Below are 142934 nucleotides of genomic sequence, written 5' to 3'. Positions count from 1 at the left end.
AAGATCTTATGCATCCGTCGGGACTTAGACTCCCAGTTTATAGCAGTTGATCCTAATGAGGTGTCCGGAGCACAGTCTTGTCATGTTTTATTGGATGAGTTTCAGTTCGTTCAGCTTGAGGACGTGGACAAGGTGCTTGGACAGGTACGTGCAACCACTTTGATACTGGATCCTTGCCCCTCTTGGCTAATAAAAACTAGCAGGGATGGAACAGCTAGTTGGGCCAGGGAGGTGATAAACGCCTCTTTACAAGAGGGAGTGGTCCCTGGCCGTCTGAAAGAGGCGGCAGTGAGACCACTTCTGAAAAAACCTTCCTTGGACCCAGATAATTTCAACAGCTACAGGCCAGTAGCGCATGTTCCATTCCTGGGCAAGATCTTGGAGCGAGTGGTTGCCGGCCAGCTCCAGGCACTGTTTGATGAAACCAATTATCTAGACCCATTTCAATCGGGTTTCAGGCCTGGTTTCGGCACCGAGACAGCCTTGGTCGCCCTGTATGATGACCTATGTCGGGAGAGGGACAGAGGGAGTGTAACTCTGTTGATTCTCCTTGATCTCTCAGCGGCTTTTGATACCATCGACCATGGTATCCTTCTGGAGAGGCTCGCGGAGTTGGGAGTTGGTGGTACTGCTTGGCAGTGGTTCCGCTCCTACTTGGCGGTTCGTCTCCAGAAGGTAGTGCTTGGGGAACATTGCTCGACACCGTGGGCTCTCCAATGTGGAGTCCCGCAGGGGTCAGTTCTGTCTCCCATGCTTTTCAACATCTACATGAAGTCGTTGGGTGCGGTCATCAGGAGTTTTGGAGTGCGTTGTCATCAGTATGCTGATGACACGCAACTCTACTTCTCCTTTTCATCCTGTTCAGGTGAGGCTGTCAATGTGCTGAACCGTTGCCTGGCCTCGATAATGGACTGGATGAGAGCTAACAAACTGAGGCTCAATCCAGACAAGACTGAAATGCTGTTGGTACGCAGTTTCTCTGATCAGACGGTGGATATATACCCTGTCCTGGATGGGGTTACACTACCCCTAAAGGAGCGAGTTTGTAGTCTGGGAGTTCTTTTAGATCCTTCCCTGTCACTGGAGGCTCAAGTAGCCTCGGTGGCACAGAATGCGTTCTACCATCTTCGGTTGGTAGCCCAGCTACGTCCCTATCTGAGCAGGGAGGACCTCACATCAGTGGTACATGCTCTGGTAACCTCGCGTTTGGATTACTGCAATGCGCTCTACATAGGGCTGCCTCTGAAGACAGTTCGGAAGCTACAGCTTGTGCAAAACGCGGCTGCCAGATTGATAACGAGGACCAAGCGATCCGAACACATAACACCTCTTCTGGCCCACTTGCACTGGCTTCCAATTTGCTTCCAAGCCAGATTCAAAGTGCTGGTTTTGACCTATAAAGCCTTATACGGCACGGGACCACAATACTTGTTGGAACGCCTCTCCCAATATGAACATGCCTGTACACTGCGCTCTACATTGAAGGCCCTCCTCCGAGCTCCGACCCACAGAGAAGCTCGGAGGGTGGTAACAAGAACTAGGGCCTTCTCAGTGGTGGCCCCCGAACTGTGGAACAGTCTCCCCGATGAGGTGCGCTTGGCGCCGACGCTGCTGTCTTTTCGGCGCCAGGTTAAAACCTTCCTCTTTTCCAGAGCTTTTAATCTAACTTAATTCAGTTCTAAAGTGTATTGTAATTGTTTTTAGATCTTTTATTCTCTGTACTTTTGCTGTATGGTATTATTGGATTTTATTGTATATATTTGTATTGCTTGTTGTTCACCGCCCAGAGAGCTATGCTAGTGGGGCGGTATAAAAATTTAATAAATAAATAAATAAACTCCCCCAGGGCATTCAGGTATCCAGTGGATTCCATTAGTCTCAGGGGCAGACCATCTTAATCTGTCCACCACCCCTGCAGGGGAGGATCGGAGCCATAAGTCTAAATTTGTTGTTAGCAGAGGAGTCCATGACAGTTTTTGAAGGAGGTCTGCAGAACTGCACCCGCTTCATCTAGTCTATCAAAGGCTGCCTCAGCTTCTTGCTGCTGCTCCTCCAGCTCCCTGCTTCTCTGACTCCTTCCAGGTCTTGCCCTTTCAACCCTTGCCCTCCTCCCTCCTTGCATCTCTTCTCTGGATACATTCCAGGGTTTCACATGGAATTCCAGTGCAGGAGCTGTGTAAAGTGCCCCTGCTGTCCTGTGTGACATGATGCCCAGCAAGACTGAGCCACGAACCCTAAAAGAAGCTTCGGGTCATCCAGAATGAGCCTTAATGGCACCTGTGGCAGCAGAGGCCGTGGAATGTGTGCATCTCTTTCCCTCCCACCCTGATGTGACTGAAAGCATCCAGCTGTGGTCCAAGGCTTAGGGCAGAGACATGCTTACTGTTGTGCCGGTTCCAGTGCGTTTCCACCTCTTCTTTCTGAAAATGGGGGCACACAATGCTAGTCAAACTCCATCCCTTTTTACTCTAAAACCTGGTCAGATCAGCTTGAGTGCAGTTTATTTTTTAATTCAGCTTCAGGCAGATTTCGCAACTGATTGGGATCAACCCATTGCCCCTCCAAGTGTGGCCAATGAAACACTTTGCTGTAGGCTAGGCAGAGACAGTGATTGGCCCAGTATGTTGCTGTGGGTGGTCCTGAAAGGTCTGAAGTCAGCAGTGGAGAAGGGAGGTGTGTCCATCAGAGGGCAGACTCACTTCCAAACACCACCAGAAAAACCATTCTGTCTGCTTTTGACATGCTTGTGTGCCCACAGCCCCAGTCTGGGCTCAGAATCTCCTCTGGCACTTCCTTGGCTTGCATCAGTGAAAAGGGGACCAAATAAAAAAAAATTACTCACCCCAATATGAGCCACACATCCACTTTCCATGCTCCTGGTAGTATGACTTCCAGCATCTTCCCTAAGGAGGACATGAGTAACCATGGGGGGGGGGTCCATTCCTCTATACTCCTAGGGGGAGTATCAAGCCAGCCCCACAGTTCTGGCAGGAAGATTGTTGTGGTTTTTTTCCAGATTTAACAGCTTGGCACCCCCCCACACACACACAGTCCATCCCAGTTTCCCAACATCCTGTCACACGCTGCTGTGATCAAGAAACTTTCTACAGTCGAGAGGAGAGGAGGCGCAGCTGGGGTCACTGAAAGGAGGGTCCAGACAGGCTGCTGTTCACTTTCTCCCACAGAGAAGGGGATGGCTGTCTCATCTTAAAGCTGAAGCAGTCTTGCTTTTTATAATAATTTTATTATTATTTATTATTGCCATTATTACTGACTTGCAAATGTTTGATTCAGGGCATTTCCCCCATGGGCACCCTCAACAGCACAAGCGCAGGATCAGTGGACGGTAATGGGAATTCACTTCAGGTAAGCAGCATGGATCCCTGCGGCTGCCTTTTGGAGACTGAGTGAATGTTGCAGCAGGATCAGTGTCTCAGAGGCAGGGATCCAGCAGGGCTAACTCTGAGGCAGGAGATCTTGAACCAAAAGTCACATGGAACAGATGCTTGACCAGCTTTGTGAAATGCTCTTTCTTTCCTGTAGAGGGCACCAGCAGAATACCCAAGACTGTAAGTTTGTTGTTATGTGCCTTCAAGTTGTTTACGACTTATGGCGACCCTATGAATCAGTGACTCCAATAGCATCTGTCATGAACCACCCTGTTCAGATCTTGTAGCTTCCTTTATGGAATCAATCCATCTCTTCTTTGGCCTTCCTCTTTTTCTACTCCCTTCTGTTTTTCCCAGCATTGTTGTCTTTAGTGAATCATGTCTAATGTTGATACGTTCCATTTCTTGCTTGACAAGTTCTAAATTTCCCAGTTCATGCTTCTCACATTCCACATTCCTATTGTGTGCATTGTACAACTCCGGACTCTCCTTTCGCATCTGTGCGCATCAGCCTCTGGGCTTCCTTTCGGCTTTGACCCAGCTGCATCATTAGTCACAGCGCTACTCGTGCTTGTCCTTTGTTCTTCCCCAGTAGCTCGGTGAGTGCCTTCTGACCTGGGGGTCTCATCTTCCAGCACTATCTCGTGTTGCATTTTGGATACTCTGTTCATAGGGTTTTCATGGTAAGAGGTATTCAGAGGTGGTTTACCATTGCCTTCCTCTCAGTTTGGATGCCTCTTAGTCTGGTGTCTCAGCTTTGACCATTCCGCCTTGGGTGCCCCTGCTAGGAGTCTGGCCTACTGATGACATTGCTCTCTGCTTCTTCAACACTCTCAACCCCACTCACCACGTTAAGGTGTGCATCCTAGAGGGGGCCAGACCATAAGACAAGCCTAAAAAGTCTGCCCCTGACCCCAAGGTCTCCTTTCTTCTGGTTCCCTCCACAGTCCCTCTGCTGCCCCTGCCACAAGGGGGCAGAAGTGGGTGCCTTCCTGATGGTGCTCCCTCCAATTTTGGCATGCCCTCCTCAGGGAGGCTCACCTGCCACCTTCTCAGGCGTCAAAGGTTTTTTAAATGTCCCTAACCCTTTTCATCTTATATTTTATTTATGCTGCTTTTAACCACATTATTTGGATCTCATTGTTTAGTATGAATGTTACCTTGTATTTTTTGTGTGTTTTTTTTTATTGAAAAGCAGCATATACATTATAATACTAATAGGATTCATGCTGATAGCTGCCCATCATTTGATTGCTCGGTGCTGGAAAAACCTAGATGGACTATCACTGGACCGATGGTATAGAAAATTATGGGAATTTGCTTTGCTGGAGAAACTGATGTAAAACTTGAAACTAGCAGCAGGCACTAAGAAGAAAGACACTTTCATGGACCAATGGATGCCCTTTGTTGAATTTACATCTCAGGAGGAAACTCGTTGCCAAATACCCAAACCCTTTAGAGCTTGGAAAAGTTACTTTTTTGAACTGCGACTCCCATCAGCCCAATCCAGGGGCCATGCTGGCTGGGGCTGATGGGAGATGTAGTTTAAAAAAGTACCAGACTGTGGTTGGCTCGATGAACTCTTATATTTGACTTAAACACTGTAATAGCTCTCTTATAGAACGAAACGGGGTCGCCAGGTAAGGGGGAGGGTAAATATGTTATAGTTCCTTTTTCTGTACTATTTATTTATTTATTTATTTATTGTATTTGTATACCGCCCCATAGCCGAAGCTCTCTGGGCGGTTTACAGCAACTAAAAACATCAAAAACAAACATACAAATGTAAAACACATCTTTTAAAATCAATTTAAAACACAATTTAAAAAATTTAAAACAATTTGAAAATGAATTAAAAAAAATAATAATAACCAAGCATCATCCTCAGCCAAGAATCCCAAGTGCCCCCTCCCTCCCCCTCGGCCCTGTCAGAGCCAGCAACAGCAGCCCCCCCCCAAAGGGAAGGAACAGGAAGAACATCTCCAGGATCTGTCCACGATCATTTACTGCAGGCTAACACCACCCCTCCCCACCATAATTCCCTTGAAGCAGAGGTCAAGCTCCCACACAAGCAGAGGCCCTGAGGGTGAGCTCACGTGTGATATAAATACATTTATGGAAGGATGATCCTGATTCAAGTTAGTTATTGTGAGTAGAGAGCCAGTGGCTTGCAATTAGGCTAATTAGCCAGCATAAAACTGTGTGGCTTGTGTAATGCGCAACACACATGGGTGATACACCAACAGCAGTCATAAATTGTGCCGCCCTACAAGATCTGCCACTCAGGGCCTCCTCTCAGTCCCGTCAACTAAAGTGATTGGGTTGGTGAGGACTCGGGAGAGGGCCTTCTCTGTGGCGGCCCCCACGATTTGGAACTCCCTCCCAATAGATCTTCGACATGCCCCTTCCTTATATATATTTCGCCGAGGCCTGAAGACTTGGCTTTTCCATCAGGCCTTTATGAACTTGAGACTTCTAAGGTGAACTAGCTTCAGAATTGTATTACTGACAACTCTACTAAATATTGTAATTTTGCATTGTGCTGTACTGGTTATATTGTTTTTATTGTATCATATTTTACCATGTATTTTATCGTGCTTTATTGTACGCCGCCTAGAGTGGCCATTGGCCAGATAGGCGGCCTATAAATTAAAGTTTATTATTATTATTATTATTATAACACTGATGGGACGTTACCAGTTTCCAGTGTTGTCAGGCGGAAGCATTTTCCTAGGGAGGCTCCAGGCAGTGAGCGCACAAGGCCGGATGAGCTGGAGGCTGCAGCCAGAGGCAGATGGCTTGAGGATGAGCCCTCACATAATTCAGGGCACAACCCTGCACTTGCGTTCTGGCTGCCAAGGGGGAACTGAGCTGCTGGAAGACCAGATCTTCAGGGCTCAGGGATGCAGTGGCACATTCTGAGGACCAAGGGCTCATCGTGACAGTCCCCATACTAGCCAAACACCCCAAAGGAGAGTCCAAAACTGCAGGCAGTTGAACCAATCATCCACACACCCCGCAAGGAACAGCAGGACGTCATATCATTAGGGAGCAGTCACTGGGGCAGTGTCATCCGCACACTAATGACATGCAGCTCTGTTTCTCCACAACATCTGAGTCAGGAGAGGCTGAGCATGATCTGGACAGCTGTCTGGGTGCAGTGGTGGACTGGAAGAGGGCCAATAAACTGAGCCTGAGCCCTGGGAAGATCAAGGCACTGTTGCTAGGTGTTCCCATATCACAGAATCATAGTACAGTTGGAAGGGGCCTATAAGGCCATCAAGTCCAACCCCCTGGAGTTGGCCCCTTGTTTATTCTGGATGGATTGAACTCCCTCTGAAGGAACAGACTCAGAATTTTGGGAGGCTCCGGAATCCATCTCTGTCACTTGAGACTCGGGTAGCCTCAGTGGCTAGACATGCCTTTTACCAGCTATGGCTGTGACACCAGCTATGTCCATCCTATGGCAGGGATGTCCTGCTCACAATGATTCATGCATTGGCAATCTCAAGACTTGATTACTGCAATGTCCTCTATGTGGGGCTCCTCTTGGGTCTGGTCTGGAAGCTTCAGATGGTGCATTGCTGGTGTTGGTGGGGACAAACTACCGCCAGCATGCCACACTGGTACATAATGTTTGCCCTGGCTGCCCAGATGTTATTGGGCTAATCTCATGGTACTTTTATTTACAAGCCCTGAACAACTGGGGCCCAGGATACCTTAAGGACTGCCTGACCCCTTATATCTCAGCCATTCACTGATATTTGGGGGATTCTCTGTTAGTGGTACATATGCATGGCTGTGGCCCTGATTCTGTGGAAATCCCCCCTGGCTGAGATTAGACAGGCCCCCCTCCCTGTTGAATTTCAGGTTCCTGACAAAGACTTTTCTATTTCAGCAGGCATTTTAAGGAAGTTTTTTGTTTTTATGATTAATTTTCATTGATCTAATCCATTGTATGCTTTTTAAATTTTATGTACACTGCTTAGAAATTTTGGTAATTAAGTAGTATAGATGTAGTCTAAATAAATTAATAACACCCAATTAATTAAGATCAGCTGACAGTCATAGAATAGTAAGCTGGCAAACAGTGGTGTAATGGGGTTTGTTGTTATGTGCCTTCAAGTCGATTACGACTTATGGTGACCCTGTGAATCAGTGACCTCCAAGAGCATTTGTTGTAAACCACCCTGTTCAGATCTTGTAAGTTCAGGTCTGTGGCTTCCTTTATGGAATCAATCCATCTCTTGTTTGGCCTTCCTCTTTTTCTGCTCCCTTCTGTTTTCCCCAGCATTATTGCCTTTTCTAGTGAATCATGTCTTCTGATTCACTAGAAGCTGATTTTAATAAACTCAGAACAATTGTATTGGAGATACCATTCTCCTACAGAAAGTGGAGGAAGCAACCAGAGGATCAGCTATCCTGGACTTGATTCTAACCAACAGAGATGATTTGGTGGATGACGTGGCAGTTGCGGGAACTCTGGGGGAAAGTGACCACACCATACTTGAATTCTTGATTTTAACAGAAGCAAAAGCTGAGAGTAGCTATACGCGCACCCTGGACTTCAGGAAAGCTGATTTCAATAAACTCAGAACAATTTTAAGTATGGTTCCATGGCAAGCAACCCTAATGAGAAAAGGAGTCCAAGATGGGTGGGAGTTTCTAAAAAAGGAAATTCTAAAAGCACAATGGCAAGCAATTCCAACAAGGAAAAAAGGGAGGAAACAGCAGAAGAAGTCAATGTGGCTTCACAAAAAGCTTAGAGATGACCTGAAAACAAAAAAGGATACATACAGGAAGTGGAAAGAAGGCCAGGCCACAGAGGAAGAGTACAGGCAGGTATCACGGAATTGCAGGGATGGTGTCAGGAAGGCTGAAGCTGAGAATGAGCTGAGGTTAGCGAGAGATGCTAAAAGCAACAAAAAACCTTTCTTCAGGTATGTCCATAGTAAGAGACAGAGAAAAGAAATGGTGGCACAGCTACTCAATGAAGATGGCAAAGAAAAGGTAGAAGTGCTCAATTCCTACTTTAGCTCAGTCATCTCCCAAAAAAGGGTCTGTGACCCTCCTGGGAAACATGAAGTAGAAGGGGCAGGATTGGAGCTTGAGATTGATAGAAAAATGGTCAAGGAATACCTAAGCACTTTGAACGTTCAAATCGGCAGGGCCCAATAAACTGCATCCTACAGTATTAAAGGAACTGGCTGAAGAACTCTCAGAACTGCTGTCTATTATCTTTGCAAAATCATGGAAGATAGGTGAAGTGCCAGATGACTGGAGGAGAGCTAATGTTGTCCCTATCTTCAAAAAGGGCAAACCGGGGAACTACAGACCACTTAGCCTAACATCAGTCCCTGGAAAAACTCTGGAGCAGATTATAAAGCAGTCAATCTATAAGCACCTTGAAAACAATGCAGTGACTACTAGGAGCCAACATGGATTTATGAAGAACAAATCCTGCCAAACTAATCTTATCTCATTTTTTGACCGGGTAACCTCCCTTGTAGACATATCTCAACTTCAACAAAGCTTTGACAAAGTGCCCCATGATATTCTGATTAGCAAGCTAGCTAAATGTGGGCTGAATGGAACAACTATCAGGTGGATCCACAGCTGGCTCCAGAATCGTACTCAAAGAGTGCTTATTAATGGTTCCTTCTCAAACTGAGCGGACGTAACAAGTGGGGTACCACAGGGCTTGGTCCTGAGCCCAGTGCTCTTCAACATTTTTTATTAACAACTTGGATGAGAAGGTACAGAGCATGCTTATCAGATTTGCAGATGATACAAAATTAGGGGGCACAGCGAATACCGTGGAAGACAGAAACAAAATTCAAAAGGACCTTGATAGGCTGGAGCATTGGGCTGAAAACAACAGAATGAAATTCAAGAGGGATAAATGCAAAGTTCTACACTTAGGAAAAAGAAACTAAATGCACAGTTATAAGATGGGAGATACTTGGCTCAGCAATATGACATGTGAGAAGGATCTTGGAATTGACGTTGATCACAAGCTGAATATGACCCAATATGTGGCTGCAAAAAAAGGCAAATGCTTTATTAGGCTGCATTAGCAGAAGTACAGTTTCTAAATCGCGTGAAGTATTAGTTCCCCTCTATTCAGCACTGGTTAGGCCTCATCTTGAATACAGGCAGGCCCCGCTTATACGGCAGGTTCTGTTCCGGACCCCCGCCATAAAGCGGAAATCGCCATAAAGCAGAACCCCATTGAATATAATGGGGCACGTCACGCAAAAATGACATGAAAATGCAGCAAAAGGGCAAAATCGGCTTTAAAAACGGGGAATCAAAGCCGCCGCATTAGCGGAACACCGGGAAGCGAAGCACCAGTAAGTGGGGCCCTACTGTACTGCGTCCAGTTCTGATCTCCGCATTTCAAGAAGCATGCAGACAAACTGGAATGGGTTCAGAGGAGGGCAACAAGGATGATCAGGGGACTGGAAACAAAGCCCTATGAGGAGAGACTGAAAGAACTGGGCATGTTTAGCCTGGAGAAGACTGAGGGGAGATATGATAGCACTCTTCAAGTACATGAAAGGTTGTCACATAGAGGAGGGCTGGGATCTCTTCTTGATCGTCCTTGAGTGCATGACACGGAATAATGAGCTCAAGTTGCAGGAAGCCAGACTTTGACTGGACATCAGGAAAAAACTTCCTGTTAGAGCCATACGACAATGGAATCAATTACCTAGAGAGGTAGTGGGCTCTCCTATCGGAGTGTGGCGAAATTTATGTGTGTTTGAATCTTTGCTAAAGATTACACCTTCCCTGCAAATTAGTCAGAGATTTTAAGCTTTAAAATAAGAAATAACTACTTTATTTTGGAAATACATACTTGATAGGAAAGAGTTCTACATCTAGCTAACTACCTAAGTTGGAGATGCCCTCCCTCCCCAAGAGAAGGAGGAAGAAGATGTGGTCAACATCCTATGCATATCAGTCTAGCAGGAAGGGAGAGTCAGCAGGAGATCAAAGGATAGGTATAGCCTAGCAATCAGGAGGTCTCCTCTCTAGCTACCCTTTTAACCCCATGCAGCATCAACCCACAAGTTGGAGTTGAACTACGTATTCCAACATCTCCGACACTGGAAGCATTCAAGAGGCAGCTGGACAGCCATCTTGTCGGGAATGCTTTGATTTGGATTCCTGCATTGAGCAGGGGGTTGGACCTGATGGCCTTAGACTACAGCTTCCATCAGGCATGGCCTGGGCTATGGTTGTGTGGATGGCTGTGCTGGCTGGGCTGATGGGAGTTGTGAACCCAAAGCACCTTGAGGGTGCCAGACTGGGAAAGGTTGTGCTAGGTGGTGGTGGTTGTTATGTGCCTTCAAGTCGATGACGACTTATGGCGACCCTATGAATCAGCGACTCCAAGAGCATCTGTCATGAACCACCCTGTTCAGATCTTGTAAGTTCAGGTCTGTGGCTTCCTTTATGGAATCAACCCATCGCTTGTTTGGCCTTCTTCTTTTTCTACTCCCTTCTGTTTTTCCTTTTTTTAGAAACTCTACATTTATCTCCAACACAAGTCAGGAATTTCTTGGAGAGGCCATGATAGTAGGATCTCATTGTCAAGGTGGTAGAGTATCTTCTGTTGTGCTCTGGCTTGGCCCCTTAAAGGGCTCAGGAAGAGAGAAAGTAGGGCTCTGTGGACCTCTGGCCCTGCCTGGGCTTCTTCCGCAGCAGCCTACATATGGCGGAGGATGGCCTGAGTGTTGCCAGGCGGTCTGCTAAGCAAAGGAGCCGGTGCCCAGGTGCGCCACCCAGGTTCTCTGTCGGCCCAGCCCTCTGTTACACCTCTGGCAGTCCCACAGGCAGGTGTCTTAAAGGTTAGGAAGTTCATTTTGCAAATCCCTGCCAAAACATCAGAAGTACTTAAAGTAGTTATGATTCAGAAAACCAAGCAGCTTGCAGAGAATTTTAGGGGCGAGAAAGAGCCCAGCTGTTGCCTCAAGCGCCATCCGGCAACAGCTGCTCAGTCTGGGAGAGGAGGGGAGAGGAGACGGGAAGTCCCCCTCCCCCTCCCCCTCCGCCTGGGCGGGTCCTTCCTCTCCTCCGCTGTCTCCGTTCCGGGTGACCACTTCAAGAACGACCCTGCAACGGGAAGCGCGGGCACGGGCCTTGCTCCCCTCCGCGTCGCTTTTGTGCTGCCTTTCACACGGCGACCTCGCAGGCAGAAGCGACCTCGCTTTCAATCCGGGTCCGGGTTTAGTGAGCTCCTTCATGAATGATTAACAAACAGCGCTCAGCTGTGGTCATCGTCTCCTGGCCTCGCCAAAGACGCCGCTGCCATTTCTTTGCACGAGAGTTTGTCCCGATGGCAAAGACTCTCCCCCGCCTCCGGCAGCTGCTCGGACTCAGCGCCAGGCCGACCTCGCAGGACGGACGGCGGCAGCCAGCGCCTCCCGGCCGCTCCAGCCAAGAAGTCGGGCTCGCAGGGTGGGCGGGGCCATTCCCACCAATCCCGCGGCTCCCTTGGTTTCCCTCCCGGATCTGGCTGCGAAGCGTCGCGCGGGTCGGGCCATCCGGACCAGAGGGCGGCTGCGGGTGTGCCGGCTCCGCTCGGCTCAGTGCAGGAAGCGCCGCGGAGTTAAGGAGGCGCCTTCTCCTACCAGGAGGACAGGAAGCCTTTGAAGCTCGGCTGCGGCAGGAAGAGCGGCCGGGCCAGCCGCTTGGGCGTCTCTTTGGAGCCCGCGGGCGCGGCAGGGCGGCTGGACGGGCTTCGGTGGCAGCTTTTGGGGAGCGCAGCCCGAGGGCCCTTTGCTCCCCGCCCCAGCCAGGCGGGCCGCTGCCGTCCGTGCAGCCAGTGAGCCTGCCGGTCAGCCCCCCTCCTGGCCAACCCCAGCTCCGCTCGGCGGGCAAAGCCGGGGCCCTTGAGTTGCCGTCTCCCCTCCCCTCTGCGCGCAGAGCGGCCTCGGGTGGACCGAGGAGCTCTCCTGCTTTCTCCCGATGACTGCGAGGCCTCCTGGCCCCACACAGGCAGCCAGACCCTCGTAGAGACTTCCTGTCCCCCCAGGCCCCGCCTAGTCGCATCCAGAGACGGGGGGCACCGCCAGATAATCCCCTCCCGCAGCTGGAGCCACCTCCGACCGAGGGCCCTGAAGGAGGCACTGGCCAGCCCCCCCCCCGCAGTGGCTTGATTACCACCTTCACCCGGGACCCCTTGCTGAGCCACCCCTGCGAAGAAAGACGGCGTGCCAAGAGGGACTCCCAAGAAAAAGCCCCAGGGAAGGCTCGCCCGCCTGCCTGCGGCTTCAGGGCCTGCACCCTTTGCTCCAGCCGATCAGCGACCCCTTTCCTCCGTGCCCCCACTCCCTCCTAAAGGGTGCCAGCGCCTTATAGCGGTGCGAACTCCCCCCGCGGACCCTCTGTGGGCCTGAGACCTGGGGAAGCCTGCCGTGCCTCCGCTGGCCAGCTTGTCTCGGGCCACCAGGCCAACTTCAGCGGGGAGGGGGAAGGGCCCAGAGGTGTTCCCCAGGGAACATCAAATATATTGGGGGCGAGCAGGGAGGGCGCTTACCTCCCACCAGGCAGCGTCAGTGGTCGGCAGATGTTGCCACCCCCTCACAACCCAGCCAAGGCACAGCGAGACGGCCAGCAGAGGCAGCTAGGGCTGGGCACAGATGCTGGCACCCAGCCGCGTCCTGTCCATGTTCTGGGCCGCTGTGGCCCTTACGTGCACAGTGGCACGCCAGAATCTCCCCAGACCAGGCTAGATATTAGTTCACAGTACCAGTGGGATTTGCAACAAAATGTTGCCTTGTGGAGGAGTGTTCCTTTTAGTGTGCTAGACAGCCATGCTGCCTTCCAGGGCACTCCATTCTCTTTCCCCCTCTCAACAGCCAGCCATCATTCTGTGCCCACAGAGCATGCTCAGTCCTCACTGGGTAGTTTTTTGGGGGGGGGCATTCCCCCTGTTCATTTTCTCTATTTCCCTGCTTGGGCTCTCCGAACCCTGCAGACGCCTCCCTCTTCTGCTGGGTGGCATTATTTTGATGACCTAAGGACCCACACACTCCGAGAACAAATGTGGGCAGAGTGAACAGAATTCCTTGGACGACTCTCCTTGCTTAGTGGTTTTCAAGCAGAGGTTGGGTGACTTTTGAGGCCTCTTCCTTCTCTAAGGGTGTTAGACCTGGTGGGGAAAGTCCTTGTGAAACCTCCTTCCTTGCATGGCAATGATCACTTCTTAGAAGGCCGAGATCCCAGCATTTCCTAGAGGGCATGATGACAAGGCAGGCCCCGTTTCCTCACCCTGCACAAAATACCATTCCCTATTGCATTTCTTCCTTTTATGATTGTTTTGCGACTGCGTCTAATTGCAGTTGGGGCTGGGGGGAGGGTGACTACGTTTGTGTTTCAGTGCCTCCCAACATCTCACAGATTAAAATGCGGGCATGCTTTGCTGTTCTGCAAGCAAGGAATGGTCTCAGAGCCCGCCCATCACCCACCACTGAAGTCTCTGTGGCAGAGCCCTTGCTTTACACACAGCAGAAGGTGCCAGGAAGTGTCTCCACTTTAAAAACCACTTAGGGTGCTCTCAGACAGTTGTGAAGAACTTTTGGGAGTTGAGTTTACGAGAAATGGAGAATTATCTTACATATTGATAACTGCCATGAGCCTGGTCTTTATTTCCCCCAACCAGGCTGTGGGCCTGCACCTAAAAGATTTTATTATTTCTATTTTGGGCCCCGCAAGGCTTATTATATCTCAAAATTAGAAGGAAGCACAACATTTGAGTTTTGACGCTTGGTAGAAGAAACATTTATTGCTGTTTTGGAAAAATTAAGACACTACTTACAAAGAGGCAAAGCTTATTCTGCAGATTTTGCTGCCGTATGGTGGTCATTGATTTCTCCTATGCCTAGTGAACCTGACAAAATTTATGTCTCAATGCATTATGTCTTCATTTGAGATGATCTATAATCCATTCTCTTATTTCTGTGTAATATAACTCTGTCCTTGGACTTGGCCATGTATAATTCTCCTGTGTTCTAAAGAGATTTGCCATATTTTACCTCCCTCTGTGTGATATGTAAACAACGCTGTATTTGTTGGTTTGGTTGGATTCGATCTGTGTGCTTTATGATTTACTTCATATGTCACTGAGGAAAGGATCCAGGGTGCTAAGCGGCTGTCTGGAAGGATCTGTTGGTACCTCTTGAAATCTGCTGGGGAGCAGTGAAATTAGGACACCTGTTTGGAGTTAAGCTGTATCGCCACCTATGCTCAACCTGTACATACGTGTAAATAAAACATATATCACAAAACTCCAGCTCTGCCTCAAGTTACTTCATCGCAAGGAAATGGAACCCTTGGGGTTCTCACCACTTGGAAAACTGGGGCACAGAGCGCATAACACTGATTAATATTTGATCACAGTTTATAATCTGCTCCAGTAAGAAGCTGCTGTGTCTGAAATATTAGGCTTTACACGGCATGGTTCATGCATAAGCATTGATATGCACATATGTTAGAGACAAGATGACTCCACACCAGGGGGGATGGGGAGAGCTAGATCCCGAATAATGATGCTTCCAGTGATTCACAGCAGCAATATTTTAACAAAGCCTATTATTTTCCAGAAGGCAGAGAGAAAGAGAAGGACATGAGTTACCAGGGCCAGGCAATTAAAAACAAAGATCACCCTCGGCAAATGGGCACAGGGGGATATGGTAAACATTCTAGAAACTTTGTTTACAAAAGGAAACATTTGTATAATCGGTCTCAAGAGAAATTGAAATCCCTGGGGTGAAAGGAAGGAAGCATTTAGAACTGGCATGGCCTTAGATGGCCTCCGGGACCCAGGAAAGGCTATGTAATTAAGCTACCAATAGAATGTCCAGAAATATCTTTATTGGCATCCACTAAAATGGAACAAACCACTCACCAAGACAATGAGCAAATGACACATGCTAAATGGACAGAAAGGGTTGGCATTGCTACACTCTTGTTAGTTCATGTATTGCTACGCTCATGATTGATTCCGCAGTGCTCCACGCTTGGAACTAGTAAGCAGCGACTCCTGGGCAAGCATCTGATGGGCAGTGGGCAAAGCTCTGGTGCTTGGCCTTGTCAGTCTTCTTTGCTCATTCTTCCTCCTCCTGAACTAGGCAAGTGCAGGAAGAGAAGTCACACGGGGGCCTCACAGCCATACCTGTACAGAGTATGTCATATGTCACTGAGGAAAGGATCCAGGGTGCTAAGCGGCTGTCTGGAAGGATCTGTTGGTACCTCTTGAAATCTGCTGGGGAGCAGTGAAATTAGGACACCCGTGCCAAGGTCAGGTGCAGGACAGTCAGTCAGTCCACGGAGCTGGGACAGATGTACACTGATTTCAGCCTGGATCTGCTTTTGGCCCACCAGCGCAAGTGACTGAAAACTGGCCATGTTTGTGGAGGTGTGCCCCAAAGTGTGCAGAAGTTGGATCGCTAGAAACCGAAGACATTTGAGTTCAAATCGCCAGGGCCTGATGAACTACATCCCAGAGTATTGAAGGAACTTGCGGATGTACTCTCAGAACCTCTTGCCATCATCTTTGAGAAATCCTGGAGAACGGGAGAGGTGCCGGAGGATTGGAGACGGGCAAACGTCATCCCGCTCTTTAAAAAGGGTAAAAAAGAAGATCCGGGGAATTACAGGCCGGTCAGTCTGACTTCAATACCGGGAAAGATATTAGAACGGATAATAAAAGAGGCCATTGGCAACTATCTAGATGACAATGCTGTGATTAGAAGGAGCCAGCATGGGTTAAGAAAAAATCCTGTCAAACTAATCTCATCTCTTTTTTTGATCGGGTCACTAGCTTAGTAGATGGTGGAAATGCTGTAGATGTCATTTATCTAGATTTCAGCAAAGCGTTTGACAAAGTCCCCCACGACCTTTTGATTAGCAAACTAGTCAAATGCGGACTACATGGAAATACTGTCGGGTGGATTCACAACTGGTTGGAAAACCGTACTCAAAGAGTGGTCGTCGGTGGCTCTGCTTCGGACTGGAAGGAGGTCTCGAGTGGAGTGCCACAGGGTTCTGTCCTGGGGCCGATACTCTTCAACATTTTTATCAATGACTTAGATGATGGAGTGGAGGGAAGCCTTATGAAGTTTGCGGATGATACGAAACTGGGAGGGATAGCTAGCACAATGGAAGACAGGAATAAAATCCAAAGGGACCTGGATAGACTAGAAAATTGGGCTGAAATTAATAAAATGAAATTCAATAAAGACAAATGCAAGATTCTGCATTTAAGCCACAAAAACAAAATGCATGGGTACAGGATGGGAAATACCCGGCTTAGCAGTAGTGCATGTGAGAAGGACCTTGGAATTGTAGTGGATCGCAAGTTGAACATGACCCAGCAGTGTGATGCTGCGGCAAAAAAGGCAAACGCGGTTTTGGGCTGCATAAACAGAGCTATAGTTTCCAGGTTGAGGGAAGTAATAGTCCCACTATATTCTGCATTAGTCAGGCCTCATCTGGAATACTGCGTTGAGTTCTGGGCGCCTCATTTTAAGAAAGATATAGACAAGTTAGAGCGGGTTCAGAAGAGGGCGACGAGGGTGATAGCCGGTATGGAGAACAAGTCTTATGAGGAAAGGTTAAAGGAACTTGGCATGTTCAGTCTGGTGAAGAGAAGGCTGAGGGGTGACATGATTGCACTCTTTAAGTACCTGAAGGGCTGTCACATAGAGGAGGGTACAGATTTGTTCTCTGCTGCCCCAGAGGGTAGGACTAGGTCTAATGGTTTTAAGTTGCAGGAGCGTAGATTCAGATTGGACATTAGAAGGAACTTCTTGACAGTAAGGGCAGTTTTGCAATGGAACCGACTGCCTAGGGAGGTGGTGGGATCCCCTTCGCTGGATGTCTTCAAGCAGAGGCTGGACAGCTATCTGCGGGAGATGCTCTAGCTGTGGATTTCCTGCTGTGAGCAGGGGGTTGGACTCGATGGCCTACAAGGCCCCTTCCAACTCTATGATTCTCTGATTCTATGACATTAATGACCGGAAGACCCCGACTTCCCCGGGGCAGCCCTTGCTGGAGCCAAGGCAGATTGAACATTTTCTTACTGAGAAGAGCCACTCTGCCTGCAGCAGCAAAAAGGTAAAGTGGTGCCAGCCCGAGTCAGGCCCTGCACACAGCAGAGGCCACTGCTCCTAGGATCAGGCCCTTAATCTCTCTTGCTGTTTGATTTCACAGTATAGATCTGGATTTATCATTAGGTGCTTCCCTCCTAACACTTTCTAAACTAGATTCTAAATGAGTTAAAAACTCAGATGCTTCCTCCCGTGGCCACCGTACAATCAACCCTGTTTCATGCTCAGGAGCAGAGCAAGGTGGAAGGAAAAGGCAGCCCCAGCTACCTTCAAAGCACAAAGTGCGCATGTGCACATGCATTTTGAGGCCTTCCTGCATTTATATCCCTGTTCTCTTTGCCACTAATGTTGGGCCAAGAGCACTTTGAGGGCCTTTCCAGACCCTCTGCCTGTATTCTGGCTCATTTGTTGGATGGGACATTCTGGACGTCTTCCCCCAGGGAGTGCTCCTCTGGGGTGGGGTGGGAATGACAGGTTCCCAGCAGACAAACTATCAAGGAGTTCTCAGCAAAGCGAGACTCTTCCCCAGCTGGCAAGGCCATTGTGATGTGGGGCTTGTGACGAGTAGCCTCAGGATCTTTTAGCCTCTGCAGGATGACCCTGATTCAAAGGCCATCGAGGGAAATATTAACCCTGCAGGAAAAAGAGGCCAGGCACATCGACCACACTCCTGTGCTTTGGTGCATGCTGGCACACCACAGATACTGGGCTGGGTTTGGGCGATGTCTCTGAGGCCATGAGTAGCACAACTCCCCTTCCCTTGGCCTGCCAAAATTGATTCCAGCACTGAGCAGGGGTTGGACTAGATGGCCTTATAGACCCCTTCCAACTCTACTATGATTCTAAGCAGAGACCATCTGGATTCGGGACCACTCAGTTGGAGAAGCCTCATCACAGTCTGACTGCCTGCCCCCCCATCAAACACACACACAGCCCTCTCTGCTAGCTGAGGAGTCTCCCTTTGGTACACTGGAAGGGGAAGGGGTGGCACAGCAGGACCCTTCCTCCCCTCTCCCTCCCACCGGCACTGCTTTGTCCCATTCATTGTGTGAACGTTAAACACTGCACAGTTGCTCCCATCATGGCTGCCAGGACCATCCTGTAGATGAAGCCAGCTTTGAATTGACCGGATGGCGCCTCAACTTGTCTCCCTCCCTCCCTCCGATTTACGCCTCTCCCCCTCCATGCCCTTTTACCAGCTGGTTCTTACAACAACCCTACTTATACTAATATCTTCTTCCCCGCCCTTCCCCTCCTTCCTTGACCTTCTCTTTCCCACTGTCCACACCACAAACCACCCCACCCCACCCATCTACAATGGAGTCCCTACACAGCAGCCTGCAGGGCAAACAGCTCTCAGTTCCAGAATCTGCCCCCTGCTGCAGGCTGCCCTGCTGCAGGCTGCTCCTGCTTCTGCTCAGGCCCATGAATAACTGTGGTGGTCACTGTGATTTCGCTGAAGGTCACTCTTCCGGCTTTATGTGCTTCTTCTTCCTGGGCATGGAGGAGGTTGGGCATGGAGGCCGTCTGAGCCTGGGATGGCCCAAACATCATATAGCAGGTTTCGGGGTACAACAGGCTGAACAGGTGTAGAATACTTGTGGTGCTTCTCCGCTTGTGCTCTTCGATGATGAGGGCGGTGAGGATGGTGACCAGTTCCTGGCTGCTCATTGCTCCTGTGATGAACCTCATCAGAAGTTCCTGCCTTTTGGCTTCGGAGACATACGTGGAGAAGAGCAAGTCCCACATGGAGACCTGCCGCCCTTGGAATTCTCCAACAGGAAACTCAAAGGTGAGGGTTTCCATGGTCCTGTCCTTGGGAAAGCAAGCACGCCCTGTTTCGTTTGATGCCCCTGCATCTGGGCTGGTGATGTTCACCTGCTGTCCACCTCTGGACTTATCCTCCCCTAGTTTGGTTACAACAGCGGTGACCACTGTTTCCATTTGGTCAGCTGTCAGGATTCCAATCCTGTACATCTGCAAGATTTCTTTCCCTTTCTTCTCTGGGAAGTACTTGGAGTGGAGAAGCTCCCACACAGAGACCTTCTGCCCATGGAATTCCCCGATGGGGACCTCGACCATCCTGGACTTCAAGACCTCGTCCTTTTCATCCTGTCCATCGTCACCGTCATCACCATCATCGTCTTCCTCTTCCTCCTCCTCTTCCTCCTTTGATGTTGTGAGAGGACCAGGCGTGTCTTGGGCTGAGGAGCAGCTACTGGTCATTGTCTGTGTCTGCTCCAGACTGTAGAACAGGTCATGCAGAGAAGCCAGGATGGTGAGCATGGATGAAAGTTCCTGGACACTGAACTTGCCCTCTCGGTACTTCCCTAGAAGCTCCTCCCGTTTGTCTCTCGTGAGGTAGTGAGAGAAAAGGAGATCCCACACAGACAGCTGCTGGCCCTGGAACTCTCCAGTTGACAATGTGACCAATTCGGCCTTCAGCGCATCATCTGCGTGCTTGCTGGGCGAGGGATCTGCAACCTTCACCTCCTTGGATGCCTCTTTGCTCCGGCTTTTCACTCTGACAGAGAACTTCTTTCTGCTGGCTTCTGCCTTTTGCAGGGTTTTGCTAACAGCCAACGTCATCTGTTCAGGGCTGAGCGCTCCTGTCCTGTACAGCTCCATCAGCTCCCGTCTTTTATCCTGCGTGAAATAGTTTGAATAGAGGAGGTCCAGCACAGGAACATTTTGCCCTTTAAACTCTCCAGATGCCACAGGGACACGTATCAGCCGTAACGATTGCCTCAGTTGTGCTTCCTGGTGGTCAGACCTGTCTCGTTCTTCCGGACCTGTGCCAGTCATGTGGCCCAGCTCTCTGGCTTTCTCCTCCTCTATTTTGGCTACAATGGCAGTGACCACGGTCTCCATTTGGTCTACAGTGAGGATGCCCGCCCTGTATTGTTTCAGGATCTCCTTTCTCTTCTCCTTCGGGAGGTACTTGGAGTGCAGCAGTTCCCACACAGAGACCTTCCGCCCCCGGAACTCCCCAGCCGGCACCTTGACCATCCTGGACTTGAGCGCCTTGTCCGTTTCTTCCTGCTCTGGCGCATGCTTCCATCTCTCGGTCTCTGGAAGAGCCATTTCTTGGGTGGGTCTCAGCTTCTTCAAATAGCTGGGGTTGCTTCTGGTCTCCACGTCAGTGATGATGGTGGTGAGTATCTGGGCGATCTCCTGAAGGGTGATGGTGCCAGCTTTGTACTGCCTCAGCAGCTCCTGCCTCTTATGCCGAGGGACGTACCTGGAGAAGAGGAGGTCCCAGATGGAGACTTCTTCGCCCTGGAAAAGCCCCAGATGCACTTTGATTGTGGCAGACTTTAAGCACTTCCGCATATTCTCATCCAGATGGACAGACCCCTTGTCCATCACCTGAAACATCAGCAGGCCACTGACAGGGTCAAGGATGCACCTAGGCAGCAGCTGCAGGTATGTGAGGTTCTCATGGGCATTGGGATCAAAGCACCTTTTGGTGTGGTTGGTGGGATTGGAGATCAGGTGGAAAATTTCTGAGTCCAAGTAGCCCCACTTATAGGCCACCTCCACAGGGAGGCGGTGGCTATGCATGGGGTGGATGAGGCCCCCAGTGGCGACCTGTGCCTCCAGCAGGCGGATGCCATGATCTTTGATCAGCAGGCCTTTCTTTATAGCCTGGAAGATGGAGATTTTGTTCCCAGAGAAGGGGTCAGTGTAGCCCGTCACAGCTTTCTCTGCAAGGAGGAGTGTGTTGAAATGCTCTCGGTCAACGAGGCCAGCATTCTTTGCATCCCTCACAGACAGCAGCCGATTGTTTGCCAAATCAACAATGTACCCTGAGACAGCTTGGTGCTCCAGCAGAGCCAGGCCCATTCCATGGGTCAAGAGGCCCCTGTGCATAGCTTGCCGGATGCTCAGCCTCTCCTGGCCAGGCTCCTTGAGGATGCCCGCAATGACATGGTCCTCTCTCAGGTCTACTGCAGAAGGAAAGGGCCAGCGTGGCTCTTCACGGACTTGGACTATTGGTACTTCTTCTGTGTCCCTCTTGGCAAACTGCTTGTCCTGCGGCATGGCTCGGGTCAAAAGTGTTCAGGTGGGTGGACTGTGCAGGGGCAACGAATAAGTCTCTAAAGGGAGAGAGAGGAAGAAAAGACTGTCAGGTGCAGGCAGAAGAGGGGGCGGTGTTGCAAGAACAGACAGCAGGAGATGCGAGGCAGGTATGAATTTCCGTACGTTGCTGGGCCTTGCCAACTGTTAGTGGGAACATCTGTCTCTCCTCAACGCGGCCTGTGCACACAGCCTTGTGGCACGTATTAATCATGCCCTGCGCAGAGGCTGCTCCCTCACTGGCTGCCTGGCTATGCATGCGTGCCACAGCGAAGTGGCCTCCAGCAGGTCCCCGGCGGTTCTGGGATAAACACGGCCATTCAAGCATTTGGCAAATCATTCAGCCTTGGCTTCCAGCAACCTGCGCCAAAGTGGCACCTCCAGAGGTTGTGAACTACAATTCCCATCACTCCTAGCCACTATGGCCAATGGGCACGGATTGTGGGAGTTGTAGTCCCAAGCATCAGGTTGGAGGAGGCTCACAGCCCTTTCTCAGGTCAAAAATTAGACTGCAGGCAAAGCCTTCTTCAACCCACTCCACCTCCACCTTGATGACTCCTGTACCAGCCCCCACCCCTTTGGCTGCTTTCATGCCCCGCGTGGGGTAATGGTGCCACTTTGGGGCTTGGTGGTGATGAGTTTTCCCAGGCAAGGAGATGCTTGCCAAGGCGGGGGTGCATTGGGTAGGGCAAGGGGCCACAGATGTTGGCTGGCTCTGAGCGGAGGCTGAGGTGGAAGGGGGCTGCCTGGGCAGTGCTCTGAGGCTGGGAGGCGCCTCGGTGGGGGCGTCTCGTGGTTTCTACCCTGGTAAAGCTATGCACCATGTGGGCTGAGGCTTCCTTCCAACCCCTTCTCAAACATTTAAATTAATAAAATTGTAAAGACAACAAGGTTTAAGAGGCCCTTCAGATGCTCCTGAGAATCCATGGGTGCCTTCCCTGGGCCATGTCCTACTTAGGACTAAAGAGCCTGGCTCAGAGAGACCCGAAGGGGAGCTGCTGGCCCTGGGCAAGAGGAAGAGGGCACTCTGTTTGGGCCACGAGGCTCAGCCAGACCTGTCTGGCCAGGCATGTGACCGCATCTTTGCCCCCAGCCAGAAAACCTGTTTTCACACAGCCTGTCCGTCCAAAGGCTGCCAGCTCACATGCATCATTATATTAATTGCTGTGTTTTGAGGTTTGCTGGGTATTCACTTTGGGTATTCACCTTTTGCTCAAATTGGAAACGGGGCTGCTTGTTTGAGGTAATTGTCCAAATGGAGCCAATTGGGACCGTGGCAACATCCGCCGCTGCCTCAAAAGCAAACCCACCTTGCACGTGGGAGGAACAGGAAACAGGGTCTCGCCCTGCCCGGGCCACGACAGAAGTCATTTGAGGCAATTTGGAAAAACCACACAAACACACACACACGTATATTATGTGCTATGGAAAGAAGGGTGGGCCCACACGCAGAGGGACACACCCGAGCTCTCTCAAAGCATGTGCCTGGGCCTCCTGTCTTCGCACCATAGTCACAAACAACCCTTCAGCCACTGAGGTGGTCAGCATGGAGAGACAGCAGGTGGGGGGTGCTTAAAGACCCCCGCCAAGCAACCTGTTTGTTTAAGCATTCATCCTGATCTGCTAGTGCAAAGATTACACAGGGGTTAGGCTACGTACATATGATGTTGGCTTCAGTGCATCTATACCTCTGATGTTTGAATCGGGGTGCGAATGAAGCTAGCTATGCTCTGCCCTTTTCTTCCCCCAAAACTCAGAATTTTGTGTTTTGATGCATTTTCCCTCCAAGCCAGCTTCACTCCGACTTTAAAACTGTTTCATGATCAACCTGTTGTGACTCCTGAGGTGTGCACAATGGGAAAAGTTTGCTGTGGGTGGTCCTAAATCTCTGACATCAGCTGGGGGGTCATGTATTCCCACCCCCTACCTGCAAGTTGGGATCCTTTCATCCTGAGCACTCCCTTCTACTCACCTCTACTCCCCACTTACCACCTAGAAGAAAATGGCACCTGCTTAGCGACCCAGCGGCACAAGATTCTTAGTGTTTCAAGGTTGGATGGAATGGGCTGCCCACAATTAAAAACAAACAAGCAAACAAACATACCACAGGATTTGTTGGCTTCTGTGAAATAGCTTGGGGAGTCCTGTATTTATTTAACAAGACTTTTGACAGGACACAAAAGGAAAGAAGTTCTGGAATGGCGCTGTTCACAACAGGCTCTCTGATCTGGGTGTGATGGAGGAGGGAGGGAGGGAGCCAGACTGGGGAAAGAAAGGCAGCAGGGTGGGGGGAGAGTTTGTGTGTGCCAGCTCATAATACAGTTCCAACCATGTCTACACAAAAGTAAATGCCAATGCTGGTGAGGGGAACTGGGGCTTCTTGTATATCGGAAGTCTGGTAAATGTAAAGGTTAAAAAAACTCTTTTTTTGAGCACACAAGGGTAAATAAACACCTTTGCGCACTACACACCAACGATGGGAGTATGGTGACAATATCCTGGTCAGAGGCTGGGGGAGGGGGAATAAGGCAGGCAATGCTCATTGGGCAAAGACATCCCTGCCCCCCACCCCACTGGCATGTACACAGAGTGGGAGAATACAATGCACATCAATCGATAAAGATGTCTACAGTCGTGTGCAGATTCGTTTGGAAACACAGCGAGACAAAATGGCCTCACTGCATTTTAAGCTGATAATGTGCACATAGACCTGTACCTGCTCTTTACTGAGCATTTGCTCTCATTTCTTTGCAGGGAATGAGCACCCACCCTGCATCCATCCACTCTGAGTTTGCTTGTGGCGTGTTTGCATAAAGCCTTCCATTCATCCCATACTTTGCCCCGTCACTTTCCAAAATGCAAAAAGTCCTGTTTGTCCACTTTAATTGCAAACTGAAATGTGTGGTGTGCATTTGAATCCCTTCTGCAAAATAGTGGCTGTCTGGAATAATCTTAAGAGCAGTGCAAAGTACCAGTCACTGGGGACCCACAGCAGCAGCAGGGGGAAGGGCTGTAGCCCAGGGATTCCCTTCGAGGCATCTGGTTGCTCTTGCTAGTTTTAATTAGACCTAAATGGAACCTCTGTGTTGAAAGGCAGTCTACCTCACAATGCCAGGTGCTATGGTGGGAAAACAGTGAGGGATGGTGGTACTCCCCCTTAAATCCTGCTTGGGGGCTTCTCATTGGGGCATTTGGGTTTACACTGAGGTAAACTGAGTGCTGGACTAGAGGGGCCCATGTAGGCCTGATCCAGCTACAGCACTCTCCTTGGAATGTGGAATAATGGAATGTGGATTCCTGCATTGAGCAGGGGGTTGGACTTGATGGCCTTATAGGCCCCTTCCACTATTCTATGATTCTATAAATGACAACTAGAAAGAAGTAAAAACGCCAGACTGCTTCTAGGGCTCCGGTGTTTTTAGCGACTGTAGCTGAGCGCTGCTTGGAGCATCTCGTATGGACATCAGAAGAGCCCCTCCCCCCCAGCGGCTGGATCAGGCCAAAGGGGCCCATCTTGGCCAGCGTCCTCTTCTGATGGTGGCCAACTAGATGGCCCAGTGGGAAGAAGCTCACAAGCAGGACCTGCGCACAAAGGCAGCAGTGCTCTCCTCACTTGGGACTCCTGGAGTGGAGGGAGAACTTAGCCCTTGTGGCAAGTAGCCCCTGACAGCCTTTTCCTCCATGAACTTGTCTAGTGAACTTTCAAAGTCATCTAGCTTGGTGGCCATCACTGCCTCCCCTGGGAGCAAATCCCATAATTTAACCATGTGCGGTGTGAAGTACTTTCAACATTCAGCTTTGTTGGAGCGAGTATTATAGGAGAAAAACTTCTCTCTCTAGACACTTTCTCCACACACCCCATACATAATATTATCTTGTGCAAGTTGTGATGTCTGCTCACTCCTTAACTGGGTAAAGGGCCAGGTGCCTTCTGGGAGTTCCCCCCTTAGGCAGATCCAGGGCAGCTCCGAAGGGGTGCTGGACCCTCCTCAAGCATTCTCTCTCTCTCTGTCATGCGCGCATGTGTGCACGCACACACAGAGCTAGCTGCTTCTGTCAGAGACAGAAGTAAACTAGGTTGCTCTGGGTGGATGCGAGGCCAATTTTCTTTTGGGGAAAGACGAGATGCAGGAGCAGTTGCATCCGGAGTGCTGCGAGGTGGCCAGTCACATTCCATGCCCATCTAATTGCCACCTGAGGAGCCAGCCGGGTGCCAAAGTCCTGGGGGCAGCGGCCACCTGCTCTGTCAGGGCCAATTGGGGAGGAAGTGACACAACCCGAGGAACACGACAGCCAAATGGCTCCATGCCTCTGGGGGCCAATTTGCCTAATTACCAGCTGGGCCCTGAGCCTGTTTGGGGATCCGTGGGGCTGGCATGGGGAGGGAGCAGGGCAGAGACTGTGCTGTACTCTGGCTTAGCCTTGGTGGAGGGCTGAGGGCCTCACCAACAAAAGCCGGGGCTCCAGCCCCCTGGAGAGGGACTGTGCCACCACCCTCCACTGGCTGCCGCTCAGGCCCGTCCTGTTGCTGCTGCTGCTGCGAATCAGCTGTGCAAGGCAGAGGGCGGGAGAGCGCCGATGGCGGCCTGCCCTGGAGTTGCCGGCCCTCCACCATCCGACAGGGCCTGTTCCCCCCTGGCCCCCTCCATCTTCTCTGCTCCCCAGAGACACCTCCCTCCCAAGGGTGGCTGGGGGGGCATCCAGGAGCGGAGCCGCCACTGCCCCCCCCCTGCTTCCAGCGGCTGAGTCAGTCCCAGCAGGTGCCCCGGCTCTTATCCGGGATGCGGAGCGGCTGCTCCTGGGAAGCGCCCTTGCTGCTGCTGGGGCCACCTCAGGCCGGGGACGGGTCAGGCAAACAGGCCCTCATCATCGTAGCCACGCTAGGGCCACGTCCCGATTAGGGAGTCCAGCCTGCCTCTGATCTGGCCGGGGTGGGGTGGGGTTGGGAGCTGCAGCTTGCAAGGGGGCGGGTCGGTGGGAGGAGAGCTTGGAAAAGTTTTTTTTTGAACTACAACTCCCATCAGCCCAATCCAGTGGCCATGCTGGCTGGGGCTGATGGGAGTTGTAGTTTAAAAAAAGTAACTTTTCCAAGCTCTGGGTGGGAGTGGGGCAGGGGCTTTGCTATCCACAGCAGAGACTTGAGAGCTCCGAGCATCACTGCCCAGGGCACAAAGGGCTCCCCTGCCAAGGCCCACATTTGAACTGGGGCACAGAGGAGAGGCTGGGGTGAGGGGACCTGGTTAAGAATGCCCATGGAGACAAACCCCCCCCACTCTCTCTCAGGTGTTATTCAGCAGAGAAATGCATGCACGCAGGCAGAAGGGCGGGGGGGGCACTGCTGGGCCAGGGTCAGTCTCCATCCTCAGTCTGGAGCTTCTGTTTCAGCAGCTGGAATGAGCCAATGCAGGTGTGTGCCCCCTCCCTCGTTATTCCTTTCTCTGTCATCTGAAAGGGGCTCCTGTCACACCCAGGCCTTCCTTTTCCTTGTTCTGCACGCAACCCCCTCCCAAACACCCCCCCAGCAAGGAGCCTTGAAGGTTTTTTAAATTGAAAGGCAAGACAGAAAGGTCTGGAAATCAATGGGGTCGACCAGCAAATTGCCCTCCCTGCAGTGGCTTCCCCTTTCTCTGCCTGGTCTGGAGAGTGAACCTGCAGCCCCTGCTGCCATCATTAGAGGGCTCCAGAGCCTTGACTGAGCCTTGCCAGGGAGTCCGGCAGGTGCCTTGGGATCCCTTTGCCCCCCTCCCTAACAGGTGGGAGGGGCTGCTTTCTTCCCTCTTGGGGGGATCAGAGACTGGGCTCTTGAGGGAAAGAGGCCAGCTGAGCCCTGCTGTCCGCTGCTTCCTGACACTCTCACCCTTCTTGCCCCCCTCCCATGTGCCACCTGTAGAAGGTGCCCCCCTCCAGAGCAGCTCTGCCCCCCCCCCATTCCCTACCTGAAGGCTCCTCTGGGTGAAGCACCAGGAGGATCTCTGCACTGGTCCCACTGCCTCTTCTGACTGCCCAGCTGGGAGGTTGCTTTGACTTTAAACCTTCCCATCTCAACCCTGTGATGACACACCAGCCCAGCCTAGCCCAGCCCTTCCTGCCCAGCTGTGCAAACCACATCACAGACATACACAACAACTGCCCCATCATCCCCACAGCAGCAGCTTTGCCCTCCCCCCTCCCCCCCCATTCAAACTTGGCAACAGGCCCAGCAGGGGGTCTCTGTGCAGCCAAAGACTCAAACACTTTCCCTTTTGGAACCATTGTAACTTAAATATGCAAACTGAAGAAGCATAAAATCCAATTCAGTACTACCAAGAGACAGCATGGGGGGTGTGAAGTATAGGACACTGGGCCCAATGTCCTGTAGGACCCTGCAGAGTTGCGTAGCGGAACAGAGAGTATTGAGAGAGCTTACGTGTGTGTGTTTGAATCTTTGCTAAGATTCTACCTTCCCTGCAAATTAGTCAGACAGAGACTTTAAGCTTTAAAATAAGAACTACTTTATTCTGGAAGTACATGCTTGATAGGAAAGAGTACTATATCTAGCTAACTAGCTATGTTGAAGCAACAAGCACTGAGCCCAGTACTCGCCCTCATGCTGGTTGAGAGGAGAGACAAAGGAAAGATGTCTGCTCCCTCTCGAGAAAGAAGAAGACTGGAAGGAGGGAAGGAAGGGAGATCAACATTCCTTGCATATCAGTCTAGCAGGAAGGAAGAGACAGCAGGAGATCAAAGGGATAGGGGTAGCCTAGCAACCAAGAGGTCTCCTCTCTAGCTACGCCTTTAGCCCCATGCAGCCTCAACCCACAAGTTGGAGTTGAACCTCATACATTCCAACATGAAGAGTGTCAGACTAGGACCAGCAGACCCAGGTTCACATCTGCCCTCGCCTTGAAGCTCACCCTCTCTCAGCTTAACCTACCTCACAGGGTTCTTGTGGAAGAAATGGGTCTTCAGCCCAATCAGCATCTGCATATCCCACTGGTTTGGGACCTTGGTTAGCCGCTAATTTCCATTTCATGGTTGCAGTGCCCTTCAGATATCTTGCCACTCTCTTGATTGCTTCCCAGTCCATCTTGGCTGGCAAGCTGGTTTTTCTGCACAAGTATCCCACTATTGCCGCCACATCTGGCCTGATATACAGAAGTTTTCTGATGGCTTGTCTGTAGCTCTCATGGTCTTGCCATGGTTGTGGTCTGGTTTCAGGTATCCTACTTCCATTGGAGTAGGTGCTGGATGTGCATCCTTCAGTCATAGACTCTCGAGAAAGTCTTGGATCGTTTATCTTTGACTCAGCAAGAAGGATCCATCATCTTCTCTTTCAATTTGTATTCCGAGGTAGTGAGTGACATCACCTAGGCACTTCACTTCAACCTTCTTGTAGAGATGATTCACTAGTTAGTGCTTGTCCAGTGGATCTTGATAAGCCAACAGTAGATTATCTACGTAAATCAGTAAGTAAGTCCATCTGTTGTTCTTGAATCTGCTTACCGGCATGGCTCTGCTCTGCCTTGTAAAAACCTTCTTTCAAGACCATTTTGCTCAGTTTCTCATTCCAGGCTCTGGCAGCCTGTTTCAGTTCATAGATGGATTTTTGAACTTTACACACTAGCGTTTCTTTTCCTGGAACTTCAAACCCTGGTGGCTGCTGCATGTAGATTTCCTCTTCTTTTTCTCCATGCGAGAATGTTGTTTTTATATCCGTGTGCTCCACCTGCATTTTCTTGTTAGCAGCAACACTTAGGAGAGTTCTGATTGTTGTATGTTTGACTATAGGAGCAAATGTTTCATAGTAGTTTTGTCCATACTTTTGAGAGTATCCTTTGGCTACTAGTCTTGCCTTGTATCTCTCAACGTTTCCTTCAGCATCTGGCTTTTTCTTCAATATCCACTTGCAGCCAACAGCTTTTCTTCCTTGAGGAAGCTTGGTCAGTGTCCAGGTTTTATTCCTGTGTAGAGCTTCCAGCTCTTCCTTGGCTACCTGCCTCCACCTCTCAGCTTCAGCTTTGAGTAAGGCTTCTTTCTCTGGAAGTTCATCTTTCATGAGGTAAGCAAGTCTTTCTGGTGGTACACCTTTGTTGGTGCGTTCAGAACATCTGGGTGCTGATGTCTCTTCTGGCTCAGACTCCTCATCTTCCTCTGCTGATGTATTACTGTGATCCCTTCTGTTGTGGAAGAATAGTTCAGTTTCTTCTTCCATTTCACTGTCATCTGTTTGGTGTGGTGCCCCTTCTGGTGGGTGTACACACTTTCCTTCATCAAAGTGGACAGCTCTGTATCTTCCAACTTTGCCAGTTTTGAGATCTATTACTCGGTATCCCTTCTGCATTGAAGAATATCCAATTAATATTCCTTCCTTGGCAGTGTTGTCAAATTTTGATCTCTTTTGTTTCGGGATGTGTACAAAGGCCTCGTAGCCGAATACACGAAGGTGAGACATGCTTGGTGTGCGATCATGCCATAGCTCAAAAGGCATCTTGTTGGTTGCAGCTGCTAGAAGTCAGTTCTGCAGATAGGTGGCAGTAACTGCTGCTTCCCCCCAGTAATTCTGTAGTAATTATGCACCTTCCAACAAGGAATGAATCATCTATTCAAGAGTCTGGTTTATGCGTTCTGGAACCCCATTTTGTTCTGGAGTATAAACAACAGTAGTCTGGTGCTCTATGCCTTTGTCATGGATAGCCCTGGACACAAATTCTCCTCCATTGTTAGATCTTATGATTTGTGGCTTTCTGCCAAATTTGTTGGATACAATTCTGATATAGTCCTTCAATTTTTTTAAGTACTTGACTTTTCTCTCTCGGTAGGTACATTGTAGTATACCTCAAGTAATCATTTATGAAAGTAAGCATGTATAAATTTCCGCCCTGTGATGGAGTTATAACGGGTCCACAAAGGTATGTGTGAATTAATTCTAGAGGTTTTGTAGTTTTCCTTTCTGGAACAAATAGGCAATTTTTTCAGTTCAAGCTCTCTGGTGCCCTCTGGCATTTTGCAAAGTAGCTCCACAGTGCCTATTCCTTGAGAACAGAAAATGTCTCCTGATGCTGTAATTACATTCTGTGTACAAGAGCTAAAGTTCTTAAACAAACTTTTATTATTTATCAAATGGGCTGTAGCCCCAGTATTGATTAAAAACCTGGTTTTATAATCATCGTTTGCATCAGATACATGGTAACTGGAATGTTTCACTTTAGTTTAGCTATTTGTTCTTCTTTCAGCTTGTTTCTATTTCAAATCAACTCTTTCTCCTCTCTCCCTTGTAGGACAATCTCTTTGAAGATTTGCATTTGAAGCAATTCTTCCTTTGTTTATCTGTGCCTTGCTGTGGCTTCGGGGCATGACTCATGTCTCTATCCTGCCTTTGATTGCTGTTTTGGTCCACAGTAAAATTTGCTTTTTCAGACAGAGCTTGTTCCTGTCTCTCTTTATAGTCCTGATCTTTCAGATATGCCTTAATCTGATCCAAGTTCTGATCTGTCTGTTCTAGTATGAAAGCTGTGACATAATGGTGTTCATTTAGAGAGGCCAGGAATATGACTTTCTGTAAATCTTCATCTAAAGATTTCTCATAGCTTTCTAATTCTCGGCACAGACTTGAAAATCTCTCCAGGTGTTGATTCCAATTCTCTATGTTAGATTGTTTCAGCATGTACAGCGATGTATAGAGAAACGTCACATTTTTTCAGGCTTTCCCCATATTTCCTTCATATTCCTACAGCCCATGCAAACATATAGTGCCTCATCTGATAAAGCAGAAATAAGAAGAGACTTCACTCTGGCATGCTTGCACTTCCAGGAGGGTCCAGGATCAGTCAGGGTTCCATGCAGATCCTCCCCTTCCAAAAGTGCCATCATTCGAAGACTCCAAATCGCATAATTGTCCTTCTCCAGCCTCAGGACAGAAACATGGTTAGAACCCTAAATGCAACAATACAGCGACTAGTACGTAGGGACAAAGAGAACTATTACAATAGTTATTGTACAGAAATAGAAGAGGACAACAAAAAGGTAGAACGAGAGCCCGATTCCAAAAGATTAGAGAAATTAAAGGGAAATTTAAACCAAGAGTAGAGGAAGGCAATGGTAAACCCCCTCTGAATACCGCTTACCATGAAAACCCTATTCATAGGGTCGCCATAAGTGGGAATCGACTTCAAGGCAATCCATTTCCATCCAAGAGTAGGGATCTTGAACAATCAACAGGGGAACATACTGACTGACTGAGATAAAGTAAAAGGAAGATGGAAGCAATACACTGAAGAACTCTATAAAAGAGATGCCAGGATGACAGATTCATTCACGGAGGAACCGTATGATGAAGAACCAGAAATTTTAGAATGTAAGGTGGAAGCTGCTCTTAAAATACTTGGAAGAAACAAGTCATCAGGAACAGATGGCATACCAATAGAGTTGCTACAAGCTACTAAGTCTGAATCTCTCCAAATTTTGACAAAAATTTCTCAACTAATATGGAAAATAAAACAATGGCCCACAGACTGGAAGCATAATTCCAAAAAAAGGGGATCCCAGGGAATGAAGTAATTATCGAACTATTGCCTTAATATCCAATGCAAGTAAAGTAATGCTCAAGATTCTACAACAAAGGCTCTTACCATCTATGGGGTGAGAAATGCCAGACCTCCAAGGTAGATTTAGAAAGGTAAGAGGCACCATATCATATCGCAAACATATGTAATGGAACGGACCAAGGAATTTCAGAAGGAAATCACCCTGTGCTTTATAGATTACAGCAAAGCCTTTGATTGTGTAGATTATGAAAAACTATGGAATGCTTCAAAAGAAATGGGGGTGCCACAGCATCTGGTTGTACTGATGCACAACCTATACTCTGGACAAGAAGCTACTGTAAGGACAGAATATGGAAAAACCGATTGGTTCCCAATAGGAAAGGGTGTGAGACAGGGATGTATTTTATCACCCTATTTGTTTAATCTGTATGCAGAACATAACATACGGAAAATGGGATTGGACCAAGATGAAGGAGGTGTGAAAATTGGAGGGAGAAACATCAATTATTTAAGATATGCAGACGATACCATACTACTAGCAGAAACCAGTAATGATTTGAAACGAATGCTGATGAAAGTGAAAGAGGAAAGCACAAAAGCAGGACTACAGCTGAACGTCAAGAAGGCTAAAGTAATGACAACAGAAGACTTATGTAACTTTAAAGTTGACAATGAAGACATTGAACTTGTCAAGGATTATCAGTACCTCGGCACAGTCATTAACCAAAATGGAGACAATAGTCAAGAAATCAGAAGAAGGCTAGGACTAGGGAGAGCAGCTGTGAGAGAACTAGAAAAGGTCCTCAGATGCAAAGATGTATCACTGAACACTAAGGATCATTCAGACCATAGTATTTCCAATCTCTATGGATGGATGTGAGCTTCCCTGAGCATATCAGTTTACAATGGAAGGAACCTAGGCAGAGAAGAGCACAAGTAAAGGTGGGCAAGCCTAGCTGGCTGGAGGACCCTAACTCTGTCTTCCTTCTGGAATACACAAAAGAGCCCAAACAGGAGTTGCTCTTGCCCACCTCCAACACGCCAGGGGCAGAGAATCATAGAATCACAGAGTTGGAAGGGGCCTTGTAGGCCATCGAGTCCAACCCCCTGCTCACAGCAGGAGATCCACAGCTAGAGCATCTCCCGCAGATAGCTGTCCAGCCTCTGCTTGAAGACTTACAGCGAAGGGGATCCCACCACCTCCCTAGGCAGTCGGTTCCATTGCCGAACTGCCCTTACTGTCAAGAAGTTCCTTCTAATGTCCAATCTGAATCTACGCTCCTGTAACTTAAAACCATTAGACCTAGTCCTACCCTCTGGGGCAGCAGAGAACAAATCTGTACCCTCCTCTATGTGACAGCCCTTCAGGTACTTAAAGAGTGCAATCATGTCACCCCTCAGCCTTCTCTTCACCAGACTGAACATGCCAAGTTCCTTCAACCTTTCCTCATAAGACTTGTTCTCCATACCGGCTATCATCCTCGTCGCCCTCTTCTGAACCCACTCCAACTTGTCTATATCTTTCTTAAAATGAGGCGCCCGGAACTGAACACAGTATTCCAGATGAGGCCTGACTAATGCAGAATATAGTGGGACTATTACTTCCCTCGACCTGGAAACTATAGCTCTGTTTATGCAGCCCAAAACCGCGTTTGCCTTTTTTGCCGCAGCATCATACTGCTGGGTCATGTTCAGCTTGCGATCCACTACAATTCCAAGGTCCTTCTCACACACACTACTGCTAAGCCGGGTATTTCCCATCCTGTACCCGTGCATTTTGTTTTTGTGGCCTAAATGCAGAATCTTGCATTTGTCTTTATTGAATTTCATTTTATTAATTTCAGCCCAATTTTCTACTCTATCCACGTCCCTTTGGATTTTATTCCTGTCTTCCATTGTGTTAGCTATCCCTCCCAGTTTCGTATCATCCGCAAACTTCATAAGGCTTCCCTCCACCCTGTCATCTAAGTCATTGATAAAAATGTTGAAGAGTATCGGCCCCAGGACAGAACCCTGTGGCACTCCACTCGAAACCTCCTTCCAGTCTGAAGCAGAGCCACCGATGACCACTCTTTGAGTACAGTTTTCCAACCAGTTGTGAATCCACCTGACAGTATTTCCATGTAGTCCGCATTTGACCAGTTTGCTAATCAAAAGGTCGTGGGGGACTTTGTCAAACGCTTTGCTGAAATCTAGATAGATGACATCTACAGCATTTCCACCATCTACTAAGCTAGTGACCCGATCAAAAAAAGAGATGAGATTAGTTTGACAGGATTTTTTCTTGACAAACCCATGCTGGCTCCTACTAATCACAGCATTGTCATCTAGATAGTTGCCAATGGCCTCTTTTATTATCCGTTCTAATATCTTTCCCGGTATTGAACTCAGACTGACCGGCCTGTAATTTCCCAGATCTTCTTTTTTACCCTTTTTAAAGAGCAGGACAACGTTTGCCCGTCTCCAATCCTCCGGCACCTCTCCCGTTCTCCAGGATTTCTCAAAGATGATGGCAAGAGGTTCCGAGAGTACATCAGCAAGTTCCTTCAATACTCGGGGATGCAGTTCATCAGGCCCTGGAGATTTGAACTCATAAGAACATAAGAACATAAGAAGAGCCTGCTGGATCAGGCCAGTGGCCCATCTAGTCCAGCATCCTGTTCTCACAGTGGCCAACCAGGTGCCTGGGGGAAGCCCGCAAGCAGGACCCGAGTGCAAGAACACTCTCCCCTCCTGAGGCTTCCGGCAACTGGTTTTCAGAAGCATGCTGCCTCTGACTAGGGTGGCAGAGCACAGCCATCATGGCCAGTAGCCATTGATAGCCCTGTCCTCCATGAATTTGTCTAATCTTCTTTTAAAGCCATCCAAGCTGGTGGCCATTACTGCATCTTGTGGGAGCAAATTCCATAGTTTAACTATGCGCTGAGTAAAGAAGTACTTCCTTTTGTCTGTCCTGAATCTTCCAACATTCAGCTTCTTTGAATGTCCACGAGTTCTAGTATTATGAGAGGGAGAAGAACTTTTCTCTATCCACTTTCTCAATGCCATGCATAATTTTATACACTTCTATCATGTCTCCTCTGACCCGCCTTTTCTCTAAACTAAAAAGCCCCAAATGCTGCAACCTTTCCTCGTAAGGGAGTCGCTCCATCCCCTTGATCATTCTGGTTGCCCTCTTCTGAACCTTTTCCAACTCTAGAATATCCTTTTTGAGATGAGGCGACCAGAACTGTACACAGTATTCCAAATGCGGCCGCACCATAGATTTATACAACGGCATTATGATATCGGCTGTTTTATTTTCAATACTTTTCCTAATTATCGCTAGCATGGAATTTGCCTTTTTCACAGCTGCCGCACACTGGGTCGACATTTTCATCGTGCTGTCCACTACAACCCCGAGGTCTCTCTCCTGGTCGGTCGCCGCCAGTTCAGACCCCATGAGCGTATATGTGAAATTAAGATTTTTTGCTCCAATATGCATAATTTTACACTTGTTTATATTGAATTGCATTTGCCATTTTTCTGCCCATTCACTCAGTTTGGAGAGGTCTTTCTGGAGCTCTTCGCAATCCCTTTTTGTTTTAACAACCCTGAACAATTTAGTGTCATCAGCAAACTTGGCCACTTCACTGCTCACTCCTAATTCTAGGTCATTAATGAACAAGTTGAAAAGTACAGGTCCCAATACCGATCCTTGAGGGACTCCACTTTCTACAGCCCTCCATTGGGAGAACTGTCCATTTATTCCTACTCTCTGCTTTCTGCTTCTTAACCAATTCCTTATCCACAAGAGGACCTCTCCTCTTATTCCATGACTGCTAAGCTTCCTCAGAAGCCTTTGGTGAGGTACCTTGTCAAACGCTTTTTGAAAGTCTAAGTACACTATGTCCACTGGATCACCTCTATCTATATGCTTGTTGACACTCTCAAAGAATTCTAATAGGTTACTGAGACAGGACTTTCCCTTGCAGAAGCCATGCTGGCTCTGCTTCAGCAAGGCTTGTTCTTCTATGTGCTTAGTTAATCTAGCTTTAATCATACTTTCTACCAGTTTTCCAGGGACAGAAGTTAAGCTAACTGGCCTGTAATTTCCGGGATCCCCTCTGGATCCCTTTTTGAAGATTGGCGTTACATTTGCCACTTTCCAGTCCTCAGGCACAGAGGAGGACCTGAGGGACAAGTTATATATTTTAGTTAGCAGATCAGCAATTTCACCTTTGAGTTCTTTGAGAACTCTTGGGTGGATGCCATCCGGGCCCGGTGATTTGTCAGTTTTTATATTGTCCATTAAGCTTAGAACTTCCTCTCTCGTTACCACTATTTGTCTTAGTTCCTCAGAATCCCTTCCTGCAAATGTTAGTTCAGGTTCAGGAATCTGCCCTATATCTTCCACTGTGAAGACAGATGCAAAGAATTCATTTAGCTTCTCTGCAATCTCCTTATCGTTCTTTAGTACACCTTTGACTTCCTTATCATCCAAGGGTCCAATTGTCTCCCTAGATGGTCTCCTGCTTTGAATGTATTTATAGAATTTTTTGTTGTTGGTTTTTATGTTCTTAGCAATGTGCTCCTCAAATTCTTTTTTAGCATCCCTTATTGTCTTCTTGCATTTCTTTTGCCAGAGTTTGTGTTCTTTTTTATTTTCTTCATTCGGACAAGACTTCCATTTTCTGAAGGAAGACTTTTTGCCTCGAAGAGCTTCCTTGACTTTGCTCGTTAACCATGCTGGCATCTTCTTGGCCCTGGCAGTACCTTTTCTGATCTGCGGTATGCACTCCAGTTGAGCTTCTAATATAGTGTTTTTAAACAACTTCCAAGCCTTTTCGAGTGATGTGACCCTCTGGACTTTGTTTTTCAGCTTTCTTTTTACCAATCCCCTCATTTTTGTGAAGTTTCCTCTTTTGAAGTCAAATGTGACCGTGTTGGATTTTCTTGGCAATTGGCCAGTTACATGTATGTAACTCATTTAGGTTAACTAGGTATTTCCTGACTATCTCCTTATCAATCTTGAACTGCAATCCCAACCCCTTACTGAGATTGCTACCGATGCAAGGTTGCACACTGTTCCCTTTTTGGGAGAAAACGGAGGCAAAATAGGCGTTGAGCAGTTCTGCCTTTTCCTTGTTATCGGTCAACATTTTGCCATCCTCATTGAGCAGCAGTCCCACCGTTTCCTTGGTCTTTCTCTTGCTTCGAACATATCTGAAAAACCCCTTGTTGTTCCTCGCTTCCCTCGCCAGCCTCAGCTCATTCTGGGTTTTAGCTTTCCTTATGCTATTCCTGCAAGTCCGAGCCGCTCGTCAGTACTCTTCCTTGGTGATGCGTCCTTCCTTCCATTCTTTATACATGCTCTTTTTTATTTTTACCTCCTCCACCAGTCTTCCATGTAGCCACATTGGCTTTTTCCGATGTCTTCCGTTTTTCTTCCTCTTTGGAATTGTTTGCGATTGCGCTTTTTGTAATACGTTCTTCATGAACTCCTACGCTTCTTGGGCTCCTTTTTTCTTTAGTCTATCTAGCCACGGGATCCTACCCATCATTTCCCTGAAATCCAAGGTCCATATTTGACTATATTCTTCTTTGGCTTTCCCCAGAATCACGAATTCCAGCATTACGTGGTCACTTTCCCCCAAGGTACCGACCGCTTTAATTCCCATGACCAATTTGTCCCTGTTAGTTAAGATCAGGTCCAGGATTGCTGATCCCCTTGTTCCTTCTTCTACTTTTTGAAAGAGGAAATTATCAGCAAGGCCCATCAGGAATTTGTTGGAGGTTTTGTGCTTCGCAGAGTTTGTCTCCCAGCAGATATCCGGGTAGTTGAAGTCCCCCATCACTACTACTTCTTGCCTCCTTGAGATTTCAGAGATTTGTTTGAGAAAGGCCTCATCTACCACCTCTTCTTGGCCAGGGGGTCTGTAGTAGACACCTACTACCATGTCGGTTTTATTTGTTTCTCCATTTATTTTTACCCAAATGGTCTCTACCGGACCACTTTGTTCGCTCTCTTGGATTTCCATAGAGGTGTATTTGTCTTTGACGTATAACGCTACTCCCCCTCCTTTTCTGTTGCTTCTGTTCTTTCTGTAGAGTTTATATCCTTGAATGGCTATATTCCAATCATGGGAGTCATCCCACCAAGTCTCTGTTATCCCTATGAAGTCATATTTGCCTTGATGCACTAAGACTTCAAGCTCCTCTTGCTTGTTTCCCAAGCTCTGTGCGTTGGTATATAGACACCAGAAGTCTCTTTTGTCCTGATTGGATTCCTCCGTTAATATACCGTGAGCTTTTACTTCCCTTATTAATTTCAGCCCAATTTTCTAGTCTATCCAGGTCCCTTTGGATTTTATTCCTGTCTTCCATTGTGTTAACTATCCCTCCCAGTTTCATATCCGCAATGCCAAGGGAGGGTTTTCCATGCCTATCCTGTGCCCAGATGAGCCTGCTCTAGAGAGGACATGGTGGAGCCTGGGGCGAGAGGGGCCTCAGGCAGCTCATCTCAGGCACAGGCAGCCTGCAGGAATCCCTTTCTGTTAGGCTCTTGACTGCGATCTGGGCCTATCTAGAGGGTCCTTCTACCTGGAGGGTCAAATGCCTCCACAACAGCTCTGAAAGGCCCTCCTGCCCTCTCCTCTCCCCTCCTGGGCTGGCTCCGCCCTGCTCCTGTATCCGGAGGAGCCATGGCTGAGACGTCCAGGGGTCAGCTCCTGCTAACTCTCACCTAAATCAAGGCCAGGCAACTGACCGAGAGGCAAAATACAAAAAGATGGCCTCAGCAGAACTAGCCGTACAAAGTGCTGAGAACGAACGACCGTAGCAGGTCTAGGAGACAAGCAAACACTCAATTAGGAACGTAGGATGAGCCCTGCAGCAGCCCTTGGTCCAGGCCAACAGGGGCCCATCTAGTCACAGTGGGCAGCCAGATGCCCGAAAGGGAGGAAGCCCACAAGCAGGGCGGGTAGGCAAGAGTGCTCTCCCCTCCTCGCAACTAGTATTTGGAAGCCTCCGACAGACCCGGGAGATATTGTGCCACCTGTTTGGGAGTCCACACACACACACACACACACACATACAAAACTCCGGTCTGTCTCAGGGGAAGAGGCAGCTGCTCCAGGATCCCTCCTTTCACACGTTTCTCTCACGGTCAGCCACTGGGAGCCCTCCAAGAGGCACAGCGACTGGCACCCGGACGGGCCTCAGCGCAAGCCTTGCAGGGGAGACTAGCCAGGGACTTTCCCCAATGCCCAGCCGAACTCTGCTTTCCAGGCCCAGCTCTCCTCCTGCTTTTGGGACTTCTTTGATGGGTGCTAATTGCAGCATGGGCCAGGGCTCTGTTGTACACTGGGAATGGGGGGGGTTGGGAGGGAGGGAGGGGGCCTTTCCACTCTGCCCTCAGCACTCCCCATGCATCCAGGATTTCTGTGAGTGCAGGAGTCTTTTGCACACAGCAGAGTGGGGGAGGGGAGCCTTTACACCCCACCCCTTCCAGTGGAGCCAGCGTGAGAACAGCAAGCTCTTCCCCACCATCCAGGTGGGCAATGGGAAAAAGTGGGAGTGTGTGCATGTGAGGGGGCAGGTTGTGTGTCTGTGTGTGTGATGGGGTTATGTCGCGGGGGTAGATATTGTGTGGATCTGAATGAATGTGTGAAGGTTTAACTGTGTGGTATCTCTTGAGCGTGTGTGTTTGTGTATGAATGGATGTGCCCATCGCCAGTGCTGGCCACACCCGCTGGCCTGCAGCTCCCAGAGTGCCCAGCTGCTGCCACATGTGGCCCTCAAGAGCAAAAATGGTGTCCACTCCTGCTATAGGGATTGGGCTGGGAGATGCCTCTTCCCCCCCACCCATACATCGAGCCTTTGAGAAACAGCATGGGCATCTTTTTCACTGACATTCTCAGTGCTCCCCCCCCCTGAGTAAAAGAGATGCTCACTCGCTCTCTGCACCCCACCCTCTCAACAAAACGAACGTAGGTTAGCACTGGATGGACTCTGCACCAGGGGGGTGGCAGATTCATGAAGGCTCGGGACCCCTGCTAGTTGCAGGATTTGGGGATCTCCCACACCTGAGTTTTAAAGCGTTTTCAGTCCAGCACTTTATGGCACGGGGGTGATTAGTCTTGTGTGAATCTGATGAAGTGGACTCTAGCCAGCAAAACACTAAGGTGCCACAAGGCCATTTCTTGGTTTGCTGCAACACAACAGACCCCCACCCCACCCACAGTCTGCCCCTCTGGGAAGGGGTCCTCTTGTGAGTGGGGCCACCAGGCAGACACACAGCTGAGACCGGATCCAGGAGTGGCCCCTTGAGCACCCCCAGACACCCCCTTGGTGCCTGCCAGGGCCACCTGCACCTCCCAATTTTGTTCTGGGTTTTTCGTCTTTTGGGGGAGTTGTTTGGTTGGGGTAGTTTTGGGGGGTTGCCTCCTGGCTCTGGTCTGTACTTCGTTTGTTTGAAGGTGTGTGGAGGTGTCTGTTTGGGGAGCTTTTTCTCCCGTGGAATGGTTATTTTAGTTACTGAAAACCGCCCAGCCTCCTCTTCAGATGCACACCTGGTCGTATTGAAAATCAGAGTAAAGCTAAAGAAGACTAACAAAGCAATCATAATGCCAAAATACAATTTAAATAACATCCCAGAAGCATATAAAGATCAAATAAGGGAAGGGCAGCTGTGAGAGAACTAGAAAAGGTCCTCAAATGCAAATACGTATCACTGAACACCAACGTCAGGATCATTCAGGCCATGGTATTCCCAATCTCTATGTATGGATGTGAAAGTTGGACAGTGAAAAAGGCGGGTAAGAGAAAAATCAACTCATTTGAAATGCAGTGCTGGAGGAGAGCTTTGCGCATACCGAGGACTGCAAAAAAGACAAATAATTGGGTGTTAGAACAGATTAAACCAGAACTGTCACTAGAAGCTAAAATGATGAAACTGAGGTTATCCTACTTTGGACACATCATGAGAAGACATGATTCACTAGAAAAGACAACAATGCTGGGGAAAACAGAAGGGAGTAGAAAAAGAGGAAGGCCAAACAAGAGATGGACTGATTCTATCAAGGAAGCCACAGACCTGAACTTACAAGATCTGAACAGGGTGGTTCATGACAGATGCTCTTGGAGGTCGTTGATTCATAGGGTCGCCATAAGTCATAGTTGACTTGGAGGCACATAACAACAAACTGCCCAGAGAGCTTTGGCCACGGGGCGGTATAGAAGTACAATAAATAAATAAATAATACCAACAAGTCTCCTAGATTGCAGGATCCAAACAGGCCAGGGACCCCTCTCCTGGGAAAACGGCCATCCTGAGGGAGAAGAAAAAAGCGATGCAGTGTGTGTGGGGCCAGACCCGTGGTGGCCCATCTGACCACCGCTGACACCCCCTCCCCACCCCCGCAGGCTGCCCATGAGAGCAAGAGAGAGAGAGCGCAGCCCCTCGCAGAGCCAACACTGTCCCACCCCCGCGGAACTCGCAGCAGCTGCAATCAGGGCAAAAAGGAAGGGGGAGGGGGCCGTGGGGCGGGGTGGCGCGGCCCAGGCAGGCCTTTGGGGCAGAAGTCCAGACCCCACCGCACCCCAGCAGGGCTGGCTTAGCACACGCGCGCGGGGGAGGGGTAATGAGCCCCCCTCCCGCGAGCTCTAAAGGCGAGGAGGGCCCCCGAGAAGTGCCAGGCCGGCCCCCCGCGCTCCCTCCGTGCGCCCTCCTCCTCCTCCTCCAGGCGCTGCCTTCCCCGCGACCCGAAGCGGCTGGCGAGGCGGAGCCGCTTTCAGACGCGCGCTCCGCCTTCCTCTGGGCCTGGGGTGCCCTCTGGGGGCCGCTGCTGGGAGCGCCCAAGGCCGGCCGGCGCCGTCCTTCGGACGGGAGGAGCAGCCCCTGCCGGCGCTTCCCTTTCAAGCTATGCCTCGCCACCTTCGGGGCCCCACAATGCCCCCCCCCGGAGATGGGCCTTCAAAAGAGCCGGAAGGCCCCTCCTCGCGATCCCCTGCGGCCCTTCCTGGGAGCCCCTGAGCCCAGAGGGAGAGACAAGCAGCGCTCCTTCACTGAGAGCATTTACACGTCGCTTTCAGCAAGGAGAACACTCACACACACACACACCCGTGTGTTTTACAGAGGAAGACTGGGCCACAGCCTAAAACGGGCTCTCAGTTTCTACCCCCAGGGCCCGCTTCAGATGGCCGAAAATGACCGAGGCCCACTCATCACTGATACAGGGGCAAATGGAAATGGTCTGCCTTCAAGTCAATTCCGAGTTATGGCAACCCTATGAATAGGGTTTTCATGGTAAGCGGTATTCAGAGGGGGTTTCCCATTGCCTCCCCAGCTGGCTAGGGCCTGCTCAGCTTGCCACAGCTACACAAGCCAGCCCGTTCCTTGTCCACAACTGCCAGCTGGGGGGCAACTGGGCTCCTGGGGACTACGCAGCTTGCCCACGGCTGCAGGGCACGTGACCCCTGAGCCACTCACTGTGGGGTGATCTTTAGCTGGCCCTTCACATCCAGCAGTGGAGAGGAGAGCCTGGCTGGGTGCAGGGGCAGAGCCCCTCACAACAGAGAAGCGATGGAGGCAGAGGGTGGTGGAATAAGCTTGCAGTGCTGTCTATGCTGTGATTAGTAGGAGCCAGCATGGGTTTGTCAAGAAAAAATCCTGTCAAACTAATCTCATCTCTTTTTTTGATCGGGTCACTAGCTTAGTAGATGGTGGAAATGCTGTAGATGTCATCTATCTAGATTTCAGCAAAGCGTTTGACAAAGTCCCCCACGACCTTTGGATTAGCAAACTGGTCAAATGCGGACTACATGGAAATACTGTCAGGTGGATTCACAACTGGTTGGAAAACCGTACTCAAAGAGTGGTCGTCGGTGGCTCTGCTTCGGACTGGAAGGAGGTTTCGAGTGGAGTGCCACAGGGTTCTGTCCTGGGGCCGATACTCTTCAACATTTTTATCAGTGACTTAGATGACAGGGTGGAGGGAAGCCTTATGAAGTTTGCGGATGATACGAAACTGGGAGGGATAGCAAACACAATGGAAGACAGGAATAAAATCCGAAGGGACCTGGATAGAGTAGAAAATTGGGCTGAAATTAATAAAATGAAATTCAATAAAGACAAATGCAAGATTCTGCACTTAGGCCACAAAAACAAAATGCACGGGTACAGGATGGGAAATACCCGGCTTAGCAGTAGTGCGTGTGAGAAGGACCTTGGAATTGTAGTGGATCGCAAGTTGAACATGACCCAGCAGTGTGATGCTGTGGCAAAAAAGGCAAACGCGGTTTTGGGCTGCATAAACAGAGCTATAGTTTCCAGGTCAAGGGAAGCAATAGTCCCACTATATTCTGCATTAGTCAGGCCTCATCTGGAATACTGCGTTCAGTTCTGGGCTCCTCATTTTAAGAAGGATATAGACAAGTTAGAGCGGGTTCAGAAGAGGGCAAAGAGGATGATAGCCGGTATGGAGAACAAGTCTTATGAGGAAAGTTTGAAGGAACTTGGCATGTTCAGTCTGGTGAAGAGAAGGCTGAGGGGTGACATGATTGCACTCTTTAAGTACCTGAAGGGCTGTCACATAGAGGAGGGTACACATTTGTTCTCTGCTACCCCAGAGGGTAGGACTAGGTCTAATGGTTTTAAGTTGCAGGAGCGTAGATTCAGATTGGACATTAGAAGGAACTTCTTGACAGTAAGGGCAGTTCGGCAATGGAACCGACTGCCTAGGGAGGTGGTGGGATCCCCTTCTCTGGAAGTCTTCAAGCAGAGGCTGGACAGCTATCTGCGGGAGATGCTCTAGCTGTGGATTTCCTGCTGTGAGCAGGGGGTTGGACTCGATGGCCTACGAGGCCCCTTCCAACTCTATGATTCTATGATTCTATCAGTTACTGGCCTTCTGCTGGGATCTAGTCCATCTTTGGAAATTGCTAGATTCTTTTTCCCCTCAAGGTAACTGCAGATGCTACTGGAAGTCGTGGATTCATAGGGGCGGCATAAGTCATAATCAACTTGAAGGCACATAACAACAGGAAGCATTCAAGAGGCAGCTGGACAGCCATCTGTTGGGAATGCTTTGATTTGGATTCCTGCATTGAGCAGGGGGTTGGGCTTGATGGCCTTATAGGCCCCTTCCAACTCTACTATTCTATGAACAGCAACAACAATGTCACTGACTTCAATCAGCAGCTGAGTGGGGAGGCCACTCAGTCCACCTCGTGACTGAGAGGCGCCGATTCTGTTTAATTAAAAAGCCCTTGCCTTTAAAGCCAATGGAGGCTTTCAAAACACCAGCATCTGCCAGTGCACAGGTGCATGTGTGAAGGTAGAGAAGCCCCTTTTTCATGCCTACTCCTGAGCTGATCAGTATCAACCTCCTTTTTAGTTCTCCAAAATGCCAGAGGAGGAGGCCAACATCCACCTGCCCTTTTGAAAATGCTTGAAGAGTGAGCGCGTCGTGGGCATGTCGGCTCCTCTGACTGACATCACTGCTGGAAGGGACCTGTCCGGATCAAGAGCTGGTGTCCCTGATCTTTCTCTCCAGGCTTTGCACCAAGGGCTGGCTCCCAAACACCTTGCACCCCCTGCTGGCCTTGCAGGTACTGTTGCTCTTGGCCTAGTCAGTAGGCCCAACCATCCCTCCTCCATCACCACCATCATCATCTGTGATTGTTTTCCTTGTTTAATGACAGAAGAAGGCCTCAAGTAAGATAACAAAGGAAAGCATCCTTGAGCATGTATAAAGAATGCTCTAGACTTTGAGAACTCACTAAGCAATCACAGCTTGACCCTAGACACTTGAAGTAAGCAGCAGAGCTTCATTTCAGGGATGTCCCATAAACCTTAGTCCTCCTGAGGGACCTCCCTTTACAACATCCCAAATTGTTTTAAGCACCAGCGAGCCTCCTGCCAGTGCCCACCACTGATGCCACTGAGCTATGGGGAGGAACTCAGTGGCACTAGTGGATCACCTTGCTTTCTTTTGTGGGGGATGTCCCTCTCAGATTTGGTCTCTGAGACACTTCCAGGGTTAGAAAAGGAATTTTTTCTAATGGGCCAGTACACGGCAGCCTAGTCTGCGCACCAGCTGTTCCCCAAGTGGCACCTTCTGCAGTCTGATGATGATGATGATGATATGCCACGTTTCCAAGGAGCTCAAGGTAATATACCTTACATTCTTCTTCCTTGCATTTACCTACTGCCTTTATCCCAATGAGCTCAAGACAGTGCACCTGGTTTCCCCCTTCCCGTTTTAGCCTTACAACAACCCTTTGAGTTTGGTTGGCTAGGCTGAAAGACAGTTACTGACCCAAGGTCACCCAGTGAGGTTCATGGCCAGGGGGGATTGAACCTGGGTCACCATGGTCCCAATCCAAAACACTTTAGTCAGTACACCACCCTGGCTCTCAGACAAACATGGTTCTCATTCATAAGTCTCCTTCTCTCTCATTTTATCTACACAACAACCTCTGAGAAAAGCTAGGCTGAGTGATAGCAACTGGCCCAAGGTCACTAAGTGAGCTTTGTGGCTGAGTCGGAATTTGAACCCAAGTCTCTGCGGTTGTGCTTTTAGAGCCTGTACACTCTAACCTCTGCACACACTGGCTTCAGTTGGCATTACAAGCACTCAGCTGTTTCTTGTGTTCTGCTGGTTTCTAATGCTACTATGCAGTGCTTTTTTTGGTAAAAAACGAGGTGCCCAAATGCTTTTTTTTGGTAAAAAATGAGGTGCCAGAACTCATATTGTGATAAATTTATAAGATGCCTCTCCCATCCCTCTCCTCTTCTTGTGTCCCCTCCCCGGTGGTGGCTGATAGTCATGGGACCTGGTGGGGCTGCTTGGAAGTCATAGAGATGTGGGCAATGAGGTCACGGGGCGTCCTAGTTTTCTCCCCATCTTCCTCACTTGCACATGGGCCCTGCCATCATAGTTGCTTCTCTGATGGCAGAAAAGCTGTGTGCCCCCCTTCTAGTTCTCTCCCTGTAGTCTTCCTTTGCAAAGAAACAGTGGACACTTAAAAAGTGCAGTTTTTCTTAATAATTATTATTATTTATTTATTATTTATTTAATTTATTAGTTGCCCATCTGGCTGGTTGTCCAGCCACTCTGGGCGACGTACAAGATAAAACAATACATTAAAACATTAAAATTTAAAACCATAACAGTAAGAAACCTAACCCACCCCAAAAGCCTGCCTGAAGAGCCAGGTCTTCAAGGCCCGGCGGAAGCTTATCATAGAAAGGGCATGGCGGAGATCATTTGGGAGAGAGTTCCACAGGGTGGGGGCCACTATTGAAAAAGCCCTCTCTCTAGTCCTCACCAGTCTAGCTGTTTTAACCGGTGGGCTGATCTTGTTGAGCGGCATCCCTGACGATGCTGCAGGCGCTCCTTCAGATAGACTGGGCTAAAACCGTATAGGGTTTTAAAGGTCAAAACCAACACCTTGAATTGGGCCCGGTAAACAACCGGTAGCCAGTGCAACTCCTTCAGCACTGGAGTGATGTGATCTTGCTGGTGGCTGCCTTTAATCAGATGAGCCGCCGCATTCTGTACCAGTTGCAGCTTCCGGACCGTTTTCAAGGGTAACCCCACGTAGAGCGCATTACAGTAGTCTAGGCAAGAGGTGACCAGGGCATGTACTACTGGTGGGAGCAGATGGTTGGGAAGGTAGGGGCGTAGCCTCCGTATCAGATGGAGTTGATACAGCGCCGCCCAGCTCACAGCCGAGACTTGAGCCTCCATGGTCAGCTGGGAGTCAAGAATGACCCCCAGGCTGCGGACCTGGTCTTTCAGGGGCAAACGTACCCCACTGAGCACCAGGTCCACATCCCCCAGCCTGCCCTTGTCTCCCACAAACAGTACCTCGGTTTTGTCAGGGTTCAGCTTCAGCTTATTCCTTCCCATCCAGCCACTCACCGACTCCAGGCACTTGGACAGGGTTTCTACAGCCAACCTCGGTGAAGATTTAAATGAGAGATAGAGCTGCGTGTCATCCGCATACTGATGACATTGCAGCCCAAATCTCCTGATGATTGCCCCCAGCGGCTTTATATAGATGTTGAACAGCATCGGGGAGAGGATGGAACCCTGTGGCACCCCACAAGTGAGAGGCCAAGGATCCGAAACCTCATCCTCCAATGCCACTCTTTGGTACCTACCAGAGAGGAAGGAATGGAACCACTGCAATACAGTGCCCCCCATGCTTAACCTCTTCAGGCGGTCCAGGAGGATAACGTGGTCAACGGTATCGAAAGCCGCTGAGAGATCAAGGAGGACAAGGAAGGTGCATTCGCCCCTATCCCACGCCCTCCTCATATCATCTACCAAGGCGACCAAGGCTGTTTCAGTCCCATGTCCAGGCCTGAAGCCCGATTGAAATGGATCCAGATAATCCGCTTCCTCCAAGTGCGCTTGCAACTGTTTTGCCACCACCCGCTCAATCGCCTTGCCTAAGAATGGCAAATTTGAGACTGGGCGAAAGTTGTTCAGATCTTGAGGATCCAAGGAGGGCTTCTTTAAGATTGGTTTTATTACTGCCTCCTTGAACAATGATGGCATTACTCCCTCTTCGAGAGATGTATTTACCACCATCTTGATCCCCTCACCCAGTCTATCTTTGCAGCTCATAATGAGCCAGGATGGGCAAGGATCGAGTAAGCAAGTGGTTGGCTTTAAGGTTGAAAGCACCTTGTCCACTTCATCAGATGGAAGAAGCTGGAACCGATCCCACACCACCAGAGCACCACTGGTCACCTCTGGCTCGCTCACTGTGTCCACAGCGCACGGAATAGCACTCTTAACACCTGTCTTTTACTTTGCTGTCACAATTTCTAGTGGGAGTATGCCACAATAACTATAAATTACTCAGAAGTGAGCCCAACTGAATTCCATGGGGAATGCAGCCTCAATTGGTTAGTCTTACAGGTGTCACACAGGACTGTTAACAAGGGACCCCATACATTTCCAGACCTATGGAAAAAAGATTATTCTCCTCCCTCAGCTTATTCACTTCTAAATGTTTCCCCCTCAGAATGTGGAATAAGGTAGAGGGATATTAAGTGGCCTAAGACCTGAGAGACCTGGGCTAAAATCACCGCTTGGTCATGAAGTTCACTTGGAGGAAATGTGGAATGGATTCACATTCAAGGCTGGTAAGTAAATAGTGATGATAATAAGTCTATCTCCAGCCTGCCTGTCCCTGCTTTTGAATTGAGGAAAGTGTTTGTGTGCAGCCAAGTTTAGGATCATGAAATAATCCACCCTAAAAATCAAAGAAAAAAACAGTTTGGCTGGAACACAACCAGGATATTAAGGCCTACGGATACTGGACTTCACATGTAGGTCCCCAGCAAATCCAATGTGTGGCTGTCTGCTAGGAAGGACTGTCTTGGTGGAGTATACAAGCGATGCTCCTGTGTTACATAGAAGGACTGCACACTAAGTTGTCACCTGCACCACCCCCTGCACCATCCTACATTTTGAAATAGAATTTTAGAGTTGCCAAAGTGTTTTAATGCTCTTTTTAGCTTCATAACAATCCTGTAAAGTAGATCGTAGTGCGATTTTAGCAAACAATGATAATAATACAGCCTACTTTATCATTCTTGGTAATATGTGAAAGCTGTATACATGTAATAATTCATTTGCAAGCCTTTAAAGTGCTACTGAACTATTGTTTTGTTTCTGCCATAAGCCAGGGCTAGTTGGCTACCTCCTTGGTTGAAAGTGAACCAGAGTAATATATACCCAGTACCATGCAATCAGCCTGTGGCAAAGACAATTTAAATTAGCTCCCCAGATCTTCTGGAGGGTTGGCTTTTTTTTTTAAAGTAAAGACAATGCTTTTGCCAATTGGCTTCCTGAGAAGGAAAATGTCCAGGTATTATTAGGAATTATCAGCTTCAGAAATAAATGGGAAGATCGTGTACAAAGTGCACCTGCCTCACCAATGAGGAATCTCTGAAATGGAAATGGACTGCCTTCAAGTCGATTCTGACTTATGGCGACCCTATGAGTAGGATTTTCATGCTAAGCGGTATTCAGAGGGGGTTTACCATTGCCTTCCTCTGAGGCTGAGAGGCAGTGACCGGCCCAAGGTCACCCAGTGAGCTTCATGGTTGTGTGCAGATTCAGAACCTGGTCCCCCAGGTCGTAGTCCAACACAGATGTAGTTCCACAACATCCACATTGTTCTTCTGCCTCGAGATGTATGGGAGATGGAAAGTTTTGGTTTGGGATTGGCTGAGGAGTGAACATAAGACATAAGAGCCTGCTACATCAGGCCAATGGCCCATCTGGTCCAGCTTACAGCCTGAAACTCCACAAATTGGTGAGAAAGGTGAGGAGAACGGGGCCGGAAAGCCACAAAAAAATCAAACTACTCACACTACTACTTAAGAGAAAGGCACCACAAGTCAAGAGACAGCAATCAGGAACCCTGATATTTGCTGTTTGTTGCTGCTCATGGTATGAACGACACAGGGCTTTTTAAAAGCAGATTTTCTAACCGCATAAATTCCCCGCTGGACACTCCACACTATGAAGAACACACAGCACGCTTTGCTCCATGCTTGCTCCATGCTTACTCCATGCTTACTCCCTGTGTCTTGTGGAGAAAGAAGGAGGGGGGGCCCCAAGATGCCAAAAAAAGAGAATTACTTGATTAAGAAATCCAAATCGGTTTATTAAAAAGAGGAAAGAAGCCCAACGCGTTTCGGCCACTCTGGACTGGGCCTTTGTCAGGGGCTAAAAATTAAAACATACAATGATCCATTTAGTAACTTGTTCATATCATCTCATATCGTACAATGTAATACTCACATACTGAATCTAATAGCCTCTTGGTCTAGACTCCTGACGGCATTGCTCTCAGCTTCTTCAACACACTCAGACTCCCTCACTACGTTAAGGTGTGCATCCTAGAGGGGGATACCGGCCTATAGTTATTAAAATTTTCTGGGTCCAGGGAGGGTCTCTTCAGGAGTGGTCTCACTACCGCCTCTTTCAGGCGGCCAGGGACCACTCACTCTCGTAGAGAGGCATTAATCACCTCCCTGGCCCAGCCGGCTGTTCCATCCCTGCTAGCTTTTATTAGCCAAGAAGGGCAAGGATCCAGCACAGAAGTGGTTGCACGAACCTGTCCAAGCACCTTGTCAATGTCCTCAAGCTGCACCAGCTGAAACTCATCCAAGAAATCGGGACAAGGCTGTACTCTGGATACCTCGCTTGATTCACCTGCTATAACACTGGAGTCTAAGTCCTGGCGGATGCTAAAGATTTTATCCTGGAAGTGCCTAGCAAATTCATTACAGCAGGCCTCAGATGGTTCTACCGTGTCCCTGGGGCCAGAGTGTAATAGACCCCGGACAGTTCTGAAGAGCTCCACTGGGTGGCAGAGTGATGATTCAATAGTGGCAGCAAAATATTGTTTTTTTGCTGCCCTCACTGCCCCTAAATACAGCTTACCATAGGCACTTACCAGTGTATAATTGCATCCACTAGGAGTTTGCCTCCATCTGCACTCATGCCGTCTCCTATATTGTTTCATCGCTCTCAGCTCTGGGGTATACCATGGAGCCATACGAGCTCTACACAGGAGAGGGCGCTCAGCAGCAATCATGTCAACTGCTCGGGTCATTTCTGTATTCCACAGTTCAACCAGGGTTTCGACAGGAGCCCCAGCCCTATCAGCCGGAAAACTCCCCAGAGCCCTTTGGAAACCATCCGGATCCATTAGTCTCTGGGGGCGGACCAACTTAATAGGTCCCCCCCCTTGCAGACGGGAAAAGCCGCTTGTAAGTCTAAAGTTCAGCACGCAGTGATCTGTCCATGACAGAGGGACTGATGTAACCCCCCCCATTCAGATCACCAACTGCATGTCCAGATGCAAAAACCAAATCTAGAGTATGTCCTGCTATATGTGTTGGGCCAATGGCATATTGGGACAGACCCATGGTTGTCATGGAGACCATGAAATCCTGAGCTGCCCCGGATAAGGTGGCCTCGGCATGGATGTTGACATCCCCCAGAACCAACAGTCTGGGGGATCTCAATAGTACACCTGATACCACCTCCGTCAGCTCAGCTAGGGAGTCTGTTGGCAGCAGGGTGGGCGGTACACCAGCAGAATGCCCAGTCTGTCCCGCTGACCCAACACAAGGTGCAAACACTCCAGACCAGAAGTCACATGGACAGGGTGCTTGCAGAGGAAGATGGAGCTCCTGTAGACCACAGCAACCCCCCCCCCGACCCTCAGGTCTACCCTGATGCTGAACCAGGTATCCTGGTGGGCACAGCTGGGAGACGCTGACTCTTCCCTGCTCACCCACTCAGGTCTCGGTTATACATGCCAGATCGGCTGCCTCATCCACAATTAAATCATGAATGAGGGAGATCTTATTATGCACCCATCTGGCGTTTAGGAGCAGCATCCAGAGGCCTGAGAGCTGACTGATAGGGCAACCAACACACCTGCGTGTGTGGGGAGGACCGGAACAAGGCACAGCCATTAACTGCCTGGGCCGTGTTCCCTTTACCTGGCAAGTCCTCACAACACCATATCTCCCTCTACTCGTCACTACGCTGATTGGGGGCCCCTCAACTCTCTCCATGTGGCTCTGAGTCCGCTCTCCCAGGCACATGACTCAAGACCCGCAAGTCCCACAAAAAGCCAGGCAGTCTGCAGAGCAGGAGCCACCTCAGCCAGCCAGCTTATGTATCCCCTCCAGGGAAGGGACAGGTGGATGATATCAGCAACAGCTGGCTGAGTGCCTGGGGGCCTGGTCCTGCAAGGCGTGACAACGTGCAGAGGAGAAGTCCAACAGGGAGAGGGCAATGGTGGTAGCAGAGCAGCAGCAGGCAGGCAGGCAGGCAGGCAGCAGCAGCTAACGGCTCACCTTCTTCCCTGGCCGGTGGTGGTCCCCTTCCTCCTGCAGGCACTGGGTCTCTACTGAGTATTCCAGGCCATGCCCAGGAGACAAACCTTGTAAAGCACAGCATGCGTCTGCAGCATGGCTGCTGGGGGGCACCCTCCCCACACCTGGCCAGTCTCTTCTTTCTCCCCGGCCTGCTGGGAGTGAGTGGACTGTTTTCCTTTTATGTTGCACTGACAACATTTGGGGCACCACACACTGGCCTGCTGCCCAAATCATGGGCCAGTTTGGGAAGGGGAACCTTGTGGAGCCAAGTGTGTCGGCACCTGGCATTCTTGGGCAGCTGCTAGAGCCCACTGCTGATGCCTGCCCTGTTCCTCCTCCCCTTAAATATTTGTTTGGCCTGGGCCTAGGCAGCTGGATCTAGCCACCTAACAACACTCTGGGGCATTGTGGGAAATGAACTGGGTGGCTAGAACCAGCTGCCCGGTGCTCCTTGATTGCTGCCACCGCACCTGGGTAAGCCTGCCAGGGGTGGGGGCCACAAACAGAGGAGGCAGCCCAAGAGAGGGCACGTTGCCCTGGTCCCCTCACACCTGGAGTCAGTCCTGGGAACTGGTCATGTCTCTGCTTGGCACCTTCTCCCTGGGCAGCCACATGCTGTCACGCATAACCAGCCAGCCCTCCACCACGGCGATGGCAGGAACTGTTGTGGCAGAGAAGAGCCAGCGACCAAGGGACGCAAGGGATGGGCCGCCTCAGAGGCTCATTGGCTTATTGTGGACTACGGAGCCTGACCTGTGGCAAAGCTGACAGCCATGGGCTACCTGGCAGGAAACTTGGGCTGGGCTGGAGCTTGGGGCTCCATGGGGCTCCGAATCTATTTGGCACAGAGTTGCCACCTACCCAGATTCTGTCCACCTTGGCCGTTTTCTTGCTGGGGGCGGGGGTTGGGGTGGGCCATTCTGTAGGGCTGGCTTTGTGCAGTCGTGACCCCCCTCCCCCACGCCCATACCCATGTAAGGGCCTTGTCCTTCCCAAAAAAGCATCTGGGGGGGAAGAGGGAGGGGCTGCCTGTGACTGGCAGCTCCCCCGGATGCAGCTGGAGGAACCCCCTATAGGAGGCTGGGCCCAATGTCCTGTAGGACCCTGCAGAGTTGCGTAGCGGAACAGAGAGTATTGAGAGAGCTTACGTGTGTGTGTTTGAATCTTTGCTAAGATTCTACCTTCCCTGCAAATTAGTCAGACAGAGACTTTAAGCTTTAAAATAAGAAAGAACTACTTTATTCTGGAAGTACATGCTTGATAGGAAAGAGTACTATATCTAGCTAACTAGCTATGTTGAAGCAACAAGCACTGAGCCCAGTACTCGCCCTCATGCTGGTTGAGAGGAGAGACAAAGGAAAGATGTCTGCTCCCTCTCGAGAAAGAAGAAGAAGACTGGAAGGAGGGAAGGAAGGGAGATCAACATTCCTTGCTTATCAGTAAAGCAGGAAGGAAGAGACGCAGGAGATCAAAGGACAGGTGTAGCCTAGCAACCAAGAGGTCTCCTCTCTAGCTACGCCTTTAGCCCCATGCAGCCTCAACCCACAAGTTGGAGTTGAACCCCATATATTCCAACACCACCACCCCCGTTTAGAGCCAGCAGGAGTCTTGGAGGGGGGAGGCTTTTCCCAGCAGGCCTTTGTGCCTATTAATCTATTAAGGGGGTCCTTGGTTATTTAAGACATCATTCGACTCATCATTCAGGCAGGTCTTCCGTGTTTCCTGACAGACAAAACGTATCTCTGAGGCAAACTTTCCTCCTGAGCCTCCTCCCATCAGGCTTGGCGCCACAGAAGTGTTTTTGAAGGGAGGGGAGGTTCTGAGGCTCAGTTCGCCTGCCATTCTGGCTGTCTACCTGGCATCCAGCAGACCATAATACCTGGCTACATTCACCTTGGTGATGGCTCACACCACTAGCCACATACTGTAGGCTGGCATTAGAGCCAGTGCAGCAGTAGCCCTCCTCCGCCATGAGGAGGAGGATGTACCTGAGCATGTGCAGAGTGCTTGTACACCACTGAGTAGCCACAGCCACACCTTCTCCAACACTGACCTGGGCAAGCAAAATGATCAGGGAGCTGGTGCAACCGTCCTGTGAGGAAGGTTTACGACGTTTGGAGCTGTTCAGCTTGAAAACAGGAAAATGGGATGTGGGGCATGATAGAGATGATGCATGGCGTGGAAGAAGTCGAGAGAGAGGGAGGTTTTCCTCATAAACTAGAAGGCAAGATGGGATTGTTCCCCCAGGAGGCAGTGATGGCCACCAATCTAGGACGGCTTTAAAAGAGGATTAGACAAATTCATGGAGGAGAATAAGGTTACTAGCCATGATGGCTATGCTGTACCTTCACTGTCGGAGGCAATATGCCTCTCAATCCCAGATGCTGGGACTCACAAGCAGGAGAGAGTAATCCACCAGGTGCCTCAGTGGGAAGCCACAAGTAAGGGCAAAAGCCACAGGGATTCAGAGGCACGTGGCCGCCCGCTGTCTCTTGGCTTGATGTTCTTCCTGGGAGACGGAGGGGGAGTGCAACCTCCCAGTGGCCCTTGGGCCACTAGCTGGTGGCAAAGGCTAGAGTGTCCTCCCTTCTGTCCTCCAGTCCTTGGGCAACCGACAGTGGACATCTGCCCTTTTTGGGTGCAGGGGTAGAAGGGAGGCAAAACTCTCTGCAGCAAGCTGTTTCTTATGCCAAGTGATAGCTGCCAGCTGGCTGGCATGACTAGTGCTGGGTTCACAGCCTTGTGCCTCAGCCTTGCACTTCAGTCCAATGTAGAGATGCAAAGGCCTGGAGGAAAAATGTTTAAAAAGAGAGAGTTTTTTGCCAGGCCTTCACAAATCTAGTCCCGCGCAGTGCAGACTAGAGAGCATACAAAGAACTGTCACCTTTTGTGCCTGTAGGCACATTTGGGATTTTGAGAGAGCGTTGTGGGCACCAGTCCCTCTGATTACTTCTCCCCGCCCCAGGTCATTCACCCCCCACTAACGGATGGAAAGAGAAAAGTGCATACTGGAGTGCATACGCACACATTTTGGTTTCCCATAGAGCCTGGCTAAAAGTCAGATCTAGAGAGTTAAAATGGATCCTCTTGAATTTGCATGATTTTACATATCTACAGAGAGCCACCATAAGAGAGGAGGAGGAGCTCTGGTGAGGCTTGGCGGCGCTCACTGTGAGGGAGAAGGGACTCGGGATTCCTGACCCTGAAAGACTTGGGAGGCAGCTGACCAACAGAGGAGGAGGAGATCTGGTGAGGCTCGGCGGCGCTCACTGCGATGGAGAAGGGACTCCGGATTCCTGACCCTGAAAGACTTGGGAGGCAGCTGACCAAGAGAGGAGGAGGAGCTCTGGTGAGGTAAGCAGCTCATCTGCATACTTTCCTTCCCACCAGGCTCACTGCGAGGGAACCGTTCAACTAATTCCTGGCACAGACAACAGGAATATCAAGACTGCCACTGACAACAGGAATAGTAAACAACAAACAGAAAATGGAGGGGGATCAATCAGTTGTTGTCACCTGCAAGGTGTGCACTATGTTCATCTTCTTGACGGAAACCATCCGCGATTACACTTGCAGCAAGTGCAGATTGGTGGCGCTCCTAGAAGAAAAGGTCAGGGGGCTGCAGCAACGCATCAACACCCTGCAACTTGTCAGAGAAGATGAGGACTTCCTCAATAGAACACAAGAGGAATTAAGGGAATGACACAAAGTACAGGAAGAAAGCGACAAGGAAGAAGAGGACTGCAACAGCAACAAATCCCCATGGAGGACTGTCACTGTAAGGGCAAGGAAAAACAGGAGGGATTCAAAACTGCTGCAACTAACAAATCGCTTTCAGCATCTCTCGGCAGACAGCACCTCTGAAGAGCCTCAACAAACTCACCTGCATCAAGAGCCACTGGCTGCAAAGGAAGACTCCACACCCCAGAAGAAGGAAGCTGATGCAACCACCACTCGCGGCAAAAAGAGGAGGGTGCTGGTGGTTGGACACTCGTTGCTCAGGGAGGTAGAGGCACCGGTATGCCAGCCGGACAAAATGAATCGGGAAGTCTGTTGTCTCCCTGGGGCACGCATCCAGGACGTCACTGACAACCTGCCGAGGCTCATTGAGAACCAAGATAGGTACCCCTTCCTCCTCATCAGTGTGGGCACAAACGACATGGCCAGAAACACCTTGGAACAGATCACCTCAGACTATGAGGTTCTGGGTAGGAAGGTCAAGGATTTTGGGGCGCAGGTGATCTTCTCGTCAATTCTTCCCGTGAAGGATACAGGACTACAAAGGGAAAGGAAGATACTGCAGGTCAACAACTGGTTACGCAGATGGTGTCGACGGGAGAAGTTTGGATTCTGGGACCATGGTCTAAGCTTCTTGGAGGGGGGACTGTTGGCAAGAGATGGGCTTCACCTCACAAGGACTGGGAAGAATCTCTTTGGCAGAAGTATGGCAAAACTCATCAAGAGGGCTTTAAACTAAAGCCTCTGGGGGATGGAGATGATAGCTTAAATACCGATCCAAAGACAGCGGGTTGTAAACCCGCTGGTAGTAGGTGTCTACTACAGACCCCCTGGCCAAGAAGTAAAAGCTCACAGTATATTAACGGAGGAATCCAATCAGGACAAAAGAGACTTCTGGTGTCTATATACCAACGCACAGAGCTTGGGAAACAAGCAAGAGGAGCTTGAAGTCTTAGTGCATCAAGGCAAATATGACTTCATAGGGATAACAGAGACTTGGTGGGATGACTCCCATGATTGGAATATAGCCATTCAAGGATATAAACTCTACAGAAAGAACAGAAGCAACAGAAAAGGAGGGGGAGTAGCGTTATACGTCAAAGACAAATACACCTCTATGGAAATCCAAGAGAGCGAACAAAGTGGTCCGGTAGAGACCATTTGGGTAAAAATAAATGGAGAAACAAATAAAACCGACATGGTAGTAGGTGTCTACTACAGACCCCCTGGCCAAGAAGAGGTGGTAGATGAGGCCTTTCTCAAACAAATCTCTGAAATCTCAAGGAGGCAAGAAGTAGTAGTGATGGGGGACTTCAACTACCCGGATATCTGCTGGGAGACAAACTCTGCGAAGCACAAAACCTCCAACAAATTCCTGATGGGCCTTGCTGATAATTTCCTCTTTCAAAAAGTAGAAGAAGGAACAAGGGGATCAGCAATCCTGGACCTGATCTTAACTAACAGGGACAAATTGGTCATGGGAATTAAAGCGGTCGGTACCTTGGGGGAAAGTGACCACGTAATGCTGGAATTCGTGATTCTGGGGAAAGCCAAAGAAGAATATAGTCAAATATGGACCTTGGATTTCAGGAAAGCTGATTTTAGCAAGCTCAGGGAAATGATGGGTAGGATCCCGTGGCTAGATAGACTAAAGAAAAAAGGAGCCCAAGAAGCGTAGGAGTTCATGAAGAACGTATTACAAAAAGCGCAATCGCAAACAATTCCAAAGAGGAAGAAAAACGGAAGACATCGGAAAAAGCCAATGTGGCTACACGGAAGACTGGTGGAGGAGGTAAAAATAAAAAAGAGCATGTATAAAGAATGGAAGGAAGGACGCATCACCAAGGAAGAGTACTGACGAGCGGCTCGGACTTGCAGGAATAGCATAAGGAAAGCTAAAACCCAGAATGAGCTGAGGCTGGCGAGGGAAGCGAGGAACAACAACAAGGGGTTTTTCAGATATGTTCGAAGCAAGAGAAAGACCAAGGAAACGGTGGGACTGCTGCTCAATGAGGATGGCAAAATGTTGACCGATAACAAGGAAAAGGCAGAACTGCTCAACGCCTATTTTGCCTCCGTTTTCTCCCAAAAAGGGAACAGTGTGCAACCTTGCATCGGTAGCAATCTCAGTAAGGGGTTGGGATTGCAGTTCAAGATTGATAAGGAGATAGTCAGGAAATACCTAGTTAACCTAAATGAGTGCAAATCTCCAGGGCCTGATGAACTGCATCCCCGAGTATTGAAGGAACTTGCTGATGTACTCTCGGAACCTCTTGCCATCATCTTTGAGAAATCCTGGAGAACGGGAGAGGTGCCGGAGGATTGGAGACGGGCAAACGTCATCCCGCTCTTTAAAAAGGGTAAAAAAGAAGATCCGGGGAATTACAGGCCGGTCAGTCTGACTTCAATGCCGAGAAAGATATTAGAACAGATAATAAAAGAGGCCATTGGCAACTATCTAGATGACAATGCTGTGATTAGTAGGAGCCAGCATGGGTTTGTCAAGAAAAAATCCTGTCAAACTAATCTTATCTCTTTTTTTGATCGGGTCACTAGCTTAGTAGATGGTGGAAATGCTGTAGATGTCATCTATCTAGATTTCAGCAAAGCGTTTGACAAAGTCCCCCACGACCTTTTGATTAGCAAACTGGTCAAATGCGGACTACATGGAAATACTGTCAGGTGGATTCACAACTGGTTGGAAAACCGTACTCAAAGAGTGGTCATCGGTGGCTCTGCTTCGGACTGGAAGGAGGTTTCGAGTGGAGTGCCACAGGGTTCTGTCCTGGGGCCGATACTCTTCAACATTTTTATCAATGACTTAGATGACAGGGTGGAGGGAAGCCTTATGAAGTTTGCGGATGATACGAAACTGGGAGGGATAGCGAACACAATGGAAGACAGGAATAAAATCCAAAGGGACCTGGATAGAGTAGAAAATTGGGCTGAAATTAATAAAATGAAATTCAATAAAGACAAATGCAAGATTCTGCATTTAGGCCACAAAAACAAAATGCACGGGTACAGGATGGGAAATACCCGGCTTAGCAGTAGTGTGTGTGAGAAGGACCTTGGAATTGTAGTGGATCGCAAGTTGAACATGACCCAGCAGTGTGATGCTGCGGCAAAAAAGGCAAACGCGGTTTTGGGCTGCATAAACAGAGCTATAGTTTCCAGGTTGAGGGAAGTAATAGTCCCACTATATTCTGCATTAGTCAGGCCTCATCTGGAATACTGCATTCAGTTCTGGGTGCCTCATTTTAAGAAAGATATAGACAAGTTGGAGCGGGTTCAAAAGAGGGCGACGAGGATGATAGCCGGTATGGAGAACAAGTCTTATGAGGAAAGGTTGAAGGAACTTGGCATGTTCAGTCTGGTGAAGAGAAGGCTGAGGGGTGACATGATTGCACTCGTCAAGTACCTGAAGGGCTGTCACATAGAGGAGGGTACAGATTTGTTCTCTGCTGCCCCAGAGGGTAGGACTAGGTCTAATGGTTTTAAGTTGCAGGAGTGTAGATTCAGATTGGACATTAGAAGGAACTTCTTGACAGTAAGGGCAGTTCGGCAATGGAACCGACTGCCTAGGGAGGTGGTGGGATCCCCTTCGCTGGATGTCTTTGTGACGCCCTTCCCTGGCTCTCCCTGTCAGGTTCCTACCTGCTTGTGGCTACTGCCCTTCACTAGGCACCACCAGGGACTCCACCAGTCCGGACTGTCCTTTATATGGTTTCTCTCTCCGCTCTAGCACAGATCTCACTAGATCCCCCTGCTAGGCAGCACCACCAGTCACGTCATGTAACCAATATTCCCAGAGACTTTGCCTGAGTCTCTCTGTATCTGGTTACTTTTGTGACTGCGTGCTTATGCTGTTCCCAACCCCTTTGTATCTATATAGATAACACGTATAACTCTGGGTTTCCCTGGATACTTGTAATGTTATTATTCTCCTCTTCACCGCTGCCACCATTCGTTACTGTTTCCCTTCAGCCTTGGTAATTACCTTGCCCTCCCTTCTGGTCTGTGAAAACCCCAGCCAAGGATCAGGCCTTCGGTAAACCAAAATAGTATTCATTAAATATCAGAAATAACAAGATTACTTTTATAATGGTACATAAGCATATGGTTTCATCTATTCCTGTGATACTTGTCTTATTATTAACTAGAACTCCCACTCCCTCTTTCTCCACACTCTCCTGACATCCACCACCAAACACTTTCTTCCTCTCACATCCACCAACTAACACCCACCTCCTAACAACGTCCACTGACTATCACCCCCTCATTCAACTGTCATTCTTCCATTTATACTCTCAGCCATTCAAACGCTCAGCCAATCATCCAGCATTCTACTGCTCATCTACTCCCCCCTCCTCTTTCACTCCACTTACCATATATCTTCTATACAAACAGCACTTACCATATTTACATTAATACAGGAATGTCACAGTCTTCAAGCAGAGGCTGGACAGCTATCTGCGGGAGATGCTCTAGCTGTGGATTTCCTGCTGTGAGCAGGGGGTTGGACTCGATGGCCTACAAGGCCCCTTTCAACTCTATGATTCTATAAAATAAAGCTTATAGTGGTAGACTGCACAGTAAAAATCACAGATCTGGCACTTGCAAGCTCCACAAAAACATAAGCACATAGGAAGAGCCTGCTGGATCAGGGCAGTGGCCCATCTATCCAGCATCCTGTTCTCACAGCAGCCAACCAAATGCCCTAATGGGAAGCCCGCAGGCAGGACCTGAGCGAGATAAATCCCCCCCTCCTGTGGTTTCCTGCGACTGGTATTTGGAAACATGCGGCCTCTGCCTATGGAGGCAGAGCAGAGTTGTCATGGCTAGCAGCCACTGCAGCCTTCTCCTCCACGAATCTATCTAAATCTCTTTTAAACCCATCAGAGTTGGTGGCCATCATTGCCTCTTGCGGGAACCTTCCCACATTCAGCATCATTGGATGTCCACGAGTTCTAGTGTTATGAGAGAGGGAGAAAAACATTTCTCTATCCACTCTGTCCATGCAATGCATAATTTTATACACTTCTATCATGTCGTCTCTGATTCGCCTTTTCTCCAAACTAAAAAGCCCCAAATGCTGCAACCTTTCCTGATAGGGTAGTCGCTCCATCCCTTGATCATTTTGGTTGCCCTTTTCTGTACCTTTTCCAGCTCTACAGTATCCTTTTTGAGGTGAGGCCACCAGAACTGTACACAATATTTCAAATGTGGCTGCCCCACAGATTTATATAATGGCATTATGAGCCAGTGTGGTGTAGTGGTTAAGGTTTTGGACTAGGACCTGGGAGACCAGTGTTTGAATCCCCACAAAGCCATGAAGCTCACTGGGTGACCTTGAGCCAGTCACTGCCTCTCAGCCTCATGAAAACCCTATTCATAGGGTCGCCATGAGTCGGAAGTGACTTGAAGGCAGTACATTTACATTTACATTTTTATTTTCAGTCCCTTTCCTAATGATCCCCAGCATGGCATTCGCCTTTTTCACAGCTCCCGCACACTGGGTCATCATCTTCACAGATTGATCCAAAACTTGGATTATCAAGGATCTTCATAATTTTTACACAGGATGATAACAAAACCACCAACAAACCACAGAACACATCTGTGAATAGATAGGCAACCTATGATTCAGTGGTGGTTTTGAAGAGATCAGTTATAATGGTTATGAGCCATGTTTTCGTGCCATGTCAGTACTTGAAAGCACTGGATCTGTGGTTTTTATGGTTCAGCTGAGGATGACAGATGTGATCTGTGATTTGATGGTGATTGTGCTGGGGGTGTTTGTGTGTGTGTGTGTTTGTTAGTTATCGGAGTTCAAGAGGTTGTTCTGCTGGATCCAGAGTGTGTGCACCTGCTGTCTCCAGGCTAACTCTTGGGGCACCCCACTGTCTCTCCCCTGCCTTCCTTCCCTGTTCTTCCACCCAGTCTCCCAGGTCACTCCCCTTTCCCTCCTACTCCCTCTCACTCCAGTTTCTGCTCAGAGATGCTCATCTGAGTCTTGAAGAGCTCATAGAGCTGAATCAGGAAGTGGGATTTCCAAGGGTCTGGTTACACCCTTGGGTGCCAAGCTGAGCCTTAAGTAGTATATAAGCAAGGACGTGGCAAAAAGCAAAAGTAATCCCACTTGCAATCTCATGACAAAGAGGGCAGCAGTGTGTGGGGAGGAGATTAGAGGCTTTGCAGTCACCAGGAAAATTCTTCCAGGGGGCAATGGACTCTTGGATGCCACACAGATGAACCCAGTAGAGGGAGGGAGGTCAGCAGCTGGGGGGTGGGGGTGGAGGACGACAGTTTTTGGGTTCACATGATGATCTCTGCTGCCTCTTCCTCTGTCATCAAGATGCCTCATGCTGTGGACTCCCCCAAGCATTACCTTCAGAAGAAAGACAGTTGCACCCTTGGAAGCTGCAGTTTTTGTGGCTGCTGCCAGGTTCTGGAAGAGCAGCAATGGGCAGAAGGCAGGCCAGGGCTCCCTGCCAGGAGTGCTACTCCTGCTTCCAGATGTTGCCATCGGGGTACCTGTTTTGAGGCTTCACTGGCAGGTGTACCTCACACCCTGAAGGTGGGCTTCCTGCCCTGATGTGGGGATGGGAGTCCAACACACACATCAGGAGCTGATGGGCCCCAATTGCTATCCTGTTGCAGCTGTGGGTCCACAGCAGTTTGGCCTTCCCATCCAGGCAATGGCTTTGATTTGGGGTAGACAGCTGCTCCGGCCATCGCCTTTCCAAAAAGGGATCCAGAGGGGTTCCCGGAAATTACAGGCCAGTTAGCTTAACTTCTGTCCCTGGGAAACTGGTAGAAAGTATTATTAAAGCTAGATTAACTAAGCACATAGAAGAACAAGCCTTGCTGAAGCAGAGCCAGCATGGCTTCTGCAAGGGAAAGTCCTGACTCAGTAACCTACTAGAATTCTTTGAGAGTGTCAACAAGCATATAGATAGAGGTGATCCAGTGGACATAGTGTACTTAGACTTTCAAAAAGCGTTTGACAAGGTACCTCACCAAAGACTTCTGAGGAAGCTTAGCAGTCATGGAATAAGAGGAGAGGTCCTCTTGTGGATAAGGAATTGGTTAAGAAGCAGAAAGCAGAGAGTAGGAATAAACGGACAGTTCTCCCAATGGAGGGCTGTAGAAAGTGGAGTCCCTCAAGGATTGGTATTGGGACCTGTACTTTTCAACTTGTTCGTTAATGACCTAGAATTAGGAGTGAGCAGTGAAGTGGCCAAGTTTGCTGACGACACTAAATTCTTCAGGGTTGTTAAAACAAAAAGGGATTGCGAAGAGCTCCAAAAAGACCTCTCCAAACTGAGTGAATGGGCGGAAAAATGGCAAATGCAATTCAATATAAACAAGTGTAAAATTCTGCATATTGGAGCAAAAAATCTTAATTTCACATATACGCTCATGGGGTCTGAACTGGCAGTGACCGACCAGGAGAGAGACCTTGGGGTTGTAGTGGACAGCACGATGAAAATGTCGACCCAGTGTGCGGCAGCTGTGAAAAAGGCAAATTCCATGCTAGGGATCATTAGGAAAGGTATTGAAAATAAAACAGCCGATATCATAATGCCGTTGTATAAGTCTATGGTGCGGCCGCATTTGGAATACTGTGTACAGTTCTGGTCGCCTCATCTCAAAAAGGATATTCTAGAGTTGGAAAAGGTTCAGAAGAGGGCAACCAGAATGATCAAGGGGATGGAGCGACTCCGTTACGAGGAAAGGTTGCAGCATTTGGGGCTTTTTAGTTTAGAGAAAAGGCGGGTCAGAGGAGACATGATAGAAGTGTATAAAATTATGCATGGCATTGAGAAAGTGGATAGAGAAAAGTTCTTCTCCCTCTCTCATAATACTAGAACTCGTGGACATTCAAAGAAGCTGAATGTTGGAAGATTCAGGACAGACAAAAGGAAGTACTTCTTTACTCAGCGCATAGTTAAACTATGGAATTTGCTCCCACAAGATGCAGTAATGGCCACCAGCTTGGATGGCTTTAAAAGAAGATTAGACAAATTCATGGAGGACTGGGCTATCAATGGCTACTAGCCATGATGGCTGTGCTGTGCCACCCTAGTCAGAGGCAGCATGCTTCTGAAAACCAGTTGCCGGAAGCCTCAGGAGGGGAGAGTGTTCTTGCACTCGGGTCCTGCTTGCGGGCTTCCCCCAGGCACCTGGTTGGCCTCTGTGAGAACAGGATGCTGGACTAGATGGGCCACTGGCCTGATCCAGCAGGCTCTTCTTATGTTCTTAAGATAGAGTGTGCAGAGGGCAGCGCTTCCTTCCCAGAATCCCTAGGTCTGGGCGGGGAGCTGCCTTATTTACCAGGACTGTGCTTATTTGGGGTGGGAAGAGAAAGGGGCTCATTGCTCAGTTCCTCTTAAAATGCTGCTCCCTTTCTGACTCCGTTGAATTAACTGAGGCACATCATGTCAGTGGCTCTAGCCTTTCCTGCAGGGATGGACTGCAAATTACTATTGGGGGATGCCTGTTCTACTCCATGGCCTTTTGTCTTTTCAGTGTCTTGGGGTTCCATCTTGTCCCTCATGACTTTTAGCATCTATGTGAGACCACAGAAGTCATCTGGAGGTTTTGGTTAACATTTAGCCACTAGAATGTCATCAAGTATGTGCATGACATTCAGCTCTATCTTTTCCATATACAATTCCCAGGTAGTCTGTGGAGCCCTAAACAGGTACCTGCAGATTTTTAAAAAAATGTGAAATACCGACTTCCGGGAAGGGTGACTTAGCCTGTGCTTGCTTTTGAGACGGGCTCCTGCCTCAAAAGAAGCTTATTCAGATATATCAGTCAGATTTTTTTTTTTTTGACTGATTAAACTTCTCCCGGGTAGGGAGAAACGAAGAGATTAACCTCAAAGCCTATTTTTGTTGGGACGACCAGATCTCATTAATTTATGGGATGAGGTCCAGCCGACGAAGGTGGGACGGATTTTCAACAACAAGCTCTATCTGATAAAGCGAACGTTCATCTTATCTTCTAAGAGAGAACGCACTAACAGGCAAGCACCCTTCTTTCTATATTTTTCTTTTACTTGACTTAAATTGTTGCTGTTTAAAAGAGATTTGCCAGATTGATCGGTTTTTGACATCTCACTGGGGAGCCATAACTTCTCTCTGCTACTCACTAATTAATAGCTTATCTCTGTTTTTGTTGCAAAAAGCTGTCCTGGATTTGCATTCTAAAGATATACACAGAAGAGGGATTTCTATTCCAGATTTTTATTTTGAAGAATATTATATTGTCTGAGACTACTCTCTTTTTGGTCTATTTTATTTTGACGAATCTGTTTCCTGACGACCGCCATTAATTGTTTCGATCCTGGGAACTGCATTTTGTTTACTTAAGCATGGAGAGATAAGGCTGTCTGCTTTGTTTATACTGTGATGTCACCAAGTTTGGAGTATTAACCCAATTGTTGCTGAAATAAGAAGTGGTTTTCCTATATTTTTCTTTTAAAATGGCAATTAAGAAAGTGGCTGAGAATCTGGAAATAACTATGTTTCAGAAAATAATGGATGAGATTGAGATAACGAAACAAAACCTGCGACAGGGTTGTAAGGAGCTGAAAATTGAATTGAGTAAAATGAAGCAGGAGATTAAAGATATAGGGGTCCCTGTGAGAGAGGTGACCCTGGAAGGGGTCCCTGTGAGAGAGGAGACCCCGGAGATTGGAACAAACGTGGAACAGGAAAAAGATTTGGAGTCTATGGACTTTAGAAACAAAATCTATTGTTTGGAGACACAGGAGATTAAAGACATAGGGGTCCTTGTGAGAGAGGAGACCCTGGAGACTGGAACAGGGGTCCCTGTGAGAGAGGAGACCCTGGAGACTGGAACAGGGGTCCCTGTGAGAGAGGAGATCCCGGAGATTGGAACAAACGTGGAACAGGAACAAGATTTGGAGTCTATGGACTTTAGAAATAAAATCTATTGTTTGGAACTCAATGTTATCTCTGAAGAAATTAATGAAGATTCTAGAGATAAAGTTATCAATGGCATGGATAATCTTCTGGACTGGAATGATGTGATGGAGCCCAATATAGAGAAAATCTATGGAATTAACTGCAGCCATGTGACAATGGAAAAACTTTCAAGAGATGACCCAGTGTATTTTGAAAAAAAGAACAGAGATATGATTTTACAGCAGTATTTCAGCAACCTATTCAGAATGGATGGCAAGAAAATATTTGGGATAGAGGTAATTCCCATCAGACTCTTACTATATGACTATGGCTTTGACAGCAAGATTATTATGGAATACTGATAATGGAAGATTGGATACTGAAATTACTGGACTTAACAAGACTACTGAAGATGGAAGATGGAAAATGGAACTAATAGGGATAATAGAACAATGGCTACTGAAATTACTGAACCTAACAGATTCTGACGTGATGGATTAATTGAAATGTTTATTTTGACTATGGTTATGACAATAAGATTATCATAATTAGTAATGAGATGGATTAATCGATATGCTTATCTGGAAAAAAAAAATTGATAGATATATTTCTTAAAGAATTGAAACTTCTCTTTGACTTTTTGTGGAAAGAATAAAGTAATGTTTATGAGATTTGATGATTAAGTAAGATAACTACTGGAGGAAAGTGATTTTATAATATGACTTAAGAGACAGGATTGTTATATATTATAGACTTATAACTGATTTGATCTTTGACAAATGGGAAGTCAATATTTTACTCTTTATTTTTTATTTTTGTTTTTTTTTTTTTCTTTTTTTCTTTTTGTTTAACTATTTTTGATTTTGTTTTTTGTCTTTGAATGTTTTATGATTTCGTCTTGTATGTTTTATGAAAATCTGAATAAAAATTATTGAAAAAAAAAAAATGTGAAATACCAAGCTTCTAGCTTTGGGCTCTCTTGGACTCAGAAGTGTCCAGGGAGGCGCAGGTGGTGTCAAGAAGCTAGGAGCGGATTTTACCACCATAGATTAGTTTGTGGCCATATGTGGTGAAAGGAGCCCTGGTTACAAGCAGACTGGGCTGCTGCAATACACTCTTCATGGGGCCGTCTTTAAAGACAACTTGAAAAGTTTAGTGTAACCACTAGGTGCCTGTTGGGACTAAACCAACCAAACGTCTTGCAGGAATTTAAAGGCAAAGGAGGGATGTAGGAAGAGGATTCCCCCAAGGGGAACAAGTATTGGGACCTGTACTTACTTACTTACTTACTTATTTATTGTATATGTATACCGCCCCATAGCCGAAGCTCTCTGGGCAGTTTACAGTAACTAAAAACATTAAAAACAAATATACAAATTTAAAACACATCTTTTAAAAACAATTTAAAACACAATTAAAAATTTTAAAAACAATTTAAAAACACATGCTAAAATGCCTGGGAGAAGAGGAAAGTCTTGACCTGGCGCCGAAAAGATAACAGTGATGGCGCCAGGTGCACCTCGTCAGGAGGATCATGCCATAATTTGGGGGCCACCACTGAGAAGGCCCTCTCCCTTGTTGCTACCCTCCGAGCTTCCCTCGGAGTAGTAGTAGCAGCTTCCCTCGGAGTAGTAGTAGTAATTTATTTGTAAATTACCTGGAGTTATGGGTAATCTGGGAGGTAGACAAGCTTGCTGATAGTACCAAATTGATCAGGGTCATTAAAACAAAAAAGAATTGCAAGGAACTCCAAAGGTCTCTTCGAACTGGGTGGATGGGCATTGAAATAGCACATGTGTATTAATGTTAGAAATTGTAAAGTGAAGTACATTGGGGCAAAAAATCCTGATTTCACATATATGCTGGTGGTTACTAACTAAGAACAAGACCTTGTTGCTCTGAGGTCCGCTTGAGGCCTTAAGAACTTATGAACATAAGAAGATGGCCAATCCAGTCACGCATCTTGTTCTCACACTGGCTAACCAAATGCCAGCAGCACTTGAACGTAACAATGCTCTCCCGCTTGTGATTCCCAGCAAGTGCCTCAGACAGTGGATTGAGAACATAGCCTTATTCTTCTCCATGCATTTAATCCTCTTTTAAAGCTGCCCCAGGTTGGTGGCTTTCTTTTGTCTGTCCTCAATCACAGAATAGTGGAAGGGACCTATAAGGCCACTGAGCCCAACCCCTTGGCTCAGTGCAGGAATCCAAATTAAAAGCATACCCAACGGGTGCCTGTCCAGCTGTCTCTTGAAACCTGAAATATTCAGCATTGTTGGGTGGCTCTGAGTTCTAGTGTTAATGAAAGAAGAAGCAGAAGACCGGGCCAAGTTCAAGGTTCTAGTTTTGGTGTACAAAGCCCTATACAGCTTGGGACCAGGATACCTGAAAGACCATCTTATCCCTTATATACCCAGTCGATCGCTACACTCTGCAGGTGAGGGCCTCCTGCAGATACCATCTGATCAGGAGTTCTGTTCTGCACAACATAGGAACCAAAGACCTTCCTCTTTCAACAAGCCTTTTAAGTTGAGACCTTATCCCAGTCTGCTTCTGTGTTGGAATTGCTTTTTAATATGCTTTGAAACCTTTTTTAAAAAAACAATATGTTTCTTAACCTTTTTAAAAAGTCTTCAAAGCTTTTTAAAAAACTTTTTTGAAGTTTTGTTTTAATGTATTTTAATGTATTTTTATGATGTTTTAAAGTGTTTTTAGTGCTTTTGTTTGCTGCCCTGGGCTCCTGCTAGGAGGAAGGACGGGATATAAATCAAATAATAAATAAAATAAATATAAGACCTCTCCCTATCCGCTCTCTCCATGCCATGCATAAATTTATACACTCCTATCATGTCGCCTCTGACTCTTCTTTTCTAAACTAAAAAGCCCCAAATGCTGCAGCCTGTCCTACAGGGGAGTCACTCTATTCCCTTGATCATTCTGGTTGCCCTTTTCTGAACCTTTTCCAGTTGTACAGTTTCCTTTTTGAAGTGAGGTGTCCAGAACTGTACATAATATTCCAAATATGGCTGCACCACAGATTTGTATAATGGTATTGTACTGGCAGTTTTACTTTCAGTCCATTTCCCAATGATCTCTAGCATGGAATTTGCCTTTTTCACAGCTGCCACACACTGGGTTGACATCTTAATCAAGCTATCCTTACCACCCCAAGGTCTCATTCCTGGTCAGTCATCACCAGTCAATGCCCATTAGGTTATATGTGAAATTAGGGGTTTTTGACCCACTGTGCATTTATGTTGCATTGAATTGCATTTGCCATTTTACTGCCCATTCTCACAGTTGGGAGATACTCTTGTGGAGGTCCTCGCAATCCCTTTTTGTTTTAACTACCCTGAACAATTTAGTATCATTAGTTACCTCACAGCTCACCTCTAACTCCAGGTCATTTCTGAACAATAAAGCAAAAGTCCGGGCCTGGCAACCAAGAGGTCTTTTGTATCTTTAAAAGTTGTGCAGGGGGAAGGGAGAATTCCACCTTGTGGTTTTTCTTATTACAGCATTGCAAGAACACCTGCACTTGGCTGACTTTCTCTTCTCCTAAAGATACAGGATCAGGCCATGAACCTGGCAACCCTAGTCCCAATACTGATCATCAGGGACTCTACTTTCTGCATCCCTCCATTAGAACTGTTTGCCTTTTCCTACTCTCTGATTCCTGTATCTTAACCAATTACTGATCCACAAGAAGACCTCTCTTCTTATTCCACAACTGCTAAGCTTACTCAGGAGAAATGGCTGGTGAGGTACTTTATCAAAAGCTTTTTGAAAGTTTAAGTACACAATGTCATCTGAATCACCTGTATCTATATGCTTAATTACACTCTCAACTCTGAAATGTTAGTGAAACAGACCTCATCCTCGCAGAAGCCATGCTATTTCTGCTTCACAAGACTTGTTCTTCTATATGCTTGGCAATTCTGTCTTCAATAACACTTTAAACCAGTTTTTCCAGAACAGATGATAAGCTAACTGGCTTCTAATTTCCTGGATTCCCTTTGTGTCCCATAGGAGCATCCCATAGGCATCTGGTTGGCTACTGTGAGAAGAGGATTCCAGATTAGACAAGCCTTTGGTGTGATACAGCTTGGGTCTTACTGTGTTCTCATGTTCATCTTTTTTATTTATTATTTATTATTAAATGTCTAGCCTGCCCTTCATCTCAAAGGAGCAAAAAAGGCTTTGCTGGTTTTGCTGCAAAAACTAATGTGACTATCCTTATGGAAACTGTTGAGGTCAGGCATTCGGATCATATAACATGTAAGTCACACCATACATTTAAAGCACTCAGAGGAAGGCAATGGTGAACCACCTCTGAATACTGCTTACCATGAAAACCCTATTCATAGGGTCGCCATAAGTTGGGATCGACTTAAAGGCAGTCCATTTCATTTTTTATACCACTTTAAGAGTCATGGCTTCCCCAAAGAGTCCTGGGAACTGCAGCTTGTTAAGGGTGCTATGAACTGTAGCTCTGTAAAGGGTCTCTTAACAACTCTCAGCACCCTTAACAAACCTAGACAGGATTCACTAGAAAAGACAATCATGCTGGGGAAAACAGAAGGGAGTAGAAAAAGAGGAAGGCCAAACAAGAGATGGATGGATTCCATAAAGGAAGCCACAGACCTGAGCTTACAAGATCTGAACAGGGTGGTTCATGACAGATGCTCTCGGAGGTAGCTGATTCATAGGGTCGCCGTAAGTCGTAGTTGACTTGGAAGCACATAACCACAAGAAGAGCTTTAAATAAGAACATAAGAACATAAGAAGAGCCTGCTGGATCAGGCCAGTGGCCCATCTAGTCCAGCATCCTGTTCTCACAGTGGCCAACCAGGTGCCTGGGGGAAGCCCGCAAGCAGGACCCGAGTGCAAGAACACTCTCCCCTCCTGAGGCTTCTGGCAACTGGTTTTCAGAAGCATGCTGCCTCTGACTAGGGTGGCAGAGCACAGCCATCATGGCTAGTAGCCATTGATAGCCCTGTCCTCCATGAATTTGTCTAATCTTCTTTTAAAGCCATCCAAGCTGGTGGCCATTACTGCATCTTGTGGGAGCAAATTCCATAGTTTAACTATGCGCTGAGTAAAGAAGTACTTCCTTTTGTCTGTCCTGAATCTTCCAACATTCAGCTTCTTTGAATGTCCACGAGTTCTAGTATTATGAGAGAGGGAGAAGAACTTTTCTCTATCCACTTTCTCAATGCCATGCATAATTTTATACACTTCTATCATGTCTCCTCTGACCCGCCTTTTCTCTAAACTAAAAAGCCCCAAATGCTGCAACCTTTCCTCGTAACGGAGTCGCTCCATCCCCTTGATCATTCTGGTTGCCCTCTTCTGAACCTTTTCCAACTCTATCATATCCTTTTTGAGATGAGGCGACCAGAACTGTACACAGTATTCCAAATGCGGCCGCACCATAGATTTATACAACGGCATTATGATATCGGCTGTTTTATTTTCAATACCTTTCCTAATGATCCCTAGCATGGAATTTGCCTTTTTCACAACTGCCGCACATTGGGTCGACATTTTCATTGTGCTGTCCACTACAACCCCGAGGTCTCTCTCCTGGTCGGTCACCGCCAGTTCAGACCCCATGAGCGTATATGTGAAATTAAGATTTTTTGCTCCAATATGCATAATTTTACACTTGTTTATATTGAATTGCATTTGCCATTTTTCCACCCATTCACTCAGTTTGGAGAGGTCTTTTTGGAGCTCTTCGCAATCCCTTTTTGTTTTAACAACCCTGAACAATTTAGTGTCGTCAGCAAACTTGGCCACTTCACTGCTCACTCCTAATTCTAGGTCATTAATGAACAAGTTGAAAAGTACAGGTCCCAATACCGATCCTTGAGGGACTCCACTTTCTACAGCCCTCCATTGGGAGAACTGTCCGTTTATTCCTACTCTCTGCTTTCTGCTTCTTAACCAATTCCTTATCCACAAGAGGACCTCTCCTCTTATTCCATGACTGCTAAGCTTCCTCAGAAGCCTTTGGTGAGGTACCTTGTCAAACGCTTTTTGAAAGTCTAAGTACACTATGTCCACTGGATCACCTCGATCTATATGCTTGTTGACACTCTCAAAGAATTCTAATAGATTACTGAGACAGGACTTTCCCTTGCAGAAGCCATGCTGGCTCTGCTTCAGCAAGGCTTGTTCTTCTATGTGCTTAGTTAATCTAGCTTTAATAATACTTTCTACCAGTTTCCCAGGGACAGAAGTTAAGCTAACTGGCCTGTAATTTCCGGGATCCCCTCTGGATCCCTTTTTGAAGATTGGTGTTACACTGGCAACCTGCTTGACTCTAGTCCATCGTTTCCCAACTAGTGGGCCACCAGATGTTGTTGGACCACAATTCCCATCTTTCCTGACCATTGGCATTGCTGGCTGAGGCTGATGGGAGTTGTGGTCCAACAACATCTGGTTGCCCACTAGTTGGGAAATGCTGCTCTAGTCCAATTTTAAAGTGCTGGTGTTGAGCTTTAAAGCCCTCAGTGGTTTTGGACCAGGTTCTCTGAAGGGCTGCCTGCACTCATATGAATGTGCCCTGGTCTTAAGATCAACCCCAGAAGGCCTGCTACTCTCAGGCATGCTGTCAGGGTCCATCAGATGGATCATTAGGTGGGCAATAGCGACAAGGAATGTGTGGATGGGCCCATCTTCATTAGCTTTCAAACAGACCTTTAAAATGTTTCAATCTGTTTTTTGTTCATTGTTGCTTTAACTGCTGCTGTTTTTAGTTTTTATTTATTTATTTGTTTGTTTGTTTGTTTGTTTGTTTATATCCCGCCTTTCCTCCCAATAGGAGCCCAGGCTAACAAAAGCACTAAAAATGCTCTAAAACATCATAAGAACAGACTTTAAAATATATAACAACAAAACATCCCGTAAAACATATTAAAGTAAAACATCTTTTTTAAAAAAGCTAAAAAACATCTTAAAAGCAATTCCAGCACAGACATAGACTGGGATAAGGTCTCTACTTAAAAGGCTTGTTGGAAGAGGGTTAGATGAGATGGCGCCTGTCTATATTTAAGGGGAGGGGATTCCACAGGGTAGGTGCCACAACACTAAAGGGGACTCTCCCCGTCAAGAATAACAACAAATTTATTCAGTCAAAATTATCAGGCTTCTTAAATGATCATAAATGCATAATGATGCCATAAAATCATAAAAAATAAGTAACTGAGTGTGCCCACCCTTCAATGTTCTGAGCCAGGACAACTCATACACCCCAGGGAAGGGGAGGGTGTTCTCTACGAGATTCCAGTGTGTCCCGCCTGGCCCAGAGCAGATTGTGGGGTGGGCACCCTCAGTTTCTTATGTTTTTCTGCTTTGTTGTCCGTTTTGGTTGTGCATAGATGCCCTTATCCCTGCCCTGCGCCCAGCAAAGGTTGTGGGATTTGATTTCAAGTGAATTATATGTGTGTTGGGGTATCATCGTGGCTGGGGGTGGGGTGGGGAGGGGGATGTGAGATTCTATTATGCCATTCTGTTAACCTTACAGATAAAAAAAAATTCTACTACCCTCTGTGTGTGTGTTCTTATTTTTCATGGTGTTTTAGGCTACGTAGATGTGCAGCAGCCAAGGCGGGCACCTTGTAGGCAATTTTTTTAAAGTAACTAAAATGTAATTGTAGTGATTACTTTTGAGTAAAAGCAAAGTAATCAGTTACTTTCAGAGCAATTGTAATTGTAACGGTAATTACTACTTTTTGGGCCATGTAACTGTAACTGTAATTTATTACTTTTTAAAAGTAATCTTCCAAGCTTTGTCTGGAGGTTACCAGTGCATGGACAACACTGGTCAAGCTATCCCAGTCCAGAAATAGCTGCAGCTGTCTTGGCAGCCAAAGCTGGTGAAAGGCACTCCTAGCCACTGAGGTCACCTGGGCCTCTAGTGACAAAGATGGATCCAGGAGCACCCTCCAACTACAGACCTGCTCTTTCAGAGGGATTACGACCCCATCCAAACCAGGCAACTGACCAGTTATCTGAACTCAGGAACCACCAACCCACAGCGCCTGTCTTGCTAGGATTCATACTCAGTTTATTGGCCCTTATCCAGCCCACCACCAAGTCCAGGCAGTGGTCCAGGGCTTGCACGGCCTCTCCCGATTCAGATGTTACAGAGAAACAGAGCTGGGTATCATCAGCATACTGCTGACACCTCAAGCCAGATCTCATTATGACCGCTCCCAAGGGCTTCATAAAGATGTTAAACAGCATGGGGGACAAGATGGTACCCTGCGGCACCCCACAGCACAACTGCCAGGGGCCTGAAAGGCAATCGCCTAATTCTATTTTCTGAAAATGACCCTGGAGATAGAATTGGAACCACTGTAAAACTGTGCCTCTGATACCCATCTCACCAAGTTGGCCCAGAAGGATACCATGGTCAATGGTATCAAAAGCCGCTGAGAGATCAAGCAAGAACAACAGGGTTGCACTCCCCCTGTCCTTCTCCTGATAAAGGTCATCTATCAGGGCGACCAAGGCCGATTCAGTCCCATAACCGGGCCTGAACCCAGACTGGATTGGGTCATCCAAGAGTACTTGCAATTACTAATTGGATTGTTTCTATGTATATTTTCTATGTTTTAAATGTTTTATGTAAACCATAAGTACCAAATTCTAGAATACATGAATGAATGACTACATCTCTTTGTCCACCTTTAGAAAATCTAGAGGAATTGATCTTCAGAACAAATGTCAACAGAATGAATCCTTTTTAGAGGTTAAGGTTTAATAAAATACATTTTTAGCAGAAATAGTCAAGCTGAGTAGTTGCTCTGTAACATTCTCCTAATGGGATGTGGCTGTCCTTTTCAGATGTATAACATGTACATGCAGGGCTTGGGGTGGCATCAGCTATTTGACCCATCACAGAATGGAGGGGCCTTTGGGAGGCAAAGTTTCAATCCACCTGCTATATTTCCAGGGCATGTGCTGCAATCCTAAGATTTGAATAAACAAAGCTCAATGAGAATGGAAGCCAGGTTTCCTCTGTTCCCTGCAGGATCCCACAAGCTACAGCAAAGAAGAAGCCTGTCAATAAACAAATGGAGGTGGGAATCCAAACCCCTCCTGGCCCACGTTAGTCTTCAGTGGGAACTGGGATACACAGACCAGGTTACCACATAGTCATCATCTCATCAAGGCAGGAAGTGCAACTCCTGATAAACAGTGTCATAATCCACTCTTGTCCTTGGACATACACAGTGTGTGCAATCCTCAAGAAGGTACCAGCTATGAGGAAGGAGACTCTTCTGTATCATGCAGGATTGCTTGAAGTCACTGACACTAACTTCATCCCCCCCCCCTTTTCAGGCCATTCCTAGAAAACCACTGAGGCATTTGCCACGCTTGGGAGAGTGGTGTCTGAGCAGAACATCTTTCAGACTTTCACTAAGGAAGTTATCACTGACAATCCAGGGATGGAGTCCAGAAGCTTGAAACAAGATTGTGCCGCACACACACACACACCCCGGGCAAAGCAGCATCAGGGCAGGGGGAGGAAACAGGAGCATTAAGAACTCTCTCAGAAGGAGACAGCAGATAAACAGCTTCCTACTGAAAATGACTCAGCCCAGGACCTGTCCTTGGTGCATGTTTGAAGAAGAATTTTGGGTAACGATGGATGCTGGAAGGGAGAAAAATAGCTTTTGGTGCTCTTGTGGGATCAGAGAAGGTTTGATTGGAGCTCCAGGCTCCAGTTGCTCAATTTGTTATGAGTGGGCACCCTGGTCCTTCCAACATACTTTCCCCTTTTTGCAGGATGACTTCTTCTTTGTGTTAGGCTTCCCACGTTTGCTTTCTACCTCATCAATCATGGCGGTGATCATTGTTATCATTTCTTGAATGGGCAATGTCCCTGCTCTGTGCAATTCAAGGAGCTCTTGCCTCTTATCTTGAGGGACATATTTAGAAAACAGAAGGTCCAGCACACACACTTTCTGCCCCTTATACTCTCCCACAGCCACATGGACCATAGTTGTCCTCAGGGATTTTCTCAGTTGCTGCTGCTGCACATGTGAATCTTCACATTTCTCCACTAGGCCACCCTCTGAGCTTGCTAGCTGATCTTTGCTATGCACTTCTGTTTCTGTGATGATGTTGGTGAGAATGCCTATCAGTTCCTGAACAGAGAGGGCTTTTGCCTCGAATTTGTTTATTAGTTCCTGCTTCTTCTCTTCTGAGATATATTTTGAGAAGAGAAGATCCCAGCAAGACACCATCTGCCCTTGGAACTCACCAACTGGTACCACAAAACTCTCAGACCGTAGCATGCTTTCCAAAGAGAAGGAAGGAGAGAAGCAACCGTGTTGACCATTTTCTGATGATCTTGCCTCTTGTCTTTGACTCTTAACACATCCCAATTCATTCATTTTCTCCTCCTCCGTTTTGTTGACTATGGTGGTGACTATGGTTTCCATTTGGTCAATGGTGAGGATGCCAGACTTGTACAGCTGCAGCAGCTCCTTCCGCTTCTCCTCAGGGATATATTGAGAATGAAGAAGATCCCACACTGAAACCTGTTCCTCATGGAACCCACCAGCAGATATATTTGTCAGTCTAGATTTCAAAGCTTTCTCCTTTTCGTCTTGGTCTTCTGCTTGAGAAGCCTTGGGTGCTCCTGGGCATATTCTGTGTTCCCTGGTAAATTCCCCTCTTCTGCTTGATGTGCTACTTCCCTCTTCAGTGTGTGTAATAACAGTAGTAATGCTTCTAATACTTTCTTTAACATTTATAGCTGGTGCTCCATGTCCGTGTAGAATCTCCTCTCTCCTGATATTAGAGACAAACCTTGAAAAGAAAGGATCCCAAACAGAAGCCTTCTGTCCTTGGACGTCTTGGATGGTTGCATCAATATTTTCCAGACGCAAAGTGTGCTGCAGAAGGTCATAGTGGGAGGACTGTGGAGCTTCAAGTTCCTTCTGCCCACCTGAGTCCGTGCTGGCGTGTGAAGCCCTTTCCTGCAACTCCTCCGTTTTGTTGACTATGGTGGTGACTACGGTTTCCATTTGGTCAATGGTGAGGATGCCAGACTTGTACAGCTGCAGCAGCTCCTTCCGCTTCTCCTCAGGGATGTACTTGGAGTGGAGCACTTCCCACAAGGAAACCTTCCGTCCACGGAATTCGCCTGAGCTGAATTCAACCATCCGGGACCTCAGGGCATTTTTCTTTCTCTCCCCCTCCAGAGCATCCTCCTCTTCTTTCTCAAATGAAGCTAGACCAGCACATGCTAGACCATGTGCTGAATATTCACTACTTTCTTCTGCCATTTCATTAATAAGAGTAGAAAGGATGGCTGCAAGTTCCTCAGGAGTTAATTGACAGTTTCTGTAAATGCATAGGAGTTCTTGCCTTTTACCCTCTGAGATGTACTTAGAGAAGAGGAGATCCCAGAGGGAGACTTCCTGTCCTTGGAACTCACCAACATGCAGGACCATGGTGTGATTCTGCAAGGGCTCCTCCCAGTGGCCCGGGTGTGGGTGGGCGTGGGATGCTTCCTTCGTTTTCTCCTCCTCTGTTTTGTTGACAATGGTGGTGACTACAGTTTCCATTTGGTCAATGGTGAGGATGCCAGACTTGTACAGCTGCAGCAGCTCCTTCTGCTTCTCATCAGGGATGTACTTGGAGTGGAGCACTTCCCACAAGGAAACCTTCCGTCCACGGAATTCGCCTGAGCTGAATTCAACCATCCGGGACTTCAGAGCCTTTTCCTTTTCTCCTAGCTCTAACGCATCCTCATCCTCCTCCTCTTTCGCAGGTGTAACATCATCAGGGCAGCTTGTGTCAGGATTCCCGACTGGTACTTCTTTAAGAGCTCCTCTGTTTGGGCTTCCGGAACACAATGAGAGAAGAGGAGATGCCAGAGGGAGACTTCCTTGCTTGGAGTTCCTTTCCTCTGTCTCGGTGATGATGGCAGTGAGGGTCTGGGTGATCTCCTCAATGGTTATGGTGCCAGCTTTGTACTGCCTCAGGATCTCCTGTCTCTTATGCGGAGGGATGTATCTGGAGAAGAGGAGGTCCCACACGGAGACTTCTTGGCCCTCGAAAAGGCCTATGCCGACCCTGGTCTTGGCAGACTGCAAAGCCTTCCTCGTGCTCTCGTTCAAGTAGATGGAAATGGAGCCCTTGTCCATCACGTGAAGCATCAGCAGGCCAGTTTTGGGATCAGGGAGGCACCTGTGCAGAAGCTGCACGTACGTGAGGTTCTCGTGGGTGTTGGGGTCAAAGAAGCCCTTGGTGTCATCGGTCGGGTCTGAGAGGATCTGGTTCATTTCCTCGTCAAAGTAGCCCCGCTGGTAGGCTACCTGCACGGGGAGGCGATGACTCTGCACGGGGTCAATGATGCCCCCGGTGGCAATCTGAGCCTCCAGCAGGCGGATGCCGTGGTCTTTGACGATGAGACCTTTCTTCATGCCCTGGAAGAGAGAGATTTTGTTCCCCGTGTAGGGGTCGTTGTATCCAGTCACGGCTCTCTCTGCAGAGAGAAGTTTGTCCTTCAATTCGGCGCCCACCAGTTCAGCAGAGACAGCTTCGTCGACAGACAGTTTTTCATTCTTCAGAGGGTCAGTGATGAACCCAGTGGCAGCCTGTGCCTCCAGCAGGACCAGGGCAGTGCCCGGCCTCAAAATGCCCTTCCACATGGCCTGGTAGATGGTCATCTTCTCTGTCTTGGAAGGGTCTGACTTGGAGGGCACGAGGACTCCGGCAATGCAGCTTGTGCCTTCCAGGTATCGCTTCACCGAATCTCTTTCCGTGATCTCTTCCACAGTCTTGGTGCCATGTGTGAGCTCAGAGAGCGTGTCCTGGTCAATGATTTGGGACTTGAAGAGCTCCGAGGCTGTCACCTGCCTCCTGAGCCCGGAGAATTTCAGCTTGTTGCTCTTCTCTTCCATCTCCTCAATGAGGTTGGTGATGACTCGGACGAGCTCCTCTGTAGTCACAGATCCCGCTCGGTACTTCTCTAGGAGCTCTTGCCGTTTGTCTGCGGTCACGTATTTGGAGAAGAGAAGCTCCCACACTGAAAGCCTGGAGCCTTGGAACTCGCCCACAGGCACATCAACGGTCACCAAGCGTAAGGCTTTTTCCAGCTCCTCGTCTCGTGGGGATGGTGTGGCACCATCTCTTTTGGACTGAGTCCCTTCCCTGGTCAGACTGTTGGTACCTTCCGTATCTTTGCCACGACGTCTCTCTGTCTCTGTGAGAAAGGGGGACAGCATGGCTATCAGTTCCTGAATGTTCAGGATTCCCGACTGGTACTTCTTTAAGAGCTCCTCTCTTTGGGCTTCTGGAACACAGTGAGAGAAGAGGAGATCCCAGAGTGAGAGTTCCTGTCCTCTGATGGTTGTGGACTTCAAGGTCTTCTGCCAGGACTCTTTCAGGCTTGGGTGGGGAGGGTCCTGTTTCAGTGATGTTCCTTGTGGTGTGCTGGGGGTGTGTTTGTGTCCAGTTTGCTTGGAGTTCCTTTCCTCTGTCTCGGTGATGATGGCAGTGAGGGTCTGGGTGATCTCCTCAATGGTTATGGTGCCAGCTTTGTACTGCCTCAGGATCTCCTGTCTCTTATGCGGAGGGATGTATCTGGAGAAGAGGAGGTCCCACACGGAGACTTCTTGGCCCTCAAAAAGGCCTATGCCAACCCTGGTCTTGGCAGACTGCAAAGCCTTCCTCGTGCTCTCGTTCAAGTAGATGGAAATGGAGCCCTTGTCCATCACGTGAAGCATCAGCAGGCCAGTTTCGGGATCAGGGAGGCACCTGTGCAGAAGCTGCACGTACGTGAGGTTCTCGTGGGTGTTGGGGTCAAAGAAGCCCTTGGTGTCATCGGTCGGGTCTGAGAGGATCTGGTTCATTTCCTCGTCAAAGTAGCCCCGCTGGTAGGCTACCTGCACGGGGAGGCGATGACTCTGCACGGGGTCAATGATGCCCCCGGTGGCAATCTGAGCCTCCAGCAGGCGGATGCCGTGGTCTTTGACGATGAGGCCTTTCTTCATGCCCTGGAAGAGAGAGATTTTGTCCCCTGTGTAGGGGTCGTTGTATCCGGTCACGGCTCTCTCTGCAGAGAGAAGTTTGTCCTTCAATTCGGCGCCCACCAGTTCGGCAGAGACAGCTTCGTCGACAGACAGTTTCTCATTCTTCAGAGGGTCAGTGATGAACCCAGTGGCAGCCTGTGCCTCCAGCAGGACCAGGGCAGTGCCCGGCCTCAAAATGCCCTTCCACATGGCCTGGTAGATGGTCATCTTCTCTGTCTTGGAAGGGTCTGACTTGGAGGGCACGAGGACTCCGGCAATGCAGCTTGTGCCTTCCAGGTATCGCTTCACCGAATCTCTTTCCGTGATCTCTTCCACAGTCTTGGTGCCATGCGTGAGCTCAGAGAGCGTGTCCTGGTCAATGATTTGGGACTTGAAGAGCTCCGAGGCTGTCACCTGCCTCCTGAGCCCGGAGAATTTCAGCTTGTTGCTCTTCTCTTCCATCTCCTCAATGAGGTTGGTGATGACTCGGACGAGCTCCTCTGTAGTCACAGATCCCGCTCGGTACTTCTCTAGGAGCTCTTGCCGTTTGTCTGCGGTCACGTATTTGGAGAAGAGAAGCTCCCACACTGAAAGCCTGGAGCCTTGGAACTCGCCCACAGGCACATCAACGGTCACCAAGCGTAAGGCTTTTTCCAGCTCCTCGTCTCGTGGGGATGGTGTGGCACCATCTCTTTTGGACTGAGTCCCTTCCCTGGTCAGACTGTTGGTACCTTCCGTATCTTTGCCACGACGTCTCTCTGTCTCTGTGAGAAAGGGGGACAGCATGGCTATCAGTTCCTGAATGTTCAGGATTCCCGACTGGTACTTCTTTAAGAGCTCCTCTCTTTGGGCTTCTGGAACACAGTGAGAGAAGAGGAGATCCCAGAGTGAGAGTTCCTGTCCTCTGATGGTTGTGGACTTCAAGGTCTTCTGCCAGGACTCTTTCAGGCTTGGGTGGGGAGGGTCCTGTTTCAGTGATGTTCCTTGTGGTGTGCTGGGGGTGTGTTTGTGTCCAGTTTGCTTGGAGTTCCTTTCCTCTGTCTCGGTGATGATGGCAGTGAGGGTCTGGGTGATCTCCTCAATGGTTATGGTGCCAGCTTTGTACTGCCTCAGGATCTCCTGTCTCTTATGCGGAGGGATGTATCTGGAGAAGAGGAGGTCCCACACGGAGACTTCTTGGCCCTCAAAAAGGCCTATGCCAACCCTGGTCTTGGCAGACTGCAAAGCCTTCCTCGTGCTCTCGTTCAAGTAGATGGAAATGGAGCCCTTGTCCATCACGTGAAGCATCAGCAGGCCAGTTTCGGGATCAGGGAGGCACCTGTGCAGAAGCTGCACGTACGTGAGGTTCTCGTGGGTGTTGGGGTCAAAGAAGCCCTTGGTGTCATCGGTCGGGTCTGAGAGGATCTGGTTCATTTCCTCGTCAAAGTAGCCCCGCTGGTAGGCTACCTGCACGGGGAGGCGATGACTCTGCACGGGGTCAATGATGCCCCCGGTGGCAATCTGAGCCTCCAGCAGGCGGATGCCGTGGTCTTTGACGATGAGGCCTTTCTTCATGCCCTGGAAGAGAGAGATTTTGTCCCCTGTGTAGGGGTCGTTGTATCCGGTCACGGCTCTCTCTGCAGAGAGAAGTTTGTCCTTCAATTCGGCGCCCACCAGTTCGGCAGAGACAGCTTCGTCGACAGACAGTTTCTCATTCTTCAGAGGGTCAGTGATGAACCCAGTGGCAGCCTGTGCCTCCAGCAGGACCAGGGCAGTGCCCGGCCTCAAAATGCCCTTCCACATGGCCTGGTAGATGGTCATCTTCTCTGTCTTGGAAGGGTCTGACTTGGAGGGCACGAGGACTCCGGCAATGCAGCTTGTGCCTTCCAGGTATCGCTTCACCGAATCTCTTTCCGTGATCTCTTCCACAGTCTTGGTGCCATGCGTGAGCTCAGAGAGCGTGTCCTGGTCAATGATTTGGGACTTGAAGAGCTCCGAGGCTGTCACCTGCCTCCTGAGCCCGGAGAATTTCAGCTTGTTGCTCTTCTCTTCCATCTCCTCAATGAGGTTGGTGATGACTCGGACGAGCTCCTCTGTAGTCACAGATCCCGCTCGGTACTTCTCTAGGAGCTCTTGCCGTTTGTCTGCGGTCACGTATTTGGAGAAGAGAAGCTCCCACACTGAAAGCCTGGAGCCTTGGAACTCGCCCACAGGCACATCAACGGTCACCAAGCGTAAGGCTTTTTCCAGCTCCTCGTCTCGTGGGGATGGTGTGGCACCATCTCCTTTGGACTGAGTCCCTTCCCTGGTCAGACTGTTGGTACCTTCCGTATCTTTGCCACGACGTCTCTCTGTCTCTGTGAGAAAGGGGGACAGCATGGCTATCAGTTCCTGAATGTTCAGGATTCCCGACTGGTACTTCTTTAAGAGCTCCTCTCTTTGGGCTTCTGGAACACAGTGAGAGAAGAGGAGATCCCAGAGTGAGAGTTCCTGTCCTCTGATGGTTGTGGACTTCAAGGTCTTCTGCCAGGACTCTTTCAGGCTTGGGTGGGGAGGGTCCTGTTTCAGTGATGTTCCTTGTGGTGTGCTGGGGGTGTGTTTGTGTCCAGTTTGCTTGGAGTTCCTTTCCTCTGTCTCGGTGATGATGGCAGTGAGGGTCTGGGTGATCTCCTCAATGGTTATGGTGCCAGCTTTGTACTGCCTCAGGATCTCCTGTCTCTTATGCGGAGGGATGTATCTGGAGAAGAGGAGGTCCCACACGGAGACTTCTTGGCCCTCGAAAAGGCCTATGCCAACCCTGGTCTTGGCAGACTGCAAAGCCTTCCTCGTGCTCTCGTTCAAGTAGATGGAAATGGAGCCCTTGTCCATCACGTGAAGCATCAGCAGGCCAGTTTCGGGATCAGGGAGGCACCTGTGCAGAAGCTGCACGTACGTGAGGTTCTCGTGGGTGTTGGGGTCAAAGAAGCCCTTGGTGTCATCGGTCGGGTCTGAGAGGATCTGGTTCATTTCCTCGTCAAAGTAGCCCCGCTGGTAGGCTACCTGCACGGGGAGGCGATGACTCTGCACGGGGTCAATGATGCCCCCGGTGGCAATCTGAGCCTCCAGCAGGCGGATGCCGTGGTCTTTGACGATGAGGCCTTTCTTCATGCCCTGGAAGAGAGAGATTTTGTTCCCCGTGTAGGGGTCGTTGTATCCGGTCACGGCTCTCTCTGCAGAGAGAAGTTTGTCCTTCAATTCGGCGCCCACCAGTTCGGCAGAGACAGCTTCGTCGACAGACAGTTTCTCATTCTTCAGAGGGTCAGTGATGAACCCAGTGGCAGCCTGTGCCTCCAGCAGGACCAGGGCAGTGCCCGGCCTCAAAATGCCCTTCCACATGGCCTGGTAGATGGTCATCTTCTCTGTCTTGGAAGGGTCTGACTTGGAGGGCACGAGGACTCCGGCAATGCAGCTTGTGCCTTCCAGGTATCGCTTCACCGAATCTCTTTCCGTGATCTCTTCCACAGTCTTGGTGCCATGCGTGAGCTCAGAGAGCGTGTCCTGGTCAATGATTTGGGACTTGAAGAGCTCCGAGGCTGTCACCTGCCTCCTGAGCCCGGAGAATTTCAGCTTGTTGCTCTTCTCTTCCATCTCCTCAATGAGGTTGGTGATGACTCGGACGAGCTCCTCTGTAGTCACAGATCCCGCTCGGTACTTCTCTAGGAGCTCTTGCCGTTTGTCTGTGGTCACGTATTTGGAGAAGAGAAGCTCCCACACTGAAAGCCTGGAGCCTTGGAACTCGCCCACAGGCACATCAACGGTCACCAAGCGTAAGGCTTTTTCCAGCTCCTCGTCTCGTGGGGATGGTGTGGCACCATCTCCTTTGGACTGAGTCCCTTCCCTGGTCAGACTGTTGGTACCTTCCGTATCTTTGCCACGACGTCTCTCTGTCTCTGTGAGAAAGGGGGACAGCATGGCTATCAGTTCCTGAATGTTCAGGATTCCCGACTGGTACTTCTTTAAGAGCTCCTCTCTTTGGGCTTCTGGAACACAGTGAGAGAAGAGGAGATCCCAGAGTGAGAGTTCCTGTCCTCTGATGGTTGTGGACTTCAAGGTCTTCTGCCAGGACTCTTTCAGGCTTGGGTGGGGAGGGTCCTGTTTCAGTGATGTTCCTTGTGGTGTGCTGGGGGTGTGTTTGTGTCCAGTTTGCTTGGAGTTCCTTTCCTCTGTCTCAGTGATGATGGCAGTGAGGGTCTGGGTGATCTCCTCAATGGTTATGGTGCCAGCTTTGTACTGCCTCAGGATCTCCTGTCTCTTATGCGGAGGGATGTATCTGGAGAAGAGGAGGTCCCACACGGAGACTTCTTGGCCCTCGAAAAGGCCTATGCCAACCCTGGTCTTGGCAGACTGCAAAGCCTTCCTCGTGCTCTCGTTCAAGTAGATGGAAATGGAGCCCTTGTCCATCACGTGAAGCATCAGCAGGCCAGTTTCGGGATCAGGGAGGCACCTGTGCAGAAGTTGCATGTACGTGAGGTTCTCGTGGGTGTTGGGGTCAAAGAAGCCCTTGGTGTCATCGGTCGGGTCTGAGAGGATCTGGTTCATTTCCTCGTCAAAGTAGCCCCGCTGGTAGGCTACCTGCACGGGGAGGCGATGACTCTGCACGGGGTCAATGATGCCCCCGGTGGCAATCTGAGCCTCCAGCAGGCGGATGCCGTGGTCTTTGACGATGAGGCCTTTCTTCATGCCCTGGAAGAGAGAGATTTTGTTCCCCGTGTAGGGGTCGTTGTATCCGGTCACGGCTCTCTCTGCAGAGAGAAGTTTGTCCTTCAATTCGGCGCCCACCAGTTCGGCAGAGACAGCTTCGTCAACAGACAGTTTCTCATTCTTCAGAGGGTCAGTGATGAACCCAGTGGCAGCCTGTGCCTCCAGCAGGACCAGGGCAGTGCCCGGCCTCAAAATGCCCTTCCACATGGCCTGGTAGATGGTCATCTTCTCTGTCTTGGAAGGGTCTGACTTGGAGGGCACGAGGACTCCGGCAATGCAGCTTGTGCCTTCCAGGTATCGCTTCACCGAATCTCTTTCCGTGATCTCTTCCACAGTCTTGGTGCCATGCGTGAGCTCAGAGAGCGTGTCCTGGTCAATGATTTGGGACTTGAAGAGCTCCGAGGCTGTCACCTGCCTCCTGAGCCCGGAGAATTTCAGCTTGTTGCTCTTCTCTTCCATCTCCTCAATGAGGTTGGTGATGACTCGGACGAGCTCCTCTGTAGTCACACATCCCGCTCGGTACTTCTCTAGGAGCTCTTGCCGTTTGTCTGCGGTCACGTATTTGGAGAAGAGAAGCTCCCACGCTGAAAGCCTGGAGCCTTGGAACTCGCCCACAGGCACATCAACGGTCACCAAGCGTAAGGCTTTTTCCAGCTCCTCGTCTCGTGGGGATGGTGTGGCACCATCTCCATGGGACTGAATCCCTTCCCTGGTCAGACTGCTGGTGCCTTCCGTATCTTTCCCACGACACCTCTCTGTCTCTGTGAGAAGGGCAGACAGCATGGCTATCATTTCTTGAGTGTTCAGGATTCCCGACTGGTACTTCTTTAAGAGCTCCTCTCTTTGGGCTTCTGGAACACAGTGAGAGAAGAGGAGATCCCAGAGTGAGAGTTCCTGTCCTCTGATGGTTGTGGACTTCAAGGTCTTCTGCCAGGACTCTTTCAGGCTTGGGTGGGGAGGGTCCTGTTTCAGTGATGTTCCTTGTGGTGTGCTGGGGGTGTGTTTGTGTCCAGTTTGCTTGGAGTTCCTTTCCTCTGTCTCGGTGATGATGGCAGTGAGGGTCTGGGTGATCTCCTCAATGGTTATGGTGCCAGCTTTGTACTGCCTCAGGATCTCCTGTCTCTTATGCGGAGGGATGTATCTGGAGAAGAGGAGGTCCCACACGGAGACTTCTTGGCCCTCGAAAAGGCCTATGCCAACCCTGGTCTTGGCAGACTGCAAAGCCTTCCTCGTGCTCTCGTTCAAGTAGATGGAAATGGAGCCCTTGTCCATCACGTGAAGCATCAGCAGGCCAGTTTCGGGATCAGGGAGGCACCTGTGCAGAAGTTGCATGTACGTGAGGTTCTCGTGGGTGTTGGGGTCAAAGAAGCCCTTGGTGTCATCGGTCGGGTCTGAGAGGATCTGGTTCATTTCCTCGTCAAAGTAGCCCCGCTGGTAGGCTACCTGCACGGGGAGGCGATGACTCTGCACGGGGTCAATGATGCCCCCGGTGGCAATCTGAGCCTCCAGCAGGCGGATGCCGTGGTCTTTGACGATGAGGCCTTTCTTCATGCCCTGGAAGAGAGAGATTTTGTTCCCCGTGTAGGGGTCGTTGTATCCGATCACGGCTCTCTCTGCAGAGAGAAGTTTGTCCTTCAATTCGGCGCCCACCAGTTCGGCAGAGACAGCTTCGTCAACAGACAGTTTCTCATTCTTCAGAGGGTCAGTGATGAACCCAGTGGCAGCCTGTGCCTCCAGCAGGACCAGGGCAGTGCCCGGCCTCAAAATGCCCTTCCACATGGCCTGGTAGATGGTCATCTTCTCTGTCTTGGAAGGGTCTGACTTGGAGGGCACGAGGACTCCGGCAATGCAGCTTGTGCCTTCCAGGTATCGCTTCACCGAATCTCTTTCCGTGATCTCTTCCACAGTCTTGGTGCCATGCGTGAGCTCAGAGAGCGTGTCCTGGTCAATGATTTGGGACTTGAAGAGCTCCGAGGCTGTCACCTGCCTCCTGAGCCCGGAGAATTTCAGCTTGTTGCTCTTCTCTTCCATCTCCTCAATGAGGTTGGTGATGACTCGGACGAGCTCCTCTGTAGTCACAGATCCCGCTCGGTACTTCTCTAGGAGCTCTTGCCGTTTGTCTGCGGTCACGTATTTGGAGAAGAGAAGCTCCCACGCTGAAAGCCTGGAGCCTTGGAACTCGCCCACAGGCACATCAACGGTCACCAAGCGTAAGGCTTTTTCCAGCTCCTCGTCTCGTGGGGATGGTGTGGCACCATCTCCATGGGACTGAATCCCTTCCCTGGTCAGACTGCTGGTGCCTTCCGTATCTTTCCCACGACACCTCTCTGTCTCTGTGAGAAGGGCAGACAGCATGGCTATCATTTCTTGAGTGTTCAGGATTCCCGACTGGTACTTCTTTAAGAGCTCCTCTCTTTGGGCTTCTGGAACACAGTGAGAGAAGAGGAGATCCCAGAGTGAGAGTTCCTGTCCTCTGATGGTTGTGGACTTCAAGGTCTTCTGCCAGGACTCTTTCAGGCTTGGGTGGGGAGGGTCCTGTTTCAGTGATGTTCCTTGTGGTGTGCTGGGGGTGTGTTTGTGTCCAGTTTGCTTGGAGTTCCTTTCCTCTGTCTCGGTGATGATGGCAGTGAGGGTCTGGGTGATCTCCTCAATGGTTATGGTGCCAGCTTTGTACTGCCTCAGGATCTCCTGTCTCTTATGCGGAGGGATGTATCTGGAGAAGAGGAGGTCCCACACGGAGACTTCTTGGCCCTCAAAAAGGCCTATGCCAACCCTGGTCTTGGCAGACTGCAAAGCCTTCCTCGTGCTCTCGTTCAAGTAGATGGAAATGGAGCCCTTGTCCATCACGTGAAGCATCAGCAGGCCAGTTTCGGGATCAGGGAGGCACCTGTGCAGAAGTTGCATGTACGTGAGGTTCTCGTGGGTGTTGGGGTCAAAGAAGCCCTTGGTGTCATCGGTCGGGTCTGAGAGGATCTGGTTCATTTCCTCGTCAAAGTAGCCCCGCTGGTAGGCTACCTGCACGGGGAGGCGATGACTCTGCACGGGGTCAATGATGCCCCCGGTGGCAATCTGAGCCTCCAGCAGGCGGATGCCGTGGTCTTTGACGATGAGGCCTTTCTTCATGCCCTGGAAGAGAGAGATTTTGTTCCCCGTGTAGGGGTCGTTGTATCCGGTCACGGCTCTCTCTGCAGAGAGAAGTTTGTCCTTCAATTCGGCGCCCACCAGTTCGGCAGAGACAGCTTCGTCAACAGACAGTTTCTCATTCTTCAGAGGGTCAGTGATGAACCCAGTGGCAGCCTGTGCCTCCAGCAGGACCAGGGCAGTGCCCGGCCTCAAAATGCCCTTCCACATGGCCTGGTAGATGGTCATCTTCTCTGTCTTGGAAGGGTCTGACTTGGAGGGCACGAGGACTCCGGCAATGCAGCTTGTGCCTTCCAGGTATCGCTTCACCGAATCTCTTTCCGTGATCTCTTCCACAGTCTTGGTGCCATGCGTTAGCTCAGAGAGCGTGTCCTGGTCAATGATTTGGGACTTGAAGAGCTCCGAGGCTGTCACCTGCCTCCTGAGCCCGGAGAATTTCAGCTTGTTGCTCTTCTCTTCCATCTCCTCAATGAGGTTGGTGATGACTCGGACGAGCTCCTCTGTAGTCACAGATCCCGCTCGGTACTTCTCTAGGAGCTCTTGCCGTTTGTCTGCGGTCACGTATTTGGAGAAGAGAAGCTCCCACGCTGAAAGCCTGGAGCCTTGGAACTCGCCCACAGGCACATCAACGGTCACCAAGCGTAAGGCTTTTTCCAGCTCCTCGTCTCGTGGGGATGGTGTGGCACCATCTCCATGGGACTGAATCCCTTCCCTGGTCAGACTGCTGGTGCCTTCCGTATCTTTCCCACGACACCTCTCTGTCTCTGTGAGAAGGGCAGACAGCATGGCTATCATTTCTTGAGTGTTCAGGATTCCCGACTGGTACTTCTTTAAGAGCTCCTCTCTTTGGGCTTCTGGAACACAGTGAGAGAAGAGGAGATCCCAGAGTGAGAGTTCCTGTCCTCTGATGGTTGTGGACTTCAATGTCTTCTGCCAGGACTCTTTCAGGCTTGGGTGGGGAGGGTCCTGTTTCAGTGATGTTCCTTGTGGTGTGCTGGGGGTGTGTTTGTGTCCAGTTTGCTTGGAGTTCCTTTCCTCTGTCTCGGTGATGATGGCAGTGAGGGTCTGGGTGATCTCCTCAATGATTATGGTGCCAGCTTTGTACTGCCTCAGGATCTCCTGTCTCTTATGCGGAGGGATGTATCTGGAGAAGAGGAGGTCCCACACGGAGACTTCTTGGCCCTCAAAAAGGCCTATGCCGACCCTGGTCTTGGCAGACTGCAAAGCCTTCCTCGTGCTCTCGTTCAAGTAGATGGAAATGGAGCCCTTGTCCATCACGTGAAGCATCAGCAGGCCAGTTTCGGGATCAGGGAGGCACCTGTGCAGAAGTTGCATGTACGTGAGGTTCTCGTGGGTGTTGGGGTCAAAGAAGCCCTTGGTGTCATCGGTCGGGTCTGAGAGGATCTGGTTCATTTCCTCGTCAAAGTAGCCCCGCTGGTAGGCTACCTGCACGGGGAGGCGATGACTCTGCACGGGGTCAATGATGCCCCCGGTGGCAATCTGAGCCTCCAGCAGGCGGATGCCGTGGTCTTTGACGATGAGGCCTTTCTTCATGCCCTGGAAGAGAGAGATTTTGTTCCCCGTGTAGGGGTCGTTGTATCCGGTCACGGCTCTCTCTGCAGAGAGAAGTTTGTCCTTCAATTCGGCGCCCACCAGTTCGGCAGAGACAGCTTCGTCGACAGACAGTTTCTCATTCTTCATAGGGTCATTGATGAACCCAGTGGCAGCCTGTGCCTCCAGCAGGACCAGGGCAGTGCCCGGCCTCAAAATGCCCTTCCACATGGCCTGATAGATGGTCATCTTCTCTGTCTTGGAAGGGTCTGACTTGGAGGGCACGAGGACTCCGGCAATGCAGCTTGTGCCTTCCAGGTATCGCTTCACCGAATCTCTTTCCGTGATCTCTTCCACAGTCTTGGTGCCATGCGTGAGCTCAGAGAGCGTGTCCTGGTCAATGATTTGGGACTTGAAGAGCTCCGAGGCTGTCACCTGCCTCCTGAGCCCGGAGAATTTCAGCTTGTTGCTCTTCTCTTCCATCTCCTCAATGAGGTTGGTGATGACTCGGACGAGCTCCTCTGTAGTCACAGATCCCGCTCGGTACTTCTCTAGGAGCTCTTGCCGTTTGTCTGCGGTCACGTATTTGGAGAAGAGAAGCTCCCACACTGAAAGCCTGGAGCCTTGGAACTCGCCCACAGGCACATCAACGGTCACCAAGCGTAAGGCTTTTTCCAGCTCCTCGTCTCGTGGGGATGGTGTGGCACCATCTCCTTTGGACTGAGTCCCTTCCCTGGTCAGACTGTTGGTACCTTCCGTATCTTTGCCACGACGTCTCTCTGTCTCTGTGAGAAAGGGGGACAGCATGGCTATCAGTTCCTGAATGTTCAGGATTCCCGACTGGTACTTCTTTAAGAGCTCCTCTCTTTGGGCTTCTGGAACACAGTGAGAGAAGAGGAGATCCCAGAGTGAGAGTTCCTGTCCTCTGATGGTTGTGGACTTCAAGGTCTTCTGCCAGGACTCTTTCAGGCTTGGGTGGGGAGGGTCCTGTTTCAGTGATGTTCCTTGTGGTGTGCTGGGGGTGTGTTTGTGTCCAGTTTGCTTGGAGTTCCTTTCCTCTGTCTCGGTGATGATGGCAGTGAGGGTCTGGGTGATCTCCTCAATGGTTATGGTGCCAGCTTTGTACTGCCTCAGGATCTCCTGTCTCTTATGTGGAGGGATGTATCTGGAGAAGAGGAGGTCCCACACGGAGACTTCTTGGCCCTCGAAAAGGCCTATGCCGACCCTGGTCTTGGCAGACTGCAAAGCCTTCCTCGTGCTCTCGTTCAAGTAGATGGAAATGGAGCCCTTGTCCATCACGTGAAGCATCAGCAGGCCAGTTTCGGGATCAGGGAGGCACCTGTGCAGAAGTTGCATGTACGTGAGGTTCTCTTGAGTGTTGGGGTCAAAGAAGCCCTTGGTGTCATCGGTCGGGTCTGAGAGGATCTGGTTCATTTCCTCGTCAAAGTAGCCCCGCTGGTAGGCTACCTGCACGGGGAGGCGATGACTCTGCACGGGGTCAATGATGCCCCCGGTGGCAATCTGAGCCTCCAGCAGGCGGATGCCGTGGTCTTTGACGATGAGGCCTTTCTTCATGCCCTGGAAGAGAGAGATTTTGTTCCCCGTGTAGGGGTCGTTGTATCCGGTCACGGCTCTCTCTGCAGAGAGAAGTTTGTCCTTCAATTCGGCGCCCACCAGTTCGGCAGAGACAGCTTCGTCAACAGACAGTTTCTCATTCTTCAGAGGGTCAGTGATGAACCCAGTGGCAGCCTGTGCCTCCAGCAGGACCAGGGCAGTGCCCGGCCTCAAAATGCCCTTCCACATGGCCTGGTAGATAGTCATCTTCTCTGTCTTGGAAGGGTCTGACTTGGAGGGTACGAGGACTCCGGCAATGCAGCTTGTGCCTTCCAGGTATCGCTTCACCGAATCTCTTTCCGTGATCTCTTCCACAGTCTTGGTGCCATGCGTTAGCTCAGAGAGCGTGTCCTGGTCAATGATTTGGGACTTGAAGAGCTCCGAGGCTGTCACCTGCCTCCTGAGCCCGGAGAATTTCAGCTTGTTGCTCTTCTCTTCCATCTCCTCAATGAGGTTGGTGATGACTCGGACGAGCTCCTCTGTAGTCACAGATCCCGCTCGGTACTTCTCTAGGAGCTCTTGCCGTTTGTCTGCGGTCACGTATTTGGAGAAGAGAAGCTCCCACGCTGAAAGCCTGGAGCCTTGGAACTCGCCCACAGGCACATCAACGGTCACCAAGCGTAAGGCTTTTTCCAGCTCCTCGTCTCGTGGGGATGGTGTGGCACCATCTCCATGGGACTGAATCCCTTCCCTGGTCAGACTGCTGGTGCCTTCCGTATCTTTCCCACGACACCTCTCTGTCTCTGTGAGAAGGGCAGACAGCATGGCTATCATTTCTTGAGTGTTCAGGATTCCCGACTGGTACTTCTTTAAGAGCTCCTCTCTTTGGGCTTCTGGAACACAGTGAGAGAAGAGGAGATCCCAGAGTGAGAGTTCCTGTCCTCTGATGGTTGTGGACTTCAAGGTCTTCTGCCAGGACTCTTTCAGGCTTGGGTGGGGAGGGTCCTGTTTCAGTGATGTTCCTTGTGGTGTGCTGGGGGTGTGTTTGTGTCCAGTTTGCTTGGAGTTCCTTTCCTCTGTCTCGGTGATGATGGCAGTGAGGGTCTGGGTGATCTCCTCAATGGTTATGGTGCCAGCTTTGTACTGCCTCAGGATCTCCTGTCTCTTATGCGGAGGGATGTATCTGGAGAAGAGGAGGTCCCACACGGAGACTTCTTGGCCCTCAAAAAGGCCTATGCCAACCCTGGTCTTGGCAGACTGCAAAGCCTTCCTCGTGCTCTCGTTCAAGTAGATGGAAATGGAGCCCTTGTCCATCACGTGAAGCATCAGCAGGCCAGTTTCGGGATCAGGGAGGCACCTGTGCAGAAGTTGCATGTACGTGAGGTTCTCGTGGGTGTTGGGGTCAAAGAAGCCCTTGGTGTCATCGGTCGGGTCTGAGAGGATCTGGTTCATTTCCTCGTCAAAGTAGCCCCGCTGGTAGGCTACCTGCACGGGGAGGCGATGACTCTGCACGGGGTCAATGATGCCCCCGGTGGCAATCTGAGCCTCCAGCAGGCGGATGCCGTGGTCTTTGACGATGAGGCCTTTCTTCATGCCCTGGAAGAGAGAGATCTTGTTCCCCGTGTAGGGGTCGTTGTATCCGGTCACGGCTCTCTCTGCAGAGAGAAGTTTGTCCTTCAATTCGGCGCCCACCAGTTCAGCAGAGACAGCTTCGTCGACAGACAGTTTCTCATTCTTCATAGGGTCAGTGATGAACCCAGTGGCAGCCTGTGCCTCCAGCAGGACCAGGGCAGTGCCCGGCCTCAAAATGCCCTTCCACATGGCCTGATAGATGGTCATCTTCTCTGTCTTGGAAGGGTCTGACTTGGAGGGCACGAGGACTCCGGCAATGCAGCTTGTGCCTTCCAGGTATCGCTTCACCGAATCTCTTTCCGTGATCTCTTCCACAGTCTTGGTGCCATGCGTGAGCTCAGAGAGCGTGTCCTGGTCAATGATTTGGGACTTGAAGAGCTCCGAGGCTGTCACCTGCCTCCTGAGCCCGGAGAATTTCAGCTTGTTGCTCTTCTCTTCCATCTCCTCAATGAGGTTGGTGATGACTCGGACGAGCTCCTCTGTAGTCACAGATCCCGCTCGGTACTTCTCTAGTTGCTCTTGCCGTTTGTCTGCGGTCACGTATTTGGAGAAGAGAAGCTCCCACACTGAAAGCCTGGAGCCTTGGAACTCGCCCACAGGCACATCAACGGTCACCAAGCGTAAGGCTTTTTCCAGCTCCTCGTCTCGTGGGGATGGTGTGGCACCATCTCCTTTGGACTGAGTCCCTTCCCTGGTCAGACTGTTGGTACCTTCCGTATCTTTGCCACGACGTCTCTCTGTCTCTGTGAGAAAGGGGGACAGCATGGCTATCAGTTCCTGAATGTTCAGGATTCCCGACTGGTACTTCTTTAAGAGCTCCTCTCTTTGGGCTTCTGGAACACAGTGAGAGAAGAGGAGATCCCAGAGTGAGAGTTCCTGTCCCCTGATGGTTGTGGACTTCAAGGTCTTCTGCCAGGACTCTTTCAGGCTTGGGTGGGGAGGGTCCTGTTTCAGTGATGTTCCTTGTGGTGTGCTGGGGGTGTGTTTGTGTCCAGTTTGCTTGGAGTTCCTTTCCTCTGTCTCGGTGATGATGGCAGTGAGGGTCTGGGTGATCTCCTCAATGGTTATGGTGCCAGCTTTGTACTGCCTCAGGATCTCCTGTCTCTTATGCGGAGGGATGTATCTGGAGAAGAGGAGGTCCCACACGGAGACTTCTTGGCCCTCAAAAAGGCCTATGCCGACCCTGGTCTTGGCAGACTGCAAAGCCTTCCTCGTGCTCTCGTTCAAGTAGATGGAAATGGAGCCCTTGTCCATCACGTGAAGCATCAGCAGGCCAGTTTCGGGATCAGGGAGGCACCTGTGCAGAAGTTGCATGTACGTGAGGTTCTCGTGGGTGTTGGGGTCAAAGAAGCCCTTGGTGTCATCGGTCGGGTCTGAGAGGATCTGGTTCATTTCCTCGTCAAAGTAGCCCCGCTGGTAGGCTACCTGCACGGGGAGGCGATGACTCTGCACGGGGTCAATGATGCCCCCGGTGGCAATCTGAGCCTCCAGCAGGCGGATGCCGTGGTCTTTGACGATGAGGCCTTTCTTCATGCCCTGGAATAGAGAGATTTTGTTCCCCGTGTAGGGGTCGTTGTATCCGGTCACGGCTCTCTCTGCAGAGAGAAGTTTGTCCTTCAATTCGGCGCCCACCAGTTCAGCAGAGACAGCTTCGTCGACAGACAGTTTCTCATTCTTCAGAGGGTCAGTGATGAACCCAGTGGCAGCCTGTGCCTCCAGCAGGACCAGGGCAGTGCCCGGCCTCAAAATGCCCTTCCACATGGCCTGGTAGATGGTCATCTTCTCTGTCTTGGAAGGGTCTGACTTGGAGGGCACGAGGACTCCGGCAATGCAGCTTGTGCCTTCCAGGTATCGCTTCACCGAATCTCTTTCCGTGATCTCTTCCACAGTCTTGGTGCCATGCGTGAGCTCAGAGAGCGTGTCCTGGTCAATGATTTGGGACTTGAAGAGCTCCGAGGCTGTCACCTGCCTCCTGAGCCCGGAGAATTTCAGCTTGTTGCTCTTCTCTTCCATCTCCTCAATGAGGTTGGTGATGACTCGGACGAGCTCCTCTGTAGTCACAGATCCCGCTCGGTACTTCTCTAGGAGCTCTTGCCGTTTGTCTGCGGTCACGTATTTGGAGAAGAGAAGCTCCCACGCTGAAAGCCTGGAGCCTTGGAACTCGCCCACAGGCACATCAACGGTCACCAAGCGTAAGGCTTTTTCCAGCTCCTCGTCTCGTGGGGATGGTGTGGCACCATCTCCATGGGACTGAATCCCTTCCCTGGTCAGACTGCTGGTGCCTTCCGTATCTTTCCCACGACGTCTCTCTGTCTCTGTGAGAAGGGCAGACAGCATGGCTATCATTTCTTGAGTGTTCAGGATTCCCGACTGGTACTTCTTTAAGAGCTCCTCTCTTTGGGCTTCTGGAACACAGTGAGAGAAGAGGAGATCCCAGAGTGAGAGTTCCTGTCCTCTGATGGTTGTGGACTTCAAGGTCTTCTGCCAGGACTCTTTCAGGCTTGGGTGGGGAGGGTCCTGTTTCAGTGATGTTCCTTGTGGTGTGCTGGGGGTGTGTTTGTCTGTTTGTTTGTTCCAAACTGATATTGGGTCACTTTCAGCCTTTCCTTGCTCTTCAGTTACTTTTGCTGTTTTCATTCTTTGTTTGCAGTCTTCTTCCCCCTGCCCAATATTATCTCCCCTATTCACTGTTTCATTGTCTTTGCTGAGATCTGTCAGTTTTCCTTTTTGGTTGATGCTCTGGTTCTCTATCTCTTTGATGGTTGTTGCTAGTATGGTGATCATTTCTTGAACTGTTATTTTTCCAGCTTGGTACTGTCTTATTATCTCTTGCCTTTTATTTTCAGCAATGTATCTAGAGAAGAGGAGGTCCCAGAGGGAAACCATCTGTCCTCGGAAATGCCCCACATTCACTCTTGTTGTCGTAGACTTCAAAGTCTTCCTTGTGTTGTCGTCTAAACGGAATATATTTAAGCCCTGGTCTTGTACTTGAAGCATCATTAGTCCAGTTTCTGGGTCATGAACACATCTCTTGAGCAGCTGCATGTACGTGAGGTTCTCGTGGGTGTTGGGATCAAAGAAGCCCTTAGTGTCATCTGTGGGATCTGAAAGAATCCGATTCATTTCCTCATCAAAGTAGCCCCGCTTGTAAGCTACCTCAACGGGGACATGATGACTGTTGACTGGATCAATTATGCCTCCAGTAGCAATCTGGGCTTCTAGCAAGCGGATGCCTTGCTCTTTGATTATCAGGCCTTTCTTCATGGCCTGAAAAAGAGAGATTTTTTTCCCTGTGTTTGGGTCAGTGTATCCAGTGACAGCTTTCTCTGCAGAAAGGAGCTTGTTGTGTATGTCTCCTCCCACCAGACTGGCAGAGACAGCTTCATTGACAGAGAGTTTCTCATTCTTCAGTGGGTCAATGATGAACCCAGTGGCAGCCTGTGCTTCTAACAGCACCAGGGCAGTTCCTGGCCTCAAAATGCCCTTCCACAACGCCTGGTAGATGGTCATCTTCTCCATCTTGGAAGGGTCTGACTTGGAGGGCCCGAGCACCCCAGCAATGCAGCTTGTGCCTTCCAGGTATCGCTTCACGGTATCCATCTTTGCAACGTCTTGTGCTGTCTCTTTTCCTTCCTCCAGATTCTTCATTGTGTCTTTACCGATTATATCTGCTTTCAGTAGTTCTGAAGCTGTGACTTGTTTCCGTAGCCCTTTGAACCATATATCTCTTCTGTTTTCTTCTTTTTCTTTTATTATGTTCAGAATTTCATTAGTGATGTGTTGCAAAACAGCAGAGGATTCCTGTTTGTATTTTTTAATCAGCTCATTCCTCTTTTCTTCATCAATGTAGTCTGAAGAAAGAAGGTCCCACAGAGAGACAGTCTGACCTTTGAATTTCCCAATCATTACATTTACTTTGGTGGATGAAAAGATATTTTTTGTTATCTCATCTACATAGAAATATTCCCTCTTGTCTAGCAACTGTAGGAGGTACATCCCTGCCTCTTTGTCTTTGATGCACCTGTACAGGAGTTGAGCATATGTGATCCTTTCCTGAGTGTTGGGATCCACAAATCCTTTGGTAGCATATTCTGGATCAGAAAGCAGGAGGAAAGTGTCATCATCCAAATAGCCCCGTTTGTAAGCCACCTCCACGGGGATGCGGTGACCATATACAGGATCAATGATGCCACCAGTGGCAACCTGGGCCTCCAGCAGTCTGAGTGCAAGTGCTTTATCTACTGTGTTTTTTTTCATGGCTTGGAAGAGAGATATTTTGTTCCCTGTGGAAGGATCAGTGTATCCAGTAACGGCTTTCTCTGCAAAGAGAAGTTTCTCGTGAACGTCTTCACCTACGAGCCTCGCAGAGATGGCCTGGTCAACAGAGAATGTTTTCTTCTTCAGTGGGTCAGTGATGAATCCAGTAGCAGCCTGTGCTTCCAGCAATATCAGGCCATGTTCTGGAGAGAGAAGCCCTTTCTTCATGGCTTCATAGATGGTCATCTTCTGCCCTTTGGCTAAGACTCCAGCGATGCAGCCTGTTCCCTCCAGGTATCGCTTCACAGAATCCTTCTGGGCAAGCTGATGAAGTGCACATGACCCTTGATGAAGCCCATCTAGTGTCTTCTTGTCAATTATCTCTGAGTTGAACAGGTCTGCAGCTGATACCTCCCCCCTCAGTCCCTTCAGCTTGAGCACCTGGGTGTTCTGCTCCGTTTCCTCAATAACAGTGCTGATGGCTTTGCTGAGTTGCTGCAGTGTCAAACTCTCACTCTTGAACTGGCTCACCAGGTCTTTCCTTCTCTGTTCTCGGATGTATGGGGAGCACAGGAGGTCCCACATGGAGACCGCTTGGCCTTTGTACCTGCCAACGTGCATCTGCATTGGTTGCGCTTGCAGGAACTGTTTTGTTGCCTCATCAATGTAGAAGTACCTTCCACCCCTTTTGACTATTTGCAGCATATACAGTCCCGTCTCTGGGTCTTGGATGCATCGTTCTAGAAGCTGGAGGTAAGTGAGATTCTCATGTGTGTTGGGGTCAAAAAAGCCTTTGGTATCATCTGTGGGGTCCAGAAGGATTTGGTTCAGGTTTTCATCAAAGTAACCCCGTTTGTAAGCTACCTCTACGGGGATGCGGTGGCTGTGAACCGGGTCAATGATGCCCCCAGTGGCTATTTGGGCCTCGAGCAGGCGGATGCCATGGCTTTTCACAATGAGCCCTTGGTTCATGGCCTCAAAGAGAGAGATCTGCTCTTTTGTGTAGGGGTGGGTGTATCCTGTCACAGCTTTTTCGGCACTGAGCAACTTCTCATAAATGTCTCTCCCGATCAGCCCTCCTGTCATTGCTTCAGTTACTGACATCTTCTTGTTTTTCACTGGGTCAATCAGGAACCCTGTGGCAGCCTGAGCTTCCAGCAGCACCAGAGCTGCCCCTGGCCGGAGGAGACCCTGCCTCATTGCCTGGTAGACACTCATCCTTTCCTGGCTTGGCTGTATAAGGACTCCAGCAATAAAGTTACCGCCTTCAAGATATTGCCTGACTGATTCCATCTCGGTGACTTCCCGTACAGTTTTTTTCCCCTCTCTCAGTTCATCCAGCGTTCCCTTGTCTATGAGCTCTGACTGGAAAAGGTCACTGGCAGACACCTGTTTGCGCAGGCCCTTGAAGGTGAATCTCTTGCCTTGCTGCTCAGTCTCTTCAATGCTCTTGGAGACAGCCATTATAATTTCTTGAAGTACCTCAGAATTCTCCTCTTTGTACATTGTCACCAGCTCTCTCCGCTTGCAATTGGTGATGTACTCAGAGTTGAGTAAGTCCCAGAGAGAAACCTCCTGACCTTTAAACCTCCCAGTTTTGACACGGACAGTGACAGATTTCAGCACCTCCATGGTTTGTCTGTCCCCGTAGAAAGTGGCATCTTCTGAGAGAGGGAGCAGCAAGAGTCCAGTCTCGGCATCTGGGATGCACCTTTCCTTCAGACACTCGTAGGTTAGATTTTCTTGTGTGTTAGGGTCAAAGTAGGCACAGGAGTCATCGCTATGCTGAGAAAGGATCTTGTGCATTTCTTCATCATAGAACCCATGCTTGTAGGCAGCATGAAGAGGAAGGTGGTGGTGGTGGATGGGGTCAATGACCCCTCCAGTGGCTAGTTGTGCTTCAAGCAAGGGGATGCCAGCAGTGGCAGAGATGAGCTCCTTCCTGATTGCCTGGCACACTGAGATTGGCTTTCCTGAGTAGGGGTCAACATAGCCTGTCAGAGCTCTCTCAGCCTGCAGCAACTGCTCCGTAAGTTCTTCACCTACAATGCCAGCTTTGATGGCTTCTTCTGCTCCAAACCTCTGGTTAGTCACTGGGTCTGTGATGGATCCTGTAGCTGCCTGTGCTTCCAGAAGCCTTGCCCCTGTGCCTGGCAGAAGGAAGCTCTTCTGCATTGCTTGGTAAATGCCCATTTTCTCATTGGAGGCCTGAATGAAGACTCCAGCAATGCCACCAGTGCCCTGCAAGTATTTCTTCACACTCTCCATCTCAGCCACTTCTCCAGCTGTCCTTCTGCCCTGAGCCAGCTCTGCAAATGTCTTCTCTGAAATTATGCCAGTATCCAGAAGCCAGACTGCAGGGATGGCACCTCTCAGGCCTTGGAAAGTGACCTGGCTTCGAGCCTTCATGTCCATTTCATTAATGAGTTCCCAGACAAGGGTGACCAGTTGGTGAAGCAATATTGCCTGAGACCGATACTTCTCAAGGAATTCTCCTCTCTGCTCTTCAGTGAAGTAGCCAGAGTTAAGGAGCTCCCAGAGGGAAACCCCTTTGCCCTCCACAAGGGTCTCCCTGAAGAGCTGCTTGATCTGTTCATCTGTATAGACAGGAGAAGCTGTTTGCGGCAGAGGCAATAGGTGAACGCCAGAGGCCGCATCCTTCTGGCACCGATCTATCAGCTGGCCATAGGTCACATTCTCTTTTCTGTCAAGAGTGCTGAAAGTTTTGGCATCACTGCTTGGGTTGGAAAGCGTTTTGCTAAGGTCCTCATCCAAGTAACCCTTTTTCTGGGCAAATTCTACTGGGACATAGTGGCCACTGTGGGGATCAATGACGCCCCCCGTGGACAACTGGGCATCCATAAGCTGTATGGCCTGTTTGTCAGCCACAAGGCCCTTCTTCATGGCTTGGAAGAGGGAGATCTTCTTGCCCGTGAAAGGATCCTTGTAGCCAGTGACAGCTTCTTCTGCACGTTGGAGCTTTTCATAGAGCTCAGGACCAACAAGGCCTTCCCTCACAGCATCATCCAGACAGAGCTTCTGATTGTTCACTGGATCAATGATGAAGCCAGTGGCGGCCTGTGCTTCAAGCAATGGCAGTGCCACCCCCGGCAACACAATATTCCTCTTCATTGCTTCATAGAGACTCACTCTTTCATTGGAGGGCTGCAGTACAATCCCCCCAATGCTGCCAGTGCCATAGAGGTATTTTCTGACTGAGTCCATGTGCAAAACCTCCTCTGGGCTAACAGCTCCCTCCAGCAGCCTTTCAAAGAGGGCCCTGTCAATTATGCCCATTTCCATCAGGTGATAGGCAGTAACGTTACCCCGTATGGCTGGGAATTTGATGCGGGCCCATTTCTTCATCTCCTCCTCTAACATGAGCTGGATTTTCTCTAGGGTGACCTTCTGTAGGGAGTAGTGGTTGAATATTTCTCGCCTCTTACCCTCACTGAAATACTCAGAGTTCAGCAGGTCCCACATGGAGACCTTTTGCCCTTGGAAGCGCCCATATTTTACAAAGATCCAGGAGTTCCTAAATGATTGCTTGGTGGTGTTGTCAATGAACTGCCGCTTCCTGCTGTTCAGTGGCAGAAGGCAGAGGCTTGTAGAAGGCTCTGTGATACACTTCTCCTTCAGCTGCAGGTAGGTCAGGTTCTCTTGGGTGTTTGGGTCAAAGAAACCCTTGGTGTCATCGCTGGGGTCCGAGAGGATCAGGTTCATCTTCTTGTCAAAGTAGCCCCGTTTGTAGGCAGCTTCCACAGGCAGGCGGTGGCTGTTGACAGGATCGATGATGCCTCCAGTGGCAATCTGGGCCTCCAGCAGGCGGATTGCATGGTCCTTGACGATAAGATCCTTCATCATGGCCTGGAAGAGGGAGATCTTGTTCCCTGTATAAGGATCCCTGTAGCCAGTGACGGCTCTCTCAGCAGCCAGAAGCTTGTCGTAAACATCTGGGCCAATTACGTTGGCACGCAGGGCCTCGTCCACTGAGTATTTCTTGTTGGCTGCAGGGTCAATGACGTATCCTGTGGCAGCCTGAGCCTCCAGGAGGATGAGGGATGTCCCTGGCCGCAGAAAGCCTTTCCTCTTTGCCTGGTAGATGCTGATTTTCTCCTGGGAGTCAGGCAGGAGCAGCCCGCTGATGCTGCCAGTCCCTTGCAAATACTTCTTCACTGTGCCCATGCTAACAACATCTTTGACCAAGGTCTCCCCTTGAGTTAACTTCTCAAACAAATCTTTGTTGATGATGTCAGAGCTCAAGAGCTGGGCAGGGGTCACCTTGTCCCTCAAACCCTCAAAGGTGACTCTAGAATTGGCCACAGCTTGCTCCACGGTGTGACAGACTTTGTCAGCCAGTTCCTGAGTGGAAAGGCCCCCAGAACAGAACTGCTGGGCGAGGGCTCTCCTCTGCTCTCTCGTAACGTAGTCTGAGAAGAGAAGCTTCCAGAGTGACACGGACTTCCCCTTGAATTTTCCACTGGCCACAGACACAACTGTGTTTTTCAGAGCAGACTGCGTGCCGTGGTCAATGAAGGAATGCTGCCTGCCACGGCCTCCCGAAAGGGGCAACAGGCAGAGCCCTGTCTCTGGGTCAGTGACGCATCTCAATAGCAATTCTGCATAGGAGAGGTTTTCCTTTGAGTTGGGCTCAAAGAACCCACGGATCTCAGCCGTGGGATTGCAGAAGAGGCTCTGCGTGTCTTTGTCTAAATGGCACCGCTGACAGGCTACCTCTCCAGGGAGCCGGTGATGAACGTGTGGGTCGATGATGCCACCAGTGGCAACCTGGGCCTCCAGCAGGAAAATGCCAGGGTCTCTGGGCACAAGACCCTTCTCCATGGCTTGAAAAAGAGAGAGAGTCTCTCCGGTGTAGGGGTCTTTGTACCCTGTGACGGCTCTCTCAGCTGAAGACAGTTTCTCATGGAGGTCTGGCCCAACAACTCCTGCCCGAACAGCCTCATCAACGGTGAACCTCTCGTTCTTTACAGGGTCTATCAAGCCTCCTGTAGCAGCCTGAGCTTGCAGGAGGATCACAGCTGTGCCTGGCATTAGGAGGTGTTCTGTTAAAGCCTGGTAAAGGCTCTTACACTCATTAGTTTGCAGGAGGGCCACACCGGCAATACTGTTTGTCACTGACAGGTACTGCTGCACCGAGTCCCTCTCTGCCACTTCCTGTGGTGTGATCTCCCCATTATGGAGGGCTTTGAATGTGGCTGAGTCAATGATTCCAGAGTCCAGAAGCTCATTGCTGCACACAGCCCCTCTCAGTCCAGGGAAGGAGATTTTCAGGGGCAGCAAGACCAGGCCTGTGGCTGGGTCTGCAATGCACCTTCTCATCAGCTCCATGTAGGTGACCTTCTGGTTGTTGTTTGGGTCCAAGAAGCCCTTGGCCTCCTCATTCTCAGGATCAGAGAGGAAGTGACTCAGCTCCTCATCCAGGTAGCCATGTTCATAGGCTTCTTGCAGAGGGACACAGTGGCCAGTGACTGGCTGAATGATGCCTCCGGTGGCTATCTGGGCATCCAGCAGATACAAGCCCTGTTCCCTTCCAATCAGCTCTTTTTGAATGGCTTGGTAGAGTGAGATCTTCTCCTCTGTATAAGGGTCTGTGAAGCCCGCCACCGCTCGCTCTGCACACAGAAGCTTCTCCCTCGCCTCCAGCCCAACCAGCCCCATCGCCAGGGCCTCCGCCACAGAGACCAGCCGCCTTCCCACAAGGTCAACAATGCCGCCTGTTGCTGCCTGTGCCTCCAAGAGAGCCAATGCAAGGCCAGGCTGGACCAGGTGCTCCTGGACGGCTTCATGAAAGCTCATGGCCTTGCCGGAGGAGGCCTCCACGTAGACCCCTGCGATGCTTCTGATGCATGTGTCTGCCTTTGCTGCTGCTGATGTGGTGCTACTGAAGGAGACACAGCCCCCTGGCATGGCTGCTGAGCCTGCTTGCCCCTGTGCCGCTGACTTCCTTGCCTCCATTTTGGTTGCTTGGCTGCTCTGGGCTTCCCCTCCTGGCACACGCAGGCGAATCTTTGGCTCCCTTCAGGGACTGCAAGTGTGGCTCTGCAAAGAGAGTAAAGAAAGAACTGTCAGTTGTGGTGAATGTTGGAAAGAAGCTGAAGAAATCTGCATTCAGCAGTGAGTGATGCGTGCAAAGCATGGTTGGCTCATCAGGGGAAAAATCATATATATATGTATATGTGTGTATATATATATATATATATATATGCACACTGTATATAACAAACACCCTCGTTTTCCTGTTTTCTACCTACCAAGGAACCTGGATGGAGACAGACCTAGATAACAGTTTGTTTAATTTCCAAAGATGAGAACTCAGCCCCAGTGTGCTTCTCCTTCCCAAAAAGCCTTGGTACACAAGAGCCAACAGGGCCCAATTTGTCTGGCTTTCTGTTCTGGTCAGTCACATGCCCCAGAGAGAAGCCCGCGTACAGGGCCTGGGTGCAACAGCAGTGCCTTTCCCCCATGTGCTCACCAGCAGCTGGTATTCAGAGGCCAGCCGCTTCCAGCACAGACCCTTCGTGGCTAACAGCCCTTGATGGTCTTATCCCCCAAGTATTTGCCTAACCCTCTTTTAAAGCCACCCAAGTTGCTGGCCATCACTGCCTTCTGTAGACGCAAATTCCATAATTTAACTATGTGCAACATGAAGAAGTCTTTTATCTGTCCTGAATCTTCCAGCATTCATCTTTGTGGGATGGCCCCTGTTGGGTTCTAGTATCATGACAGAAGGTGAAAAACTTCTCCCTATCCACATTCCCCACACCATGCATAACTTTACACACCTGTTTTATGTTCCTATTTATGTGCCTTTCTTTTAAAAACCAAAAGGCCCCAAATTTTGTAATGTTGCTCCATCCCCCTGAACATTTTGGTTGGCCTTTTCCAAAACTTTCCAAGCTCTACAATATCCTCTTTGAGATGAGGCAACCAGAACTGTGCAAAGGTGTTCCAAGTGTGGTCTCACTAAAGATTTGTAGAACAGCATTTAGGATACTGGCAGTTCTGCTTTCAGTCTCTTTCCTAAAGATCATTAACATGGAATTCACTTTTGGTGCAACCTAAGACTTTGCGGATCACCTTCAAAGCCTTATTGGTTTGTCTGCTACCTCCTCCCACATTCCTTTAGGCTCTTATGAGATGCAGAAGTGGTTTTGCCCTAAAATAGATTCTTAAATTCTACATGAAGGAAGGAAGGAAGGAAGGAAGGAAGGAAGGAAGGAAGGAAGGAAGGAAGGAAGGAAGGAAGGAAGGAAGGAAGGAAGGAAGGAAGGAAGGAAGGAAGGAAGGAAAAGACAAATAGAGTTAGAGAGGCAAATGAAATAATAGAATCGTAGAATCATAAAGTTCTAAAGGTTCCTGTAAGGCCATCAAGTTCAACCCCCTTAATGCAAATCAAAGCATCCCTGAGAGGTGGCTGTCCAGCTGCCTCTTGAATGCCTCCAGTGCTGGAGAGCCCACCACATCCCTAGGTCATTGCCTCCATTGTCGTACCGCTCTAACAGTTAGGATGTTTTTCTTGATGTTCAGTTGAAATCTGGCTTCCTGCAACTTTAGCCCATTATTCTGTGTCCTGCACTCTGGGATAATCGAGAAGAGATCCTGGCCCTCCTCTGTGTGACACCCACACACATACAAGAAGAGTGAACTGTGTTAGCTGGGGGGGGGGCATCTAGTCCAGCATCCTGTTCTCACAGTGACCAGCTAGATGCCCCAGTGGGAAACCCACAAGCAGGACTTGAGCGCAACAGCAACTCTCCCCATTCATGATTCCCAGCAACTAATATTCAGAGCCACACTGTCTCTTACCCAGGAAATAGGAGACAGCCATCATGGCTAGTAGCCATTGAAAGAGTTATGAATTTGTCTTTTAAAGCCATCATGGTCAACGACCATCAATATGTATTGTGGGAGCAAATGCCAAAGTTTAACTATCCATCTCCTTTTGTCTGTCCTGAATCTCCCAACATTACCTAAGAACATCAGAAATGCCCTACCGCCTGACAGTGGAGGGAGGGCATAGCCCTCGTGGCCAGTAGCTATGGAACCCTCCTCCATGAAATTCTTTAACACCTTTTTAAAGCCATCTGTAACAACCTGGGAAAGCCTAGCAGGTGGACCGAGCCACCCCAGTACAGCCTCCTCACAGTGGCCAACAATATGCCCTCAACGGGAATCCCACAAGCAGGACCAGAGTGCACAAGCAACAGCAACACTCTCCCTCCTGCAGTTCCCAGCAACTGGCATTCAGAGGTGTACACAAACTTGATCATATGCCCTCGTGTGCAGGGAACAGAGGAGTATTGGGATTCACAAAACATGTTAATGTGCACGCACAGTCATAATTTGCGAGGAAAGCCATATGTGAGGATTAACACCTAAGGCTGCCCATTATCTTGAAACTTTGTGTTCCAGTGGATTGTGAATAGCCTCCATCTCACACATGACTTTTTAGTTACTTTTTCATCAGCTGCAAGCAACAGCAGCAGCCAGGGGTGCCTATTGGGGGGAATATTAAAAAAATATTCTGTGATGTCTGGTGGGACACAGGAAAAGTTTTTGAAGTGCTTCCTCACAACACGGCTGCTACAGAGTTGACTTCTTCCTCCGCTCACCAACGGCTGTGAAATGGAGGAATGAAAATGGCAGGTAGCAGTGCCCAGCCCAGAGAGCCAGTTTCCCACCAGTCCAAGGCTAAATGTGAAAATCTGGGGTATCCCCCCCCGGGTTTAGGACACTCCCCCGATCTGGGCAATAACAATGCAAGCAGTAGGCTGATGTGGAATCCCCAAAGCCTGTAATAAAACAGCTCTGAACTAAATTGGCCGAAATGGCAGGAGGGACTCGTGCATCCTGGGGCGGGTGCAGGACCCACACGCCACAGCAGCAAGGAAAAGCACCTGCGTGGTTTGGCAACTGGAAGATGTGGGATGTTTTGTCAGGCCAGGCCTTTCTTGGGTGCACAGAGAGCACCCTCCTGGGTCCTGGCGGGGAACATTTGGCAGAATCAGGACCAGCATTATCTTGTCCTTGGTTGCTTCACTAGAGAGATCTCTCTCCCTTCTCAACCTGCCCCAATATGAGAAAATCCATGGGCATGAGCCAGAGAAGGAAGACTAGACAGGTTTGACATCATATTTGGGGCAGAGCCAGCCTCTGGCAACCTACCTGCTGCTTTTGCATTCTCAGCATTTGCCAAGACTGAGCAACAAAGGACAGAGGCAAGCCTGGGCAACCCACTTCACACTCCACTCCCCCCCCCAGCCCTGTTCCTGTTGGTGACAGGCAATCCGAATCAGCAGCCTGGAATGTGGCGGGGGGGGGAGAGAAAGAGGCAGAGGGAGGGGCCACACAAAGAGGGCCTCATGCACACATCCAGCTCTGATACTGACACTGCCAGGAGGGGCCACTCAAATACTTCCACCACCCCCATGGGTCAACCAACCCCACCGGATGGAGCAGCCAAGCATAATGGACCATGCAGGATGAACTTGTAGCAGGCCATGAAACAGAGGTTCCCAGGTCTTGATTCCAGGCTCATGTACTGTACAGGAAGAAAAGGCCTGGCTGGAAAGAGAATGGCGTGTCGTGGCTGTTGTTGTTTTTACCCCTAAAATCCATAGGTGTTCTACAAAAATTAAAAATATTTTGCAAAAACAAAGCAGTAGCTCCTGAATCTCTGCCCTGGTGGTTTGAGGAGGGACTCCAAGAGGAGGCTCCTCCTGTTCCTCCTCCAGTGCCATCCCAGCAAGATGCTGTTTGGAGGTGGCTGCAGTGGAAGGCATGCAGGGAGCCTTCCCCACTCAGCTGGGACTGAGGCATAAAGCAGCTCCTCCTGTTTATGATGTACAGCCATCAGGGCCAGACCTCAGGGCCCAAGGCTGGGCTCCACAAACTAGGGATGCCATATTCCAGTCCCACAAATTATGCACATCAAGCATATTAATGTTTGCATTGTTCAGTTGTTTTGTTTTTGTGCCTAGCAATTACCACCAAAAACTGGGGAAGGATTTCTTTAACTTTATATTTTATAATAATAATAATAAAATTTTATTTCTGGGTTGCCTATCTGGCCGAGTTAACGGCCACTCTAGGCGCCGTACAGCAAAAGGATAAAATACACATATAAACAGTCACACTTTATCTAAAACCACCCATAGTTCATAACAATTAAAACTAGTCCACCCCCGAAATCCTGTAGGCTTGTCTGAATAGCCAGGTCTTTAAGGCCCGGCAGAAACCTGCGAGGGAGGGGACATGGCAAAGATCATAAGGTAGGGAATTCCAGAGGGTGGGAGCCACAATCAAAAATGCCCTCTCTGTGGTCCGCACCAGCCTAGCTGATTTAACTGGTGGGACCTAGAGAAGGTCTTGATTGGCTGATCTTGTCAGGTGGCATACTTGGTGATGCTGGAGGCGCTCCTTCAGATAAACTGGGCCGAAACCGTATAGGGCTTTAAAGGTTAATACCAACACCTTGAATTGGGCCCAGTAAACAACTGGTAACCAGTGTAGATCTTCTAACACTGGCGTGATGTGATCATGGCGACGGCTATTCTTAATCGTACGTGCCACCACGTTCTGTACCAGCTGTAATTTCCGGACCGTTTTCAAGGGTAACCCAACGTAGAGCGCATTACAGTAGTCTAAGCGAGAGGAGACCAGGGCGTGTATCACCCGCGGGAGAAGATGGACAGGAAGGTAGGGTCGTAGCCCTTGTATCAGATGTAATTGATACCACGCTGCCCGGCTCACTGCCAAGACCTGAGCCTCCATGGACAGCTGGGAGTCAAGAATGACCCCAAGGCTGCGGACCTGGTCCTTCAGGGGCAATCTTACCCCATTAAACACCAGGTCTATATCTCCTAACCTTTTATCTCTCACAAGCAACACCTCGGTCTTGTCAGGGTTCAATTTCAGCCTATTTCCTCCCATCCATTCGCTTACGGACTGCAGGCACTTGGAAATGGTATCCACAGCCAACTCTGGTGAGGACTTGAACGAGAGATAGAGCTGGGTGTCATCCACATATTGGTGACACTGCAGACCAAATCTCCTGATGATGGCCCCCATCGGCTTTACATAGATGTTAAATAGCATGGGGGAGAGGATAGAACCCTGTGGCACTCCACAAGTGAGAGGCCAAGGGTCTGAAACCTCATCCCCCAATGCTACCTGTTGATATCTATCGGAGAGATAGGAACAGAACCACCGTAAAACAGTGCCCCCTATTCCCAATCCCCCCAGGCGATCCAACAGGATAACGTGGTCGACGGTATCGAAAGCCGCTGAGAGATCCAGGACAATGAGGAATGTACATTCTCCCCTATCCAACGCCCTCCTCATATCATCCACCAGGGCGACCAAGGCTGTTTCAGTTCCATGTCCAGTCCTGAAGCCCGATTGGAATGGATCTAGATAATCTGCTTCATCCAAGTGTGTCTGTAACTGATTGGCCACCACTTGCTCAATCACCTTGCCCAAGAATGGGAAGTTAGAGCCTTAAATGCCAAGACACTAGTTTCCAACGCTAGATGAAGATCATCCTACTTCATTTGCTATTAGCGTTATCAAGAGGATTTATATCCTGCCTTTCCACTGTCCAAAGTATGCCCAAAGCTCTCCTCCAGCACCACATTTCAAATGAGTTGATTTTTATCTTAACTGCTTTTTTCACTGTCTAACTTCCACATGCATACATAGAGTTTGGAAATACCATGGTCTGAATGATCCTGACTTTATTGTTCAGTGATACATCTTCGCATTTAAAAGCAAAACAAAGCAAAACTCCCTGGTAGCAGAGGTCCTCCAGACCCAGCCACACATGCCTTCCGCCATCTTTGTTTTCCAAGAGTACCTCTCTCGGGAAATTGGCATAGCAGTGGGGGCAGCTGCAGGCAGCTTGACTGGCATGTGGCTCAGTGCCTTCTACTGTGGAACTGTGTTTTTAAAAAAGAAAGGGACTCTTTGCTGATGCCTCCTCCCTCCTTTGGGCTGTGCCTCTGGCGCCTACTCTAGTTGTGTTCAAATGGGCCTTAAAAACTTTGCTATTCAAAGCTGCTTTGCCATCATCCTGCTTGTCTCATTTCCCCAATTCTCTAGTGATTGTTGGTTATAAAAAGGTGGGGGCTGGCTGGCAGCAGGCTGAGGTTGGTGGGCACTGCTCCACTCACCCTAATGGACCAGGCTCCAGCACAGGCTGCGCCTACATCACAGGACAGGGCACTCGGAGCAAGCCTGTCAACAGCCTCTCCTGGCTTACCATTCCATTGCAGGCCAGGGAAATCTTGAAGAGCATCCATCACCCACTGGGGCAGGACCTCCATAATGGGTCTGCGATACCTGCTCTTTGAGATGTATTTATTTATTTAAATCATTTCTTCACATTAGCAAAGGAATCTCTAAGCAGTTTACAACCTGTCTTACACAATCAAATATAACTACAAAATATCAAATGCTACAAAGGAGAATCAGGTACAAATACAATAATAATCCACATTTAAAGCACCATAGTTAACAGAGAAAAAAGATATTCTCTTAAAGATTAAAAAACATTACAAATAGAAACAAAATACAAAAATGCAATAAAAGACCATATGTATATAAACATCATTAACAACTAAATTAAATAAATTAAATGGAAGTTACACCTGCAGTCCCACTTTAGGATGCACACCTTAACGTAGTGAGGGGGTTTGAGAGTGTTGAAGAAGCTGAGAGCAATGCTGTCAGGAGTCTAGACCAAGAGGTTAGACTCCTAGCAGGGGCACCCAAGGCGGAATGGTCAAAGCTGAGACACCAGACTAAGAGGCATCCAAACTCAGAGGAAGGCAATGGTAAACCACGTCTGAATACCTCTTACCATGAAAACCCTATCAACAGAGTATCCAAAATGCAACACAAGATAGTGCTGGAAGATGAGACCCCCACGTCAGAAGGCACTCACCAAGCTACTGGGGAAGAACAAAGGACAAGTACGAGTAGCGCTGTGACTAATGACGCAGCTGGGTCAAAGCCGAAAGGAAGCCCAGAGGCTGATGCGCACAGATGCGAAAGGAGAGTCCGGAGTTGTATGACACACACAATAGGAACATGGAATGTGGGAAGCATGAACCAGGGAAAGTTAGAAATTGTCAAGCAAGAAATGGAATGTATCAACATTACAATACTTGGCGTGAGTGAATTAAAATGGAAGGGAATGGGACATTTTCAATCAGGCAACTACAAAATATTTTATGCAGGAAATGAGAAATTAAGAAACGGGGTTGCTTTAATAGTGAGAAGTGATGTAGCAAAAGCAATTAGGAGCTACAAAGTAAGGTCTGAGCAAGTGATATCAATTAGATTAAACGGGAAACCTATTAACATAACTAATCCAAGTCTATGCTCCAATGCCAAAAGCAGAAGAAGAGGAATTGGAGAGATTTTACGCAGAAGTACAGGAGGAAATTGATCACACACCAAAACAAGATGTGCTGATAATCATGGGGGACTGGAATGCAAAAGTAGGGAACAGAGAAGAACTAGGAATTGTGGGGAAATGGGGCTTAGGAGACAGAAATGAAGCAGGAGAAAGACATTGAATTCTGTGAAGCCAATTTGTTTCTTCTGAACACGTTTTTTGAACAACTGAAAAGACGACTGTATACGTGGACAACACCAAATGGTCAATATAGGAATCAAATTGATTATATAATTGGTAGCAGAAGATGGAGAAGTTCCATACTTTCTGCAAAAACAAGACCAGGAGCAGACTGCAGTACAGATCATGAACTGGTCGTATCGAAAATCAGAGTAAAGCTAAACAAGAACAACAAAGCAATCATAATGCCAAAATACAATTTAAATAACATCCCAGAAGAATATAAAGATCAAATAAGGAACAGATTTGAGGCTTTAAACTTAGTTGACAGAGAACCAGAAGAACTATGGAGTGAAGTCAGATACATTATCAGGGAAGAATGCAAAAAGACAATACCTCTAGTTAAAAAGAGAGAAAGACCTCTATGGATGACTGAAGAAACTCTTAAATTGGTAAAAGAGAGAAGGAAAGCAAAAGCAAAAGGAGATAGAAATACGGTCAGAACCCTAAATGCAACAATACAACGACTAGTACACAGGGACAAAGAGAACTATTACAAAATTATTGTATAGAAATAGAAGAGGACAACAAAAAGGGAAGAACAAGAGCCCTATTCCAAAAGATTAGAGAAATGAAAGGGAAATTTAAACGAAGAGTAGGGATGCTGAATAATCAACAGGGGAACACACTGACTGACCGAGACGAAATAAAAGGAAGGTGGAGGTAATACACTGAAGAACTCTATAAAAGAGATGACAGGATGAAACATTCATTCACGGAGGAACCGTATGATGAAGAACCAGAGATTTTAGAATGTGAGGTCAAAGCTACTCTTAAAATACTTGGAAGAAACAAATCACCAGGAACAGATGGCATACCAATAGAGTTGCTACAAGCTACTGAGTCTGAATCTGTCCAAACTTTGAAAAAATTGTCAAGAAATATGGAAAACTAGACAATGGCCCACAGACTAGAAGCGTTCAATATACATCTCAATTCCAAAGAAAGGGGATCCTAGGGAATGCAATAATTATCGAACTATTGCCTTAATATCCCATGCAAATAAAGTGTGGTGTAGTGGTTAAGGTGTTGGACTATGACCTGGGAGACCATGGTTTGAATCCCCACCTCAGTGGGTGACCTTGGGCCAGTCACTGCCTCTCAGCCTCATGAAAACCCTATTCATAGGGCACCAAAAGTCAGAATCGACTTGAAGGCAGTACATTTACATTTTTCCATGCAAGTAAAGTAATGCTCAAGATTCTACAACAAAGTCTCTTACCATATATGCAGCAAGAAATGCCAGACGTCCAAGCTGGATTTAGAAAGGGAAGAGGCACCAGAGATCATATCGCAAACATATGTTGGATAATGGAATGGAGCAAGGAATTTCAGAAGAAAATCACCCTGTGCTTTATAGATTACAGCAAAGCCTTTGACTGTGTAGATCATGAAAAACTATAGAATCATAGAGTTGGAAGGGGCCTTGTAGGCCATCGAATCCAACCCCCTGCTCACAGCAGGAAATTTATTATTTATTATTATTATTATTAATTTAATTTAATTTATATACCGCCCTAAGCCCGGAGGCTCTCTGGGCGGTGTACAAAAGATAAAACAAGCACAATGTATAAATACAATAACTACAATAAATCAAGAAACAAAAACAAACAAACAATAAAAGAACCAAACAAAGTTAAAAGCAGAAGGTCATTCCCCTGAGAAAAGGCAACGAAAATCTATAGAGGTAAGACTCCACAGCTAGAGCATCTCCCGCAGATAGCTGTCCAGCCTCTGCTTGAAGACATCCAGCGAAGGAGATCCCACCACCTCCCTAGGCAGTCGGTTCCATTGCCGAACTGCCCTTACTGTCAAGAAGTTCCTTCTAATGTCCAATCTGAATCTACGCTCCTGCAACTTAAAACCATTAGACCTAGTCCTACCCTCTGGGGCAGCAGAGAACAAATCTGTACCCTCCTCTATGTGACAGCCCTTCAGGTACTTAAAGAGTGCAATCATGTCACCCCTCAGCCTTCTCTTCACCAGACTGAACATGCCAAGTTCCTTCAACCTTTCCTCATAAGACTTGTTCTCCATACCGGCTATCATCCTCGTCGCCCTCTTCTGAACCCGCTCTAACTTGTCTATATCCTTCTTAAAATGAGGCGGCCAGAACTGAACACAGTATTCCTGATGAGGCCTGACTAATGCAGAATATAGTGGGACTATTACTTCCCTTGACCTGGAAACTATAGCTCTGTTTATGCAGCCCAAAACCGCGTTTGCCTTTTTTGCCGCAGCATCACACTGCTGGGTCATGTTCAACTTGCGATCCACTACAATTTCAAGGTCCTTCTCACACACACTACTGCTAAGCCGGGTATTTCCCATCCTGTACCCGTGCATTTTGTTTTTGTGGCCTAAATGCAGAATCTTGCATTTGTCTTTATTGAATTTCATTTTATTAATTTCAGCCCAATTTTCTAGTCTATCCAGGTCCCTTTGGATTCTATTCCTGTCTTCCATTTTGTTAGCTATCCCTCCCAGTTTCGTATCATCCGCAAACTTCATAAGGCTTCCCTCCACCCCATCATCTAAGTCATTGATAAAAATGTTGAAGAGTATCGGCCCCAGGACAGAACCCTGTGGCACTCCACTCGAAACCTCCTTCCAGTCCGAAGCAGAGCCACCGACGACCACTCTTTGAGTACGGTTTTCCAACCAGTTGTGAATCCACCTGACAGTATTTCCATGTAGTCCACATTTGACCAGTTTGCTAATCAAAAGGTCGTGGGGGACTTTGTCAAACGCTTTGCTGAAATAGAGTGCTTTAAAAGAAATGGGGGTGCCACAGCATCTGATTGTCCTGATGCACAACCTATACTCTGGACAAGAGGCTACTGTAAGGCCAGAATATGGAGGAACAGATTGGTTCCCCATTGGAAAGGGTGTGAGACGGGTGTATTTTGTCACCCTATTTGTTTAATCTTTATGCAGAAGATATCATACAGAAAGCAGGATTGGACCAAGATGAAGGAGGTGTGACAATGAGGACACTGAACTTGTCAAGGATTATCAATACCTTGGCACAGTCATTAACCAAAATAGCCAAGAAATCAGAAGAAGGCTAGGACTGGGGAGGGCAGCTGTGAGAGAACTAGAAAAGGTCCTCAAATGCAAAGATGTATCACTGAACACTAAAGTCAGGATGATTCAGACCATGGCATTCCCGTTCTCTATGTATGGATGTGAAAGTTGGACAGTGAAAAAAGCGGCTAAGAGAAAAATCAACTCATTTGAAATGTGGTTTTGGAGGACAGCTTTGTGCATACCATGATGGCCTGAGAAAAATGACTGGGTTTTAGAACAAATTAAACCAGAACTGTCACTAGAAGCTAAAATGATGAAACTGAGGTTATCATACTTTGGACGCATAATGAGAAGACATGATTCATTAGAAAAGACAATAATGCTGGGGAAAACAGAAGGGAGTAGAAAAAGAGGAAGGCCAAACAAGAGATGGATTGATTCCATAAAGGAAGCCACAGGCCTGAACTTACAAGATCTGATCAGGGTGGTTCATGACAGATGCTCTTGGAGGTTGCTGATTCTTAGGGTCGCCATAAGTCGTAATCGACTTGAAGGCACACAACAACAACACTTGCAGTGTTCTCCTTCGCCCACCTACACACACACATACACACACAAAGTCCCTGGTGGTGTTTGAGCAAAGTGTACAACCAGTTTATTCACCCATCTCCATGTAGGGCAATACTGCATTCACACAAACAGCAGCACAACAGTTCCCTCCCCTTTTCCCACCCAGGAGGGGGGTCTCCACTCTGGGCCAGTTCAATATCTCACACTGCATGCTATTAAGCAACTTCAGAATGCTCTCAAAAACATTCCATCCCAGACTCTCACTCTGACTCATATTCTTATGTAATCTTTTAAATTACTTTTGCAATTTCATGAAGAAGATGAAAAAGGTGGGAAAGACGCACAATAAATTAATCTTAATTAATTATCTACATTTTATGTTTTAAGCCACTTTGGGAGGGCTTTGATCCTAACAGGCAACACAGAAATACTGGATGGCTTTAAAAGAGGATTAGACAAACTGTGCCCTGCCGCCACAGTTTGGAGAGAAGATGCTACTGAACACCAGTTGCTGGAAAACTCAGGAGGGGCATGCTCTCATAGAATCATAGAATAGTAGAGTTGGAAGGGGCCTATAAGGCCATCGAGTCCAACCCCCCCCCCGATCAATGCAGGAATCCAAATCAAAGCATCCCCAACAGATGGCTGTTCAGCCACCCCTTGAATGCCTCCAGTGTCGGAGAGCCCAATACCTCTCTAGGTAATTGGTTCCATTGTTGTATGGCTCTAACAGTTAGGAGGATTTTCCTGATGTTCAGTCGAAATCTGGCTTCCTGCAACTTGAGCCCATTATTCCGTGTCCTGCACTCTGGAACGATCGAGAAGAGATCCCGGCCCTCCTGTATGTGACAACCTTTCATGTACTTGAAGAGTGCTATTGTATCTCCCCTCAGTCTTCTCCAGGCTAAACATGCCCAGTTCTTTCAGTCTCTCCTCATAGGGCTTTGTTTCCAGTCGCCTGCTCATCTTTGTTGCCCTCCTCTGAACCCGTTCCAGTTTGTCTGCATCTTTCTTGAAGTGCGGAGACCAGAACTGGACGCAGTATTCAAGATGAGGCCTCACCAGTGCTGCATAGAGGGGAACTAGTATTTCAGATGAGCTCCCCTTTGGCCTGAGGCAGCAGTCAGCTCCTTATGGTAAATGGAAATGGACTGCCTGCCTTAAGTTGATCCTGACTTATGGCAACCCTCTGAATAGGGTTTTCATGGTAAGCGGTATTCAGAGGAGGTTTACCATTGCCTCCCTGTGAGACTGAGAGGCAGCGACTGGCCCAAAGTCACCCAGTGAGCTTCATGGCTGAGTGGGGATTCAAACCCTGATCTCGCAGGTCATAGTCCAACACCTAAACCACTATAAACACTGAATCAAAATTCACCACAAGCATGTCACCATCTTCCCACCCACTTAGGAGCATCAAAAATGTGGCCAGCAGTGGGCTTCAGGCTGATGTTGGGACAGCCCCATGGTTGTCACTGTGGCCATCGGGCAGACAGGATAACAGCTAGACCCTTAAGAGCAGAGAAAAGGCATAACCTTAGAATGTAAAGGAAATGCAAGATCAGAGTTTGTCCTAAAGAGCCACCGTGCAAAGGCCTATTAACTCTGTGCAGCCCTTGCAATCCTGAAAAGAGCAGGAATGTGGAGTTGAGCAAAAGCATGTAATCCAGCTATAATGGCTGCGATTAATATGGGGTGGAGAAGGATGAAAATTAATTACATACTTTTAAACCCTGGTGTTATCTCATCATTGTGAACTGTAAAGGTAATGTATAATTCATTTTTAAAAATATATAATTGAAGGGATTATGTGTCTCTGATGGGTCCTGATATGAGGCTTTTAGGAAGGGAATGGCATAACATCACATATTAAAGAATGCGCTGCCTGTTGTGAAGTTCCTCTCTTCACCAATTGCAGCCCAGAAAGTTCAGGCTGCTGAAGGCAGGACTGGCTCCATGAGGTCCTCTTCCTTCACTTGCTGGTGTTGATGTGATCCTCCTAACTTTAGTGCCCTGACTCTGAACTTAACTGTGGTTTGCCACTGAATTTCTCCATACTTGACAAAGTGTCTGAAAATATTTACAACCCCAGGGACACCCCACCAGTTGTAGTAGAGGATTTTCAGCTGAGGAGGAATAATATCCTGCCCTGAGACGGAGCTCAGTTGGGCCCAACACCACATGAGCGACCACAGGCCTCGCTCTCCCCCTCCTCTAAAGCCCCTTGCCTTCCTCCTCCCCACCCTTGGCCTTACTTGCCAGAAGGGGGCCCTGCCCTGAACAGACAGCGTACTCCTCCCGCGGGGTCAGAGGCCACATGCACCCCCTGGAGTTCTCTTCCGGAAGCAGCCGGAGACCCAGGCCTGAGCTTACCACCCCTCCGCAGAATCTGCTCACTCTCCCTCATGCCAAACATATTTGGGGAGGAGCATATACTTCGGATAATACCTTTACCCTGAAAAACATAGCTTCAATTTAAAGTTGACAATATAACGTTTAGTGGGGGGCACCCCCACCCAAATGTGCAGCTTTTCTTCCCACCCGTCATCCATTGCAATAGGTTGGTCTAGAAGAGCCATTCTATGAATGCAGGCCCAAGCTAAACAAGGAGAAATGCCTTTTTCACTAAGGTGAAATAGAGTTCTTGGAAAAAGAAATTACACAACATGGGACAGAGCTGTGACCCATCACAGACCTGAACGCACCAGTGATTCCAACAGAACTGAGACGCTTTCTGAGAATGAACTATCTGGACTGCTGTTTGCAAGGCTTCTTGCATTGGACATATTACGTAAATCCACCCTGGCCTGGTTTGGGAGGGAGGGTGCCTTTACAAAAGACAAAAACAAAAGATGGTATGTTTTGCCCAGTCTTACGATTTTATGATGCCAACAAGCCCACAGTGGTTACTGCTGAATGATGCGAGCAACTCCTGACTAAGTGGAAAAGAGCAGCTAAAACTGCCTGGTTCATAAAGAACACCAGCTTCATTCTACTCCTGAACACTTACCAAAATGGAAAGTTGATATGGACAACTTGAAAAGGTGAAAACCCTATTAGAATGGAATGGTAGATTTGGAAGGGACCTATAAGGCCATTGACTCCAACCCCCTGCTCAGTGCAGCAATATAACTTAAAGCATACCCAACAGGTGGCTGTCCAGCTGCCTCTTGAATGACTCCAGTGTTGGAGAGCCCACCACCTCCCCAGGTCATTGCTTCCATTGTTGTCCCGTTCTAACAGTTAGAAAGTCAAAATCCTCAGCCCATTATTCTGTGTCCTGTACTCTGGGACAATCAAGAAGAGATCCCGGCCCTCCTCTGTGTGACAACCTTTCATGTACTTGAAGAGTGCTATCGTATCTCCCTCAGTCTTCTCTTCTCAAGGCTAAACATGCCCAGTTCTTGCAGTCTCTCCTCACAGGGCTTTGTTTCCAGTCCCATGATCATCTTTGTTGCCCTCCTCTGAACCCATTCCAGTTTGTCTGCATCTTTCTTAAAGTGCGGTGTCCAGAACTGGACGCAGTACTTAAGATGAGGCCTAACTAGTGCTGAATAGAGAGGAACTAGTATGTCATGTGATTTGGAAACTATACTTCTGTTAATACAGCGTAAAATAGCATTTGCCATTTTTGCAGCCATATCACACTGTTTGCTCGTATTCAGCTTGTGATCAACAACAATCCCAAGATCCTTCTTGCATGTAGTATTGCTGAGCCAAGTATCCCCCATCTTATAACTGTGCACTTGGTTTCTTTTTCCTAAATGTAGAACTTTGCACTTGTCCCTGTTAAATTTCATTCTATTGTTTTCAGCCCTATGCTCCAGCCTATCAAGATCACTTTGAATTTTGTTTCTGTCCTCCAGGGTATTAGCTAGCCCTCCCAATTTTTTCTCTTCTGCAAATTTGATGTGTTCCCTGTACCTCCTCATCCAAGTCATTAATAAAAACGTTGAACAGCACTGAGCCCAGGACCGAGCCCTGCGGTACCCCACTCATTACCTCCCCCCCACTTTAAGAAGGAACTCTTCCTTAATAACAAAAGGAAGCCATATCTCTGAGGGAAAAAATGCTAGACCTGTCCCTGGCTACTAACCATGATGGCTCTACTCTGTCTCCATAGTCAGAGATGGTATGCTTCTGAACACAGGTTGCTGGAAACTGCAGAAGGGGAGGGTGCTCTTGCACTCAGGTCCTGCTTGGGGGCTTCCCAGAAGGGGCACCTGGTTGGCCACTATGAGAAGAGTATGCTGGTCTAGGTGGGCCCCCTTTGGCCTGATCCAGCAGCCAGGCTCTTCTTTATGTTCATATCTAGACTAGACTTTATCCACCAAGGACATCAGGGTCTCACCACATGGTGCAAGTGAGTCAAACAGACAGCATGGAGGCCTGGTATTGGGAATAACATATAGAGCAAAATCGTATCCTGTGACTTCAGTGGAAGAAACAGATCGACACAGCAGAAAGCACCTTTTCTCATGTCAGATAATAGACCTTACCTGACAGATTTTTAGAAAAGGTTAGCAACTGACCTTTGTGAACTGGGAGGCTGGCATGGATTGGTTCTCATGAACTATTACTCAAGATACTTCCCTTGTCTACCATGACCTCCCTTTGCATTGCTGAACAATTGAAGAATACCTGTTTGCTTTGGCATGCCTAATGAATGCTTGACTAACAATGATCTCCATTGAACAACAGAATTCTAGTCGTTTCTGACATCTTACAACTGTTGCCGTATTGCCACTGGCCCTCATTACCCTCAAGCAAATAGTGATATTGCTCTTTCAAAGGACAGTGCAGCACCACTGATAGCATCTGGATATGGCCCAGCAGATTTGCTAACAGAAAGGCGGATCAAAACACCTATTCCAACCATATATAAGAAATTCATTCCAATGGTTTGACCTGGAAAAAGTGACATCTTCAGTTTTCCAAACTAAGAGACGTTATAAAGATTGTTATAACCAGCACAATTTAATATGAAAACAACCTCATTCGGAGCCAGGAGAGCTTATATCATCAGCTGATGGAGAAAAAGGTGTGGCAGACAATAGTTCCTATATGAGGAAACACCCAGATCATATTCTGTTGAAACTGAATATGGGATACTTTACAGAAACCAACAACACCTTTCCCGTTCTTGAGAAGGTACAATCACCAAATGCAGAAGAGGTACCTGAAAGCCCAAGTTCACCTTCTGAAATGCTGCCTGAGCCATTTTGTAAAACTGACAGCAGCTGCCACTCATTTCATCACTCATTCCAGGCAGGGAGAGAGAATCTCCAGCCCTTCAGAAGATGCTGGAATACAGCTCCCATCATCCCTGCCCATAGAGCATGCTGTCTGGGGCTGAGCAGAGCTGGAGTCCAACATCTAAAGGCCTCCTGCAGGACTCCCACCCCTGGCTTAGCTCAAGATGGGGTCACCTTCCCTAAATGATGGTTTTCTCCACTTGGAGCATCCGAGAGAGATTTCTGTATCAAGAAACTATCTTCTAACCACTAGCTCCCATTAAGGAGTCATTCTGAGCCATTCAGAAGTCATTAGCTGGTCCTTCTCTTTCCTTTTTCCAATCCCAAAATGATGCAGCACAGAGTGATAATCCAAGCAGCAATCTTGCAACAATATCCTAACATAGCCTGGCATCCAGAACTGCACACAGATTTGTATAGAGGCACGAGGCTATGGGCAGTTTTATTCTCAGTTCTGTTCCTAATGTTTCCCAACGTGGAATTCACTTTTTTCACAGACTTCACACACTGGGTCAGCATCTTCACTGAGCTCTCGTGACATTTTATTATGACACACACACACTCATTTTTCTTCCTGCTCTGTTGCTACCAGTGTAGGACCCATTATTTATTTATTTATTTAGGTATTATTTGATTTATATCCTGTCCTTCCTCCCAGCAGGAGCCCAGTGTAGCATTAGTAGGTATGAAGCTAGGATCCTTGGGCCAACATGCATCGCTTTACGTTTGCTTAGGCATTAGCCATTTTGTTGCCCATGCCCAGCCTTGAGAGAGCCTTTTAGGACTCTTCAGAGTCCACTTGGGTTTTCATAACCTTCAATAACACGACATCAGCCGTACAGCTGGCCTCATTTTAGACACGGAGCAGTTGAGCTGCTTTGAGCACTGGCTCCAGAGCAAGGCTCTCCTCGCCTCCCAGACATTTCTTCCATCTACCCAAATGAGAGAGGTGCTGCAAAGAAAAAACCAGTGGTGTGTGTGGCTGCAGAGAGCACAGGAACAACATATGCCCCAGGCCCCCTTGCACTGCTGCAGCCAATGTAGGGGAGTCACTGTGGTGTTGCCTTTCACCAAGATCCCCCAGCCATACAAGCCTCCCCCTCCCATGTGCAGGTTGCAAACTGTGTTTTGGGGAGAGGGGGTTTTTTGGGAGGGGGAAGTTGGCCATCAGTGTTGCCCCTCCCTGAATGGGCTCCCCCTCCTCTGCTCGGCTGTCACTCCCCCTCTACTGTTGGGCCCAATTCAACCAGCTGCCCTGATGAAAGTGCAAAGTGGGCAGAGGCTGCCTCCTTCTGTCTCTTTGCCCCCAATGCTGTTGGCAAACAGGCAGCCACAGCAAGCAGGGGAAGCAACAGGGCCGGGGGCGTGTCCTGGTGGGATGTGGGTCTTGGCACGTGCCCAATAATGTCAACCCCAGGGCCCCCCTAAGAGTTTCCTCCTAGGGTAGAGAGGGCCCTGTGGTTTTCCACTGTGAGGAGCGACACCCCACTCCAGCAAGGCAGGCCTGGTGCAGGTAGGGCAGCTCTGAAAGGGAAACGGGTGGAGGCATAGCTTCGGGAAGGTGGTGGCAAGGCTGGGCCGGCAGTGGGCTGCTCAGTTAGGTGTGTTCTGGGTTTGCCAAGAGGAAAACTGCATCCTGTGGCAGGTGCAGATCTAGCCTGACCACTATTGTCCATGCACTGGTAACCTCCAGGCTGGATTACTGTAATGCGCTCTATGTGGGGCTGCCCTTGAGGTTGATCCAGAAGCTGCAGCTGGTGCAAAATGCGGCAACGAGACTGCTCACTGGGGCAGGGTATCACCAACATGCCACCCTGCTGCTGAAAGAACTGCACTGGCTGCCCATTTGCTACCGGGCCAAGTTCAAGGTTCTAGTCTTGGTGTACAAAGCCCTCTACAGCTCAGGATACCTGAAAGACCATCTTACCCCTTATATAACCAGTTGATCACTGTGCTCTGCAGGTGAGGGCCTCCTGCAGATACCATCTTATCAGGAGGTGCATTCTGTACAATATAGGAAACGGACCTTTAGTGTGGCGACACCTACCCTGTGGAATTCCCTCCCCTTAAAGGCAGGCGCCATCTCTGCTGTCTTTTCGGCACCTTTTGAAGACTTTCCTCTTCTAACAAGCCTTTTAAGTTGAGACCTATCCCAGTCTGTTTGTGTTAGAATTGCTTTTAATATGTCTTTTAATATCTTTAACCCTTTTTAAAAAAGATGTTTTTAAAGTTTTTTTAATGTTTTTAACATTGTTTTGTTTTAATTGTATTTTAAGATCTTTTTATGATGTTTTAAAGTGTTTTTAATGTTTCTGTTTGCCACCCTGCGCTCCTGCTGGAAGGAAGGTGGGGTATAAATAAAATAATAAATAAAATAAAAAATCTTTGGCACAGCCTCCTGGCCCGTGTTTCCTGCAATGCAGCCTGAACAGCTGCAGCAGCTGCAGCAGCTACATTCTTTCCCCAGCATCAAATTCTAGATTGCAAGCTCCTTGGGGCAGAGGCTGTACACTTGTTAAGTGTTGTCACCCACACCAGCGGTGCAGCAACCACAACTCACCAGGATGCCTGGAGGGCTGTTACTAGATCTAGGGCCTTTTCTGTGGTGGCCCCCGAATTGTGGAACAGCTTACCGGAGGAAATACGCCTGGCGCCTACGGTTCTTTCTTTTAGGCGCCAGGTTAAGACCTGGCTATACTCCCAGGCATTTTAATGTTTTAATGTTTAATGTTTTAGTTTAATGTGTTCTTCTTTGTTACTGATTTTATTCTATATTGTATTTTAATCTCGTTTTGTACACCGCCCAGAGAGCTATTAGGTATGGGCGGTCTAGAAATGAAAATAAATAAATAAATAGATAAATAAATAAATAAATAAATAAACAGCATAGTACAAATTATGCCCTCCCTGCATCTGGCAGCCCAGATCCTGCTGAGCCCACCTCTGACCTGAGCAACATCACCAGGCATTGGCTACTACACACCTTCACCCCTGAGGGCTAGAAACTTGCTCCCCGGGCCCTTTTTAAACGAAAGCTCAATTTTCAGAATATTGCGCTCAGAATCCAATCTTTTTACACAGGGGCAGAGGAAATGCCTTGTATTGAATCAGATAATATGCCCAGGCCTTGCTGTGGGAGTGGGGGAGGAGTGGTCTCCCTGCAGCCATCCCAGGCGCCTCCAAGCCCTTCACAGCCACAGAGATGCTCCCAATCTCCGGTCGTTCCCAGCCAGGGCAATAGCCAGGAAGCACTAGATGCGTCTGCCAGGCCTCTGGGTGGGTGTGGAGATGGTCACGCACAAGCATGGCCTCAAAGGAGCCTGCAAGCGTTCTGGAAAAGCACGCGCGGGGGGTGGGGTGGCGGCGAGAACAGCAACCGGGGCCTCATTGCAAGGCCCTGCCCGCCCGGGACTTGCTCGATTTGGTCCACCTCGGTTGCAAAGGGGCCATGGAAGAGGCGGCGGCGACGCCTTGAGTGCCCCGGCAGACCTCCTGCGGGGAGCAGTTTTCCCGGCTGGCTGGCAGCAGCCCCACAGAAATGTAAGCAAGACCAGGCTCTCGGGTGGGAGTGTGGTGGACACTCTTTTTCCCCCTGGAAGGGGTCTGCACAGCAGGCAGAAACCCAACTGGTGAAGCTTCCCCGTCACCGCATCCCCATGCCAGGAACAGATTCACCACCAGGCAAATGTCGGGCTCTTCTGCAGCTATTACAGGCATGGGGCCCTTTTGGGGGAGGGCGTGAGCGCCTTCTCTTTGCAGCGCTGGCAGGGGAAGGGTCAGGATTCCCGCAGTGGGAGAGGCCTCCCGGCAGACGAGGGGCTCAGGAGCTGCTGAACGCTCCTGAACTCAGGAGGCCTGAGCGGTGGGTGGCGCCGACGCCTCAGATTCCCACCGATCAAAGCTACGCGACAGGTCGGGAGAAGCCCCCGTCCCGCCCGCCAAAGGGCGTCGCCTCGCCTGGAAACTTTCCTCATCCGCCTTCGCTTGGAAGTGGAATCCTGCCCGCCCGCCCGCCTGGGCGTGGCGCCTCCTCTTGCACCAGAGCTGCTGCCTGCTTTGGCCCAGGTCGGGCAGGGAGATGGGCATGAGAGGTGCCAAGCTGGGCACGCCTCTCTGGACTTGTACACACGCACGGCTGCAATCACAGCCACGAATGCATGTGTGTCTCCCCCGCCAGCTTGTTTGCGCGGCCGCAGCGTCTCCCGGCAACGCACACGCACACCGGCTGGTCCCCACGCCCAGCAGCAGTGGAGCCTCAGCTCGCCCCCCACCCTTTTCGGAGCGCCCACGCGCTCCCTGTGCTCAGTGGCTCCGGTTCTGAAGAGCAGCTCCGCCGGACTTGGGACGGGGGGACCCGAACCGGCTGCAAACGAGTCCCCGGGCCTTGGCGGCTTTCCCTGCACAGCCCTTCCCTCCCCCTCCCGCGCCGTGTGCACTTCGCCCCCTCTGGAGTTACGGCGCCACTCCCGGCGTGGCTCCCCGGCTCAGTGGCCTTGGCAGACCTCCGGCCACATGCAAGCGTCTCCTTGCACTCAGAGAGTCTCCGGTGGGAGGTTGGGTAGATCGTGACGGGGCAGAAGCCCCTAACTGGAAGGGGGGCTGCCTTCACCCCCCGCCCCTCCCAAGGCAGGTACAGCGCAGGGAAGGCTGCTTCTAAGCCACATCAGAGAGATTTGAGATGCACTCCAAAGGCCACTGAGCATTCCGAGGCAGGCCGGGCGGGGGGCGGATGCCCAGTTGCAGGCGCCTCTTTGCCCTCCCCCATGGCAGGGCTGGCAGAACCAGCAGGCGGCTACAGCCTCAGGTTTGGGCTGCCTGAAAAGGCCGCAAATGTTCAGCTATTTCATTGATCCCTATTGTGTTTTTACTCCGAGGGAGTGGCCGTGTGGGATCTCCTGGTGCCCAAAGAAGGTGGTCACCCTTGGGCACCTGAGGACAGCAGCACATTTGCTGATCTGCTTCGAGCCCCATCATGTCTGCGGCTAACTCTGCCCCCCCCCCGCTCCACAATTTTATTTATTATTATATATTGTATTCATTTATGAATCGCCTTCCACAGGAGTCTCGAGGCATTTTACAAACATACCATAAAAACACTACAAAAAAATAACAACTAGAGATGGGTTTAAAAGCAACACAGGATAAACCCTGAAAGCAGAGGCCTTTTCAGCCAGCTGGGAAGGCTTTTGGAACAAGAGTGCCTGCAACTGTTTCTGGAAAGTACAGAGTGGACGTCCCTGCTGCTTCTCACTGCGGATGCTGCCCCATGAAACTGGGGCAGCCCTTCCAAAAGCCCTGCTCCGAGTTTCTGTGGAGTGGGCTTCTGATATTATGGGGACTGAAAGGAGGAGCTCTCCTGGAGACCATAGGGGCCTTCTGAATAGACAAGGGAAAAGAAGGGGGGGTCTCTCAAGCAACCTTGTCCTGAGCTGTATACATCTCAGTACCAACCCCTTGAACTTGGGCAGTAGCAGATTGGCAGCCAGTGCAAATCCTGCAAGTAAGGTGTCCTATGCTGGCAGTAGTTTGTCCCCACAAGCAATCCAGCTGCCATGTTCTGCACCAGCTGCAACCTTCAGACAACCTCAAGGGTAGCCCCACACAGAGCACATTGCTGTGCAAAGGAAAGCCCCCCCCACATCACCAAAAAGCACCAGATGAACAAAAGATATCCCTCCTTCACAATGGTGGCACTTCAAACTCTCTGCTTGTTTGCTCAGGAAGGCACCTTTATAATATGCCAAGTCCCCTGCATGGAGCAGCGATGAAAACTGCATTTCACACTGCACCATGATAGGCTTGCAAGTGACACCTTTTAACAGGTAATTATTCTGCAATTATGTGGTTTCGGCCTAATCCAAATGTAATTATGTAGAAAATTGCTGTTTATGAAGAGTAGGTTAGAGCAGATGTGGCTCTAGCACAGGACTGCCCACGGTTGGTCAGGGATGTGACCGAGAGGTGAAGATGGCAGGTGTCAGGCAGACCACCCAGAAAGCTCTGGACTCTCGTCCCAAAAGGAGATGCGAGGGAGGCAGGAGGCAGGCTGGGCTGGTGCCAGGAGGGAGCCTGGAGCAGGCACAGCTGCTGCAGCAATAGCTCTCCATACAAGGAGGGCAGATGAGCCTTTGGCGAGGTCCCCTACTGAGCAGCACACCGGCCATGGGCCCACTGCCGCTGGGCCACGCCACTCCTCTGGGTGCAAGGCCCCTTTCACACAAGGAAGGGCCCCCACAAGCCTGCAGTGACATGCCAGGCCTCTGTCCCCAAGGTCACACCCTTGAGAACAATATACCTTTATTTATTTATTACATTTATACCCTGCCTTTCTTTCATGCCAGAAACCCAAGGCGGCTTCCACAGGCGGTCTCCCATCCAGGCACTGGCCAGACCTGACCCTGCTTAGCTCCAGCAGGGAGCTGACCTCATGCAGCAGTCTGCTCCCCCCTTATAAAGCTGCAAAACAGAATTGATACAGAGGATACAATTTGTTGGCCAAACCCCAGGAATGCCAAAGAAAAAAAGGACCATGTTGAACTATTTCTTCATAATGGGGCAGGGGGAGATCATTGCCAGGGTCAAAGAAAAATGAATGTCGCATCCACCCCACCCCAGCGTCCTCTGGGACCTCCAGAAGCAGCTTGCGGCTAGCTGGTGGGTACAGAATCATCCTTCTTTTGATGGGAACCTAGTTTTTAAATTAGCACTTATCTTACACTGCTGCCTGCCTGAGCATTCAGGGATCATCTGGGGGGAAAGTCTAAATACCTGCTTGTTTTGCAAGAGAAATTGCAACACGTGCGCGTTCCTGATGCCCAGGCAGCCGCTGCTGGGAGAGTGGAGAGTTGCCTGGGGGCCCATGGAGAAAGAGAGACACACAGCACAGCAGGGAGTGTCTGCCTCAGGAGGGGGCCAGGGCAGGGGGGGGGAAGAGAGCCTCCCCCCTCTTCCCTTTTGCTGCTTTTTGGCTAGTCTAGGGACTAGCAGATGCCCACAGCTAGCAGAGGTTTGCTGGACCAAGACGCGTTCCAGCCATGGAGAGGTGAAGCTGCTTTGTAGTCCCACACACACACTGCATGGAGCACAGACCCAGGGAACAAATGTGCATAAAATATGCACATACTAATTTATATGATAATATGCAAATTTAGGCTGACTCGAGGGGAACCCTAAATTGTCTCTTGCTGTCAGGGCTTAATTTGCCTTTGGGCAAATTAACATAGTGGGTGGTGCCTGGGGGGCTCACCATACATTTAAAGCACATGGGTTCCCCCAAGAATCCTAGGAACCATAGTTTACCACTCATAGGGCGACAATTCCCAACAACCTTGCAAACTACAGTTCCCAGGATTCTTTGGGAGAAGCCATATGGTTTTAGTGTGAAGCATGAACATTTAAAGGGAAAAAAAGAGGGATGAGGCAGGAGGCCTGGAAGGGTCTGGCACAGAAGATGCAGGGGCTCAGACCCTCTGCATCACTGCCTAACAACAACGCCCCTGCAGGCAGGTCTTTTGTGGCCCCGCCTGTTGTCAACTGAAGATGCCCAGGAACAGTGGCACGAAAGCGTCCAGCTTCTGCCTGAATAGCTCCTATATCCCTACCAAGTGGAGGGGACTCCACAGCCGGACCATAGAAGTACCTGGAAAATTTTGGGGAGCACAAAAGCAGTGGCTGGTTCATTGCCCTTTACTCAGATCAGAGAAGCACAAGTGATTTTATTTATTTATTGTATTTATATACCGCCCCATAGCCGAAGCTCTCTGGGCGGTTTACAATAACTAAAAACATTAATATATATATATACAATTTTAAAAACACATATTTTAAAAACAATTTAAAACACATGCTAAAATGCCTGGGAGAAGAGGAAAGTCTTGACCTGGCACCAAAAGGATAACAGTGTGGGCGCCAGGCGCACCTCGTCAGGCAGAGTTAGTTAAAGTTAGTTTAATTATATTTTAATTGTAACTTCTGTATGTTTTATTCATATATTTTCAGCTGTATTTGTTTTCATTTTTGTAAGCTGTCTTGAGTCCTAGTTCTGGGGAACAGGCAGGATATAAATGAATAAAATAAAATAAGAAATAAATAATAAAGTATCCCAGGTAAGGAAAGGTGAGTTGCAGGCACCTGAGGCATCAGCTAGCAGGTCCTGGCACGCTGCAACCACCTCCACAGCCCAAAGTCACCCCCTCGTACCACCCTAGTCATGCATCACAGAGACCACGCCCTGGTCACTGCCACCAGCTGGCCTCTGGACTGCATCTCTCACTTCTGAGCCTGCCAGGTCCCTTCCAGATCCTGTACCACTCCTGTGAAAGGGTGGGGAGTTGGGGCAGGACCTTGCAGCAGGGGGCTCAGCTACAGGTGGCCCAGTTGGGCAACCATCATGGGACTCATGAAGCCAAGTGCCTTGTCAGACCCATTCACAATCTCCTTCCTCATCGCATTAGGGGTGGGACTGTCTGGGCTCTGAAGACTCACACAAGGGCACCCCTCTGCTGCTGCTGCCGCTGCTGCCCAGGGGCCAGGCCTCACCACATTGGCACAGGTCTTAGATGCTCTGGATAATCACAGGATGAGTCCTCAGAGACAGACACTGGCCTCTGGAGAGGGAAGACCTTTTGAAATCTCATTTCAGCCAGGAGCTTGCATTTTTTTAGGATATAATTACAATCTGCCTTCTTTTAAAAAAGTGTAAAGGCTGCTAATAAATGAATATCAAACAAAAAACCCACATCAATAAAATTAAATCCCTAAATTGCGAACGGCGTCAGCACCCAGCAGAAGTGTCTGTTACAGAGAGCAGGGCTGGCAGAGCTGGCTCCACCTGGTGCCTGAAAGAAGACCGTGAAGGTGCCAGGTGGGTGTGTCCCTGGGAAGGGAGCTCCAAACCCCAGGTGCCACCACTGAAAAGCCCCACTGAACCACTGGGGGCACCCGGAGCAAATGTCTGGAGGAGCCAGAGACCTCAACGAACGGGCCAGTTCACAGGTGAGCAGGAGGTGCCCTCCAGGTGCCCTGCCCCACAAGTTACTGAAGGCTTTCTAGGACAGCACCAGCACTTTGGATTGTGTCCAGAAACAAACTGTTTGAATTGGGAAAACTGAGCCAAGAGCTGACCTGCCGCATTTTGAACTGGCTGGAAATTCCCAGTAGCCCCAGTGCTTTACAATGCATGGAAGTCATCCCTCCTGGACACTGCCAGGGCCCCGATCAGTGTGGCCCTGCTGCCACCTCTCTTCTGAACGGGCTGGAGCTGGCGCATCTCACACCTGATTCCCAGAGCAGCACTTTGCACCTGGGCTTCCCCCCTGGCAATGAGGCCTTGCTGCTCTAAGCCTCAGCTCTGGCTGGTCTGGAGAGAGAGGCTGGGCGGGGGTCCTCCTGCTGCTCTGGCCTAGCGCTGGCACCAAAGGCAGAGCTGACATGGTGGAAGATGCAAAGCACCGCAAAGAGGAAAGCAGAGGGCTGGGCAGGGTGAGGGGAGTCCTCGGGGATGTGGGCTAGCAAACTGTGGAGGAGACATGCGCAGTGGGAGGAATGTTGCAGGCATTGCCTAGGGCAGGGGAGCGCGGGGATCCATCTGGCAAGGAGCTGGTGGGAGCCACAGATATACTGGGAAGGCACAAGGAGAGCAAGGCGGCTGCCTTCTCCACTCCCTGGGTGAGGCCTGTGCCAAACAGAAAGTGAGCCACAGAAAGTGTTTCTGTCCCAAACAGAAAGTGAGCCACCACACCACAGTGAAGCCTGTCCAAGGTGGTCCCAGTCATTTGGGCCAGCAGGATTCACTGCTTCTCTCCCCCTCCACCTGCCAGCAGCCTGGGGATCTACAACCCCAGGCCTGCCTCTGCCGAGGTCACCAGTGCCCAGCACCCCCTGGCTTTCCCAAAGAAACAGCCCTAATCCCCACCCTGCAGGCACTGCTTCTCCAGTTGGTGGCTCTGGCCCATGGATTCCCCAGCCCTACCTGTGCGTCCTGAGGTAGGCAAGGTGCTCTGCTGCCGCCTCCTCCTCCTCCTCCTTCTGTTTTTTCGAACTCTGCCAAGCTGGGTCGGCCCTGGCTTTAAACCTTCCTTCCATGTCCCCGCCCTAGGATGACACATTGGCCCATCCCAGATGGTGCAGTGCAAACACACACACACACACACACAGCCTGAGCATGTCCTGCACCTGCCTCCACAGCCCACATGGGGTGGATTCTGCCCAGACCTGAGGGGATGGTGTGGAAGAGGCAGCATGCAATCTCACACATGTGCAATGTGCTCCTGGCTGTTTGTCAAGAGCTGCATGTGCAGGAGCATCAGTGGGGGCGAGTGAGAGGAAAGGGGGGCAGTGGGGAGAGGGGGGGCTCCAGATTGACAATTAGCCATTAGGAACACCTTAGAGGTAGTTTTCTTTACTCTTCAGACAGTCGATAATAAGCATTGGCAAATTCTTTGACTGCCGGCTAGAGGCTCTTCCTCCGTGCCTTGGTGTGTCTGAAGCGGAATTGCTGCCGCTGCTGCTGCACATAACCCTCTTCCAGGCCTCCGCACACGCTTCAGGGGTTGCCCCTGTCCTGCTGCCCAGCAGTCTTCCCTGCAGGTGTGGGTGTTGACCTTGAGCCACAGCAGAGAGCACATGGGAGTTCCATCCCAAGGCTAGGCTGGGCAAGTCAGGATGGGAGGAGCGTTTTTTGCCCTCTAGTGACACGAAGACCCGTGGACGGTCGATGAAGCTGAACGCTAGAATCAGGACAGAGAAAAGGAAGGACTTCTTCACCCTGGGTACAGCTCACCTGTAGAATTCGCTCCCAGAGGAGGCAGTGATGGCACCTACTTGGATGGCTTTAAAAGAGGATTAGACAAATACACGGAGGGAAAGGCTATCAGTGGCTACTAGCCATAATGGCTATGCTGTGTCCCCACAGTCAGAGGCAGCATATTTCTGGTTGCCATTTGCTGGAAACCGCAGGGGGTAGAGGGCTCATGGTCAGGGCCTGCTTGCGGGCTTCCCATGGGCCTCTTTGAGGCCAGGAGGGTGGACTAGATGGCCCCTTTGTCCTCATCCAGCAGGCAGGCTCTTCTGATGTTCGTACATGATGTCCCGGTGCTCTGCCTGTCTCAGGTGAGGAGAGCAGGCTCAGCAAGGGGCACCTGGGCTGAGAGGCACCACATTCCTGTCAAGCCAGACTCCCCACCCCCATTTCAATGGCATCCACCTCACTATTAACCACAGAAGGACCCTCCTCACCCACCACCCACCCCACATCTCAATGGCAAAAAGATTCTGAGGTGCGTTTCTGCAAGGAGAGATCCTTCCAGGGCCCTAGTCAGAGTTGAAAGGGAAAGTGTGTCTCCCCCCCCCCGTAAATTGTAGTAACCTCCCAGCCTTCCTGTGACTGAGGAGGGGTATGAATCTCCTCCTGCTTGGACAAGGAGTGATGAGCCACTTCCGCCTCCCCTTTCCCTCTGTTACTCCATCCCTCCCCCTCCCCTCCATGGTGGGGAGAAAGATCATGTACAGGGAATGGGGACCAGTCCACAGCTGGGAACGGACAGGCCTAGTCAGGGTCACAGTGCCACTGTAAATCTCCTTCAAGGGACCCCCAAAAGATGGACCCAGAAAGAAAAGTGTGTGTGTGAGAGAGAGACTGTTGCCCTCTATGGTAGAGTCACCCCCCAGGTAAAGCCCCCACTCAGCCAGTCACACAGTACATACCCTACTCACCTGCAGGTGTTGGTGCCTTCCCACCTGGCTTTTTGACCCCTCAAGGCAGCTCACAATATAAGAAGTCAGTGACTGTTGCAAAACCAGCAAGCCAGCAGAGGCCTCCTGTGCAGGACTGGAAAAATGTTTTGGGCATACAAAAAATCATCATAACAAACAACAGTCATGTAACAGATTGGGTAAACTCTCTGGGAAAGCTGTGGACATAATATATCTCAATCTGTCAAAGTGCCCCATGATAATTTGATTAGCAAGCTAGGTAAATGTGGGCTGGAGGGAATCCAAAGTGGGCTACAGAATGGTACTCAAAGCTGAATACAAGCAAACAGTGTGATGTGGCTGCAAAAAAGGCAAGTGCTGTTTTAGGCTGCATTAACAGAAGTATAGTTTCCAAATCATGTTAAGTGTTGGTTCCTTCTGTTTGGCACTGGTTAGGCTTCATCTTGAGTACTGGACACCACACTTTAAGAAGGATGCAGACAAACTGGAATGGGTTCAGAGGAGGGCAACAACAATGATCGGGACTGGAAACAAAGCACTATGAGGAGAGACTGAAAGAACTGGGCATGTTTAGCCTGGAGAAGACAAGACTGAGGGGAGATAGGATAGCACTCTTCAAGTACATGAAACGTCTCACAGAGGAGGGATGGGATCTCTTCTCGATCGTCCCAGAGTGCACAACACAGAATAATGGGCTCAAGTTGCAGGAAGCCAGATTTCAACTGAACATCAGGAAAAACCTCCTAACTGTTAGAGCCATATGACAATGGAACCAATGACCTGGGGAGGTGGTGGGCTATGCCCCACTGGAAGTGTTCAAGAGGCACAGGACTGCCACCTGTTGGGATGCTTTTGTTTGGATTCCTGCATTGAGCAGGGAGTTGGACTTCCGACTCTACTATTGTATGATTCCTCCAGATGCCATCAAGGTCCTGGAGGGAGGGAAGAGGTTGATTGGGGCAGGAGAGGAGAAGACCCAGTTCCTTTCTCTCTCTCTCTCTCTCTCTCTCTCTCTCTCTCTCTCTCTCTCTCTCACACACACACACACACACACACACACACACACACACACAAAATCCGTGTCTATCCAACTGAGCCCCACATGAATTGGGCCCAGTGCTCTCCACCCTCCTCTGCCCCCCATCCAGCTACACTGTCCCATTGGAGCCATCAACCTGCCGCCCCATTTCACACAGAGGAGGAGATGGGGAGGGTAAAGGTTAGTGCCCCCCACCAGCAGGGAGCCCCCTTTCTCGCAGCAGCACTGCCTCACAATGTATACAGATGTGGCATGAGAGACCTGTGCTCAAACCTCCGGGCCCCAAGTGGATGTGGGGGGGGCTTCACCTCTAAGTGCCACCCCCTTCCCCACTGAGACTGCACCACTCACAAGAAGTCAAAGCTTTTCCTCATTTAAATGCCACCTCCCCCCCCAACTCCAAATAGTGCAGGCAAAGACCTCCACTCCCCCCCCCACCCTGAGCAACATGGCTTGGTTCCAGCCCCATCAGGAGGTGGTTGCAACACTCTGATTGTGCAAGCCCCTTTTCTGCATTACCTGCTTGCCCCCACCCCATTTCCTTCACTGCCCCCTTCTCCAGTCCCAGGTAAAACTGGCATGGGAGGGGAAGAGTCTTGCCTGCCTCACCCTCTGTCTTCCCTTCAGAGCTGGGCTGAGTAGGGTCACCCAGTGGGAAGAGCAGCCAGGCTGAGTGAGCAAGAAGAGTGGCTTCTTATGTGGGGCTTGGTATAGTCGTCCAGGGTCCCAATGTCTCCAGCATCCTATCAGCCAATCAGCATGAAAGGGGAGTGTGTTAGCCACTGAGAAGAGTCCTCTTAACATGTTTGCTTCTCCTTTCCTGCTGATTGGAGCCAATCAGAGTGAAAGGAGGTTTGTCAGCCACTTAGAATACTCTGTTCAGTAGCTAACACTCTCTTTTGCTGGCTCCTAGGTCCATCTGTTGTTGGGGGGGAAGGCATTAACAAGGATCTCATTCTCAACCCACCATCAAAACAAGAGGCAGCAGTGTGGCTGTGACTATCATGAAAGGATCCTGCACTTCTGAATTTGCCGCTACACTACTGGTGGGGCTGTTTACTCTCTCAGAGCCATCCTTGCTGGAGGAGGCACCTCCGCCCGCTCAAGGCTTGATGTAAGAGAGTTCAACCAGCCCCCTCTCCTGCCCCACTGGGACCTGGCTTGGGGCAGGTGAGAGTGAGGAGAAGGAGGAGGAGGAAGAGATGCCAGCGTGTGGCACAGTCCTTTGGCATCACCTGCTTCTGAGTCCATTTTAAGCAAAGACACCAGGGATTGAACATAGGACCTTCTGCATGCAAACCTAATCCCTACAATTCCAGCTATAAGATTGGGTTCTATACGGGAAGAGGACTGCAAAAATGATCAAAGCCGTTTCTTCCATTAAGTAAATAACCCTGACCAAGTTTTTAAGTATCCCCTTTGCTATGGTAAGCAAGGGCCAATATGTTGCCATGGAAACTAAATAGCTGGAGACATCAGTTTGGCACAAGAAGGTATATCTTTTTTCTTCCTCACCTGGATGGGGGTGATGTTGTCCAGCAGCACCTGACTGAACCAAGAATGCAGTTTGTGGCAGACGCTCTGCAAGAACGTCATAGTGTTGGCAGCTCCCTTAGAAATCTAGAGGACATCGGCTGAAAACAAGCTGTATCTCCACCTGTGGGCAACCTCGGAAGAGCCCTGCGGCTGGATCATCCCAAAGGGGGCCCATCTGGCCCAGCATCCCGTTCTCACAGTGGCCAACCGGTTGCCCATGGGAAACCGCAAACAGGACCTGAGTGCAAAGAACATCCTCCCCTCCTGCAGTTTCCAGCAACTGGTATTTGGAAGCTACTGCCTCTGTCTATAGAGGCCGAGCATAGCCATCAGGGCTAGTAGCCACGGATAGCCCTGTCCTCCATGATTTTGTCTAATCCTCTTTTAAAGCCATCCAAGTCGATGGCCATCACTGCCTCTTGTGGGAGCAAATCCCCTAGTTTAACTCTGCACTGTGTGAAGAAGGACTTTCTTTTCTCTGTCCTGAATCTTCCAAAATTCAGCTTCCTTGGATATCCAATGCGCTCTACGTGGGGTTACCCTTGAAGATGGTCCGGAAACTGCAGCTGGTACAGAATGCGGCGGCACGCTTAATAAAGCAGAGCCGTCGCCGGGACCATATCACCCCAGTGTTGATGGAGTTACACTGGTTGCCAGTTGTATACCAGGCCCAATTCAAGGTGTTGGTATTAACCTTTAAAACCCTATACGGTTTTGGCCCAGCTTATCTGAAGGAACGCCTCCAGTATCACCAAATATGCCGCCAAACAAGATCAGCCTCACAAGACCTTCTCTCGGTCCCACCGGTAAAAACAGCTAGGCTGGTGCGGACCAGAGAGAGGGCTTTTCCGATCGTGGCCCCCACCCTCTGGAACTTGCTTCCTTTTGACCTTCCACATGCCTCCTCCCTGATGGCTTTTCGCTGAGCCTTAAAGACCTGGCTATTCAGGCAGGCCTATGGGATCTCTGGGGTGGGTTAGGCTATTATGCTGTATTATTGAAGGATGGTTTAGATGAACTGATGTTAATATTATGATTGTTGTATGCATATGTTTTATATTGTATTTTATATTGTGTAAGTCGCCCAGAGTGTCCGTTAAGTCAGACAGATGGGCGACTAACAAATAAAATTTTATTATTTTATTATTATTATTATGAGAGAGAGAAACTTTTCTCTGTCCACTTTCTCCCTGCCATGCATAATTTTATACACTTCTACCATGTCGCCTCTGACTCGCCTTTTCTCTAAACTCCCAAGTGCTGCACCCTTTCCTACAGGGGGGTCGCTCCATCCCCTTGATAATTTTGGTTGCGCTTTTCTGAATCTTTTCCAACTCTACAATATCCTTTTTGAGGTGAGGCAACCAGAACTGTACACAGAATTCCAAATGCGGCCACACCATAGATTTATATAGCAGCATTATGATATTGGCAGTTTTATTTTCAATCCCTTTCCTAATGATCCCCAGCATGGAATTTACCTTTTTTACAGTTGCCGCGCACTGCGTCAACGTCTTCATCAAGCAATCCATTATGATCTCTGTTGGAAATAAAGAGCCAATGCTTGTAACAAGTAACTTGAACCAATGGGGGGCGACAGACAGAAAGGCAACCTATTCTTCTCTCACTGATTCTTTAGTAACTACTTGTTGAAACGTAGAATTTTTCTAAGGCTTTACTTCCTTCCTCCTTCTTAGAGTTAGTGCATGACTTCATAACGGCCACATGAGTGCTTGTGCTCGGAATGGCTGCTGCAGGGGTGAGACTGTGCTGGGACCATCAAGGGGCAACCTTTTTCACCTGCCTTGCCCCCCCTGCTCTTAGTGACATTTTTCTGGGGACTGCCCCCAGGAAGATGAATGCTTTTGGTTTGCTGATCTTGTTTTTTAGAAATGTTAGAATTTTGTTGGTTTGATTTTTTTTATTTGTAAATTGTATTGTTTTTATTTGTATTTTGTATTTGTATTTTTATTTGTGTGTAAGCCGCCTTGGGGGCCTATTTGGCCAAAAGGCGGCCTAGAAATAAAACGTAACTTAACATAACATTTTCCAGTAACAATAAACCTTACGTTTCTTTCCTGTTTCAACCACCAGTCTTACCAGACTATTCATTTTTGCATGCTGGTGCTGTATATACCAAATCCCAGTAACCCCAAGGTCTCCTTCCTGGGGTGTGTATGTGTGTGTGAGAGAACAAGGGCAACATCGCAACATGTTGACATGAAAGGAAAGGCATGTGTCACCGCTCTGAGTTTCCCACGGCATTAAGAAGAGCGCAGGGTGGTTCTTCGCCGTTCGGAGAGCTGATTGCCATCTCCCACCTGGATGCGTGCCCTGCATTCCTCTGGCGTTGAGCCCACCAGTCACTGGGGTGCATTTTGTCTTTGTCTTGCTAACTGGAGGACCAAAAGGGTTAGTGACCTGTTAGAAGCTGAGACAGCCTGTGGCATAGGGCGGGGCAGACAGGCTCCCAGGGAGCCAGCCTGGGACTGGGAGTCCCACATCTCTGGAACTCAGGTAAGTCGGCCCAGTGCTGCTGGGTCCCATGGAAAGGGGAGCGGGGGAGGAGGAGGTGCCTGAAGATGAACACCCTCTCACTCTCTCAGCAGGGGCTGCAGTGTGTTGGTGTTGCACTATGACCTGGGAGACCAGGGTTCGAATCCCCACACAGCCATGAAGCGCACTGGGTGACCTTGGGCCAGTCACTGCCCTCAGCCTCATGAAAACCCTCTTCATAGGATCCCCATAAGTCGGAATCAACTTGAAGGCAGTACACATTTTTACATGTGGGGGAGGACTGAGGCCTCTGAAAGGGGGGGGTGGAAACAAAATACATAATTGTGTACACCATTATGTGCAAAAATGCCATGCATGTCTGCCAGTGCAGGAACTTCCCAACATAAGTAACTGTAGGAAAAGAGTCCCTTGCACAATTTTTCACACATGTCAGTGCATGCACAAATTACATTTTCTCACACCTCTGTCAGAAAAGTGCTGCAGATGAAGGAGCCAAACGGACTTTCAAGAAGCATTTGACAAAGATCCTCACGCGGCTGACTCAACCCAGTGCTGTAAGGGAATGTACTGCAGTGAGCCAGGCCAGGGGTGGGATGTGGGGTGGGCTCCTGCGTCTTGATGGAGGAGGAGGAGCCTTGAGCAGGTGCAGCTCTTCGTGCAGCGGCTTCCACCTCCTCAGAGCCCCCCACCCTCCAGAGCCCCATCTGAGGACTTCCTCGTGCTCCAGGGTTGTGGGTTCGAGTTCTGGATGGCTGCTGCTTTTCCAGGAAGGGTCTGGAGATATTTCCATGCAGTTGATTTTCCTTGCTAGCTTATTTGAGATAACGGGTGCTGTTCCGCAAACAAGGCTGTCATAAATCCACACATTTTCATATGAAAATACTTACAAATGTATGCAAACGAAGATGCACGGGTGAGTCCATCCACATACATACCAGAGCGCACACACCCTGCCCCCCCCCGGCCTCCTGTGTAGTAGGGACCCAACAGGAGTGACGGTGCTAGTGGAAACCGCAGGGAAAGGCAACATTTCTGATCTTCACAGGGGGTTGCCTGTTGCTAAAGGCAGAAGCAACCCTGGAGACAGGTAGAGGGAAAAGAAATCACCTCTCTCACGCCCCACATTCACAAATTCAAAGACCATCACCAGACATCTTCTGGAGCTGTGTGAGAACAAGACAGGCAACCAGGCACCTCTGAGGCCATGGGAGGGAAGCCATCGTGAGCCAACAGCCAATGGTGTCTGGAGTGCAAGGGGGCACTTGTTGCCCCCCTCCAGAATGTCAAATGTAATGGTGGGCGGAGTGGGCTGCCACTGATCTATAGTAACAATTCATAGCCCTTCCCTCCCCCCCAGAAATACTTCTGTGGACAGCCTTGCCACAGCCCCACCTTTCGAGAGCCCCTCTGTGACAGGCCACTGTGGGAGGAGGTTCACTTGCGGTCCCTGCAGGTCCGGGAGAAGGGCAGGTGTGCAAGGAGCCCAACGGCACTTCTGCCAGCTCAGAGGCCACCAGCACTTCTTATCTCACCATGGAAGGACCTTCTCCACTCCCCAGCCCAGTCTGGCAGCAGCAGCAGCAGCAGCAGCAGCTGTGGGGTTTTGGGTCAGCTCCTGAGCTCTGGCCACTGTGTCACAGGCTGAGGCAATTGGGTGAATGCCTGGAGCGCCGCTGGGCAGGGCCTGAGCTGACCCATAACTTTCCAGGTGTTTGCAGACAGGAGTAGAAAGACAAGCCTGGACTGAGTTCCGTGTGCGGCTCCAGCATTGCAAATAAATTTGCAATAAAGCAGACCACAACCACAACGATGGAGTGCCCCGGTCCCTGGAAGGACAGCCGGGAACTGGCACTGGCTGGCCCAGAAAGGGCAAGGGCAGGGATCGTCCCACACAGAAAGGCTCACGGGGCAGAGGCTCCCAAGCGGCCCCTGTGAAGAAGGGCCTTTGGCCTGATGGCCCCCGGCCCAGCCTTCACCTGCAGCTGGCCTGGCCTGTGGGGCTGCTTCAGGTCCAAGCAACGCTGGCTCTGACTCCAAGGTAGGCTCTGGGCCCCCACACCCAGCTTCCCAAAGGAGGGCTTATGGCCAGGTAGCAGACTTTCACACTTGGCCCCAGAGGAGAACGGCTGCAGCCCCTGTCACTTAGCATTTCAACAAGCAATGGCTCCCATGGAGAAGAGCAGAAATGCTGCCCCCTCCGGGTCCTCCCACCCCTCCCACACAGCCACCTCTGTGCCCTCCCTGGTTGATGTCAGAGGAGGAAAGAGGAGCTCTTTGTGATCCAACAGACTCAGAAGGCCCTGTGGGTTGCCCCGCAACTCCGTCCCACCTGCAGCACCCGCACGGGGCACCCAACAGCCCACACCTCCAGTTGCAGCAGAAAACACTGGCATTGGGGTGGGGGTGGGGGGGAGGAAGGAGAGCCATCTACTTGTGCCTATGTGCATATGTACACAGCCCAGGTGAGGGTCATTGCCTGGTGGCTTCACTGGCTGTTCTATGTTAGCCCTCCTCCAAAATCACTGGGCTGTGCTGGGGGCTGATTCTGTGCCCAGGCCTTCCCTGGAGGGCTGTTGTGGGGCTCCAGCAGCTGAAGGCTGCTGTCCCAGTGACCAAACCCGACCAATAGCAGCACCAGGAAAAATGTCTACAGGGGCACAGAAGGGGCAAAGCATATTTCTAGGTGGGCAAAATATATTGGGGGGGATGAGCTCTTTGTTTGGGGGACAGTTGCCCCCTTGCCCCCACCCCACCCCCGGTGCTGTTGCTGAACACATGAGGGGATTTGGCGTATTCAGAGACTGGCCTGATGATCAGGGGTGGCTTCTGAGGACTGGACTTGGGCCAGGGCCAGTCAAGGATCCTGACTCTGGATGGAGAGAGATGAAGGAGGCCTGCCAGCCCCTCCGAATAGCCCTGTAAGCTCCCCAAAGCCAGAGAGATTTGAGGGGCATGTTGGGGCTGTGAAGACAGAGGCTCCTTAGGCACCCCTCCCCCAAGGAATTCAGGATCCGGCAGGGAGGAGCAGGAAGGGAAAGGTGTACTGCCCGCCCGTGCTACAATGGAGGCACAAAGCTCAGGTCAGCACCCGAGTGAAGGGTGACCAGGTGGCACCATGTTCCCCAGGCAGGCGCTGGAGGACACCAGGCCTCTTCCTGGGCGAGAGGGACACGCTTGGTGGCCAGGAGGCATCTTGAGCTGTGTGTGTGCATGTAAAGCGAATTGCAGCAGGGGGTGCTTCGTTCCACACACACCCCGCCCCATCCCAAGCAGCACTCTCCTGACAGGAGATTTTGGCAGCAGGGCTGCTTGCCCACCGGAGCCTTGACAGGCCCTGGCCAGCCTCTCCCTGCTCTTGTCAGCTGCTGCCACAGAGCTGGAAAAGGGACCAGGACCTTTGCCAAGGAAGAGCCGGAGGTGCAGTGGGTGTCCGGTGTCCTTCAGACCGTGTGGGGCAGAGCCTGTGGCTGCCCAGCGTGGCCCTCCCAGCACACCAGGCAAGATCACACCCTCGCTCCGTGCAGCAGCAGGACTCCTCACTGGGAAGGCCACCCTTGTCTTTTGCCATTCCTTGTCTTGGGAACAAATGAACTGAACAAATGAAATGAACATGAAGGAGAGCCTGTGGCTGGATCAGGCCCAAGGGGGCCAACCTAGTCCAGCCTCCTGTTCTCGCAGTGGCCAGCCAGATGCCTCTTCTGGGAAGCCCACAAGGAGGACCGGAGCGCAAGAGCACCCTCCGCTCCTGCGGTTTCTGGCAACTGGTATTTTCAAGCATACCACCTCCGAGTATGGAAGCAGGGAGCCTCACCCTCCATGAATTGTCTAATCCTCTTTTCAAGCCATCCAAGTTGGTGGCCATGGCCGCCTCCTGTGGGAGCGAATTCCAGAGCTAAAGTCTGCGCTGCATGAAGAAACTTCCTTTTGTCTGTCCTGAATCTTCCAACATGCCGCTTCCTTGGATGTCCACGAGTTCTGGTGTCATGACAGAGGGAGAAAATTTTTCCTGCATCCGCTTTCTCCAGGCCATGCATAATTCTATCATGTCGCCTCTGACTTGCCTTTTCTCTAAGCTAAAAAGCCCCAACTGAGGCAGCCTCCTGTTTCCACATCGGTCCACCCCCTGGATCCTCTTGCTTTCAGAGCTGGCCAGGTGGGGAGGGGGTCAGCTCTAGACTCTCCATGTTGCTGGGCTTCGGGATTGTCCGTTCCTCTTTGAACTAGGAAGCTCCTCTCCTAGTCGAAGGCTGCGGCCCCAAAGCCTGCTTTTCATAGAATCATAGAATAGTAGAGTTGGAAGGGACCTATAAGGCCATCAAGTCCAACCCCCTGCTCAATGCAGGAATCCAAATCAAAGCATTCCCTACAGATGGCTGTCTAGCTGCCTCTTGAAGGCCTCCAGTGTAGGAGAGCCCACTACCTCTCTAGGTCATTGCTTCCATTCTCATACCACCCTAATAGTTAGGAAGTTTCTCCTGATGTTCAGTTGAAATCTGGCTTCCTGCAACTTGAGCCCATTATTCCGTGTCCTGCATTCTGGGACAATTGAGAGGAGATCCAGGCCCTCCTGTGTGACAACCTTTTAAGTACTTGAAGAGTGTGATCATATCTCCCCTCAGTGTTCTCTTCTCCAGGCTAAACATGCCCAGTTCTTTCAGTCTGTTCTCATAGGGCTTTGTTTCCAGGCCCCTGATCATCCTTGTCCTCCTCTGAACCTGTTCCAGTTTGTCTGCATCCTTCTTGAAGTGCGAAGACCAGAACTGGGTGCAGTATTCAAAAGGTGGAATTCTCCCTTCCCCCTGTAGAACTTTTAAAGATACAGAAGACCTCTTGGAGGCCGGGCCTGGCAACCAAGAGATCTTCTGTATCCTTAAAAGTTGTGCAGAGGGAAGGAAGAAGTCCACCTTGGTTTTTTCTCATTACAGGGTTGCAAGAACACCTGCACTTGGCTGACTTTCTCTTCTCCTAAAGATACAGGATCAGTCTCAGGCCAGGAACCTGGCAACCCTAATTCAAGATGAGCCCTAACCAGTGCTGAATAGACGGGAACTAATACTTCACGCGATTTGGAAACTATACTTGTGTTAATATAGCATTTGCCTTTTTTGCAGCCACATTGCACTGTTGGCTCATATTCAGCTTGTGATCAATGACAATTCCAAGATACTTCTCAAATATCATATTGCTGAGCCAAGTATCCCCCATCTTATAACTGTACATTTAGTTTATTTTTCCTAAGTGTAGAACTTTCCATTTATCCCTGTTGAATTTCATTCTGTTGTTTTTAGCCCAATGCTCCAGCCTGTCAAGGTCCTTTTGAATTTTGTTTCTGTCATCCACGGTATTAGCTGCGCCCCCAATTTTGTATCATCTGCAAATTTGATAAGCATGCTCTGTACCTCCTCATCCAAGTCGTTAATAAAAATGTTGAAGAGCACTGGGCCCAGGACCGAGCCCTGTGGTACCCCACTTGTTACTTCTGCCCAGTTTGAGAAGGAATCATTGATAAGCACTCTTTGAGTACGATTCTGGATCCACCTTTGGATCCACCTGATAGTTGTTCCATCCAGCCCACATTTAGCTAGCTTGCTAATCAGAATATCATGGGGCACTTTGTCAAAAGCTTTGGTGATGTTGAGATATATTATGTCCACAGCATTCCCACTGTCTACAAGGGAGGTTACCTGGTCAAAAAATGAGATAAGATTAGTCTGGCAGGATTTGTTCTTCATAAATCCATGTTAGCTCCTAGTAATCACTGCATTGTTTTCAAGGTGCTTACAGATTGACTGCCTTATAATCTGCTCCAGAATTTTCCCAGGGATTGATGTTAGGCTGACTGGTCTGTAGTTCCCAGGTTCCTCCTTTTTTGCCTTTTTTGAAGATAGGGACAACATTAGTCCTCTTCCAGTCATCCGGCACTTCACCTATCCTCCATGATTTTGCAAAGATAATAGACAGCGGTTCTGAGAGTTCTTCAGCCAGTTCCTTCAATACTCTATTGGGCCCTGCTGATTTGAACTCGTTCAAAGTGATTAGGTATTCCTTGACCATTTGTCTATCAGTCTCAAGCTCCAATCCTGCCCCTTCTACTTCATGTTTCCCGGGAGGATCATAGACTCTTTTTTGGGAGAAGACTGAGCCAAAGTTTTGTTGCTAGCTCTGCACTGTGCCTTGAGCTAAGCGGGTGGTCGGATGGCCAGGTTATGCAGTGCGAAGGGACCTGCAAGGAAACCCGCCCTTGTGATACGCCCCCCCCATTCAAGGCCGTCCAGGTGGGGGAAGAAGTACACGGAAGTGATGCCGATGGGGCTGAGGTGGCCATTGGCGGGCACCTCAGATTGATGCCCCACAGGGTTAGCTTTACCGGTTTGTGTGTGTGTGTGTGTGTGTGCGAGTGAGAGAGAGAGAGAAAGCAAGAGAGGGAGATGTATGCTCAACACCTCCTGCCCAGGAGAGCTGTCTCTGCATGTGCCGGGCAGCACAGCCAAGAAATAATGGCCCTGCCGGTGTTTGCCGTCATGAGGCGTGGCAGTGAAAGGCAGGAGCGGAGGAGCTGTTTTGGTGCAGGGCTGGGAGAGGCGTGGCAGAGCTGAGACCCCAGCAGGGGCTCCGGGCAAGGGAAGGGGCTCCACTGCAGAGCCAGGAGGGGGCCACACCAGGGAGCCCTGGTAGAGCCCCCGGCTAGAAAGATGGGTGTCTGCGGGAGAGGGGGAGGGCATCTACGCCTGGTTGCTGGATCAGGCCCAAGAGGGCCCACCTCGCCCAGCATCCTGTTCATGCCTCTGGAGGCAGCAGCCTCCTCCCAGTCACTGGCATGCAGTAAGCATCCTGATAGCCTTATCCTCCCTAGCCCAGCCTTCCCTAACCTGGTGCCCTCCAGATGTTTTGGACTACAATTCCCATCAGCCCCAGCAAGGGGAGCACCAGACTATTTGGGGAGGCTCCAATAGCCCCTTGCTTTCTCCCCCCCCAAATTACTGACAAGAGAGGAGAGAAAGAAATAACACCTCCCTCTTAACCAC

The 142934-nt window shown here is 49.4% G+C and overlaps 2 protein-coding genes and 1 long non-coding RNA gene across 4 annotated transcripts; all 3 read right to left on the bottom strand.

The window, feature by feature from the left end:
* Positions 1-15249: 15249 nt before the first annotated feature.
* On the bottom strand, positions 15250-27602 carry LOC133375539 (epiplakin-like). Its single transcript, XM_061607268.1, has 2 exons — positions 27523-27602; positions 15250-21606 (listed from the first exon to the last, which is right to left on the bottom strand). The coding sequence occupies exon 2, from the start codon at positions 21548-21550 to the stop codon at positions 18863-18865; it is 2688 nt and encodes an 895-aa protein (XP_061463252.1). The 5' UTR covers positions 21551-21606; positions 27523-27602; the 3' UTR covers positions 15250-18862.
* Positions 27603-40710: 13108 nt separating this feature from the next.
* LOC133375541 (uncharacterized) lies at positions 40711-41835 on the bottom strand. Of its 2 annotated transcripts, none has more exons than XR_009760245.1 (2): positions 41355-41835; positions 40711-40970 (listed from the first exon to the last, which is right to left on the bottom strand). It is a non-coding gene; the product is annotated as an uncharacterized LOC133375541 (long non-coding RNA). The 2 variants fall into 2 exon arrangements; XR_009760246.1 differs by having other exon boundaries at positions 41359-41835.
* A 32611-nt stretch (positions 41836-74446) lies between these two features.
* On the bottom strand, positions 74447-129141 carry LOC133375535 (epiplakin-like). The gene is made up of 2 exons (XM_061607235.1): positions 129076-129141; positions 74447-102653 (listed from the first exon to the last, which is right to left on the bottom strand). Exon 2 carries the CDS (start codon positions 102567-102569, stop codon positions 75450-75452), a length of 27120 nt encoding a protein of 9039 aa, XP_061463219.1. The 5' UTR covers positions 102570-102653; positions 129076-129141; the 3' UTR covers positions 74447-75449.
* Between the last annotated feature and the right edge of the window lie 13793 nt (positions 129142-142934).

Source organism: Rhineura floridana, chromosome 1, assembly GCF_030035675.1.
Source record: "Rhineura floridana isolate rRhiFlo1 chromosome 1, rRhiFlo1.hap2, whole genome shotgun sequence".
In the NCBI taxonomy this organism is placed as follows: Eukaryota; Metazoa; Chordata; class Lepidosauria; order Squamata; family Rhineuridae; genus Rhineura; species Rhineura floridana.
The sequence above is the reverse complement of the archived record's forward strand: the minus strand, read 5'-3'. Positions and strand labels throughout refer to the sequence as shown.

Bases quoted from the DNA above. Each gene is read 5' to 3' on its own strand.
- LOC133375535 (XM_061607235.1), bottom strand. From the start codon at position 102,569: ATGGAGGCAAGGAAGTCAGCGGCACAGGGGCAAGCAGGCTCAGCAGCC.
- LOC133375539 (XM_061607268.1), bottom strand. From the start codon at position 21,550: ATGCCGCAGGACAAGCAGTTTGCCAAGAGGGACACAGAAGAAGTACCA.